The 144,179-nt window shown below is 41.4% G+C and overlaps 3 protein-coding genes across 8 annotated transcripts; 2 read left to right on the top strand and 1 right to left on the bottom strand.

Annotated features, from left to right (window-relative positions):
* The first annotated feature begins 77,781 nt into the window (after nucleotides 1–77,781).
* Nucleotides 77,782–101,842, top strand: hdgfl3 (HDGF like 3). Of its 2 annotated transcripts, none has more exons than XM_075467514.1 (6): nucleotides 77,782–78,098; nucleotides 78,868–78,911; nucleotides 79,718–79,856; nucleotides 80,144–80,305; nucleotides 100,069–100,203; nucleotides 100,378–101,842. In XM_075467514.1, exons 1-6 carry the CDS (start codon nucleotides 78,015–78,017, stop codon nucleotides 100,396–100,398), a joined length of 585 nt encoding a protein of 194 aa, XP_075323629.1. In that variant the 5' UTR covers nucleotides 77,782–78,014; the 3' UTR covers nucleotides 100,399–101,842. The 2 variants fall into 2 exon arrangements, with proteins under 2 accessions (XP_075323629.1, XP_075323545.1); XM_075467430.1 differs by having other exon boundaries at nucleotides 78,868–78,944.
* A 2,124-nt stretch (nucleotides 101,843–103,966) lies between these two features.
* Nucleotides 103,967–116,784, top strand: LOC142381788 (histone-binding protein RBBP7). Of its 4 annotated transcripts, none has more exons than XM_075467128.1 (12): nucleotides 103,978–104,185; nucleotides 104,864–105,008; nucleotides 106,955–107,100; nucleotides 109,018–109,191; nucleotides 109,311–109,426; nucleotides 110,726–110,886; nucleotides 111,030–111,156; nucleotides 111,256–111,333; nucleotides 112,469–112,545; nucleotides 114,235–114,292; nucleotides 114,675–114,785; nucleotides 116,041–116,784. In XM_075467128.1, the coding sequence occupies exons 1-12, from the start codon at nucleotides 104,170–104,172 to the stop codon at nucleotides 116,110–116,112; spliced, it is 1,281 nt and encodes a 426-aa protein (XP_075323243.1). In that variant the 5' UTR covers nucleotides 103,978–104,169; the 3' UTR covers nucleotides 116,113–116,784. The 4 variants fall into 4 exon arrangements, with proteins under 4 accessions (XP_075323323.1, XP_075323411.1, XP_075323243.1 ...); XM_075467048.1 differs by having other exon boundaries at nucleotides 109,015–109,191; XM_075467208.1 differs by lacking the exons at nucleotides 114,235–114,292; nucleotides 114,675–114,785; nucleotides 116,041–116,784 and adding an exon at nucleotides 112,904–114,143 and having other exon boundaries at nucleotides 103,967–104,185; nucleotides 109,015–109,191.
* Nucleotides 116,785–118,145: 1,361 nt separating this feature from the next.
* On the bottom strand, nucleotides 118,146–143,407 carry txlng (taxilin gamma). Of its 2 annotated transcripts, none has more exons than XM_075466936.1 (11): nucleotides 143,343–143,407; nucleotides 141,635–141,743; nucleotides 139,282–139,429; nucleotides 137,564–137,655; nucleotides 131,037–131,207; nucleotides 122,996–123,190; nucleotides 121,293–121,412; nucleotides 121,054–121,128; nucleotides 120,663–120,755; nucleotides 119,908–120,003; nucleotides 118,146–119,722 (listed from the first exon to the last, which is right to left on the bottom strand). In XM_075466936.1, the coding sequence occupies exons 2-11, from the start codon at nucleotides 141,725–141,727 to the stop codon at nucleotides 119,357–119,359; spliced, it is 1,449 nt and encodes a 482-aa protein (XP_075323051.1). In that variant the 5' UTR covers nucleotides 141,728–141,743; nucleotides 143,343–143,407; the 3' UTR covers nucleotides 118,146–119,356. The 2 variants fall into 2 exon arrangements, with proteins under 2 accessions (XP_075323051.1, XP_075323060.1); XM_075466945.1 differs by lacking the exon at nucleotides 143,343–143,407 and adding an exon at nucleotides 142,365–143,167.
* Nucleotides 143,408–144,179: the final 772 nt, after the last annotated feature.

The raw sequence follows: 144,179 nt of genomic DNA, 5'->3' as shown, positions 1-144,179 counted from the left end.
GTTGAATATTTCAGAGATCAGACTGATAATGGGACCCATTCTTATTTAGATCTTAAAGCAATAAGTCTATCTTCGGTTCATGCACAACTCTGTACTTTAAACCCACACTGCTGTAGGGTAGTTGACCTTTCGAAGTAGCCAGCCTTGTGCTTATGAAGAAATTTTCTACTGTCCAGTTTTTCCTATCAGTTCTCCCATCACATGCCGACACTACTGCAGCACTTCAAAGAGGCCTGCTTTTGATGCTAACCATCAATATGCATTTCATCCTGCACCACTTTCTCCTCAGCATTCCTTTTCAGTGTTCTCTCACTGCAGTAATTGCCTTCAAAGCCAGTTAACACAAATTATTTGCGACCGTCCTGGTGGTAAAAATCCAACACTTGCCGGTAGAGGTGTCAAGGAGATCAGACGCTTTAGGTCAGTGGCTCTAATTTTCTGTAAGCTCTTTCCGGTCTATACTTGAGCAAATAGGCTATCAGCATAACCCCTGCCAATCCTCTTTCAATAATCCAAATGTGATGCATGGGGGATTTGAAAATGCATTATTAGAAGAGCACCAGCTCACAATTTTTTAAGGCTCACTCTACATGCTTCTCTAAACATATGAGAGCACTAAGTATGTTTAGTTAATTTGTTGAAATCTGTTTGTGCTTTGCATCAGTAGTATGAATTGATGTTTGGCTAATGCTGCCAGGGCCATTTCACTGTGGTGCCTGCCTGTATTTCCCCTCAGAATATACATGTTTTACTCTGTGAGCCAGATCAAAGCAGAGACGCAAGGATCAAAGGCCGGCATCACGCTGCTTTGGTCACATCAGTGTTGTTTACATGAATGCTAAAGGCACTTATATCAAATATTACAAACTTTGAAAGATATATGTGTTGAATCAAAGTATTTTGATGTCACTTTTGAAGTACATCAGTGCATTTGGGGATAATTTTGAAAATCTCCCCACAATTTCACAACAATTTTGTAAGCCTTTAAAAAGATGGGAGGACGTAGCACCAGTTTGCATCTTCCCCCTTTTCAAAATTCTGCCACATACTCACTATCAACAACACAGCCCCTGTAGTTATGTCTCTGAGGAGCTTTGCCTGGTTTACCATGTCCATGTAATGGACTCAACTCTGCAAGATCAACTACAACAATCCTTACCACATAGACTTAAAAACAATAAAACATAAAGGAGAAAATTATGGACACAATACCTTTCTTGAGGTGTTTGTCTGTTGACCTCAGATATTCTCCCTTGGGTAATTTTACCCAATGAGAGGAGGTGGTATCACAGGGTGGAGGGGTGAATGTGGGTTGGGGGTGGGGAAGTGATGGGAGTTGAAGGGTAAGGGGGAGAGGAGGAAAATAAAGGGGTTCAATGACCTGTGAGCAGGCCTGCTGTGGAGCTGTGGGCTTAACACTCACAGACCCCACCAACCCCCTTCCCAAAACACACACACACACACACACACTTACCTTTAACTGGATTATATCCCTTGCCATTCCCCCTGCAAAGAAGCATGCTCAATCTTACATACACACCCACAAGCTTGTATTTAGAGACTGATGTCTGTAAGAGCATCTCTCAGCACCCCTGCTTCTATTTGAGGTTTCCTCTCCATTTTCGGTGCTTTCTTATGTCCTCTTCTGGTGCAATGAGAGGGCACCAGGATATGATGGTACCCACCATATCTACTACCCTCAAACACCTTCCTTCATTCACCTTTCCACCCTGTCTCTCTGCCAACAGCTGACCCTTGACAGAGTGGAATGTGATGGCGATAACTATGCATAATTGTGCATACCTAAATAGCTGCTTGACCTCACTTTTTTTTCAGTTTCTTTATCCAAGTTGCTCCTTTGAAATGACCACCAGTAGAGAAAATCACTGACATCCTCTCAGCAGATATTGTGAAACACCAATGAAAGTATTTCAGTGAAGATTATGTAAAGAATAAAATGAATAAAATGTCCATTTCATGTTGCCCAATATCTGCATAGTATTTTTGTTATTACTCCCCAGGGGTCAATTCTTGGACCTCTTCTGTTTAACTTGTATATGCTCCCTTTGGGTCAGATATTGCAGAACTTTAACATCAATTTTCACAGTTATGCAGACGATACACTACTTTATGTGTCTCTGTCACCAGGCAACTTTAGCCCAGCAGACGTACTTTGTCAGTGTCTGGAGGAAATAAACACTTGGATGAGAGGAAATTTTCTACAATTAAATGAAGACGAAACTGAGATCATTCTGTTTGGTAGCAAAGAAAAGAGGGTCAGCATTGGTAAATATCTTGAGACTTGGGCCCTTACAATCACTGACGAAGTTCGAAACCTTGGAGTGTTGACAGACGCAGACCTGACTTTCAGCAGCCACATCAAAGCTGTCACCAAGGCAGCTTTTTACCATCTCAGAAACATCAACAGAATTAAAGGTTTTCTCTCAAGCTCAGTAGCACAGTGGAGGCTTTATGGCAGTCGAGAACTGAGACAGTACGACCGAACAGTATTACAGTTCTTTACGCTTTATTGTTAAATGCATCTGCATCTGCTGTCGAGCAATATCCTCGAGCATTTGACAAACCTGGTGTGAGGGCCTTCCCAGTGTGAGTCGTCGTCATAGAGTTTAGTCAGCTTACCCAGTGCATGGACATTGCCCATGAGCAGTCGCTGCGGATTTCCTCACTCTCAGCAGCCCTCCAAGACACGGTGCCCTGGGATCCCTCTGGCCCACGGCCGTCTTCCTGCTCCACTCCCCACCTCCAGCGATCATGGGTCAAGGTGGTTGCTCACGGCCGAAAGAGGACCTCACTCAGGGACGGCTCGCCTCCCCTCCGACTCATCAATCGCTTCGAGGCTCTGTCGCAGCTTGGCGAGGACCCGGGCGATAGACAGGGCCGGAGCTCCGACCTGGCTCTAGTGGCTCTAGTGGCTCCTGCGGCTTCCGGTACTCCCCATTGCTTCCCGGTGGTGCACAGAGCTGCTCTACTGGAGCCCCGGATCAGCAGTTGTCATCACGGACCAACTTCTGTCTCACGCCGGCATCCATGTGCGGGCTCCCGTGGCTCTCGCAACCCAGGGGAGCCCACGACGCCTTTTCCCGCCCTCCACTGCAATTATAGGGGATTCGTACACCAGAGATATCCGCTTCATAAACGCCAGCACCCATTGCCTCCCTAGTGCTACTGTCCCAGTCATCCTGGGCAAACTCCCCGGGCTGCTGCGCTCGCTCCCATCCTCCATCACCCGGGTGCTGATCCATGTAGGGTCAAATGACACGGCCTGTCACCTCTCCGAACTGCAAAAAAAGACTTCAACAGCCTTTTTAGTCTTTTAAAAATATGTAAGAGGGCCATTTTCATTAGTGGGCCCCTCCCGGCGCGGATCCATGGCTCTGAGCGTTTTAGCAGAATCCTTGCCCTTAGCACCTGGCTACAGTCAGCATGTACAGAGATGGAATCCACCCGAGCTCCTCAGGCAGCCGGTTGCTCACGGCTAATATCCAGTACACCATCCACACAACCCCATGTGCGTGACTGTTTACCTGCCAAACCCCCTCACCAACTTCCTGTCACCGTAAACCTTCTTCTTCTACGGTCCCCTCCCACTTCACTCCCTCTTCTAACAGCCCCCCCTACAGGCATCAGCAGCCCATTACTTCTCACTCACCATCACTCTCCACCTCAGACCTTCACACCTTCCCATCTGTATGCCCTCCATCACTCAACTCTTTCTCCATTCTGCCCATCATTTCCAACAGACTCCATCAGAACCGGACTGGTGGTGTGACAAGTAAAAATCGGATCCATATTAGACCACGGACATCCATCCCACCACCATCCAACAACCCCAAACCTGCACAGATCATTAACATGGCACTTCTTAATGTGCGCTCTCTTTTGAATAAGACCTTTATCATCAACGACCTGATTTTAGACAAAAAGATTGACTGTCTGTTTTTAACAGAAACTTGGCTGGGCGCTGACGCACCTGTTTTTCTCACTGAGGCCTCACCACCTGATGAATTTTTCTTTTTCTACTAAGACGGGCAAAAGATCACAGTGGCACTGCCTCAATTACGTCAAACACATTATCAATTAAGGAAATTCCATTACTACACCACTTTTGAGTATCATGCCTGTGTAACAGTCCTCCTATTTTATCCCTCACAATCTATAGACCACCCAGGCACTCTACCTTTTTTATCAGTGAATTTTCTGACCTGCTATCACTCGTGCACCCGACATACAATAGAATCATAATAACTGATGATTTTAACCTGCATATAGACAACAGGTCTGATCCCATTTCAAACTAGTTTTTAAACCTTTTAGACTTCTTGGATTTCACACAACATGTTTCACAGCCAATTCACAACAGACGACACACTCTGGATCTGGTCATAACACATGGCCTGTCCACCAGCGTATCCTCTGTTGTTGACTTGGCTGTGTCCGATCACTACTGTATCTTCTTTAATATCACCAGTTTTAACCATCAGGAGGCCCCAGTGAGAACGGTGAGGAAACGCTACCTTACTTCTGAAGTGGCTGCAAATCTTTTCACAACTTCCCTGCTGTCACTGTACCCGCACCCTGTGATTTTATTGTCGATGATTTTTAACAGTAAACTGGAGTCAAGCTTTGACTCAGTAGCTCCACTGATAACAAAAACAGTTAAACATAAAAAAAAGTACACCCCTGTGGAGGAATGATAAAATAAAACAGCTGAAAAGAAAATGCAGGAGTGCAGAAAGGAAATGGCGGAGCTCAAACTTGACAGTCCATTTTCAAATATTTCATGAACAACTCAAAATCTACAATAACACCGTCAGACACGCTAGAACATCCCACTTTACAAAACTCATAACAGATCAAAAAAGACAGACAATTTTTCATAAGTATTGATACATGTTCCTCAAAAACCTATAAATTAAACTGTGGGGTCCCCCAAGGCTAGATTTTAGGTCCAATACTTTTTAATTTGTACATGCTTCCTATTGGTGATGTCATCAGGAGACACAGCATTAATTTCCATAGCTGTGCTGATGATACACAGCTCTATATCGCCGTGTCTCCTGAGGACACAAGGCCAGTTGATATTCTTCTTAACTGTATTTTAGATATAAACTCATGGATGGCAGAGAATTTCCTGCAGCTCAACCAGGATAAAACAGAGGTTTTAATTATTGGTCCTGAAGCGAAAAGACAGAAACCTTTACTAAAACTACAAGATTTTAAACCATCACAATGTGACTCTGCACTTGATTTTATCCCACATATCAAAAATATAACCAAAATAGGTTTCTATCACCTTAGCAACATTGCCAGAGTCCGCCCGTTTCTCTCGGTCTAACATGGAGGTGCTGATGCATGCTTTTATCTCCAGTCGCATAGATTACTGCAATGCCCTGCTTTCTGGTCTTCCCAAAAAGAGCATCTCAAATCTACAACTACTTCAAAACTCAGCCGCACGTGTGCTGACGAGGACCAGAAGGCAGGAGCACATCGCACCAGTTTTAAAATCACTACATTGGCCTCCCATGCGTTTCAGGATCGATTTTAAGTTTTTTTTTAATAGTTTTTAAGTGTCTTAATGGTCTTGGGCCTTCTTATCCATCTGATCTGCTTTTATATTACCAACCCTCGCGGACCCTGAGGTCCTCCGGCTCCGGCCTTTTAGTCATTCCAAATGTAAGAACAAAAACCCACGGTGAGGCATACTTCCATTACTATGGCCCACGTCTGTGGAACGGCCTGCCGAAGAGCCTCAGGGCCGCAGAGACTGTCAATGTTTTTAACTTGGCTTTCAACTGATTTCCTTCTTATCCTTCTTATATCCCTTTTAACTACTTATTTATGGTGTTTAACTTAGATCCTAGCCTTAGGCTGTTTTCTAGGATAATGTTTTAGGAATAATATCCTATGCCTTTTAAATGTATTTATTGTATTCTGTTATTATTATCGTTATTTTTATCATTTCTATTTATTTTTTTATTATTCATTTATTTATTTTTTTGCTTCTATCTATTCTTATCTTATTTTTTTATTTTTTTTTACTACTACTTTGAATACCGATTTCATTCTGCCTTGTTTTTATCCTCCAGCTCCAGTGTTTTCCTCAAGGGGAGCCCTCCACACCGGGACTTGAGCTGGGGCTGCCTGGGATGGACTGGAGGAGCGCTGCACAGTGGCATTACGGCCGCGGCGTGGGCTCCTCCGTCCGTCCTGGTCGGGGTGTTCCCTGTGGCAGCCCCCCTTGGGACTGTGGCCGGTGAGACTTCCTGGTGTGGATGGCTCCCCTAATTAACGCTTTCCTCACCTGGTTCCTCAGTGCCCAGCAATATCGCATTTTAAAGAGCCTATGTTTGCCACTGTGTGTACATGTCTGAGTGAGTGAGTGAGTGAGTGAGTGAGTGAGTGAGTGAGTGGGGATACGTGGGGGGTGGAGGATTTGGGATAGTTTACAAATTCCAGAACGGTTTAAGCCCAAAATACATCTGTGATATGTTCAGAGAATAGTCAATTCGGACTGTAGGAACCTTTGGCAGTTCCTATAACCTTTTAAGGAATGGGGCCTTTTTCTCCCGCATTCGCACATACAGGAACTCGGGACCATCGGGACCATCGTCCTAGAACCATTTTAGCTCCTTCTCCGAGGCTGGGTCTTTTCTGGGTTCTATAGGAACACATCTGACGCAGCTGTTTGGTGGTCGGTAGCTACGCCCCATGTCATGCTGTCACGGTTGAAATGTTTACTCATACGACACAGACACAACCGGCGCGTGTTTAATAAGTTAAACTTACACGTTGTCTCCTTTGTCTGCGGCGCTCTCCTTTCTTCCTTCATGAAGCGAAGAAGTATCGCCTGCGCTCGACCCTTCATCTCCTGACTCTCTCTGTGTGCTCTTCCAGCCTCGATGTTAGACGCCTGATGTGATCGTCCATGATTAATATCACCATCATGCAGACCATGAACACGGTGGCCTCCCTGCTCTCCATATTAGCTTCTTTGTGTTTTTTTCTTCTCTCCTTACTTTTCGCGGGTTTTGTTTTGTTTTGTTTTGTTGTTGAATGTGGCGCTAAAGTAACACATCACTGACGCAGACGGTTGCGCCGCATCAGTCCCGACCTGGTCCCGACTCATGTGCGAATGCGGACTGAAACAGTTCCGCTGGGGAAGGACAGTTATCAGAACGAAATTCGAGGAGGACCGTTCTTTGAACGGCTCTGTCCGAATGCGGCTAATATAAACCTAGCAGATCTTTTAAATCCAAGGACTCAGGTCAGCTGGTCCAGTCCAGAGTCCAGACTAAACATGGAGAAGCAGTATTTAGCTGTTATGCTGCAAACAAGTGGAACAAACTTCCAGTCGAGATTAAACTTTCACCAAATGTAAACATTTTTAAATCCAGGTTAAAACATTTCTTTTCTCATGTGTCGATGCATGAAATCTGCACGGTATCTTTTAACTTATCTAGACAGTTGCTTATTTTTAATAATTTTAATTTCATTTGAATTATTTTACTTCTCTCTTTTTATATTGTTTTATGTATTTTTAATGCTTCTTCCACTCCCTGCTGCGATGCTTTTATTTTATGTAAAGCACTTTGAATTGTTTTGTACATGAAATGTACTATATAAATAAATTTGACTTGAGTTGACTTATAAAATAAAAAATGCTTATTTCCTTTGTTCAAGAAAGTGAAATAAGATGCTGGATTTCAGCCTCATGTATTCAGAGTCAGGACATATGACACCTGACTTAGGATATATAGCACACTAAAAGCAGAAGTAAAGTGTTACTTAAGCTCTGGCCTGTTGAAAAATCACCACTTAAACACATCAAATTTAGTCATGTAGATATGAAACCTGTAAATACACACACACTCTCTCTCACACATACACATACACACATACATACACACACATACAAAACTCTTTCATCAAATTATAGAGAGAAAACAATACAATGAAAAAGTCTAAACTGGAATAAATATATACTGTGTACAAAATCATTTTTGAAAAGTAACATTCATGAGAATTAAGAGGTATGCAATTATTCATCAAAAGTGGTAAATGCATGATGTTGATATATAGTAAAACTGCAGTGTGGTGAAGGGTTGTTACAGGATCTGCGATAGCTCCTGGTTTTGCAAACTAATTGTAACAAAGAAGAGAGAAGCAAAAGAGAAGATGGAAAAGAGGGAATACATGGAGGAGCACAGAAAACCAGAATGAACAGGTGTAAAGGGCAGGTGAGACTTTGTAGACATATGATAGGAAAGGGTGTTTGAAGTTCAGTCCTGCTCTGGAACCTCAGGTAAAAAAATATCTTAATTAAATGACACACAACATGGCGGACATTATTACAAATCTGTTAAAATTTGCAGAATTATTTCACTGATCAAAATAACTGTTCAACAACCTCCCTTGCAAAAGCAACACTTTTCCCCCCCTTACATCCAGTGATGTCTAGTCGTGCAGATGATTTTGGCATTCCATGTCCAGACTTAATTAGAAATTGGGGTCATCAGTTCCCACCTGATGACCCCAATGACATGTTGGTCAGCATTGCTCACTGATCTATATAGGGAGTATAGGGAATTATTCACGGAGTCTGGTCCATTTTTTTTTTTTTCCTTTGGCACAAGTTTCTTGTGTTTATCTTGAAAAAAGAAATATATATATTTCCAACCTGAACAAAGGAAAACAAAACAATCTCTGAATTTAAGGCAAGAACGTTTCTGCAGTATGATGCAATCAAGGTAAATCAAATGAAAAAATGTTGAATTCACAATTTTAACTCTTCCTGTGTCAGGACTTCTTTATCAATTTTCTCACAAAGTTTGGGGGGGATAAAACTGCATTCATAAATGGAAAAGAGGGCATAAAATACCTATATATTCTCTTACTCCAACTCCAAACAGAAACGGTGGCTCAGTTCAGCAAGCAGGTTAGTGCTTCAAGGTCCTATGCTGGCTGACAGACAGTTTGCTCTCACAGGGGTGAGTGGCCTAAGCATTTCATTTGTAAACCAGCACTAGCCTGGCTAGTTTCAGATGTCATGAGCAGGAGCACGGGGAAAATCAGCCACAGCCGATGCAGATCAACACTCCCAGGCCCTGAAGCAAAGACACAAATGCAAATGCCTGCTCAGGCAACTGGAAGAGGTGACAAAACACATCAGATATCTCTGCCTTTCTGGATGGTTCCCACCCTCTCCTGTCATAAATATTATATATTTTCATGTCAGGCGTAAATGATCATTAAAAGTGACAGGCAACATTCCAAGGTAGGACATGAATGGTAGAGGCATTTAACCAATTGCTAACTGGCTCCATGTATACCAACTAATACCTACTAGCTAGAGAAAACAGACCTGTGAATATTAAAGGAGAAGTTCACTATTTAAGACCTTGAGTCCCAGTTCCAGCTTGTTTATCAAGAATAAGAAATGAGGAGACCATTTTCACAACAATAGCTCATTTCTATCCATTTTGGCTGTTTTCGCTGGTCCATCCTGCTGCTACAGACAGGGTTCCATTGGGCACTCTGTTCAATGTCCTTAAAACAATACTAATGTTAATTTTAAAGAAAAGGTCAACTCACCGGGTGGTTAGTGGTATTAAAAAAAAAAATGTTGGCGCATTTTATGGTTTTCCATCCGTGTAATCCGTGTTCTTTGCTGTTCAGGAACTATTTTTCATGCTAAATCACGACGCACGTAAACATCCGCTCTATATTTGAGTCTGAGGCTCTAGCCCACTCCCGGCCACCAGATGGGAGTTTCACCCTGGCGCAGTGATCTGACAGTGAAAGTGAAAGTGAAAAGTCTTCCAAACGGAATACAATTGGATTACAAAATGCTAAATAAAGCAAGAAATAACTTTTATTTCGCAACGCAATTTTTTTTGGGACACACAGGAACATCCACGAACTACCACTCACAATAGGCAAAAACGCCTGAACCAGCAGCTGGACCCTGGTATCTTGGCCTACCAGTGTCCTTTTTGCTAAAGTATGCAGTTGGTTTGGTTGGAATTCGCCCACATAACCACTCCACTCCACTACCTGCCCTTTGATCTGCAATGGCTGGAGTAGTGCATGGGCAGCATCCCCAGATGTTGCTCTTCTGCAGCAGCACAGCTCCTTAGTTTTGGAGATGTTCAGCTCCAGTGAGCTCTCCTCAATGAGAGCGATCAATGAGTCCACCTGCTGATAATATGCTGCAAGGCTGTTGAAGTCAGTCAGGAGAGCCACCAAGGCCATATCGTCCACATATTTGAGGAGTGCCTTAAGGCTGAGTTATACCTCTTTTAACTGCCCTTGCGCTTGCGTCTTGCGCTTGTGTTAATGGCTCGAGACGTTTATGCTTCATTTTGCTTTGTCGGCGGTTGCGTGTGCTGCGTGGCGATTCACCGCCAGGACAGTAGGTGGAGTAGCGGGTTTTTTCAATGACAAGCCTACTACGATGAAAGGAAATTCACCGCCAGGACCTCTTCGGCAAATCTCTCTTCGACTGGATTCATGCTTCTTCTTCTTCTTGTAAATAGCCGGTATTTTGTCAGATTTTCAACACCTTGGGGGTCTAAACGACTACTTTCTTGCCTGAAAATGTTTCAAATGTTGCTAAAGTTATATATTTACAGAGTTTATAGCTTAAGCGAAATCAGCTTTTCAGGCCGGCTGATTTCGGCTCGGGCAGGAGTGAAGTGCACTGTGTGTAAACGCTCTGCATACTGTCTGATCGATGAGTATGCCGTTTTCAAGTATGTAGTAGTAGGCGGTTTCGAACACAGCAAGTGGCTTGCGCTTGCGTCTTGCGTGAAGTTTAGAAAATTGAGGTGACACACGCAAGCACGCAAGGGGGGGCTTGCAACCGCGCAAGGGCTTGTGTTGCGTCTTGCGTCACCGACTATAAATCAGGCTTTATTGTCTGAGCTGCAGCTTATGTTGTTTGCGTAGGATGGGAGATAAAATATATCCCTGTGGGACCCCTGTGTTTAACACAATATTGTGGGATGTTTTGTGATGTCTTGTAGGAAGTCTTTGATCCAGTTTACCACTATTGGGTTGACCTGTAATTCAGTGAAGTGGTTGACCAAGGTGCTTATCTTGACTGCGTTGAAGGCTGGGGAAAAGTCCATAAATAAAATCCTGGAGCATGAGTGAGGGTGGTCCATGTTTTTTGTAATCGTGTTTAGTAGTGTCAGGCAGGTATTATTCCACCACTCGTTGTGCCTTATATGCAAACTGGAGTGGGTCCAGTTTATCAGTAATTTTAGAGCTTAGCAGGCCACACACCACCTGCTCCATTTCTTGTATAGTGGAAGGAAGCCGAAATAATAGATATAAAATGTAATATTTAATTTTATTATTTTGTTGTAGTATGCAGAAAATACAGAGTAATGCACTGTCATCACCTGGTATAGCTAGAATAGCTAGCCTAGTGGCCTATTATTTTTCCGATTTGCAACTGTGTCATTGTTAACTTAGGTGTAACTTCATTCCCAGCCCCATGTCCAGGCTTCTGTGGCAATTGGATCACAGTATATACAATCAGTGGGTCTACATGATGAGATTAATTCGATTATAGCTATAGTTGGATTATGCTCCTTATTTGAGCAAGGGTAATTATCCTTGGATATATGGCGGTGAATGAATCGAATCATTGGCAAAAAGCATGTCATACCCCGGCATGATATGTGGTGCTGTACCCATTTCAACTATTGCTAATAGAGCCACTTCCGGTTGACCGCTTCACCACCAACAACAACAACAAACTCCATTCTCCATCGCGTTGTTTGTTTCTTTCCGACGGTGGCGACAACAACAGTAATATCGTCTCCTTTGACTTCCGGTTCACGATCCCGGGAAAAAATCTCGAGCATGTGCAGAACCTCAAAGTCTAATTCACCACGTGCTTCACCGTTTACAAGCACGTTTAGTGTGACTTTCAACCGAGTTATCTCGGGGTCTTAATCCGATCGCGAGTAACCCGATCCAATTCAATTTCTTGTCAGATTAAGGTGTATACATGAATTTAATAACTTAGTCTTATTGTAATTTAGCCCTTAATCCGATTTTTACAGTGTCATGTAACCCCACTGAGTGAGTTGAGCCAAGGAAGGCAAGTGTCATGGAAGCAGCGTTCCAATTAATCTGGAAAAATAAGCAACATTCATTTTATCACTCAACCTAAACTTGTCTAAGAGATTGTCCAGCCTAGCTATGGTCTGTCACATATATTTGTGTGAACAGTAAGAACTAATTGATAAATTAAAGATTGCCACCATTGACACAGTGTTTACATTAACTTTTCAGCATTTTATCTATCAAATTGGTTAGCTACAGTTATTTTAACTTAGAAAAATATATACAATCCCTTATAGATACTATATTATATGCTAAACTCAGTATCCAAACCTAACTAACAATTTTCTGCCACCATTCCTCTCCAATTTTAATTGCAGCAAGCGTTTCTTTTAGTTTGTAATGATTTTTTTTCACATCTCTTCATTTATACAGCCTGCCCTTCTCATGAATAAAGTGTCAGGTGACCAGTTTATTTTGAGCTTAAGTACCCTCAAATACCTTGTAAAGAGTTCTCTGTTACATGTGCAAACATGTGCACTCTTTTACACAAACACACACACACAAGGCTGTTTCGAATCTGTTTATACCCACACATGAGCTAATAATCTCTGAAGCTGTGGATTCAGCCTGTGCTCACTCTCCCAACTGTTCCTTTAGGTTGTACAATTCACCACAGAAGACCAAGAGTTATTCTGTAGCGTATCACCCACTGTACTGATTTTTGTTCATCCACACTGAAAAGACTCTGCCATCCAGATGTTGTTTAAAGAACCCTTGTAGATGGTGAGAAGAGCTCAAGCATTGATATTTTAGGACCAGCATATCTGTGTCTCTGTAATAATGATGTTGAGTGGCAGGAAACTGCTGTCATCTGAGGGGTTAATTTCACCCTGTAGTTCTGGTTTAATAGACAAAACCCTCTATTTTCTCTGTGGCAATCCACAGAGTGAATGTGAAGAACATAAAAATCAAAATGTTGGGATGTTTTAAAAGAAAAAAAATTGATGTTCCTGCAAGTAAGATGAAATGACTGATAGAAGAAAATTATTAATGACTTGAAATTACCTGTTGTAAACAGTACACACCCATCCATGTTACCATTTATGTATAGTTTGACAAATAGACATCCAGCTCTTAAATTTTAAACTATATATATTTGAATATGATACTCGAGCAGTGCATCTTGTTCTGACATTGTCAGAGGGAATTAGGGTGATGTGAAAATCACTTTACTCTTTGTCCAAATCAAAGGGATTTTTTTAAATTATTGATTGAATATTCTCTGTGATTTTACCAAATAGAATTATTTATTTTCTAATCTGAAAAAAAAACATTTTTCATGTCACTGAATTTTGAATACTGCAGGTACCCATGGTAATGTGACGTATAGCTTTGCATTACTATAATAATAAATAGTCAAAAGGGCTGATTTTTGTATCAGCTGAAAAATTCAGACTAGATCAGACCATTTCAATATATTAAATGTTGAAAAGGCAGAATGAACTGTCCAACTTTCTTGGTAGGAATTCTGACATAAAAGTTAAAAGCAATTTGTTTTCTGGTATATGTTTAATTATCATCATGACTTATTATGACAAATAAGTTTAACACAGCTTTTGACAAACAGCCATAACAATATATATATATATATATATCAAATCAGACCGCAAATAACTTGGCGTCACAGAAGTCTGACAATGTCAGCACTCATGATCCTTTTGGTTTGTTTTTTTAATTTTTCTATTTTATTTTAAAAATGAATGAATATTACACAGATTCAAATGTCTTTGAGTTGTCTTCAGAGGAAATACATACTGGAGCAAGTTGGGGTAGATGGCAGGGTTGTATCCCAAGTCCAATCATTAATCTGGTTCTCAAATTTTCACATTACAGTTAGTGCCACAGTCATCAGTGAATCACCTCTGCTGCTGCATTTGGTGCCATTGCAATGAAAAATTAAACACTTGTGTGCATCACTCTCTTCATGCACCGGAGCATATTTTGTGTTGTGCTTAAGAATATTAAAGAATAATTAATATTTCAGGAGTTTGACACCTTGACATTTTGGCACCTCTGTTTTGAATTTCAGCACGCAGTTTGACATGTTTGTATTAATACCATTATGATCTCAGAGGACCATAGCCTCAGGCTAGTTGAACAAGACTGCTAAAGAAAGAAATTTCAAAAGGAATTGTAAAGCAGCCTGGGGACTTGTCAAAATCAGCTCTGATACTGTTATCCTGATAAAAATCCATTACCCACAAATGTGAGGGGGTTGATGGTGGTAGAGTGTGTGTGTGTGTGTGTGTGTGTGTGTGTGTGTGTGTGTGTGTGTGTGTGTGTGTGTGTGTGTGTGTGTGTGTGTGAATAAAACCAAGGCCTGTGAGCTTCTCAATCTTTTTCTCTTTCTTTTTTTTAAAGGTGTTCAGTTTTTACTAGTTTGGACCACACGGGTTCATGATTTTTTTTTTGCATTATGATCATGACTAATTTCCCAAATCACTTGTCCACTTTGATACCCAAAAATTGTCATTAAGGGAGATGCAGGCACCCCGTCACTAAGAAGATGCACAGTTCCGACACAAACTCATCAATTCATACATGCATCCAGACACAATGGAGATGGATCCTATTTGATTGGTGATTACATTATTTGGATTATTTTCAGGATATGTTATGCTCTTTTTTGCTTTGTTTTTAATCACTTTCTCCTCTGAGGTGATGTTGGAGGTCAGCGCTGTCATGGAGGCAACCCCAGAGTGTCTGTCAAGGACCTGGTGTGCTTAATCAGTTGGCCTGGCACAAACCAAGTTGCCTGAGGAGAGGGGGAGATTGGGAAAGACACAGAGTAAATTTTGCTTTAGTATTAGCTTTTTTTCTTTTGTTAAATATTTTTTTGGGCTTTTTTTATGCCTTTAATGGATAGGACAGTTGGAGGGAGACAGGAAGCAGGGGGCAGAGAGAGGGGGAAAACATGCAGCAAAGGGCCGTCCAGTGCGGGACTCGAACCGGGGCCAGCTGCAGCGAGGACTGCAGCCTCTGTACATGGGGCGCCCGCTTAACCCACTATGCCACCAACCGCCCCAGCATTAGCTTTTTTTGATGGTTAAATGAATGTTGAGGGTAATTTATATAGAATAGAATAGAAAAATACTCCAGTGGGGTATAATTCAGATTAGTCAAGTAGCTAAAGAAAATCTTAAATATTTGCAATGATTGTTTATTACAACAATAATAATAATACATAAATAAATTTGAGGAGAAACATGTCAGCAGTCACTGTTAAAAAGGCTTATGGCTGTGGGGACAAAGGAACTCCTAAACCTCTCAGTCTTGCGGCGCAGTGAGATTAGTCTCTGACTGCAGCTGCTTCTCTGTCCTGCCAGGATGCTGTGGAGGGGGTGTTTATTGTTCTCCAAAACAGAATATAATTTCCTCCTCCTCCGTTGCTCCACCACAGCACTGAGAGGGTCTAGCCTTGGGCCCACTACAGAACTGGCCTTTTTAACCAGTTTGTCCAGGCGCATACAGTTTTTGTCTGTCGTGCAACTCCCCCTGCAGACAACAGCATAGAACAGTGCACTCTCAATGACAGTGTGATAAAACATGCGCATCATGTCACTGCAGACATTGAAGGACCTGAGTCGTCTCAGAAAGAAGAGAGAGCCCCTCTTGTACACTGCTTCTATATTGGCAGACCACTCCAGTTTATTATCGAGCACCACCCCCAGGTATTTACAGGTCTGAACAGTCTCTACCTACCCTCCATCAATGCAGACTGACTGGTATGGAGTTTTAGATCTCCTAAAGTCCACCACCAGCTCCTTGGTATTGGTAGTGTTCAGGAGCAGACAGTTCTTTTTGGTCCAGCCATTGAAAGACTCCACAAGGTCCCTGTACTCCCTCTCCTGTCCACAGCACACACATGCCACAACAGCCGTTTTACTGCATTCCAGTGTTCCAGAAACACATCTCCCCATCCCGACATACTGTGTTCTGGCAGTCAGATAGTCTATAATCCACGATGTCAGGGAGGGGGCCATACCTAGAAGCTTGTCTTTCAGTATGGGAGGCCGCATTGTGTTGAAGGCACTGGAGAAGTCCAAGAACATGATTCTCACATGTGAACCAGGCACATGCAGATAAACACATGCCCGATGCAGCATGTACAGAATCGTGTCTTCCACTCCTATGTTTTTCAAGTAGGCAAACTGGAGGGGGTCAAGATCCCCAGCAAGCTACAATCTCGTGTGACAAACAAGGAGTCTCTCCAAGGTCTTCATGATATTAGGTGTCAAAGCCACCAGTCTGTAGTCATTCTGCTCCACCGGTTGCCCTAATTTGGGCACCGTTATGAGACGAGAAGTTTTCCACAGCACAGGGACTTTTTCCATCTGAAGGCTCAAATTGAAGAATTGAAGAGCCTCTGAAGAGGGACTGCTAGTTGACAGCACAGTCCCTCATAAGCCTTGGCAGACTCCTGCAGGCCTTCAGCCCTCCCTGACCGAAGTCTCCTGAGGTCAGCTCCAACCTCCTCTATAGTTAGAGACAGAGGGAGCCGCTCAGGTTGTAGGGGAGCGATGGCGACAGGAGTGATGTTAGTATAAATAGGGATGCGGTGGGGGTGCAGCTGGACAGAGAAGGGCTAGTGGAGGGAGTTGCTGCAGAGGTGAGGGAGCAGCTGGACCAAGGAGGCCAGGTGGTGGGAGCAGCCACAGATGTGAAGGTGTAGCTGGGCTCAGGAGGCCTGGTGGTGGAAGCTGCCACAGAGGTGGAGGTGCAGCTAGGCGGAGGAGGAGGTTTGGCGATGCTAGTTGCCATTGAGGTGTAAGTACACTGGGCAGTGGAAGCAGTAGAGAGGAAGCAGCTGTAGTGGTGGGGGTGGAGGGAGCAGCAGCAGAGGTGGAAAAAGACACACTATCAAACCTGTTGTAATAATGGTTGAAAGTATTGACTCTGTCCACATCACCTTCCACAGACTGAGAGTTCTTCAGTCTGTATCCAGTGATGGTCCTCATGCCCCTCCACACCTCCTTGGTGTTATCGTTCTCCAGCTGTCTCTCTACCTTTTTCTTGTACTCCACCTTAGCTTGACGTAGTATCTTTTTAAGCTCCTGTTGTACACACCTCCGCTTTTCTACATCCCCATTCTGGAGCGCCTTGTTTTTCTGGTTTAGGAAGTCTTTGATGTCACTGGTGATCCATGGTTTATTATTAGGATAGCACCTTACAGTCCTCAATGGAATCACAGTGTACCTCCAGAAGTTAATGTAGTCTGTGATGGTGCTGACCCTCCTGTCCATGTAAATGTGCATTTCTTCTTCCTCCATACAGCCTGTGACATCAAAGCAGTCTCTAAATGCATCACTCGCCTCTGGTGACCACTTCTGAAAGATCTGATAGTAACAGGAAGTCTTTGTACACAAGGTCTGTATGTGGGTTGTAGATAGACCATGCTGTGACCAGATCTACCCAGTGGTGGAAAAGCCTCCTTCACGTTAGCATATAACATATCTAATGCCCTTTTTCCACATGTTGGACAGTCCACATACTGTACAAAGCCAGTCAGGCAGGATGATAGAGGGTATACAGGACAATACCCCCGCCTTTCCGCTTACCGCTCGTACTCAGGTCTCGATCCGCTCATACGGCTGTGAATTTGGTTATGTCCACACATGAGTCCGGTGTGTTGTCGTTCAGCCAGGACTCAGACAGACAGATCAAACTGCTCTCCTTAAACAGCCGTTGGTTCCGCACAAGCACCTCTAGCTTATCATACTTGTTTGGTAGTGAGTTAGCATTTCCCATAATCACAGAGGGAAAAAAAGATTTGTACCTCCACCTCCTGTTGTGCTTTTTTGCCTTTAGTTTTGCTCTGCATCCACGGTACAGCTTTCTTAGCTCGGTTGGAATTGGATGTTTAATTTTGCGTCCTATCCTTGACAGTGCCAACAGTTCCTCTCTTGTGTACACTGCTCTACTGGTAGCAGTGGACATTGTCAAAAAATTAAAATAAAACAAAATGTAAATATAAAGCAGATCACTAAAAATCACAAAAATTTTTTAGATTAAAACTAAAATTACATAAAATGATAGAGACAACTAACAAAATTCAGAGCTACACAGACTTTCTGCCGTTAAGGTTGACGCATAGCAACAAAAAAATAGTTGGTCTTTTTGCAATCGTATGTAAAAATATATATATATATATTTGTAGGGTGTTTTTAAGAATAGTTGGAATTGTAAAACACCCCGGCCCTTACTATTATTAAGTGGTTTCGGTCCACCTCTTTATGTACTGGGTGATATAAAGACAAAGGGCGGGCTGTGGGCTGAAATGAACTACTGGTTGATACAAAATGTAATGTTGAATGTACAATGCTGATAAAATACAGAGCTCTGCCAGCACTTTTGGGTTTAGTGGTCCTTCTTTGTGGTGGTACATTTTAGTGGAAGTCGCCATATTCCTCTAAGTAAGGTATTTCCCAACCACAAAAACCTAACAGTCACGATTAAAAATTTTTGGAGAAAAAATAAAAACAAAACAAAACTCAGTTAGTGACTGTAACACACTGTACCCCCTTTGATGTTTCTATTAACAAAACTTAATATATTTTCTATAAATACTGGGCATTTATAAGATAAGCAATCTCATTTGATTACAAATAATTATTTTCTCCACCAGTAAATACAGCATAATGATTAGATTATCTCAAATATTGTCTTTAGCAGAGAATAACACTCAACTGGATTGTGGTTGGGGGACTGGCACGAACTGTCATGATTATTTCATGTTTGATTTTTATATTCTAAAGAAAACCCTGTTTCCTTATCTGTACACATAAAATCATAATGTCATTTCCCAAGGGTCCACAGTCATATTTTAATTTATTTCGAGACAGCTGGAACACTGACTGTCAACCCTAACAATCACTAACATGATTTTGTAAATCTTCATCAGTGTCAAAATTGTCAAAAGTGTAAAAGTGAAGGTACACATGAAATATTATTAGTTAATAAGTGGAAAATTGGAAAAGGACTTCAGCAGTATTTAACCTTGCTTGGAGCATGTATGGAGTATTTGTCTGTGTGTAGTAGTATATCAAAATACAGAGTGAAAAAAAATGTAATTCTACACCCAAAACAACTATAATAGAAAAAACTGTTATCTTTACTGGCCTAAAGAATCAAAATGCTGTAGCCTGTTAAATCAGTGAAAATCTAGGTGAAAATTTGTGAGAGGAGCCAGTGTATAAGGTGGACAAGCAATTGTCTGAAAATCTATTTCTTGTTGTTCACAAAATCATCTTTAAAACATGCTTTTTATAATATACATAAAACAGACCAATAAAATAACCAACAGTGTTCTCAGTGTACACGCAAGTTAACAAGAAACATTTCAAGACACATTGGTGGAAACTCATGAGCCTATTTCTAAACATACCAAGATAACAAAGTGGAGTGTTGCTTTTCACCTTCTTGTTATATAATCATACAGTTTTGTCATCCCCATGTAAGATAACATAAGTTAAGATGAGATAACTCTTTATTGTCATACTTTGTACAGTAGTACAACAAAAATGGAGTACTGTCCGCTGTCAGGGCTAAAAGAAAGACATGCAATATATACACAATAACATCTATGCAGAATCAAATATACAATATTAAGTATAAAAAAACAGTATATGTTGTTTATTGCACATGGCCCACTGTCCAAAGGGTGACTCATCAGGTCAGGAATTCAGAGGTCCGTTTCACAAAGCGGGTTTAGTGAAAACTCTGAGTTTATTAACCCTGAAATTAGGGAAACTCTGAGTTTTCCGTTTCACAAAGGGAGGTAACTCAAACCAGAGAAAGAGGGGTAACTCTAGCCTGTTTCACAAAGAGAGGTAACTTAAGCTCTCGGTAAGTTACCATAGTAACAGACTCTGTGAACCTAACCTAGTCGGGACCAGGTTTTACTTAACGAACCTCGAGTTTCTCTCTGTCTCCGCCCTCTTTCAGCCACACACACCATTTGATTTCCTCATTCATTCAGTCAGCAGAGCAAGTTTTGGCGTAGCCTCGTTCTTCTAGTTCTAGAAGTCCATTAGAGATTAGAGGCACAGTTAGAGATGACTTTTGCCTTCTTTCTGTTGGCTGAGTAGAAGTCTGTGTTAGTTTAAATAGTCTTAATTATTTAACGGAACATGATATAGATGAGAAGACATTTTTGTGTGTGAAAACAGCATTATTTTGGGGATAAAATAACTGCACAGCCAAATAGCCACTTAATATTTACTTTACAGTGTAAGACATGATCAAAGTGAGGTACCTCCATGCCGAGGTCTCACCTGTTTGAACAATGTTTTTATATTTCATCTCAAACTGCTGCCAAGTGCACTTCTCCCCCGTGGGAATGCACCTAAATGAAATAAATGAATAGGCTACCATTCAAGCAGTTTTCTCGTTATATTATTGTGATTGCAAATGACTACATTTAAACTTACACTTTAGCAGCTACAGCGGTGTTGCACTTCTTTCTGAAAACGTGTTGAAACTCGCCGTATGAGCGCAGTAAGATTTCCAATTCGAGGTTGGTGAAAATGTAGCCCACCTCTTCCCCGTTGCCATGGTGACTCGTCGAATCAGGGCTCCATTGATGCTGGTTTTTTAAAGTTGTGGTGCACGCACTAAACTCAAGGTGAAACTACTCAGTTGACTAAACTCACTCAAATCAGTGTTTCTGGAACCGAAAACTCAGAGTTTTCTATCTCAGAGTAGATCAACTCAGAGTTCAGGATTAGACTCAGAGTTTGTTGAACCTGCTTTGTGAAACGGACCCCAGGTATTTGCATTTATTAGGGCTATTGCCCTGTTATAAAATCTGTCCTGCTGCTTGTCCGAGACCTCAACACTGGGAATCTCCTGCCAGAGGGTAGGAGCTTAAACACCCAGTGACCTGGATGTGTGTGATCTTGCAAGATGGTGCGTGCCCTTTTGAGACATTGTGTTGTAGAGGTCCTTCAGGGAGGGAAGAGGATGGCCAATGATTTCTGGGTACTGTAAACGACCCTTTGTGCTGCCTTTTTGTTTGTCATTGTGCCGCTTGAGAACCACATAGAGATGCAGTATTTTAGCACACTCTCAATGGAGCAGTGGTAGAAGATGGTCAGCAGCTCCCTCTTAAGGTGAATCCATCCGAGGATCCTCAAAAAGTGGAGATGCTGCTGAGCCGTCTTCACAATCTCCGAGATGTCAGAGCAGATGGATATTAGAGGTCAGCATCCAACTGCACACCGAAGAACTTGAAACTGGGCACCCTCTTCACACATTCCCCTTTGATCCAGAGGGGCAGCAGGTCAGACTTCCTCCTCCTGAAACTAATAATTAGTTCTTGGGTATTAGAGATGTTAAGGACAAGGTGTTGTCTGCACATCACTCCACCAGTCTCTGGACCTCATCCCTGTATGCTGTCTCATCGCCCCCAGAGATGAGCCCCATCACAGTGGTGTCTTCTGCAAACTTAAAGATGGCATTGTCTGAATGGCTACTACTAACACAGTCAAACGTGTACAGAAGAGGATTCAGCACACAACCCTGTGGAGAGCCAATGTTGAGGCTAAAGGCTGCGGAAAGATGAGGGCCCACTCTGACTGTACCCGGTCAGAGACAAAGTCATTGATCCAGAAGCAGGTCATGAAGGGGAGTCCAATATCAAGTAGTTTCGCTGTCAGTCTATCTGAGAGTATCGTGTTGAAAGCAGAGCAAAAGTTGACAAAGAGCAGTGTTGCATAATGCCCCTGCTTTTCCAGGTGGGAGATGGTAGTGTGTAGCACTGTAGCAATGGTGTCCTCTGTCGATCTATTAGCTCTGTATGCGAACTGGAATGAGTAGAACGTGCGTGGGAGGCAAGAAATGATGTGGCATCGGACCAGTTTCTCAAAACATTTCATTGTGTTGGAGCAACTGGTCGGTAGTCGTTGAGGCTGCTGATGGCAGTCTTTTTGAGCAGCAGAACGATTGTGGACCCACCCTCAAACCCTGGAGTTCAAGGCTCTCAATGTGCACCCCAATTAAATTCAATTAAATTCAGTTCAGTTTTATTTATATAGCGCCAAATTACAACAAATGTCATCTCAAGGCACTTCAATAATACAGTCCAATTCAAACCAATTAGAGTTCAATTCGTTGTAATCATAATCCAATCAAATCCAATTAATTAAATTTAAAATGAGTCCAATTCAAAAACAATTTCCTAGCTAAGGAAACCAATGGATTGCACCAAAACTTCTCTTTGGTCTAATCTTCTGTCCTGAGCGTCCTGCTAATGTTTTGTGTGTCTGCTGAATGTGTAAATTAGAAACTTTTGCTGCGTGTCGATGACGTCATCCCACTAGATGCGTGTGTAGAAAACCCCCAATAGCCCCCAATAACAACAACACGGCAGCTCTGAACTAACAGTGCAATAGTACGCGTTCATTCATTCGTCTTAAAGTATTAGTGAAATAAAGACAGATAATGCCTTATTTAAAGGCTGTATTGTCAATGCCCTGTTCACTCCAGTTATATGGATATACGCTGATCTCTAGTGATCTAAATATCTTCAGAAGGATGCCGACTTTCACCAAACTGTTATCGGTGAGTAGATGAACGTATTTTATGCCAGAAATAAGGTCTAGGTTTAAAAAAACGAACTTCCCCTTTAAGCTTCAGTGTCTCCTGGGTTTGGCGAATGCGCCTAGACACAGTTATCTCACAAAAAAACCCTCATATGAAGAGCTCAGCAGTGGTGCATTAGGACAAATAAGAGTGAGAGAATGATTTCATTATCTTGAATAGTTTGGATAAAAACTAATCCTCGAGAGCTAATCAAATATCTCCTTTTAAATTAATGCAAAAAGTATGTTTTTCAAAGTAAAAGTGGGAACTTTGTCTTTCAGTTTTTTAATCTCATTCTTCATTACAGTATATATTCTATTTAAAAAAAAAAGATTTCTAATAAGAGTGTCATTTATGATGTCCCTTTTCATGTCTGCTTTCCCTCACTGATTACCCTCTCAAATCAAAACCACAGCAGTCTAAAACAGTCCAAAACAATCTGCACTGTTTTCCTTCACTGCACAAAGCAGCCTTCTCCATCTGACTATCTTGTGGTTAACTCTGTGTCAGCAACAAACTGTTCTTGTTTTTGTTTTTTTTACAAATCTCCAACATGATACAATAAATGGCTTTAATTATGTAAAATATACATCAGCTAACCACACTGTCCACCCACACAGTGAGTCATAGCGTTGGAACTTAGGTCACTGCTATTTGAAGTATCGAACGAGATGATAAAAAGTATGTTCTAATGAAGTGCAGCTTCTCATTCAAAAAACCAAAGGCCTTTTCTCTTGAAAATGTTCACTATCCTCCCTATAAAGGCATCATGTCTAAGCCACCTCTGAAAGTATGGTCTTACAGTCAGAATATAGGCCCTAGACGTTAACATAAATTGGTTTGATTGAATTTTCAGTGTCCTCCAGTCCAAGTCACCAGAGTAGAGATAATTTCCTTATCCACATCAATGCAGACCCTCTGCTGGGTGCAGTGAAAGGAACTGTAGACCTGCTGTTTGCTGCCAGGATCTGCCACAATCAATTACACAAGCTTTGTTAAATACCTCTTCAATTTACTGACCGCTCACCCTGCACTTACGGTGAACTAAGTTAAAGGAACCAAACAACGGCAGCTTTGACAAATAACCTCAAAGCCCTCTTTGGCAACTGTGCAATTTAGTGTCTTAAGATATCTTAAGCCAGCTGACGTAATCCTACAAGATTCTGGACTTGATGCTTGTTAAATTCGGCTGTCTAGTGGTCTGATGAGGAAGGCTGAGCTTTCCCCTGAAGTAACCACATTTCTACCACAGATCTCTTTCAAAATTCAATTGGTAGCCAAAAGATGCCACAGGGTTGCCAACTTTCAGCTACCAATTGAAGCGAGACTCACAGAGAGGGAACCTCTGAATATATAGATAGGAGCTTAAGTAATATATTGTAATCCTTACTTAAATTCTGCAAATTATTATTTTCTATTGTGATTATACATAAACTACATCCAAAAAAAGCATAGAATCAAATGACATTGAACAGAACAATCATTATTGATTATTGATTGTGCAAGCTTGTGTACATACATTTTTATCATCTCTCATGATCACTGTGCGCTAAATGGTAAATAGAGTGGTAAATTTATTTACCACTTTTGAAGTCTTGTGGACCACTTATAATGCTTTTACACCATGAGCTGCATTCACACACACACACACACACACACACACACACACACACTTACTTCTTAGTCTTTACAGTTTTACTGGCTAGACAGAGCTTTCTCTGTCATACACAAACTGAAGCATTAGAGTGTTTCCACTGGCAGTTCAGTGTATATAGGGACATACACTAACTGCAGTTGCAACATTCATAGTAATGAAGATTAACAAACCTCCTTCATCTGTTTTTGATTTTAAGTTTATTGGAACATTTAGGCACAGAGAATAAATAAATACTTAGGATCAGTTATTATTGCCTTTGGTCTGGTGATGAGATTATGTTAACAATAGAATATGTGGAATATAAACAACAATAAATGATTTCTTTGTCATGGGTTGAAATATTCTAGATATTTAAAAGCTATGACCAAAACATACCATGTCTTCTGTTACTTTCTTTTGAAAAGACGCAATATTCAAATTTCTTGCTTTTTAGTATGAGTTATCATTTTCAGCACTTTATATTAGGCTGTCTTTGCTTTTAGCTTCTTCAAAAATGAGCCTTTCAGGTTATACCCAACATTAAAAAAGGAAGGGGCAGTAATCAAATTCTTTGAGTTATGGTTGTTTGAAAATGAGTATAAATTAAGCTGAAATTTCATTATGTCTGCTAGGACTAGACTTATGAAAGCCAACTGTTCTGTGGTTATTTTACTGTATGTCATAGTTCTTTTCATGCTCACAAATGGAAAATATTTGTGAGTCCAGCATTTTTAACTAGAAGTTATGTGAAGCAGCATCTCCCATTTGATATGCTATCGTTTCTGATATGTAAGATAATTTTTCTCTTTTGTTGGCTGCATAGAAATAGGTTTAAGTGTCTTGGTGAAACTACTATTCACCTCCATGTTCAACTCTCTCCCATGGCCTCTTCTCCTTTTACACTGCCAAGAGAAAAAAAACATATCATTGTGAATCATGACCCCATCCTGATCCACATCCACTCTCCATTAGGAAGCCAAATACATGCCTGAACAATTAACTCCCGCATAGCCATCAATTTAGCCCAGAGGGAAGAAAAGATCAAGTCACCCAGGATCAAGCAAAAAAGAAACGGGTAAATACATAAGGATAAAAGGTTTTCTTGAGAAAGAAAGTGAAAAACATGTTTTTCAGATCCTACAAGAAACTGTCATTGGAGTGACAAGGAGACACTATTGAGAGCCTTCGTTCATTCAGATAGTTTGTCTGAACTGTTCAACAAACAATTACTGGGAGTCATAAGGGTTATGTTTATCTTGAGACCAGACGAGCAAGGAGCTTCCTTAAAAGCTCTGGCAAAAGAGGCAAGCACATCTTCTTTATATACTTGTGATGTTGTGTATTGAATCCTGTTGAACAAAGCCGTCGCTGGTCAGTATGAAGCTGATGGTAATATGACCCACTGTCCAAGTTATACTAAATAATCTCCTGGGGTCGACATGACATATTCGACTCCTATGTTTGAAATTTGTCATCAGTCATGTATAATCATCCATCTATAAAGAATACATTAAACTTAATCTGGAGCTGGAGCCTATTCTAGCTGCCTTCGGGTGAGAGGCTGGGTACACTCTGGACAGGTCACCAGTCCATCACAAGGCTAACATAGAGGATAACATAGAGACAAACAAGACAAACAACTATGCACATTCACACTCACCCCTACAGGTTAATTTACCTATGCAAATTAGGGACAGCTGGCACATCCTTTCAATTAATGGCCATAGGATATTCTTAAGAAATCTCTTCAGAACAATTTAAGAAAGAATTTAAGAAGATAATGGTGAATGAGGTCTATTGTTCCCACACCATACCACCATTTTCGACTCTGCCTGTTGTCCATCACTGATACACCCCACAACTGCAGGAACACTTGAGTATTTCTGTAGATGATACGACTCTGACTTGTACGAGAAGTCCGAGGTGTGAAGAGAAACTGTGAGAGTGCAGTTCCCTGCCCTCTTCCCAGCGGCTGTGGCTTAGTGGTTAGAATGGGTCGTCCAATAACCGGAAGGTTGGCGGTTCAATTTCTTACCCCTATGCTCCCCAGGCCCCGTGAATGCCTGTCCACTGCTCCAGTGTATATGGCATCTGTCTCCATGAGTGTGTGACCCTGTGAATGTGCATGTGTGTGTTCAACAGGTGCCAACCTGGATGGGTTAAATGCGGAGGAGTAATTTTGTGTATTTCCCTGTATCTACATGACAATAAATCTGATCTTAATCTCTTGATTTAATATCAATTTCATTGGGTGTTCCTAAATCATTAGGGTTAGGGTTACCCTAAATCATTCCTGCTCAGAACAGGAATAATAATAATGATGATAATATGCAGCATAGTAGCAATTTGGGGGTCCTTACCCCTTCAGATTTTTAGTAGGAAGCAGTTAATTGTGTCGAAATTGTGTTGAAACAACAGAGTGTAAACAGTTTGAGGCCTACTCACCTCCGATACAAAAAAGCAAGATAAAGCAGGTCCTGCCTACCAGCAGTAATGTGTTTATATTGAAAGCCTGTATTGATTGCTTTAAAAGAAAAATCTGCAACTATATCATTTCATTTTGAGATTAAAAAAAAGTATTTTTCAATTAATTTGCCCCCTCATCCACCAAATGCAATTTATCTTGCGCCACAAAATCCATTGACCATTAAAATAAAGATAACACAGTTTATAGAATTGTATATATAGTTATACTCTTTATCCAAAAACTGTTGTTTATGATGCTTGATGATACATTACAGAAAACTTTTGAAATTTTATTGTAACAGACAAGAGATAACATCAAATATTCACCTTCATGTGCAGGCCTTCTTCGAAAAAAATTTAACATAGAACTATGCAAGCCTATTTGAGTTGCCATACATGAGGAAATTAATAGCATAAGAAGTAACCCACTTTGAAATAAATAAAACAAAGAAGTGCAAACTAATAAAAATAATAAACATATAAAGAGTACAGTTCATAGGCTATATAACTAACTATTCAGTGTGATGTCATCCCCTTGTGTTTTGTTTTTTTCCATAGCCATGTAACCATGGCATTTGAACACAAAACACATCCAAAATGCACTGCACTCTGCATCACTTCCTCTCTTTGGTTCATTAGAATGTCTGTGGGGTTCATTTGCAAGTGAACTGAGACCTACGTTTTCAGGCGGACCACAGTTCGCTTGTTGGGTCCGTACCAGAGTTCAGATGCGCTTTTACACTTGTCCAAAGAAGTAGACTATCCGAGGAAACAAATTCCAGACCAAACAGCGCCTGTGTAAAAAGCACATGCACAATTGTTCTTCTACTGACAATCTCTACGAAACAATGATCTGTAGAACTTAATAATAAATAAACTCTTATGTAGGGTGGTGATTTACTTTCAGAAAAAAAATCATCAGTAGGTGTATGCACATTGTTAGCCAATAATTCAAATTCATAATAGAGCTATTCATACTTGTCATTAGGATACTGTTGCTCCAGTGAAAAGTTCAGCATCTTTTTCACGGTTGCAAAAACTGAGTTTTACATTTTTTTCTGGTAAAGTCAGGCTGCTTAGAGCAGATATTTGGATGAATTTAAACAAGCAATTTAAACCAAGACCTAAACCTAACTAAGTAATCGCAGTGTCAAGTACAACAGCCCTACAAAAGTAAACAAAATAGCTGTCCCGCATGGTTGAGTGAAGTCATTTATCTGTCTACAAAACAGCTATTTGACTTTCCACTGGCATTTTATCCAAAGTGTGTAGTTTTTTTTATTGTTTTTTGCCATTTTTCTAGAGCACATAAAGAGTGTGGACAAGCCAATGGAAAGTTTTCCTATGGGTGGTATCTATGTGTGTGTGTGTGTAAGGGAGAGATAGAGAGAGAAATAGTGTCCACATGTTTAAACAGTAAGAGGCTGAAGTAGCTCTATCACAGCTCTCAAAGCCATCTTACCATGACCCAGGTGTCTCATATGCAACCGTCCGTTTTTGTTCATTTTAATTCAATCTTGAAAATTGTGCCTGATCTCTTTGTTAAATAATGCATCAACTATTTTTTGTAATGTGAAAAAGATGGCTTTTAGCAGCATTAGTCAGGCAGTAATGCTACCTGACAACTGCTCCCTTCAGTCTTGACTATGTCCTACAGGAAGAGTCAGACTCCTTCTGATTGACAAGGACAGACAGTAGAGTAGTCCCACTTCTGTTTTTGAATTGTCAACCTCAGCAAAGGGATTTGTGAGATAAGGATGAAACAGTGACATTGACTACAAGAAGAAAACTTGACAAGTATGATTACAATATCCCAGAAAGTCATTTAGGGCACCAAAGTACGCACCTGTCTCAACAGGACATTAAATTATTTATAATACTGCAGAGAATTGGTACTATCAAGGTCAAACAGCTTACAGCCGTTTCAAACAAGGCGTGATCTCAGACACTGTAGCATATTCAGCTTCATTGTTTACAGATTAAATGAAACACCTTTTAACCTTGTAGCACCCAAGCATATGAATAATCATTGAAAAAAATCATTTTGGCTCTTCTTGCATCTTTTTGGGTGGGAATAAAGCAATATTTTTGGAATTGGGCTATTTTTGATCATTTTAGGCAATGTTGCATATTTGCAACTGTGGGCTTTCCTGATTGATTTTGTTCACAAAACCAAGTCATTCTCTGCAGATCGTTTGGCAAAAAAGGTATAGTGAAAGTTCACCAGTAACTGCTGCTACCACAATAAAATCTATATAATAGACCTTTATTGAACATTCTTAATACAAAGTGTGGAACGCAACTTTCCATTCAACAACAAATCAAACAGATGTCACAGATCTTTGTTGTGAAAAAGTGAAGCACATATAAAATGCAAAAAATGTAATGTAAATGAAAATGTAATGTAAATAAAAAATGTGCATATGAAGCTAATAAAAAAATGCAAAAAAATAATCATAATAATACAATTTGGAGACCTGACCTCCCATTACCGCTGTGAAAGGTGGACAAAGCAGACCACACCAAACGAGACCAGAACGAACTAGAACAGACCACCGCAAAGCAGAGTGTAATTCACTGACCCAAGAAAATGATTGCTGTGACAACTGTCGGCACATAAAATGTAATGTAAAAAAAATTACACATGAATGTAAATAATGTATGTAAATTTAAAAAATCAAATAATGTAATGTAAATAAAAATATAATGTAAATAAATAATGTAAATAAATAAAAAGCTTGTTGCATATCTGCAACTGTGGGTGCTACAAGGTTAATGAATGGTGTGCCATGTAACTTCACATCATTAAAACCCCTACAATTGGAAGCTGGACTGTACGAGCACTGTGATATTGATACCTTTCTCACAGAGGTAACTGATCAAAATTAGGCTGTGATTCAACCTCAGTATAAAACCAGTGAAGAATTGCAGCACAGTGGTTTTGTTTTACAAAATGCATTATATAGGCTACAGTTCACTTTGCATTTTAATACCAAACACAACTGTTTTTCAACATTAACAAGATAGTAAATTGAACCTAAACATATAGGTAAACAGCCTGTCACAGGGCAAGCACAAAAAGGCATAACATGTAAGTTCCCACTCATGTTAAGAATCACCAATTAACCGAACATGTATGTCTTTGGGTGGTGGAGAAAGCACCTGGAGAAAATCCACATAGTCTCAGGGAGAATAAAGCACTCTATAATCTTTATATAAAAATCTCAGTTTCACCCCCTGCACCCCCTTTTTATGTTTTATGGGGCATGATATGTGTCTTCACCAAGCTTGGATTCTCTACCAGCAACCTGTGAGTTTGGGAGTTCTACATGGTACCTAAATTGTTCTCTTGACAGTGCTCCTTCCAACCAAAAGCTCAGACACTCCATCTGGAATCTGCTGGAATTGCTGTCATGTGTGGAGGTCACGCTGCTGCTCTTATTTCCGCTGAAACAATTTTGGAATTTACTTTCTGCACTTGTTCCAGTCTCATTGGGAGCTGTCCCAGCTTGCATCTCACATTCTGATATATGTGCTGGATTGTCTCATGAACCTCTTTACACAGCCGGGACCTTGGATGCTGTTAGCTTCAAAAGATCTTGTGCCTATAGCCTTTTCTTGTAATGACATGATAATAGTCTGTGTTGTTCCTCAGGGTAGCTTGCTGACCACTGGTAAGATTGTCTGATGTATATCTGCTGATGTCATATCCTTTCAAGAGACTTGATCCTCCACAATACTTCCTCCATCACTCACCAGGTCCTGCTGCCTGAGGCTAATGATGTGGCGTTTGAAGCGAGGCCTCGGAGCATGTGTCGAGCAAAAAGGGGCGAGCCAGATGAAGCGTTGGTTCGAGGCTTGTATCGTTTCCATAAAAATCACGTGACTGATGACAAACGAGGCCTCGGATTCAGTGTACACGTCACTGATTCATTTTGAGCGTCACTATCGCATAAAAAGGGTTTGAACCTTGCGGCACTTCGAGGGTTTTGAGTTGGCGTTTGGTATTGGTGAGAGGTAGAGTGTGCGTTGGTTGTATCAGAGTTAGTGGTTAAGTTCAGTTATTATATCATCTATTATACTGCATTTAGAATATATCGTAATTAGGTTAGAATAGTGTTAGAATAGTCATATAGGATATGAACCCTCGTTTTTCGCGGGGGTTACGTTCCAAAAAGAACCCGTGATAGGCGAAATCCGTGAAGTAGTAACCTTTATTTTTTTTACAAATAACTACTGTAGGCCTACTGTAACATAATAATTTGAATCATCAATACGAACTGAAGGCTTCAAATTGCGGAGATCAGCACCGCCCCACCGCGACCCGAGTCATTGGATTAGAATGGGAGAAAATGAAAAATGATTATGAAAACAAAATACAAAGTAGGCTACAGTAGGACAAATAGTGACTCGCGTGTATTTCACTGCTCTTCTGACTGAGCCGCTGCATTCCTGACCAGGGCCGTATTACCGACCGGGCGAGTGGGGCTGGCGCCCCGGGGCCCATGGATCCAGGGGGCCCAGGGGGGGCCCAACAACAATCCAGATACCGATGTCGATGCTGATTGCGATAGAGCCCTCTATTCTAGGATCTTCTTTAGTTGTACTTCTTTAGTCTATAAGGGTTAACTGAAATGGGCTGGGGGGAGTGACAGCAGTCAGAGGGCCCTCGGCCACAGGACATAGGAACCAGAGGGCCCCTGGGCCATGTCGTACAGCAACCAGAGGGCCCCTAGGCCACGGAGGACGGCAATCAGAGGGCCCCTGGGCCACGGGGGATGGCAAAGGGCCCCTGAACCACGGGATATGGCAACCAGAGGGCCCCTGGGCCACGGGGGACGGCAATCAGAGGGCCCCTGGGCCACGGGGGACGGCTATCAAAGGGCCCCTGAGCCACGGGATATGGCAACCATAGGGCCCCTGGGCCACAGGAAACGGCAATCAAAGGGCCCCTGGGCTATGCGGTACGGCGACTAGAGCGCCTAGGGGGACAGCAATCAAAGGGCCCCTGGGCTACAGGATATGGCAACCAGATGGTCCCTGGGCCATGCAGTACGAAAACCAGAGGGCCCCTGGGCCACAGAATATGGCAACCAGAGGGCCCCTGAGCCATGATGTATGGCAACCAGAGGGCCCCTGGGGCATGGGGGACGACAACCAGAGGATCCCTGGGCCATGAGGAACGGCAGCCATTGTAAGAGAAAAACCAATATGGATTTTCCAGTGGACTCAGTCCTGCTAAAAATCACAGAAAGTCGCAATTGGCTCTCTGAAAAGTCGCTTAAAGTCACCAGATGACATCATGACATTACGTATGATGTCACAGCACCATGCACGCAATGCCAATCTCTAGAAAACGTGTGGGGACGGTTATGTCTGTAGCAGAAGAAGACAGTGCTAGCGGAGAGATGACGAGCAGTTTGGATCACCTCACAATGGTAATTTCTTAGGCATTATCGAACTGTTGGCCAAATTTGACCCTTTTCTAGCTGACCATCTCCAAAGGTTTGGAGGCAAGGGCAAAGGCTCTGTGTCCTATCTCTCATCCACAATCTGTGGGGAATTTATCCACTTAATGGGAGAAAGAACAAAGGAAGCGATTATCAGTGAGATAAAAGAGGCCAAATACTTTTCTGTTATCGTTGACTCCACTCCCGATCTTGCACATGTGGACCAACTCACTTTTATTTTCAGATTTGTTGAAGCTGGGGGAGACGTTGTTGAGCGGTTTCTGGGTTTTGAGCCTATTGAGAATCATAGCGGGAGCAATTTGGCTGAGTGTGTTGTTGCAATGGTGGAGAACCTGGGCCTAGACATAAGTAACTGTCGTGGCCAGTCTTACGACAATGCAAGTAATATGTCAGGAAAGTACAATGGAGTTCAAGCTCATCTGAAACGCATAAACCCATTGATTTGTTATGTCCCCTGTGCTGCGCATTCATTGAATTTAGTTGGTGTCAATGCTGTTGACAGTAGCCCAGAAGCTGGGCGTTTCTTTGACTTCCTGCAATCTTTGTACACATTTTGTGCCTCTTCAACACACAGGTGGGGAAAGGTTTTCAGAAATACAAATGTGAAACTCACACTGAAGTCCTTGTCAGGCACTCGCTGGAGTGCAAGAGCTGAATCAACAAATGCTCTGTGGAAATATTATGCACAACTGAGAGATTCACTGAACAATATTTCCAAAGATCCACAGGAGAAACGTGACACTAGAAGTGAGGTCTCTGCACTTTGTGGCAAGCTGGACACCCTAGAGATAGCTGTCATGGCATACTTTTGGGATACAATACTGCAGCGGTTCCAAGCCACAAGCCTGCAGTTACAGAAGCCTAACATCAACATAAATACGGCAGCACAGCTTCTCAGTTCTCTTCGTGATTTTGTGGCAGCACAGAGAGACAATTTTGCCCATTTTGAAAGATCAGCCTTAAGTGTTACTGATTCAGTCTCCCAAGACTACAGACATGATCTCCAGCGCACAAAGAAGCGCAAACATATGGCTGATGAAAGTGCAGAGCCAGATGTTAAATTAGGTGGAAAAGAAAAGTTTCGAATTGAAACGTTCAATGTTCTAATTGACAAGCTTGTGTCCTGTCTTGACCATCGGTTAACTGCATACACACACTTGACCAATCTTTTTCATGTTCTTTTCATGCCTGATAATATGTCAATCAGTGAGCTCACTTCAAGGGCCGAAGCACTTGCTGCAGCATATCCCACTGATCTAACCATGAGCCTGGCAGATGAACTTGTTCAATTCAAATCATTCATTCCAAAAGAACAAAGATGCCCAAATACAATGCTAAAGACCGTGGTAAATTTGGATTTGCAGTCCACTTTTCCAAGTCTTTACATCGCACTTCGACTGTTCTTGACTCTGCCAATTACGAACTGTGAAGGGGAACGGTCATTCTCCAGAATGGCTCGAATAAAAAATGAGCTCAGGATGAAAATGACCCAAAATCGTCTGAACTCCCTCTCACTTCTTGCAATTGAATCACAGTTTGTGCAACAGCTGAACTTTGATGAGTTGGTAGATGATTTTGCACGAAGGAAGAGCAGAAAGAGACTTTTGTAGGGGAGTGTGTGTCGGGGGGGTTGGGTTGGTATGGGCTCAGAGCGGGAGGGGGGGAGGGGGGGCCCTTGCAATCTCCTTGCCCCGGGGCCCAGACCCACCTTAATCCGGGCCTGTTCCTGATCAGCGTTTTTTTTCTTCTAAAGCCCGCGGTGCAGTGTGTTTTTTCGAGAGAAGAACATAGTTATCAGTAGTTGTTGTCGCTCTTTTTTCTTCTGGGCATATTAAACCGCAACGTTATTGACACACATTTTTTAAAATAAAAAACAATAACTAATATTTGTCTTGTTGCCCATACTGCTCTGTTACAGTTTATTCCTGACTCCCAGTCCCATAAGCACTTTCATACTCCCAGTTCCATAAGCACTGTAGTCAGTGTACATCATTGATATATTTCATTTGAGTGATCAACACGAACCTTTGGGCTGGAAAGCCTCATTGGTTCACAAAGCCTCATTTTGCCATCACTACCTGAGGCACTCTCTTATCTTTTCATCCCGGGGGGGCATCTTTTTTATGTATTCATGAATGTTCCTTGATTCGTCCTTAACAGTGGTTCTGACAATCCAATCCTCCTCTAACAGACCCTCTTTTCATTGTTTTATTGTCTCTGTGAGTTTTTGGCTTGGTATCAGTGTCATATATCTCCTTCTTGGGAGAGTTCATTATTTTGAGCATCCTATGACTGGTTGGTTGTACGTTAGAGTTGTGCATCACAGAGACATATGTGATGTACTGTCACGGTGGAGTGGTGGTTAGCACCGTCACCTCACAGCAAGAAGGTTTCAGGTTCAACTCCCAGCTGGGGCCTTTCTGTGTGGAGTTTGCATGTTCTCCCTGTCTATGTGTGGGTTCTCTACAGGTACTCCAGCTTCTTCCCACTGTCCAAAAAAACCCCATGCATGTTAGGTTAATTGGTGTCTCTAAAATTGTTAGGAGTGAGTGTGGTTGTTTGTGTGGCCCTGTGATGGACTGGTGACCTGTCCAGGGTGTACCCAACAGTCTCATCTTAAATCTTTTGATCTTTCAGCAGCAGAAAGCGGTGATGTTGTTTCTAGACAATAAATTAACTGAACAATAAAGCCGGAAAAGCTGCAACACATTAACCAGTCTTCTGCTCGGGGTCTGCTGAGGGTAGGCAGAACAGAATTCTTAGAGGAGGATGACATCACTGCATTATTATCTTTTTACAGTTTGTGGAATTACATAGTTGAACAGGCTATGCTGCCTCAGTGCTTTATAGTTCATGGCATATTTTACATATAGCATGTATCTTGCCAAATTGTCTATCACTTCCAATCAAATCTGTTTCTCTTGGCATTTAATTTGTAGCTCCTCAGTGGAACATGTAGCTTTGCATCTTCTATGATAACATTGGAATCTTGAGTAAACAAGTGGACAAATCTTGATCAAGGGACAATGAGAGAAGCAGATTTAAGAATATAAAAAGAGTGATCACAAATTATTAGTTAGAATTCCTAATAATGGTAGCATGATTGGAGACAGCAGGGTGGTGCAGGGGTTAGCTCTGTTGGTTGGCTTCAAAAAAAAATCCTTGTTTAAACCTCAGCTGAATGCTTTCTTTGTGGAGTTTGTTCTCCCTGTGCCTACACAGTTTTTCTGCACTGAATGTTTGATTTAATTTAATGTCTTTTACTTCATTTAAAATTGGTCCACAATTACAAAGCACTTTTCACTGTGTTTCTAATTCACCCATTTACACACAAACACATACAATAACTTTTAGATGCATAAACTAACACACAGATGAGAACATCAGGGGATTAAATATATTTACACAGCATGTTCTTTATTAGATTGTTTTATTCTTATTCTATTTCTGTGATATATTTTTTGCAGCAGTTTTTATTAGCATATAACAGTATTGATTCAAATATGAAAATAAATTTGAAAATTTGAATAAAAAAATAGGTGAACTTGAAAAGAAAATTTGCCCTCACACTTAAAATCGTGAAATGGTCAATGAAAACAATGATGGAAAATTTACTGACAACCAGACAGAAGTTGTATGTACCTATCCCAGCTACTGTAGCTTTCATGGGAAAATAACACACATACCCAAATCTATGTTTACACTTTAATATGCTGTTACTTGTTTAGATACCTACCAGGACAACAGTTATGTAAGGCAGGTATTACTATGATGACAATCTCAGCACCTCTGTTGACACATGACTCTTCTGTGCCACACATGCATATAAACACACACCCTTTGGTACACTGAAGCCATACTCACTGTTCTCCAAATGCAACGTGAGCAGTTGGGAAAAGTATCACTGTTGTAGTCACACACAATTACAGCAAGCAGCTACGTGGACAGACACCCATATCAGATGCTGTGTGCGCCCTGGGCTCAAAGGCATCGCTGCGAGGGGAAAAGCCTGCACGGGGAAATAAGCACCTGTCATGTGCCAACTGAAGTGTTAAGTGCACAAATTGTGGAGGCGAGGCTGATGTTTCCGCAGGGGTGACAGCTCTGGGTCTGGGTGCCATGTCAGGGCCTAGCATATCATGCAGAGCCCCTCTCCCCTCCAGCCTGATGCTTGCAACTAGGGGCACAATGGCAACTATTATTTACTGGATGTCTGCCTCATTTCCTCATATTCATCCTGGCTGGCCTTCACAGGGCCACAGGGGGGGTGTTGGCCTTCCTCGCACCCTTATGTCATTGCTGAGGGGCGGCACTGGCAGAACAATCTCTGACAAGCATTTAGATAATTTATCTAGAGCACAGGGTGTCAGCCACAATCCAAATAGCCCTTTTTGTGTGCTAGGGTTCTCCCCTTGTGTATTTCCCTTCAGGTTGGACATGAATGCAAGCAGTGGAAGTTCCATCAGACTGTGTGTCAAAGGACCTCTTCACAAACAAACATTAATGACATGTGAAGGTATTTCTGTGAACAGTGTGAAACTGCAAAATGTAAGGTAAATTAAGCATGCCTGGGGTCTTCGTTGCTATGAAGTGCTGTGGCTAGTTGCAGGCACTGTTATGACTATGGCTATTTAGGATCATGGGAGTTGACAGTGCACTACTGGCAGCCATAGCAGCTAGATTTATCTGGGTTTTGTGCACCAATGAACACGAGTCACAGTATGAGAGAAAAGCACAAAGTTTGAGTACATTTATGAGTTAAACTAAACTTCAGGAATATAATACACATCATTGACTAGTGGTGCAACGGATCATCATTGATCCGTTCGGATCAATTATTTCGGTTCGGCACACACATGATCCGCGGATTGATTTATGAAAAAAAAAATTGTGCGCATGTTCAGTCCTCACACAGCCGTTATACTAGTGCTACGTCTGTTTCCATATACTCGCGCTGCCACACAAACTTGTCGCCTAGGTTACCACACAGACATAACACGGAGCTGACATAGCGATAGCTAACATAAAGAAAACCCCTAACCTGCAACACAGCGTGGTCATGGCGAGCGGAGGAACGCCCCACGTCATTTAAATCCCCTATTTAGGAGCATTTTGGCTTCCCTGTCAAATTTAATGAAGAAGGAAAGAGGTTGGTGGATAAAACCGTGACTGTGTAGGCACTGTGGCACAAGAAAGCTACACAACAGTGGAAACACATCGAGCATGGCCACGCATTTGCAGCGACATCACCCCGGTGTTTCACTGACAGGAGTGAAACCGAAAGTGGCTCAACAACCGCTCATCACCGCGGTGTTTAAGAAGCCCCTTCCTTTAATAATTTAAAAGTGTTAATAAACAAAAAGACAAAACATGTTTATTTGTCTTGTCTATTTTTGGGGGTCCTAGCAGCGAAGCTGCAGGAACCCATTGAGATAGTAGCTTTTCCTATTATGCTTCTACTTTCCGCTGCAATTGAAGTCTATGGCAGCCCCATGAACGCTATGGTAAAAAGTTGTGAAATTTGGCACACGTAATCAGCCAAGTGCCAAAGCCAAGGTCAAGAATTTTCATGCCCCAAGAGCTTACTCTCTAGCGCCACCAACACGCCAAAGTTCAAAGTACATTCAGCCTAATAACTTTGGACTACTTGGTCCAAATTTCAAAAATGAGGCATCATTAGAAGTCAATTTGCGTATGCCTAGATTTTCCGCCATTTTGAATTTAATCAAAAAGCTTAAAAAAGCATTTCAGGTCACAGAGATTGTCCGATTTTCACGAGACTTGGCACATAGACTCTTAAGACCAAGCCGCACAAAAGTTATCATGTGGAATTTTTAATTAGGCTTCCGATTTTCCATAAAAGCCAATCAAACTCGAGGTTGACGCCGCCAAACCGGAAGTGAGGCCATATCTTGGCAACCATTTGATGTTATGACATCAAACTTATAACACAGACTCATATCCAGGCCGGTAAGAGGCCAACGAAGTTTGGTGACGTTTAGCCTATAGGTGGCGCTATATGTATCTTTGGACCCATTGGTCCAAATTTCACAAATGAGTTACCGTTGGAATCCCTGGATATAGACAAGGTCAACGCAGCTCATGACGTCATCTGCGCCATCTTGGATTGTCCGCCATTATGAATTTAATCGAAAACCTTCAAAAAGCATTTCAGGCCACTGAGATTGTCCAATCTCCACAGGACTTGGCACATAGAATCTTCAGACCAAGCCACACATAAGTTATCATGTGGATTTATTTATTTCACTTCCGTTTAACCGCGGCAGCCAATCAAACTCTACACCGACGCGCAAACGGGACATTTGGCCGTATCTCTGCGATGCATTGATGTATCGATGCCAAACTTAGTGCATGGACTCATGGCCCCTTCCTGAGCAGCCCAAGCCTTGCCTATTGTGCCATTCTGCTAGGACCCCCACATCGCTGCTTGCAGCTATATGTTTATTTTTTTTGCTGATCCGAAAAATGATCCGATCCGTGACTCTGATCCGAAGAACGATCCGAACCGTGAGTTTTTTGATCCGTTGCACCCCTATCATTGACCCAGGGTTATGCTTATAAATCAAATCAAAAATCAAATCAAATTTATTTATATAGCACATTTCATGTACAAACGTTCAAACGTACAAACAATTGTTCATGATACAATTATAGCTAAAAAGTGTGATCCAACATGGTTTCAGTACCTTGTAAATACCTTTCTTTTCATCTGTTTACCTGTTGTCAAGGTGTAAGCAGCTGAGATGTTGAATAAAGGAATAAGTGAGGGTTTTTGGTGGAAAATAGCTGGAGACAGCCGTGCATGATTTTGGCCAAGTAATCTACAAACATCTTAAGAAGACAGATGAAAACCATGTGAGCCAATGCAAGACAAGCAATCTTGCATTTGTCTGTGCATTTGCACAGTGTTAACTCTACTAACATGGTGCAGAGCTACCACAGTACTGAAAACAGTGGTGGGAAAAACATCCCTGAATTATCATGATATTTGGTTAGTTTGTATCCAAAATATTTAAATAACACATATAAGATATTTCTGATTATTTGGTGTTTCTTTTTATGATGCAGATTACACACTGTTCACACCTAGCATACATAAAGCATTAGTGGTTTCCTCTTCACCTAAACATTTGAGTTTTGCTTCCATCTGCTGGAAGTCATAAATAGCTGCAGCCAGGGTTTGGGATTTTTTTTTTTTAAGTAACTGTAAAGAACAGAAAAAAGAAAAGTGTACCAAGAGTTGTCCAGGTCTAGGGCACACCTTGAAAATTCTTTAACTTAGTGATGTACAGTGTTGTTCCATTACCATTCTGCAAGGCCAGGCCAGCCAAATCTTCTCAACTCTTGGTCAGAGAATTTGAGAGTACATTCAGGGCATCTCTTACAGATTTTCAACAGAATGCTGTCTGCTGTGAAAATGGTGTTATCTAATTGGGGAACATTTAAATTGTCAAAAAAGTTACAGAAATCTGTTTCAGTAGCATGTACTTTACTCAAATACAGTTCTTTATAGAAGTCCCCGAAGCAAGTGTTTATTTCAGATTGGTTAGGAGACTGCCTGATTTGGATTTTATCCTGTGAATAGCCTGTTTCGCCCTTTCGCCCCTCAGTTAGCTGGCTAGCAGTTTCTCTGGTTTATCTCTAAGTTCAAAATTTTTCCACTTAAGTTTGAGTAGAAGGCTTCCATCACGTTTATTGAGAATGGTATTATATTCATATTTTAGCTTCAAAATCCTATGGTAATCAGTGGATGAGAGATAATATCTGTAAGTCTCCTCCAGAACTGGGAGCATTTTTTCAATGTCCTTAATGCGGCTATTAAAGGGGAACTGCGGTATTTTCAACATTAAGCCTCTTTTCTGAGTCGTCTGCAATGTTTTAGAACCCCCCTCACCGCTTTTTTGATGTTTACTGCTGTCACTTTACTGTTGACATTTTGTACTGGATGTTCGTTGATATTACTCCGCCACCGCTAAGAAAATAGTGCGAGCATGAACGAGCTGCCAAATAAAACACGACAGAAGCAACTTTTCGCAACGAAATTTGATATGGATTACCAGTGCACACCAGTAACCACTCCGGTGAGTTGATGATTTTGAAAACGGACGTTTATGGTGCTTTTACGGACCTTTATGGACATGCGCATGACTTGCCATTCTGAAGCAGGTTGAGAAGAATCAAAATTAGGCAAATACCGGAGACAGCAGTAATCATCAAAAAAGCGGTGAGGGGGTTCTAAAACATTGCAGACGACTCAGAAAAGAGGCTTAATGTTGAAAATACCGCAGTTCCCCTTTAAGTTATTTTTTCTTAGCTGATTCAAATGAAATAATGTGGCCCCTCATAACTACTTTTAAGGTCTCCCACAAAATAGAATCAGAGACTTCCCCATTATTATTTGTAACAAGAAATTCATCTATACGTGCAGTCATATGCTCAATAAAAGACTGGTCTTCAAGAAGAAGAGGGTTGAAGCGCCAGCTATATTTTGGACTAGACAGAATGTTCCTGAAGTTAAGAGAAACTGGACTGTGATCCAATATTAAAATATTACGATATGTAGAGTTAGTAACACTGGGCTGTAATTCAGAGGCTATCAGAAAGTAATCAATCCTAGTGTAAGATTTATGGACATGAGAATAAAAAGAAAACTCTTTATCTGTAGGATACTGCAGTCGCCATATTTCAACCATATTCCTTGTTTTAATTAAATGATACAGAACTCCCACTGAAGTTATTGAGGGAGGGGGTTTCGTAGAAAGTCTGTCTTAGACTGGATCAAGATAACAGTTACAGTCGCCCCCAATGATAACATTTGGGGTAGAGGCTGGAATCAAATCAAACACTTAACGGAAAAAATCCGGATTATCAATATTTGGGCCATAGATGTTCAGCATCATTACTGGAAAGAAGTTAAGGTGCCCAGATATCATCAAGTACCTGCCATAAGGGTCTGCAGTCATACATTCGAGGCGAAATGGTATATTTTTTTTGGAAAAGTATGGCAACCCCCCTAGATTTGTGGATAAAAGGTGCTTGATAAACTTGGGAGATCCAATTTGCTCTCAACCTGCGTTGCTCATTTACACTAATGTGTGTTTCCTGAAGAAAGATTACGTCCGGCTTTAATGACTGAAGGCTGATTTATGGTCGCCTATGGAGAACTCTCTCCGTCTACGCAGAGCCCTCTCCGTCAACGGAGACCCTCCCGGAGACGCTCTCTGTAGCTTGCGTGCGTCGGCCAAAATTTCTATCTATCCGTCGATGCAATGGAGACCGCAAGGTTAATTTTACAACATTTCCGGAATCACTTTTCCGGTTTAGCGCCTTCCTCTCAGAACAACAACACCTCCATTTTTGAAAGAGTTTACTGTGTGCCGGTCAACGTTTGGTCAAAATTATTTGCATTTCAAAATCAATAAGCTCCAACAACATTATTTCTCTCTCGCTTGCCACCGTTCACTGTGAGGAGTGGAACGGAGCCAGAAGGTAAACAATCAATCAACGACTTTCACGATTTCAGAACGCCCCTGTTAAAATTGGCTTTATTAAATGTATTTTTCCACGACAGACACGAGACATGACCTTAACTGATCCAGGAATGGGGAGACAAAACAATTAGCCTTGGAAACCAGGTGCAAGGTTCACACACACATTATTTGGCTTATTCAGAGACATTATTTGGCTTATTCAGAGAATATGACGAAGCCGTCGCGAGATTGGGTCATTTAACGTAGCGACGCCTACTGATCGGGAGGTGAATTGCCTTGCGTATCTGACAGCCCGACGGACAACTTCGAAAGGACAGACTACAGAGACGGCTTGAGGGATAGCGACGTAGAAGCATACTGAGGCCTTTAAGGTGCGAGAGACGCGACCCCTTTTAATCACATGACCCAGCCCCTTTACATTCCAGGAGACCAATGTAAATTTATAATTTATACTGCCATGTGTTATATTATCAGGTACTGACATTATCTCTATAATGAAAGAAATTTGGTAACCTCTCAAGAGTGCACAAAACAAAGTAAAACGAGACACATAAAGAACATAAATTGAAACATGAGGTAACACACTCACACAAACCCATGAACCCGAACATGACCCACATCCGCTCCCAAGCACTTCCCCAAATGAAGCACAGACATCCCTTCATGCTCGGGGCCACTACACGCACAGCCTGAAACCCGCTTTCAAACTTACCTAACTGTTAATCAAATCAAAATCAAATCAAATTTATTTATATAGCACATTTCATGTACAAACAATTCAAAGTGCTTTACATAAAATAAAAGCATTGCAGCAGGGAGTGTAAGAAGCATTAAAGCTGTAATAGCTAACTCAGCCCAGCTCTGCTGCCAAACATTATTGACCGAAGTCAGAAAAATCAAATTGACAGTCTCTGAAAATGTTGCACACAGCTATCTAAATGTGAAGACTAGAATTGCAATAATTTTTTTAGCCCAATACACCAAGGCCTCTTTAAGATGTGTTTTTTAAGTCAGTGTTAATAAAAGTCATTGCCTCACTCGGTGCATTGAAAATCTTGAACAGATCCTTGTGCTTTATCCGGAGCCTCGCTGGGAAAAGTAAGCCGTGCTCCACCTTCAGCTCCCATAGCATCCGCAAGGGCTCGGTGTATTCACCAGAGGTGGGACCAAGTCATTGTTTTGCAAGTCACAAGTTAGTCTCAAGTCTTTGCCCTCAAGTCCCGAGTCAAGTCCCGAGTCGAGTCCCAAGTCAAGACCGATAAGTCTCAAGTCAAGTCCCAAGTCCTACCGTTTCAGTTTCAAGTCCTTTCGAGTCCTTTTAACAACAGAGAAATAATATTTACACAGATCATGTATGCTTTTAAGATCTATATTTATTTATCAAATCTTTTTTTGCAAGAACATTGTTCAAACACATTTGAAATAAACAAATGCAAATGTAATTTCCACAGAAAGTGCTGACATTGTATTTCCATAGCTTATTGCACTATAACTAGTTGCACAGCAGTTTCTGTCCTGTATCGTATTGATCTCATATAAACAACTATTTTTAACTCCTTTCAAAACCTAAGTGTAACCTTAACCTTTTCAAACATGTCATCACTAAAATATATCCTCTCTCCCATAAAATTATCCGCACTCTATTAAACTGTCGTAACTCTTCCAAAGTGTTCATCTCCATCACAAAATATCCTCAGTTTTGCAAAACAGTCTTTTTAGTTTTCAAACATTTTCTCTAAAACTGTCTTCACATCCTGAACAAATCCACACTTTCAGAAAACTCTCCTTCCACTCCTGCATGTTCACATCCTCTGTTACGGCCCTCACAAATATAGAAACATACACAAACATAAATCTATATGTAATATATTCACGCCATCCATAGAGAGACTGGTGTGTGTGTTTATGTGTGTGTGTTTGTCAGAGAGAGATTGGAAGGGGGGGGTACATGAACATGACAATGAACAGGGTTGTGCTTTTCAATGTCAGGGCCCTATGCTTCATTGCATTTGCAAAAGATCAAATTGGCCAAAAGTCTGTCAGTCATTTGTGCACGATGGGGACGTAGTATGATGCCCCCATGGCTGAAAACTCGCTCCACTGGAGCACTAGAGGCAGGCACTGCCGAGACTCTGATGGCCACTCGGAAAAATAAAGGAAGAGTCTTTATGTTCAGTGCCCAGAAAAAAAGGGTGTTAGATCGATTCTTTCATTGGATGCTCAAGAACAAGCCGGAGTAGTCTCAAGTTAAATGAAGTCTTTATTTGTGGTAACAAATGGAGTATATCAGCGCTGGACCCAGTATGACAGACCTGTCGCAGGAAATCCGTCAGACAGAGCCTCGATTTCCGGTAACATTTTGTATTTATATGCCTCATTGTTTCACATAGGTTGGACTCCTTGTCGACCAAATATGATTGGATATGAGTAGGTTCAACATGCTTCGTCATATTCTCTGAATAAGCCAAATAATGTGTGTGTGAACCTTGCACCTGGTTTCCCAGGCTAATTGTTTTGTCACCCCATTCCTGGATCAGTTAAGGTCATGTCTCGTGTCCATCGTGGAAAAGTACATTTAATAAAGCCAATTTTAACAAGGGCGTTCTGTCCTTCGGCTATGTCAAAGTAGTGACTTAGCTATAGTGCTGGAGAGGTCCCAACATCCTTCTTCTGCCTCTTATGGTATGCAGCAAACAACCCTTCTCCTTCTCCAAGGTCCTCTTGCTCTTCATCACCCAGAGGCACAGGTTGCTCAGTCTCTGCAGCATCTTGCAGGATCAATTCAGGACAAAACATGTAACAACAACAGCAGAAACTTATTACCATTGTTTTTGGTGAAACAGTGTTAGAATGAAAAATTTAATTATTCTTGCTGTCAATTAGATCAGACTATGAGGGAAAAAGTTGCATTAAAGTCAATAATATTTACCTTTAACTCATTGTGCCACTTCTGCCTTGATGTCACGACTGACCAGCACATGGGGCTCCACCCACAGCAGAGAAAAGGCTGGATCCAAGGCGGCTGCTTTGAGGTAGACTGGGTCTGAAAAGGGGGCAGCGATCCCATCCTGAGTCCTGGCCATTTTCGCGTTAATGAAGATCCCGAGAAATCTTTTGTTCAGGGATGCCTGGAGACTTCTGACCATTCCTGTCATGGTGGCTAAAGCCAAAACGAGAAATGGACTCAAATGCAAGATATCACCAGGGCAACACAGGTTTATTAACGAGAAGGGACAACTGGGAGAACGGCTGGAAAAACGCTGGGGAGAAATAAACCTTGGATGGATAACTGTATGGAGAGAATATTAAGGGGAGAATGAGTTCAGGTAAATGAAATCCAGAAAAATCCAAAATAGGGGTCTTAAGAGATCTTACAGTCCAAGTGGGGAAAAACATCCACAGGAGGGGGTGAACTGAGATCGGCTGGCTGGGGAGATGAGTCCGGTGTTGTAGGAGGGTGAGCAGGCAGGAAGAACCAGGTGAGTGAGTACTCTGAGGGAATGGAGGCTGGAGAGGTGATGAATCCAAGCAGGCGACAGAGAGGTGAGTTCAGGTGGGTACTGGTCTCATGGGTCAGTGAACTGGGCACAGGAATCTCACTCTGGGAAGTGAAAAAAGTTGTTAAGAACAACTATAGTAATTCAAGACTCAAGGGAAAGTTTCTAGGCCTGATTACCACTGAAAATGGTTTCACGATCTGGCGAAGACTGGTGCTCCTGCTGCTCCTTAAAGTGATAGTTCGGAGTAGATTCACCCTTGGGTCATTTGAACCGTGACATCCAGCCAAGTAGCCCACCCGAAGTTTTTTCGATCTTGGCTGAACATCAGCTGAGTTACTGAGTTATCCCGAATAGCTTAGTACAAGCGCTAATGGAACCTGGCAGTATCTCCAAAATTACCACACTAAAATCACATGCCATGACACCAAACTTCTACAGTAGTACAAATATGGTCTGTACTCACAAAACGATGCATTTGGAAGTTTGTACATAGTCCAGGAGTTTATTATTATCAACACAAGCCTAATAGCTTCTCTGCTGCTAAAGCTGCGTCGACGTCACTTCCTTGATCTGGGAGCTTCAAAGTAAGATGAGGGTTGATCTACTACTGTAGACAACAAAGTATAAGCTATATTCTACATGATTTGTTATGAATTTTTATGTTGTAGAGTTGTGAATTTATTTTATCAATGGAGAAATTGAGCAGCCTTTCTTTGTTGTCTACAGTAGTAGATCAACCCTCATCTTACATTGAAGCTCCCAGATCAAGGAAGTGACGTCGACGCAGCTTTAGCAGCAGAGAAGCTATTAGGCTTGTGTTGATAATAATAAACTCCTGGACTATGTACAAACTTCCAAATGCATCGTTTTGTGAGTACAGACCATATTTGTACTACTGTAGAAGTTTGGTGTCATGGCATGTGATTTTAGTGTGGTAATTTTGGAGATACTGCCAGGTTCCATTAGCGCTTGTACTAAGCTATTCGGGATAACTCAGTAACTCAGCTGATGTTCAGCCAAGATCGAAAAAACTTCGGGTGGGCTACTTGGCTGGATGTCACGGTTCAAATGACCCTAGGGTGAATCTACTCCAAACTATCACTTTAAGAAGGAGTCTTGATGACTGTAGATGGAGGACAGCTGTGGCAGCAGGCAGCAACCAGACTCTGTCCCGGTGTTCTGTGAAGCCTGCTCAGCCCAACCTACAACTCAGAACACAGCCAAACCAGATCATGACAATTCTGCTCAGGAAGCAAACTTTTTTTTATGCCTTTAATGATAGGACAGTTGGAGAGAGACAGGAAGCAGGGGGCAGAGTGAGGGGGAAGACATGCAGCAAAGGGCCGCTCGGTGCGGGACTCGAACCGGGGCCAGCTGCAGCGAGGACTGTAGCCTCTGTACATGGGGCGGCCGCTTAACCCACTACGCCACCGACCGCCCCCTCAAGAAACAAACTTGAGGTTTCAGCTTCTCCAGGTGGTGATTGAGGGACAAGATTGATGGAACAACTGCATTGATGGTGACGACCTTCTCTCCCTGTGTCAAATCAGTTGCTTCTCCAAACGGCTTCAAGATGTCCACCAACTCCTTCAACAGATTCCACTCTTGTGGTGTGAATGACAACTCCTTATGTCCAGCCTTTTCTAGAACAGCACAGAGCTTTAGATGATCACACTGGAGAACTGCCTTTACTTGCCTCAGTGTGGAGTTCCATCTTGTGTTAACTGCAGCAGGGATGCCTTTCTGTTCCCCAAATTCACTTTCAAACACATCTTTGAATGTTGTGCTTGTGTGCAGCCGTGAGCTAAGTTTTGACAACTTGGAAAGAGAAGAACATGCCACTTTTGTTTCTTTCAAACCGTCTCCCACCACCAGCTGAAGAGTATGCGCAAAACACTGCAGGCACTGTTTCTTTGCCATAGCAGCACCTACCGTTTAATGATCTTCCAGGGTTAAGTCACACCAGAGATCAGGGTCATCCAGATGATCTTCGTCATCATCATCCTCTTGTTCACTGGGGAAGCACACAGTGAATGCCTTTCGAACGTTAGCAGCATTGTCACTAATAATGTAGTCCAATTTATCTTTGATATTGTATTCATCGCATATTGACTCAAATTGGTCACAGATTCGTTCAGCTGTGTGTGAACCTTTGAAGCGATTGCAGGCCAAGATATTAGTCTTTAGCTGTATCCTTTCTACCTCTCTCTCTATCCAGTGGACAGTGACACCAGGAATCTCCTCATCTTTCGGTCAGACCAAATGTCTACAGTGACTGAAACATGGTCAGTGTTGCTCAATTGAGTTTTTAATCTTGAACGTCTCTCCTCGGCGAGGCTCTCTGTTTTTGATGTCAATGTTCTGCGACACACTGGGCTGTACTTACTGTCAAGTACTGTCAGGAAGTGCCGAAAACTCTTCTTTTCCACAATAGATAGGGGAAAGTTGCAATCAATAATCAAGTCGGACAGTATTGCATTGGTGATAGCTTTCTGCTGTGGATGACTCATGCTGTAATGCCCTACACGACTGTCCAAGAATTGTGAGATTGAAGGCTGTTGTGGTTCAACTATGATCTGGTATTTTTTTGTTCATCTGGTATTCTTCAAATCTGTAACAGGTAAGCATATAAAACAGATGTCAGAAAATCCCTGTAGGTCAAAAATCCTCTCCCCTCCTATTATTACACAGCGAACTGGTGCTAAGTAGTCTGAATCCCTTTTACTTGGTAGGTAGGGGTATTTTTTTTTGTTTTTTTGGGGGGCTTTTTATGCCTTTAATGGATAGACAGTTGGAGCGAGAGACAGGAAGCAGGGGGCAGAGAGATGGGGAAGACATGCAGCACAGGGCCGTCCGGTGCGGGACTCGATCCGGGGCCAGCTGCAGTGAGGACCGCAGCCTCTGCACACGGGGCGGCCGCCCAATCCACCACACCACCGACCGCCCCTAGGTAGGGATATTTTTAGGTCAAAAAACCGCTCCCTCCTATTATTACGTTTTACGTGGTAGTTAGGGATTGTAGTCAAATCGCGTCCTTACATAAAGTTCTATTGACATCTTGAATAGCGATTTTCTGAAATGCATGCTATTACAATCCAATTACATATTAATTTGCAAATACTACGACAGATTTTACATTTTTTGCATGATTATTTACGAAGATATACTAACATTTATGGGCTAGCGTTCCCGGCACCGTTAGCTATGTCGAGCGCTAAGAAGGTTTCGGGAAACACGGCCAATATTTGTACTGCTTTACCTTGCCATCAAACTAGCCTGCTATGTAGCTAGCAATTGAGTTACTTAGCCGATAGGTTAGTGTTGGCTTTCATTCAAAACTTACCGTTCTTTGTGCAACTTCAAATGTCGAACGAAGTTGGAAGTTGTCGCGTCCTGGCTGTAATCTTCGACCCGCATGTTTCACACACTGCAATTCGTTTTTTGTTGACCACCTCATAGTTTTTATACCCAAATGAAACTACCTTTGGTATCATTTTTGCCTACTGAAGCGTTGTTCTCTGTTCCTCTTCATTGGTTGTTGTCCTGTAATTTGATTAGTTGGATGCTGTCAGATCAAAACAACGTGGATCTAATTTGAATGGATATTGTGCCGACAGCGCGCTTGCTCTCTCTCTCACACACACGCACACAGATGCACACGTGCAAATAGAGATAGAGCATCCATGTCAACATACTTGTTAATCTTTGGGTTTGGGTAAAGTAGCAAGTCTTTTCAAGTCAAAAGGATCAAGTCCAAGTGAAATCACGAGTCACTGATGTTAAAGTCCAAGTCGAGTTACAAGTCTTTTTAGATTTTGTCAAGTCGAGTCTAAAGTCATCAAATTCATGATTAGAGTCTGACTCGAGTCCAAGTCCCATGACTCGAGTCCACACCTCTGGTATTCACGCTGCTGCCGCATCACTTCAGAATAGAAATAGAATAGAAAAATACTTTATTCATTCGCCAATGGGGGAAATTCAAATTAGTCAAGTAGCTCAAAAAATTATTAATATTTACAATGATTGTATATTAACAACAACAAATATAATACCAATTCTAGTAAAAATACTACTACTAACTAATAATAATTATAAATGACTAAATAAACAAATAAATAAAAAAATCAATCAATCTATATGAGAGGAATTCAGCAGTCACTGTTAAAAAGCCTTATGGCTGTGGGAACAAAGGACCTTCTGAACCTCTCAGTCCTGCAGCGCAGAGAGATGAGCCTCTCACTGCAGCTGCTCCTCTGTCCTGTCAGGATGCTGTGGAGAGGATGTTTATTATTCTCCAAAACAGAATACAATTTCCTCCTCATCCGTTTCTCCACTACAGCACCAAGAGGGTCCAGCCATCTGCCTACAACAAAACCAGCCTTTTTCACCAGTTTGTCCAGTTTTTGTCTGTAGTGCAACTGCCCCAGCAAACAACAGCATAGAACAGTGCACGCTCAACGATAGTGTGATAAAACATGCACATCATATCACTACAGACATTGAAGGACCTGAGCCGTCTCAGGATGAAGAGACGGCTCTGGCTCCTCCTGTAAACTGCTTCAACTCAGTTGCAGACCACTCCAGTTTATTTTCCAGCACCACCCCCAGGTATTTGCAGGTCTGAACAGTCTCTATCTCCCCTCCATCAATGCAGACTGACTGGTATGGAGTTTTAGATCTCCTGAAGTCCACCACCAGCTCCTTGGTCTTGGTGGTGTTCAGGAGCAAACAGTTCTTTTTGGTCCAGTCAGTAAAGGCCTCCACAAGGTCCCTGTACTCCTTCTCCTGTCCACCATGCACACATGCCACAACAGCCATATCATCAGAATACTTCTGAATGTGGCAGGACTCTGAGTTGTACCTGAAGTTCGATGTGTACAGGGTGAAAAGAAAAGGAGCCAAAACAGTACCCTGCGGAGCCCCAGTGCTGCATTCCAGTGTTCCAGAAACACATTTCCCCATCCCCACATACTGTGGTCTGGCAGACAAATAGTCTATAATCCATGATGTCAGGGAGGGGGCCACACCCATACCTAGCAACTTGTCTTTCAGTATGGGAGGCTGTATGGTGTTGAAGGCACTGGAGAAGTAAAATAACATGATTCTCACATATGAACCAGGCACATCCAGATAAGCATATGCCCGATGCAACAAGTATAGAATCGCGTCTTCCACTCCTATGTGTTTTTGGTAGGCAAACTGGAGGGGATCAAGAGCCTCAGCAACCTGCAATCTCATGCGACGAACAAGGAGTGTCTCCAAGGTCTTCATGATATGAGATGTCATGCCATCGGTCTGTAGTCATTCAGCTCCACTGGTTGCCCTAATTTGGGCACTGGTATGAGACAAGACGTTTTCCACAACACCGGGACTTTTTCCATCTGAATGCTCATATTGAAGAGCCTCTGAAGAGGGACTGCTAGGTGACCAGCACAGCCCATCAGAGGCCTTGGACAGACTCCACCTGGGCCTGAAGCCCTCCCTGACTTAAGTCTCCTCAGCTCAGCTCCAACCTCCTCTATAGTTAGACACAGAGGTTGTAGCGGAGGGATGGCAACAGGAGTGATGTTGCTATCAATCATAGAGATGGGGGTGGGGGTGCAGCTGGACAGAGGAGGGCTAGTGGTGGGAGTTGCTGCAGAGGTGGAGGTGCAGCTGGACTGAGGAGGCCAGGCGGTGGGAGCAGCCACAGATGTGGAGATGCAGCTGTGCTCAGGATGCCTGGCGGTAGAAGCTGCCGCAGAGGTGGATGTGCAGCTGGGCTTAGGAGGCCTGGTGGTGAAAGCTGCCGCAGAGGTGGAGGTGCAGCTGGGCTCAGGATGCCTGGTGGTGGAAGCTGCCGCACAGGTGGAGGTGCAGCTGGGCTCAGGATGCCTGGTGGTGGAAGCTACCGCACAGGTGGAGGTGTAGCTTGGCTCAGGAGACCAGGTGGTGGAAGCTGCCGTAGAGGTGGAGGTACAGCTGGACAGAAGAAGCCTGATGGTGACAGTTGCTGCAGAGGTGGAGTTGCAGTCAGGCGGAGGAGAAGGCTTGGCGATGCTGGTTGCCGTTGAGGTAGCAGTACAGCTGGGTTGGGGCGGTCGGTGGCGTAGTGGGTTAAGCAGCCGCCCCATGTACAGAGGCTTAGTCCTCGATGCAGCGGGCCCCGGTTCGACTCCCGCACCAAGCGGCCCTTTGCTGCGTGTCTTCCCATCTCTCTGCCCCCTGCTTCCTGTCTCTCTCACACTGTCCTATCATTAAAGGCATAAAAAGCCCCAAAAAATACTTAAAAAAAAAAAGAAGTACAGCTGGGCAGTGGAAGCAGTATAGAGGAAGCAGCTGTAGTGGTAGGGGTGGAGGGAGCAGCAGCAGAGGTGGAAAAAGCCACACTATCAAACATGTTGTAATATTGGTTGAAAGTATTGGCTCTGTCCACATCACCTTCCACAGACTGAGAGTTCTTCAGTCTGTACCCAGATAGCAAACGGATCCGTTCCGGATTTAGGGTAGACTCAGGAACGGATCTGCAAAACGGACCCGGATCGGAGTCCACTTGCACACCGGAACGGATCCGGAATAGATCCAGATCACGGATCCGGGTCGGATCCGCCCCGGACCCTATCTGGATCCACACATTAAGTGCTACATCCGGCCCGGATCCGCCCCGGACCCTATCCGGATCCACACATTAAGTGCTACATCCGGCCGGAAAAGGGTGGAATGCCCTCTCCGGGTCGGGAATGAGATCCTTCCCCAAGTGGAGGAGTTCAAGTATCTCGGGGTCTTGTTCACGAGTGAGGGACGAATGGAGCAGGAGATTGACAGACGGATCGGTGCGGCGTCTGCAGTGATGCGGGCTCTGCACCGGCCCGTCGTGGTGAAGAAGGAGCTGAGCCAGAAGGCGAAGCTCTCGATTTACCGGTCAATCTATGTTCCTATCCTCACCTATGGTCACGAGCTGTGGGTAGTGACCGAAAGAACGAGATCGCGAATACAAGCGGCCGAAATGAGTTTCCTCCGCAGGGTGTCTGGGCTCTCCCTTAGAGATAGGGTGAGAAGCTCGGTCATCCGGGAGGGGCTCGGAGTAGAACCGCTGCTCCTCCGCATCGAGAGGAGTCAGATGAGGTGGCTCGGGCATCTAGTGAGAATGCCTCCTGGACGCCTCCCCGGTGAGGTGTTCCGGGCCCGTCCCACTGGGAGGAGGCCCCGGGGAAGACCCAGGACACGTTGGAGAGACTATGTTTCTCGGCTGGCCTGGGAACGCCTCGGGGTCCCCCCGGAAGAGCTGGAGAAAGTGGCCGGGGACAGGGACATCTGGGTCTCTTTGCTCAAGCTGCTGCCCCCGCGACCCGATCCCCGGACCAGCGGAAGATGATGGATGGATGGATGGATGGATGGATCCGGCCCGGATCCGTTTTGGATCTGTTTATGATACTTATAATGGAGGTGGACTCATTTGGTCCAGAACCTTTATTTATTATGAATTTATTAACAAAAGTAGATACAGATAAAAACTTGCTTACCAACTAGAAATGACTCCATAAAAATCCCACCAGTTTAGCCTTATACACCGGAAAATGATTTATTGTGAAGCTGCAAAAGACCTAAAATTGGGTTATTATTACGAGTGAATTTACAGTTTTGAGGCTGCACAGTGGTGCAGTTGGTAGTACTGTTACAAGTGTTAGAATCCAGCCAGGGGTCTTTCTGTATGTGGTTTGCATGTTCTCCCTGTACATGCATGGGTTATCTCTGGGTACTTCATCTCATCTGCTATCCATTGTGCTGTACTGCTCTCCCTGCCTCCCTCATCCTCCATACCAGGACAGTAACCTCCACCAACCTCCCTGGAGATGTATGGGACATTAGAGTATGATCCTTGTAATCATATGATTGGTTGGATACAACCTATTAAGTGGAATTGAGTTCACTTAAAAGAGCTGGCACAAACACCAGATTGACCAACTCTACAAGTGGCTAATAAGATAATAGACACAAAAAAACATGAAAAAATGTGATGGAAATATTTAAATTTATTTATGAATACTCACATACTCATTTAAATGAAAAAAAAAAAGAACTGGCATAACATGTGATGTGCTGTGCTTAGACATCGTCAGCAGGGTGAACCTCGTGTACTGCGTCTCCTTGAGGTTCCCCTATCTGCTGCTAAGTTGAACCACCGGATGGCATGCTTGCAGACATCATGTTCAGTGGAAGCACGAGCGACAGGATTTTTTCTGACAGAATCTGTAATCACAAAATGAGATTTTCAATTAAATTATCATAATCCGCCATCATAATCCCAATTTGTAATGTGACAGGATACACATAGTGATGCACTCCAAAATAGACAATCTGTCACATACTTCATACATAGAATTTCTAAATATAGGAATGCAGTTTAAGAGTAACAAAAATAACCTGTGTATAGTCAACTTAGATGAATGAGTGATGAGTGAATGATATAGTGACCAAAACTACCAGGGTTAACTCAAATCTACATTACCTACCGGCAATATGCTATGTGAGCTAGCTAACCACGCTCGCTATGCTATATGCTATATCGCTATGGGATGCTATATCGCTATGCTATATTACAAAGCTAAAAGTTAAATCATAGAGACAGATTCACCTGCTTTCCATCTGCATAAACAATATTAACAGTTTACTTACAGTGTAGGAAGTTTACTTACAGTGTACGATCTGCCGAAGGAGACGTTTCGCTGTTGCTTTCCAACTTCGAATGACGCTGTAACAAAGAATGGTGCGGATCCGCCTAGAGTGTGCAGCGCTTCCGCTGTTTCACAGTACATTGTTTTGGGGCGGGGCGTGTCGCTGCCCAACTCTGAATGCAGCTGAAGTAGAGGTTTGAAAAGAGCGTCTACAATGTGCGGATCCGCCTAGAGTCCGCAACGGGTCCTATAACACTGTGGGGAGGCGGGGTGAAAGGTTAATCAGGACGGCGGATCCGTCCCGGAGTCCACTGCTATCTGGGGGAGCGCATACAATGTGCAGATCCGCCTAGAGTTCGCAACGGGTCCTATAACACTGTGGGGAGGCGGGGCGAGCAGTTGAACAGGACGGCAGACCTGCCCGGCTTGAGGGCGGATCCGCCCCGGAGTCCACTGCTATCTGGGTATCCAGTGATGGTCCTCAAGCCCCTCCACACCTCCTTGGTGCTATTGTTCTCCAGCTTTCTCTCTACCTTTTTCTTGTACTCCACCTTAGCTCGAGGTAATGTCTTTTTAAGCTCATGTTGTACACTCCTCCGCCTTTCTCTATCCCCATTCTGGAACGCCCTCTTTTTCTGGTTCAGGAGCTCTTTGATGTCACTGGTGATCCATGGTTTATTATTTGGATAGCACCTTACAGTCCTGACTGGAATCACAGTGTCCCTACAGAAGTTAATGTAGTCTTCCTCCAGCAGTACAGCCCAGTCTGTGACATCAAAGCAGTCTCTCAATGCATCACTCGCCTCTGGTGACCACTTCCTGAAAGATCTGGTAGTAACAGGAAGTCTTTGTACACAAGGTCTGTATGTGGGTTGTAGATAGACCATGCTGTGATCAGATCTACCCAGTGGTGGAAGAGACACTGCCCTGTAAGCCTCCTTTACGTTAGCATAGAACAGATCTAATGTCCTTTCTCCACGTGTTGGACAGTCCACATACTGTACAAAGCCAGTCAGGCAGGAGAATAGAGAGACGTGGTTGAAATCCCCTGTGATTGCAATGAATGCCTCAGGATGCTGGGTCTGTATCCTAGCAACGGCGTCATGGATGACGTCACATGCCGTTGTAGGTGCCGCCCTCGGTGGAATGTAAACAACTATGATGACTGTGTATGGGAACTCTCTGAGCGCATAGAACGCATGGAAACCAACTGACAGCAGTTCAATGTCTGGACAACAAACCCTCTCCTTAACGGTCACATTGCGGGGGTTTACCCATCTCTGATTAAAGAACAGTATAACACCCCCGCCTTTCCGCTTACCGCCGCTCGTACTCGGGTCACGATCCGCTCGTACGGCTGTGAAGCCGGGTATGTCCACACATGATTCTGGTGTGTTGTCGTTCAGCCAGGACTCAGACAGACAGATCAAACTGCTCTCCTTATACAGCCGTTGGTTCCGCACAAGCGCTTCTAACTCATCACACTTGCTTGGTAGTGAGCGTTTCCCATAATCACAGAGGGCAGAAAAGGTTTGTACCTCCACCTCCTGTTGTGCCTCTTTGCCTTTAGTTTCGCTCCAGCTCTGCATCCACGGTACAGCTTTTTAAGCTTGGTCGGAATTGGATGTTTAATTCCGCGTCCAATCCTTGACAGTGCCAACAGTTCTTCTCTTGTGTACACTGCTTTAGTAGTAGTGCGCATTGTCAAAACATTTAAATATATCAAAAAAGCAGATCACTAAAAATAACTAAAAATGTTTAGATGAAAATGAAAAATGACATATAATCATATAATCATATAAACGACGAGAAAATTGAGAGCTACACAGACTTGCTGCAGATAAGGCCGGCGCATAGCAACCGAGTTCACAGGCGTGTAGTCCAGGAAAATCAGCACCTTGTTGCCTTTATACTCCAGTTGTCGTTCCCTCCGGAGGCGAAGTATGAACTCCTTCTCCAGATAGAAGTGGACCCTGACGATGATGGCGCGAGGATTAGCTCCAGCTGTTGGAGGCGGTCGCAGGGTCTGTTGTGCCCGGTTGATAACCACCGGTGACCGAAAGCTGCCCTCACCGAGAAGCTTGGGGAATTCAACAAATTCTGTTGGTTTACCTGCTGCTTCGTGCTCAGGTATGCCAATAATTTTGATATTATTGTGATGCGACCGGCCCTCGAGGTCATCCACTTTTAGCTTGAGCGTGTTGTCTTTCAGGCCAGAGACCGTCTTCTCCAAGCAGGTGATGCAGCTCTCATGGTCCAGCATTTGCTCTTCCACCAACTCTACCTTCTCCATTAGCTCCTTTTGAGGGCTCTGCACCATCTGAAGTGTCTGCTCTAGCTTGTCAGACCTGTCGTTCATCTTTTTAAGGATCTTTTCATTAATTTTTCCCCAGATTAACGGCATCTGCTCCATGTCGCTGCCGTCGGAGTCATGACCTGGCTGATCACCACTAGCACTGTTAGCATTAGCGTTAGCAGATAACTCAACGTTTTGATACTTCTTCTTCGGCATTTTGTTGCATAAACTTAACTGGATACGCTCCTCGTATGTGAAATTATCCGAGGCTGATGGAATTAGATGTGAGTCAAAATAATGAATTTAAATATTGGCATGGAGGAGCTCCTGAAAGCACGTCTACTCCATGCGCTGCTCACTAGCGCCCCCTGGAGATCACATTTGATATCAGGTTGGAGTCAAGTAGAAAATAATCAATTCTAGAGGAAGATTTATGTCTGTGAAAAAAATAATAAAACTGTTTGTGGGGTGTTGAAGCCTCCATATGTCCACTATGTGTGTGGATGACATTAAATTGTTTAAGACTGTGGATGCGGCCAATGGCAACTGATTCCCTTGGGCTGACCTGTCCAAGAGATTGTCAAGCGCACAATTGAAGTCACCTCCTATAATCACATGTGTATCTGAGAGACTGGGCAGTAAACTAAATACTTTACTGAAGAAATTGGGGTCATTAAAGTTTGGACCATATACATTCAGGAGTGTAACATGATATGAGTAAATGTAGCCTGTTAACAAGATATATCTACCATTTGGATCACACACAGTAGAAACATACCTAAATGGAACAGTTTTCAGGATCAAGATTGCCACTCCACTGGCTTTACTGGAAAATGTGGACTGGAAAATTTGATTGACCCAGCTGCATCTAAGCAGCTTTGCTCTTGCAGGCTTAATATGAGTTTCCTGAAGGAATATAATGTCTGCAGATAGGGACTTTAAATGAGAGAAAACTTTAGCTTGTTTAAGTACATGCCCCAATCCACAGACGTTCCAACTAGTGAAAGACATGCCACCACCTCTAGAAGAGACGCTAGGATGCATAATTAATTACAGTACTATATGACGCCCTTGAAAAAAAACACTGATAACAGCATAAACGAAAACACAGTGCAAACAACAAGCATATGAACTCTGCCCACCTCCCCCCGTCCCACTTTCCCAAACAAAGTGAGAACATGTTCCCCTTATACTCACATAGAAGCTGCTGGACTATAGGAAAAACTAGTCTAACTAAACTAACAAAAGAGCCCTTGCTCTCTCTCCCATGAGTGCAGAAAATATTGAACCATATTGAATCATGAAAGAGTCCCGACCTGCGTGTTTGCAGGCTTAAAAGTCACATACCAGAAAGTGTGCGCCAACCAAAGCGACATGTAGTGTTCAGCATACAGTCTCTGCAAACGCCCCGGCTTCTTGTGGTGAAGAAAAAACCTTTTCGGAGTCGCCCATGGTGACCTTGAGCCGAGCTGGATAGATGAAGCCGACCCTCGCTCCAACCTCCTTGAGCTTCTTCCGGACCTCATCAAAAGCCTGTCGCTGCTTTATCACCTTGAGCGGACCTCGAGGTCGACCACTTTGGCATGGAGAGCTTTGTTTTCCGTGCGCATCTTCATGCAAGCTTGTTCAACTTGTGAGAGGCGGTGATGGTAGTTGGAAGTAGCCGCTTCAACTTCAGTCATACAGTTCCCCAGGCTCACCAGTGATGCTTGGGTGGATGCTAGAGTTGCCTCTAAAGTGTCAAATCGTTCAGTCATTGTTTTGTTCATACTCCGTTATTGCTGAAAGTATGCTGCTGGACTCCGCGTTTGCCTCTCACTCAGAGTCCGTCGTAGCATGCTCTGCTAACGTTAGCTCCGGCGTCGATTGAGTTTCCGCCTCGTTTGGGTCTTTATCCTGCTGCTTCCCTCGATTCTTCTTCATTTTTCGCATTGCGTGCCTTTAACAGTGGTAGAAATTAGCAGAAGGTTGGGTAAACTGACCGAATATTAAACAAAATACCGATTTGGATTTTGGATCTAGCCAAACTTCATGGTTTCACAGTGGACAGATGTCTAAAACAGCTGGTTTTGGAAAAGTCACATCTGCACAAATGCACCACTTTGCAGATGCGAGTGAGAAAGGTTATGGAGTTGTCACCATCCTTCGCATAAAAAACAAAAAGGGTTCAGTTCACTGTTCATTCATCATCGGGAAGTCCAGAGTGTCTCCATTAAAGCAAACAACAATTCCGAGACTGGAATTGGCAGCTGCTGCTATCGCTGTGAAAATGGACAGGCTCATGAAAAAAGAGCTGCAAATGCCACTGGAAGAATCCATGTTTTGGTCCGACAGTACCACTGTGTTGAGATATATTGCTAGTGAAAATGCTAGATTTAAAACTTTTGTAGCCAACAGAGTGTCGCTTATCAGAGACAACACTAAGCCAAGTCAGCGGATGTATGTGAACTCTGAGCTGAATCCAGCCAACCATCCATCCAGAGGTATGAATGCAGACACATTCATAAAGTGTCAGGACTGGACTGGTGGGCCAGATTTTCTGAAGAAAGATGAGAAACACTGGCCAGTTTCACCTTATATCAAAGAGATACAGAAAGACGATGTTGAAGTTAAAGCTGCAGTGAGTGTGAATGTTACAAATGCATATGCGAATACCCTTAGCAAGCTCATTTATCATTATTCAGAATGGCACAGATTAACAAGAGCAGTTTCCTGGATGATTAAGTCGGAACAACTGCTCCACAAACTGAGCACAACGCAAATTACTCACATCACAAGCAAGTGAGAAACTGAGTCATGAAAAGAAAACTGAGATTGTTGCAAACCAGATGCAAAAGTTCAAAACAGCTATTGGTGGCTCTTTGCTCACTGCTGAAGATATTGCAATGGGAGAGATTGAAATGATCAAACTGTGTCAAATGCAAGGCTTTTCTGATGAACTGATGACTCTTCAGAAAGGTGACACGTTGAAAAGAAGCAGTCACATCACCAAGCTTGATCCTGTTGTGCAGGATGGGATTTTAAGAGTAGGAGGAAGGCTGCATCAGTCAGCAGATGCTAATCAAAGTGTGTAATATGCAGAAAGATATCAGCAAAACCTGGTAAACAGAGAATGGCAAATCTGCCACAAGATCGCCTGATACCAGACAACCCTCCATTTACTAGTGTAGGAATAGACTATTTCGGACCTTTTGAGGTCAAGTGTGGACGACGTATGGTCAAGAGGTATGGGGTCTTGTTCACATGTCTTACAGTCAGAGCAATTCATATAGAGGTTGCTAATTCTCTTGAGACTGATTCCGGCATAAATGCCATCAGACGATTTATAGCCAGGAGAGGCCAGGTGTCTATAATGAGGTCAGATAATGACACAATTCTGGTGGGTGCAGAGAGAGAAATGCGTGAAGCAATCAAAGGTTGGAATCAGTCAAAAATCTCAAACATGCTCATGCAGAAAGGAATCATTTGATATTCAATTCAATTCAATTCAATTCAAAAATACTTTATTTATCCCAGAGGGAAATTAAATGTTGATGAAGCTCAATTAAATCAAGGAGTTATTAGAGATGCTGATGGCTGTGGGCAGGAATGATTTCCTGTAGCGGTCCGTTTTGCATCCAAACTGAAGAAGCCTTTGACTGAAGAGACTCTGTTTTCCGATAACAGTCTCATGGAGAGGATGTTCAGGGTTGTCCATAATTCTCTTGATTTTATGCAAAATCCTTCTTTGCATTATTGTCTCCAGAGGTTCCACAGTCGTCCCCAGAACAGAACCAGCCTTCCTTATCAGGTTGTTGAGTCTTTTTAGGTCCCTGGTTCTGATGCTGCTGCCCCAACAGATGACGCAAGAGGAAATGACGCTCTCAACAACAGACTTGTAGAAGATCTGCAACATCTTGCTGCAAACCTTGAAGGACCTTAGCTTCCTCAAGAAGTACAGTCTGCTCTGTCCTTTCTTGTAGATGGCTTCACTGTTGTGTCTCCAGTCCAGTCTGTTGTCCACATGAACACCAAGGTATTTATATTCCTCAACCACCTCCACTTCTTCTCCCATGATGGAAACAGGGTTTGATCTGACCCTATTTCTCCTGAAATCTACAATCATCTCCTTTGTTTTGTTAACATTCAAGATGAGATGATTGTTCCCACACCATGCCACAAAGCGGTCCACCAGCTCTCTGTACTCAGCTTCTTGTCCATCTCTGATACACCCAACTACTGCAGAGTCATCTGAATATTTCTGTAGATGACAGGAGTCTGACTTGTACTGGAAGTCTGAAGTGTACAGAGTGAAAAGGAATGGTGAGAGTACAGTCCCCTGTGGTGCTCCTGTGCTGCTGATCACCTGGTTAGACACACAATTCTTCAGTCTGACAAACTGTGGTCTGTTTGTCAGGTAGTCATTAATCCAGGTGATTGTTGAGGCCTCCACCTGAGTCTTCTGGAGTTTCAGACGAAGCAGATCAGGCTGGATTGTGTTAAATGCACTGGAGAAATCAAAGAACATGATCCTCACAGTGCTGCCTGCTTTATCCAGATGACAGTGGGTTTGTTGAAGCAGGTGTATGATAGCGTCTTCAACTCCAACTCCATGGCGATAAGCAAACTGCAGGGGGTCCTGATATGTGCTGGTTTGCTTACACAGGTGGGTCAACAGGAGTCTCTCCAGGACCTTCATGATGTGGGATGTCAGGGCAACAGGTCTGTAGTCATTGATGTCTGAAGGGTGAGTTTTCTTTGGTACCGGAACCAGACAGGATGTCTTCCACAACAGTGGTACCTTCTCTTGGGTCAAGCTAAGGTTGAAAAGGTGTTGCAGAATCCCACAGAGCTGCTCTGCACAGGCCTTCAGGACTCGGGGGCTGACACCATCTGGACCTGCAGCCTTGTTCCGGTTCAGTCTCTCCAACTGCCTCTTCACCTGACTTCTAGAAACAGAAAAGTGGGAGGTGGAGGCAAAGGGGACAGCAGCATCTCCTGATTGGGTTGAAGACAAACTAGTGGAAGCAGAAGAATCCATGACTGAGGTGGAGGTGGAGATGTTACAGGAAAGCTGTGGGTCAGAGGAGGGTGGGATGTCTCTTTGGCTGGGAACAGGAGGGGAGGATGGTGAGCTTGTTCCTGAATTGAACCTGTTGAAGAATGTGTTCAGCTCATTTGCTCTGTCCAGACTTCCATCCATCCGATCCTCCCTCTGTTTGAGGCCTGTGATCTTCTTCATTCCTGACCACACATCTCTGATATTGTTCCTCTGCAGTTTACTCTCAAGCTTCTTTCTATACACCTCCTTGCTCTCTCTGATCTTGACTTTGAGCTGCTTCTGTATACTCCTCAGTAACTCCCTGTCTCGCTCCCTAAAGGCTCTTTTTTTCTTGTTCAATAGTTCCTTTAGCTGGTGATCCAGGGTTTGTTATTAGGGAAGCATCTCACTGTTCTGGTGGGGATGGTGTTGTCCACAAAGAAGTTTATATAGTCAGTCACACACTCAGTCATGGCATTAATGTCCTCTCCATGTGGCTTACAAAGAGAAATCCAATCGGTTGCATCAAATCAACCCTGTAAGGCTTCTTCAGCTTCATGTGACCACGTTCTAACAGTCCTTTTTGTGACAGGTAGTCTCTGGACAAGGGGTTTATTTGCTGAACAGAGAAAAACAAGGTTGTGATCTGATTTACCCAGGGGAGGTCTTGATTTGGAAATGTATGAATCCTTGACATTTGTGTAAAACAAATCCAATGTCTTGTTTTCTCTGGTAGAGCAGCTGACAAACTGTTGAAAAGTTGGCAGTGTAGCAGAGAGTGAGGCATGATTAAAATCACCAGATATTGCCACAAAAGAATTGGGGTGTTGTGTCTGTATCTGAGCAACAACGGAACTGATGACATCACATGCAGTGTCGGCAACAGCTGAGGGTGGAATGTAAACAGCCACCAAAACAACACTGGTGAACTCTCTTGGCAAATAATATGGACGAAAACCTACTGCCAATAGTTCAATGTCAGGACTGCAGAGACGACTCTTCACAGTAACATGTCCTGGGTGACACCATCTGTTGTTAGCACTGCCAATCCACCCCCTTTCCTTTTCCTGCTACTCTTTAAATCTCGATCTGCTCGTACAGTCAGGAAGCCCGGCAGAGAGACGCTGGAGTCGGGGATATGATCCTGCAGCCATGTCTCAGTAAAACACATAATGCTACATTCCCGATATTCTTGCTGAGTCCTTGTCAAGGCTAGAAGTTCATCCAACTTGTTAGCTAACGATCTTACATTGCCCATGATGACGGATGGCAGAGATGGTTTGAACTTCTTCTTTCTTTCTCTCCTCTTTGCTCCTGCTCTGCATCCACGACGCCTCCTTTTCAATTCCAGTGGGATCTCTGGCTTCAGTTGTCGAATTATTTCTGCTTTTCCAATGTTAATCAGCTGCTCCCTGTTGTAAACCACCTTGTTGCTATGGTTATGCATCATAACAAAAGAGCAAAATATACAAAAGTATTGGGAAAAATCAATCCAGCTGCACACCATCCAAGGCAGGAAGGAACAGTTGTCCAAAAAAGTGCAATTTCTTCCAAGAAAAAACAGGAATGAAATTTAGAAAAAAGAATAAATCTCAATGTGAGGTACAGAGCTACTCCAACGTGCTGCCACCCTCAGCAGCGCATTCTAGAACATAATCAGGTTCCCATTTTGGAGGCATCTGAGAGAGGTAGATTCGTTCTGTGAGAAGAATTCTTAACCAAAAACTGAAACAGCAGCCTCTTGATGATGAACGTCTCCAATCATTGTTTTGTGTAGTCGAGGCTATTGTAAATGGTAGACCTATAACAAGAGTTTCAAATGATCCACATGACATTGAGGCTCTCACACCTAACCATTTACTTCTTCTGAAAAGACAACCTGTGCTGCCTCCTGGAGTGTTTCAGAAACACTTGTATGCCAAGAAGAGGTGGAAAAAGGTACAATACCTGTCTGGCATCTTCTGGAAACGTTGGACTAAGGAGTACCTGCCGCTTCTGCAGGAGAAGCAGAAGTGGACTGAAATTAGGAAAAGAAGTTGATGGTTGATGGGAAAGGTTGAAAAGGCAGTTTCTGATGCAAAAGGTCTTGTGAGACGTGTCTTTGTGAAAACTAAAACTGTGTTTTGGAAAGACCAATAGATAAGTTATGTTTATTGCTTGAAATTAATGAATAAGTTCTTATTCTGTGTGATACTATTGTGTTTATAGCATGTGATTTATGCTACACACTAAACTTGGGTGATTGTTGAATTAAGATAATGTTAGATAGATGTGTGCTAGAAGTATTGTTTGTGTGAAGAAATTTATGTTGGTTCATGTAAACGAAGGGAACAAAAGTAAGTTCATTATATATTCAGTGTTTCAGATTAAATCAAATCAAATCAAGCTTTATTTATATAGCACTTTTCATACTAAAAAGCACCACAAAGTTCTTTACATAATAAAATCAATAATCTAATAAATTCATGCATAAACTCACACACAACATCACACCGACAACCACACTGCACACATACCACCCCCCAACATAAGCAACATCAATATCAACAACAATCAACATTAAAATCTGTCTTGACGCTGAAGTGAGGAAACAATATCTTAGGGATCTGTCCACTCCGGGAGCCAGCCCACCAATGACAACAGAGGCCGCCACCATCAGGGCAGGCCGGCATTCCACACCACAGCCAGGGCTGCAGTGCAAGATCCCCAAGCCACCCCGAACCAGGGCGATCCCCACAGCAATGACCCCACAGACCGAGTAGGCATCGTCCCCGGTGTGGAAGATCCCCATGAGGAAAAACACTGGATAAATAAGTGTATAATAAGTATACTGTATAATAAAATAATTTAAAAATGGATAATGGATGACTAGATAAAAGTAAACTAAACCAAAACAAAATATATATATAATAAATAAACAAATTAAATAAAATTCAGCTGTAAGCTAAACTAAAAAGGTAGGTCTTGAGCCTCTTTTTAAAAACATCAACATTCTCTGCAGCCCTGAGGTTCTCTGGCAGGTCCAATGAGGTCCATAATAGTGGAACGACGTCTCACCATAACTTTTTGTTCGAACTTTAGGAACAACTAAAGGGCGGATTATAGTTCTGCGTCTATCGTCTTGACGTGTTGCTTTGCTCTGGTCGCGAACAACTTTTCATGTTATGGTTCTGCAACCTCAGTCTGGAATTTCTCGGGACGCACAGCAGTTTCCCCTCGCGAGAATTTCGGTGGGCGGTGACGAGAACTTCGGCGGCGCTGGCGGAAGTGTTTGTTTTTACAAAAAAGAAAAAGTGTATGCAAGATATGGATTTGGAGTTGCTCGACATCGAAGAAGAACAGCTTTTTTTTGGAGTTGGCGAAAATGCAAAGGTGGAAGCCACACAGACAACCGGAAAGGCACACCGAGGACCAATCACAGCCGCTTTTGTCTGCGCACTTCCGTTGGTGGTCTGCGTCCGTCCGACGTGTAGTCAGGATTTTTCTGAGGTGCACGACGACGCGCGCAGAGCCTCTGCGTGGGGGAGTGGTCAAGATTTTGACGCTCGCAGAGGCTCTGCGCTCGAGCGTCAGAGGCTTTGCGCCTGAAGCATAAATCAGGCTTAAAAGGCCGGTACCAGAGGACCTCAGGGTCCGCGAGGGCTCATAATTTAAAAGCAGATCAGTTAGATAAGAAGGCCCAAGACCATTAAGACATTTATAAACAACTAAAAGAACCTTAAAATCAATCCTGAAATGCACGGGGAGCCAATGCAGCGATTTTAAAACTGGTGTAATGTGTTCCCGCCCTCTTGTCTTTGTCAGCACACGTGCAGCTGAATTCTGTATTAATTGTAGGCAATGTTCCCTCTAATTTTTTCATGTGTCTGGGCATACGCACAAGCTCCCTGAGCACACTGAGGACCACTGTGAGCAACATCAGATGTGCACACTGTGGCCACACACCAGTATCACACCTGTTCAAAACCTTGGACAGGGCTCTCAAGTTTTCAAGTTTGCTTGGAGTGAGATTCGGGCGGGGCAGGGGCCGGGCCGTGTGCGCGGGGGTTTCTTTAGTTTTTTTATTTTTGGGGGGGGTGGTGGTCCCTTGCAGTATCCCATCGCCATAAACTAGCTACTTAAAGAACAAAGAAATTGTTTTATTTATACCAAAATCACAAATCTTCACTTTTACACTAAATTCTGCTATATTCTAAAATAAATTGTTTTAGTCACCTTTGAAAAAAATTAACCACGGAAGCCTAATTACACTCCTACATATTTTTCATTTTTCATTAAGTTGCTCATGTCAAAGGGTGTGTGCTGAATATTTAGGCCCACTACTCGGCAGGTATTGGTCTTTTACAAAGAGTAGGAAAACTATAGTAACTAATAAAAGATTCAAATAAATGAAGATATGACCTGCTGATGATCCTGACGGTTCTCTTCCACCTCCAGCTCGTCTACAACTTCTGCACGCATTCAGAGCATAATAGGTTATGTCCGCTGTGCATTCATGGAACGCGTGCTTGCAGCGTAAAGCTATTTCAGACCTCACCCGGCAACAAGAAATTCTGTTTTCTGATTGGCTGAGAAATTCTATTTTGTGATTTGCCGATGGGTTGCTAAATCAAGACAGCTGTACCATAGCTATAGTTCTGAGCTGTACTAGCGCACAGTAACCTGTCATTGACTCGTTTATAAGTATAGGCCATTAGAATTTCTCTGCGACAAAGTTGATCATTTCTCAGAGTGAGAAATGTCATGTGTGGCGTGTGAGTGTGTGAACTTGTTGAAATGCGTGTCTCTCACGCTCATTGCATGAGACTTTCGAGCCCTGCTTGGATCATAGCAAGTTACATGGCTTATTAAAAGAATCAAATCACAGCAGCAATTTTCATTAGTTTACTTTTAATATAAGTGATTTGGCCCACTTAAAATGAAAAAGACAAAAATCTTGTTGTTCATGAGATGTCTAGTGTGTTATATGTTATATGTGAGAGTCATGCTTGCAGCCTGCATGTTTTGCAGAGTAGACCTTTCTCACTCGAAAAAGAAAAAATCTCACCCAGCTTGTTCTTCTATTTGCACATAGTCAGACAGCCATTCCATCCTAAAAGAACCGCATTTCTTTTTTACTTTGGCTTGGTGAGTGGATGTGTCGCTGGCGCTGCCCGTCCGTTTCGCCATGATAAGGGGTTGCGTCTCTTAGCTCCTAACTCCGCCGCACTGTTGTTAGCTAGCTAACCTGACGGCGCGTATAGGCAGGGCACATATGAAAGCACTATCAATGCTATGATTGGCTGCATAGCGTAAGTAAACCGTATCGTATCATTGACTGAACACCTGTGACTCACTGCGTTACATTGTAAAATGGTACAGAAAAACACATTAGTGGTCTAATTATTAGATTAGATTAGGTCTAGTATTAGATATTAATTAATACGTTTATGGTGAATTTTATTTTATGCGCTGCATTGGTTTTCTTGTGCGCTGAGAATGTGCGAGCAGTGCGCGATTGCGCACGCGCGCAGCTTAGAGGGAACATTGATTGTAGATAATAAATACTTTTTTGGGAAGACCAGAGAGCAGGGTATTACAATAATCTATTCTACTATAAATAAAAGCATGCATCAGCACCTCCGTGTTGGCAAGAGAGAGAAATGGGCGGACTCTGGCAATATTTTTAAGATGATAAAATCTTGTCTTTGTTACATTTCTAATATGTGGGATAAAATCCAGCTCAGAGTCAAAAAGAACACTCAGATTTTTCACATGTTGAGAAGATTTAAAGTTTTGTAGTTTTGGAAAAATTATCTCTCTCTTGTCTTCAGGACCAATAATTAAAACTTCAGTCTTGCCCTGGTTGAGCTGTAAGGAATTCTCTACCATCCATGACTTTATATCTAAAATACAGTTTAAAAGAACGTTTACTGGTTCTAGGTCATCAGGAGACACGGCGATGTAAAGCTGTGTATCATCAGGATAGCTGTGAAAACTAATGCCATGTCTCCTGATGACATCCCCAAGTGGCAACATGTACAGATTAAAAAGCAATGGGCCTAAAATTGATCCTTGGGGAACCCCACACTTGATTTTATAAATTCTCGAGGAGCATGTATCCATACTTACAAAAAACTGTCAATCTGTGAGATAGGAGCAAAACCATGTAAGAACAGTGCAAGAAACACCCACCAGGCTTCTAAGTCTGTTTAATAAAATCTGATGATCTACTGTATCAAAAGCTGCACTAAGATCCAGCAACACCAGGACTGAAAGCTTCTGTGAGTCCATGTTGTAAGAAAACTCACCCTTCAGTCATCAATGACTACAGACCTGTTGCCCTGACATCCCACATCATGAAGGTCCTGGAGAGACTACTGTTGACCCACCTGTGTAAGCAAACCAGCACATATCAGGACCCCCTGCAGTTTGCTTATCGCCATGGAGTTGGAGTTGAAGACGCTATCATACACCTGCTTCAACAAACCCATTGTCATCTGGCCAAAGCAGGCAGCACTGTGAGGATCATGTTCTTTGATTTCTCCAGTGCATTTAACACAATTCAGCCTGATCTGCTTCGTCTGAAACTCCAGAAGACTCAGGACGAGGCCTCAACAATCACCTGGATTAATGACTACCTGACAAACAGACCACAGTTTGTCAGACTGAAGAATTGTGTGTCTAACCAGGTGATCAGCAGCACAGGAGCACCATAGGGGACTGTACTCTCACCATTCCTTTTCACTCTGTACACTTCAGACTTCCAGTACAAGTCAGACTCCTGTCATCTACAGAAATATTCAGATGACTCTGCAGTTGTCGGGTGTATCAGAGATGGACAAGAAGCTGAGTACAGAGAGCTGGTGGACCGCTTTGTGGCATGGTGTAGGAACAATCATCTCATCTTGAATGTTAACAAAACAAAGGAGATGATTGTAGATTTCAGGAGAAACAGGGTCAGATCAAACCCTGTTTCCATCTTGGGAGAAGAAGTGGAGGTGGTTGAGGAATATAAATACCTTGGTGTTCATCTGGACAACAGACTGGACTGGAGACACAACAGTGAAGCCATCTACAAGAAAGGACAGAGCAGACTGTACTTCTTGAGGAATCTAAGGTCCTTCAAGGTTTGCAGCAAGATGTTGCAGATCTTCTACAAGTTTGTTGTTGAGAGCGTCATTTCCTCTGGCGTCATCTGTTGGGGCAGCAGCATCAGAACCAGGGACCTAAAAAGACTCAACAACCTGATAAGGAAGGCTGGTTCTGTTCTGGGGACGACTGTGGAACCTCTGGAGACAATAATGCAAAGAAGGATTTTGCATAAAATCAAGAGAATTATGGACAACCCTGAACATCCTCTCCATGAGACTGTTATCGGAAAACAGAGTCTCTTCAGTCAAAGGCTTCTTCAGTTTGGATGCAAAACGGACCGCTACAGGAAATCTTTCCTGCCCACAGCCATCAGCATCTATAATAACTCCTTGATTTAATTGAGTTACATCAACATTTAATTTCCCTCTGGGATAAATAAAGTATTTTTGAATTGAATTTGAATTGAATTTGAATTGAATGTTACACCTGAGATCATTTACAATCTTTAAAAGGGCTGTGGTTCTTCCTAAAACCAGACTGATGTTTCTCAAAAATATGGTGTTTGTTAATTGGATAAAAACAACTTTTTCTATAATTTTACTTAAAAACGGTAAGTTGGATACAGGTCGGTAGTTATCAAGGATCTTGTGATCTAAATTGCTATTCTTTAGAAGGGGCCTCACCACTGCAGTTTTACAGGCAGATGGGAAAACCCCCATCTGAAGAGAGTAATTTACAATATTTAAAAGCTCACACTCAAATAAACCATAAAATGTCTTTAAAAGAGATGTGGGAATGGGATCTAAAAGGCAGGTTGTTGGGTTTAGTTGGGAGAAAACTCGACCAAGCATCTTGGCATCAACCAGAGGGGTATTCCACGAAGCTGGCTTAGCGGAAAGCCTGGCTTTTCTCACTAGTTCTGGCTAATCTTAGAGAGAGTTCCGTTCCACGAACGTGGCTTATTTGAATGCCCGCTGAGTAACCATGGTAACTTATGCCGCTGAACTAGCCTGCTAGCAGGCTAAAGTTGAAGCTTAGCTTAGCTGCGTCTCAAAGAATGTCCGACCGCCTGAAATAGAAGAATAGAAATAGAAATAGAAAAATACTTTATTTATCCCCCAATGGGGGAAATTCAAATTCGTCAAGTAGCTCAACATTTTTTTTTAAATATTTACAATGATTGAATTAACAACAATACAACAACAATAATAATACTACTACTAACTAAATAATAATAAATGACTAAATGGCAAAATAAACAAATAAATAAAACTCAATCAATCAATTTGAGAAGAACTCAGCAGTCACTGTTGCTGCTCCTCTGTCCTGTCAGGATGCTGTGGAGAGGATGTTTATTATTCTCCATCACAGAATCTAACTTCCTCCTCATCCGTTTCTCCACCACAGCACCAAGAGGGTCCAGCCTTCTGCCTACAACAGAACCATCCTTTTTCACAAGTTTGTCCAGGCGCCTACAGTTTCTATCTGTAGTGCAACTCCCCCAGCAGACAGCAGCATAGAACAGTGCACTCTCAATGATAGTGTGATAAAACATGCACATCATATCACTGCAGACATTGAAGGACCTGAGCCGTCTCAGGAAAAAGAGACGGCTCTGGCCCCTCCTGTACACTGCTTCTATGTTGGCAGACCACTCCAGTTTATTATCCAGCACCACCCCCAGGTATTTGCAAGTCTGAACAGTCTCTATCTCCCCTCCATCAATGCAGACTGACTGGTATGGGGTTTTAGATCTCCTGAAGTCCACCACCAGCTCTTTGGTTTTGGTGGTGTTCAGGAGCAAACAGTTCTTTTTGCTCCAGTCATTAAAGGCCTCCACAAGGTCCCTGTACTCCTTCTCCTGTCCACCGCGCACACATGCCACAACAGCCGTATCATCAGAATACTTCTGTATGTGGCAGGACTCTGAGTTGTACCTGAAGTTCGATGTGTACAGGGTGAAAAGAAAAGGAACCGAAACAGACTCCCGAAAGAAATGTCCACCAAGAATTCTGTGCTCCCGCAACTCATGTCTTGTATAAAAAACTAAACAAAAACTGTGGTTATCATATCACCACTTTCACTGTCTCGAAAAATCAATCTGTCGGCGCAAGTGCAACTAAAGAAATGCAACTATACACACGTATTGAACATGAAATTAAATGAGAGAGAACATGGTATTCATTAAAACTAATCAACTCACATCCGATCTACACCCACGTAGGACCAGATTCAGAAAAATGGGGGACAGGTAATAATGTTAATAATACAAATTATTGAAAGCTCCTTTCAAAACAGTCAAGGACACTGTACAAACAAGATATTAGATAAAAACATAGGAATTAAAACATCATACCATACTAAAAATACACAGAACGGAGCAATCAATGGAGGTAAGCACACTTGAACTGATGTGTTTTAAGTTAAGACTTGAACAGAGGGAGAGTGTTAGTATTGCGAATGTCGGGGGGGGGGGGCAAGATTGTGGATGGCATGTGTACAGGAGAACTTTGACCTCTGTCCTTTCAGGCTGCTGCTCCACATTTACAGTAGCCGATAATGTAAAACAACCTACTGGCTGAAGTATTTGCATTAACTCCATCATCACCTTCCCCAATGTTATCGGTGAACTACACTGTACCCATGTACGCATCCAGGCCCCTGCTGGACCCGTGGAGGCTGACTACGTAAACCGAAACTTTTTCCATATCCTAAATGTACAGGTACACTTGGGGATAATTGTCCATAGACTCTGAACTGGATTTCTCATTTAGAAAAATACCACATCAACCCCTTTGAGTAATGCTGAGCAATATCAGGGATCAGTTCATGATTCTAAGATCTTCCGAGCATCCTCACTGGCACAGAGGTTTGCACAAGACGCAAGAATTTTACTTACCCGAAGGAGTGTACTTTTGAAGTAAGCTGTATATAGCATAGTCATAATTTTGGTAATCTAATGAGAGGTCAGGTGTAGAGGTCATCTTAAGGAATTTAAAGTGCTCGTCATACTTTATTATAGATAGCCATATAAGGCACATATTGCATCAAATTCCCAAGTCTTAACACATGTATATCCATTCAACATTTCCCTTATTCTGCAGGAGAGTTCAATGGTGTCCTGCTTGGGGACAGGGGCTATGCATGCTGGCCGTACCTCCTCACGCCATATCCTGATCCAGGAACAAGGGCAGAGAGGGCATTCCACCATGCACATGCTAAAACAAGGGCACAGATAGAAATGACCTTTGGCCAAATTAAATACAGGTTCATTGCTTAAAGTTCTCAGGCACCATGGCTAACTTCTGACAGAGCCATCTTAAATTTTATAGTATACTTCATATTTTATACATTTTGTCTTGTGGACAACTTTTCAGGCTTAAGTCTTTTCTTGCTTGAGTCCCTGCAGGTTCCAGTGCCTGAAAGGACTCAGTTTCTCTTGACACAGTGAGGGACCTATACAGGGACACATATTTCCTTTGATCCTTATTGTTGTGACCTTTGAGTTGGAGCTTCTTTTCATAATTTAGCATTGACACAGTAGCAGTTTAAGTCAGAGCAAGTGTAAGAAGGCTAAATGGACAGAGATGATTTATAACTTTCCACACGTTAGGTCATGGCACCCCACTGTGAATATAAATATAAAAAACACATTTCTAACACTATGCATGAACCGTACAATAATGACAAGTTTGAGTTCAAGTTGTGTTAAATTGTTTAATTATTCATATTTCTCAAGCTGTGGAAAGAAAACAGAATTAAATACAGTTCACACCACAACCTTCTCCTTTATCTGAATTTATACTAACATCCCTCTCCAGTTTCATAATCGTTTGGCGATTGTGAGATCAATTTTCTCTCCCTTCGTATCACTGCGCGCTGCCGGCTGCCGGCTGCCGCCTGCCGCGCCTGTTTCACGTGTGTTTACTGTTTGGGCTAGGCACACCACACCATCATGCATCCGAGCAGTAAACACCACGAAACACCAAAACGAGGCCAGAACTTGGCTTACAGGACGCAGTACGGGGTAAGTCAATGCTGATGCACGATATTGCCAGTATGGGATGTCATACAGCTTCATGTCAAAAGAGGCTAACTATCCCTTTAAGTACCGACCCATAGCGATGAACATGTTGTAAAATTCTCTGACTGAAATGCCGTGGTTTAATTGGGGTTAGAATGTGAAAATTCTTCTCCTTAATGCCCACATAATCATTTCTACTTCTGTGCTTATGTTGCAAATACTGTACCTATGCACGAGAATAATAGCTGCACTCAGACAAGTCGACACTGTCTGCTCTGAGAAAGGAATATTCCACGGCCTCTGCATTATCAGCACCACAGTCTGCTCCAGAAGTGTAGAAGGGAATTTCTCATCACTCATATCAGCAAAAAAGCAAGCCTCTGTCCAATATACCCTATAAAAGTTTCATGAGAATTCTGTATCTTTTTTTAAAAATATTTTTTTGGGCTTTTATGCCTTTAATGGACAGGACAGTTCAAGAGAGACAGGAAGCAGAGAGTGGGGGGAAGACAAGCAGCAAAGGGCCGTCCGATGCGGGACTCAAACCGGGGCCAGCTGCAGCAAGGACTGTAGCCTCTGTACATGGGGCATCTGCTCAACCCACTACGCCACCGACCACCCCCAGAATTCTGTATGTTTGAACATTTGCATCAGTCTCTGTGTGTAAACTGTTCCCTTGTTGCAACAAGATTAAATATCCTTTGAATTTCAGACAGTATTACTGAGTCTTCTTGATTAATTTTCCTAACAGAATGTCTTAGTAGGAATTTGCTTACCATCTTGATTGAGGGCCAGATATTCTATATCCAAATGTCTAAAGTTGAAGGGTGATAGGTCCCGTCTTCCTGTGAAGGCCTTGTGGTGCACCATACCTAAAACAACATGTTGGCATGGCTCCCAAAAATAAATTTACCTGGTTACATACCCTCAATATTCACCTAATATTCATAAGGAAGGTTAAGTCACGGACGCCCCTGAAATAGAAGGTGTCACTGGCCCGGGTCAGTTTAATTGTCATGTCAATAGAATTCAAAGGGAGTCTTTCACATAAATAACTGTCCCCGAGGAGGATACCCATCAGGTGTACTTCTCTGTAATTGGCAGGAAATGCAGCTCACTGATTTAATCCTCTGTTTATTTACATTATTTGTGACGATAGAGTCTACAGCTCCCAGCATATCTTTAATTTAAAAACCCAGGCTGAACTGACTCTTTAAAGCATCTTCAGAAAAGTTGAGCAGAGTCTCGAACATGGTTCTATAGAGATAGGAAGCGCGAGACTGACTCTTCTTCCTGACAGTCACCCAGCCAACCTGGGATCCCGGGTAATCGGGTCCTGCTAGGGGGCGGCTAATGAAGCTAGCTACACTAGTTGGCTCCGCACTGGCTAAAGGGACCTGGCTCGCAATCGGGTGGTTTTCAACGGTGCAGAGACGAACTTCATATTCAGATAACCTTGCCTCCAAAACTACAAAAAGACTACATTTGTTACATGTACCATTATCACTAAAGGAGGCAGAGGAGTAACTAAACATCTGACACACGGAGCAGGTGAAAGCAGGAGATGGAGGGAGAGAACTGGTAGCCATGCTAAGCTAGAGAACCAGACACACTGCTAAAAAGTGAAAATAAAGATCTGTAGGAGTAAGTGTTAGAATAGAACAAGTATGCTATTGAGTTAACAATGCAACAATGTGTAAATTATAGGGAGAAATAAAGTGATTATTAATAGTCCATGAGGAGCAAGATATTCCACAGTACACAAACAAGGTAACAGGAGGCGATACAATACGTCTTACCGCAAAGCAAAGCGTTACGAGTACTTTCCTGGGATTAAATTCCCTAGATGACTGGGAATCGCAAGTTTCAACACTCCCCATTCATTTGAAGTCAGCGTACCCACTGTGGTCGGAGGCTACAGCCTTTTCATCTTCCTCATCCAGCTGATGAAAAAGAGATTGCCTGTTACCTTCCATGCAGTCCATAGGGGTTCCAGTGACTATTCTTTCTGCAGAGACTCGGGTGGCAACATCTGAGTTCTGCACAGAAAGATCATAGTATTCTAGGGAGTATCTGCTATTAAAGGCGAATCTTGATATATTGTTACAGGTGTCTCACAGAGTGACAGAGAAGTACATATGGTAGATATCTTGTACACCATTTATTCCTGTTTCTGTTTGTGTTTAACCTTAGTCCTGGCCCAAATCTGGTTTCTTTTTAACACACATGTCGTTCTCTACATATGAACTCTCCGAAAGGAGTCTATAAAAACCTCATCCGGCCAAAGGGGGCTCAGCTGGGCTCACTCACCAATCACCCTCCACAGTATTGAGTCTCCCGGTTTGTTCATGCCCATTGTCAGATCCCCCGTCATTGTACCAATGGTACCCACGCTTATAGGGGATATAATTTCTGGCGGGGATAACTACCTTGGCTCGGCACCGGTGTTGTGCCAAAAAGTGACTGCCAGACATTCATAGTATGGCAGCGGGAGCGTGCACAGCTGGTTTTCTCCCGGTTTCTAAGGTCTGCAGCTCTCAGCATCAGTGGCGAAACTAGACTTTTATCTAGAGGGTGGCCAAGGTTATATCAGGGGGTGCACAGACTATGACAAAGAATTTGTTTCTCAAACAATCAATTGCAATCGGAGTCTCTAAATGTTGAAATATATTTAAGTATATGTTAAAGGGATAGTTCGTATCTTTTAACATGAAGCTGTATGACATGCCATACTAGCAATATTATGCATGAACATTGACTTACCCCTTACTGCGTCCTGTGAGCCGAGTTCCAGCCTCGTTTTGGTGTTGACGAAGGTAGTCTGGCTAGTTGGCTGGGGGCACAAAATTGAAAAAAGAAGTGTTTTGCTTCTCAAAACAATATGCGTTCAAAAGAGTAATACATTTGCATCACAAAATGTTTACTGCTCGGAAGCAGGGGACTGCTCGGCCTGCACTTTGGTCTGCACGGTCTACACCGTGAAACAGGTGTAGCTCTCGGCAGGCGGCAGCACGCAGTGATACGAAGGGAGAGAAAATAGCGCCAAGCGATTGTGAGGTCTGACTTTTTCCTGGACAACGATTTTGTGAGTACTACCTTTGTAAACACCAAAACGAGGCTGGAATTCGGCTCACATGATGCAGTACGGGGTAAGTCAATGTTCATGCACGATGTTGCTAGTATGGGATGTCATACAGCTTCATGTCAAAAGAGGCGAACTATCCCTTTAAGCACACAGGAGATGAGATTTGTTTATGTAATTTGCAGTTTATTAACAATATACCAAATGTAAAACACAACTTAGTAACAATTTTTCAACAAACAACAACCATTTTTACATGAATGAAAATGCACACACATTCACTCACACTCACTCACTCACTCACACACACAGTTACTCACACACTCACTCAAAAAAAAGTATCTCTTGGGGGAGCAAAAGCAGTGCTCTGGCTCTTCTGGCTCACCGTCATCCTCGTCAGAAGCAGAGGTCTCTGTGTCCTCCCTCGATGACACTGCATTGTATAAAAATATAAATGTAATCAAAATAAAAATGTAACCCCCGTTAAAAAAACAACAACATACATTATCGGTAACTAACATTTCAAAATAACTAAATAACTTAAAATGACTGAACTGGAGGTGACTGCTTCTGTAGATGCTCTGACCTGGTAATGATGGGCTAGGTTCTGCTTGACGTTCACTCTCCTGACTAGTCCCAGGATGGGAGCTGCCAGGACTGCTGATGCCAGAGCTGAGTTCTGATTGTCTGTCTGATCTTTTCTTGATTTGCTTCTTTTGACAAAGAGGTCATATATCCTGTCACCCTGTCTTTTCATTCTTAACTGACCCTATGAAAAGGATAAGCCAGTTTTGTTACTCCAAGCATCACTTACAATCACACAATGTTATTAAATCTCCACTTCCAGTCTTAAAAATGTCAGGGCAAATAGACCACTGTAGATGTAAGTTTAAAATTCAAACCTTTCAGCTAGTTGACTGCCTAGCATTTTCACGTTACATTTAATTTAAGCCAACAAAGCATGAAAGAGCTAAGATAGATAGATAGATAGATAGATAAATACTTTATTCATCCCAATTTGGGAAATTATTGTGTTGCAATAGCGTACAGAAAAACAAGCAAATAGAATAGAATAAAAATAGAGAGTAAACATCAGCTATAAACAAATCTACAGTATTGAATAAACATCAGAGAAATAAACATTAGCTAACTGGCTGAATGTCTGCTAGTTTAATTTCTCTAAAATCCTTGAAGAAACACGTAAATATCAGCGGTAACCCGAATTAAATGTAGACGTTAATGTGGATCGGCCGTTGGAATCTGATGCTGGTCATCTGTAGACACCATGAGATGTGACGTTAACGTTAGCTTGATACCCGTAGCTATCTGAACACAAAAGTGATTTTAAACAGTCACTCATTAGGAAACCACCATGAAACCTACTTTAGAATGAGGATTTCACTGTCTATAAAGGCGTTTTATGCTTGTCCTCTTCCTCCTCCTCCTTTATTGATCTTGTGTTCAGGTTCAAACCAGATTCCACGATACAGCGAAAACAACCATGTTTGACTCGAGTTTAAATCTGCCTCTTCCTCTGTGACGATTCTTCTTCTCTTAGTAAGGTGGATTACAACACTTTGTGGTACATAGCGCCAACTACTATACAGGAGGGACTTAGCATTCAATATGCATCACTGATTTTAAAATACAACTGGCTCCTATCAACAAGACGTGCGGTGCCGTGACCTGGGGGGTCCAATCAGATTTCAGGGGGTCCAGTGCTACCCCGGCCTCCCCTCTAGCTCCGCCACTGGTCAGCATCAAGATGCAAATATACGTGTTGTATATTTTCAGTTTTAAAACTCACATTTGAGTACAGGAACACGTGGTGCAGCAAGTAAGAATGATTTTAATGTAAAGAATAACCCTGCAAACGTTTAAGATAGAGCTTTAAATTTGTTTGTAAGCCTGCTAACCCTTGTGTGACCAAAGAGTGGTGGAACAAGGACACAGTTTGGGACTGAGGAGGCAGAGACAGTAGGTTTAAATGAGAAAATAAGTTTATTGAAATAATACCAATAATCTAAACTAAACCTAGACGAAGGGAGGGATAAAAGCTGCTAGGAAAAAAGAAAATGCAGTTATAAAATATAAGAAAGGTAATTTTATTCCCATACATGAACTAAAATTACCAACAACAACACAAGGGGGGGTTCAAGGAAGGGTTCAAGTCATCAAGTTGGATTAGATAAAGCATTTTACAAAAACTGAAAAATACAGAATAAAGACGTGCGTCAACGTTTCTTTTATTTCGAAAACCGGAAGTTTAATTATTGATATTCTGACATACTTTGCGTTTCTAGGATCTTTACTCCAATTTAGGCCATTCTCGATTGCATATACACATGACTTTTTGCGTAGGAGGATAGCTCTGTGTCAGGCCCCGTTTCTCTCTTTATTTAAATTATTTATTTCCGTGTAAACTGTAGTCTTGATGTTGAAACATTGATGATCGATAATTTCGCACTACGTTGAGAGCCTCTGGGAGATCTGCAAAGGATTATAAAGTCATCTCACATTTTAGTGTCTAACTAGCTAAATGGCTCGACCACGGCCGCGGGAATACAAGGCAGGAGATCTGGTTTTCGCTAAGATGAAAGGATACCCGCACTGGCCAGCGAGGGTGAGTCTCGGATGTTGCCGGCCAGGGAACACCGGGAGGCGGTGTTGATTTACAGAATAGAGCCGCTGCTGTGGTGTGGAGACAGCGGGAGGTGTGCAGTGGTGACTGCACCTCAAAGCCACATTAGCCCTTCTTAGTTGTGTTAGTAGATGCAGGTGTATACGTGATGGTTTACTCATTATGTAGACATTCGAAATAATGCGAAGAGATTTCCATTTTTCTGGCTCCGATTTCTCCATTCCTGTCCTGCTCCGTACAGCTATTTCTCGAGATGCACCATGATCCTTCGCGTTACAAATGTAAACCTGTTTTATTCATTCATGTAAATCCTTGCTTTTTCCGTCACCCTTACAATAACTGAGCACCGATGACCTCAGCTGACTCTGTGCCCCTGTTTTAACATAAGCACCAATATTTTTACGCACTCTGGCCCCAATGAAAAAGCAGAGTATGGCCTGAGATTTATAGCGCACATGGACTAGTCTATCATGCAACGAGTTACTATTAATTTCTATCGTGAAGAGGGAACGTAATTTAAAACCTCTCTCAGCAAGTTACTGATCATCTATCTCAACCATCGCAAGCGACCAGTCTGATTCTAAGAACCCTCTATTGTCTATAAATGAAAGAACCTATATTAGCCTATATATCATAAAATTATGTGGCAGAGATTAGCATATGACTGGCAATCAAAAAACAAAAGAAAATGATCAGCATATTGAGGCGTATGATGCACATCCATGAGTATCTTCTCTTTCCCTTTATGTAGATTGACGAACTTCCAGAAGGAGCTGTCAAACCACCTGCTAACAAGTACCCCATCTTCTTCTTTGGGACCCATGAAACGTGTGCTCTATTTTCTTCTTGCTGTTAAAAAGAAAAACAGTTGCTAGTTTTTATATCAATACTGTTCTGAATTTGTGATACCACTTACCCTTTTGGTTGTTTTTATATGCAGGTTTATGCTTACCTCTTGCTTAGAAAAAATGTGCTATTGTAATACATCAAGATACTTTGTTCCGCTGTGCTTAGAATATCAACAAGCTTTAAGCCTGAGCATGGAACTTATTTGTTCAATTTGGACATTAGTTGTTTGTCAAAATTATTCTAAACGAAGTTTCACTAACTTTTTGTAGCATTGTTTTTAAACCTCATTTCGTCATTTTCATTTATAGATTAGATTTACAGCACACTACCTTAGTATGGGACTTTAGTCATGATTAGAAATTTACCCTAGGACATTTATAACATACTTTGACCTTCTCTTCTTTTGAGAACAAATGATGAAGAGTTACAGTAATGGCATAAAATCTAATCTAATGTAGAATTATGAAGTTCCCCCAAAAAGGAAATCTAAAATCATACAATAAGAGAATAAGCCTCTGAATCTGAACAACAGATGAATAAAACAGTTGTAATGCTCAATTTTATAAATGCATTTCTGTTTATATTCAAAATGTGCTGAGGTTTGATATACAATCATGTTTTCTGCTTATAGATTTTCTGAAAAAATAATGTTTTTATATTTGAAAATTCTTATGCATAAACCTCTAATTAATGTGCAATATATATATTGTTGACAACAGCAATGGTAGTAAGTGTGTTTACTCCTCTGTTAGTGCATTCTTGGGTCCAAAGGATCTTCTTCCCTACAAAGAGTATAAAGACAAATTTGGCAAGTCCAACAAGAGGAAAGGCTTCAACGAAGGCTTGTGGGAGATTGAGAACAACCCAGGAGTCAAGTTCACAGGCTATCAGGTCAGTTAGCAGTCTTTTATGCTTGTGGTAAATAAAATATGAGGGGGGTAACCAACAGAGATTGGTTATTCCAGACAGTCTTGATGCTTAACAAACACACTGTTTCCTTTCCAAATTAAAAGACACAAATTAAAGGGCTGTTCAAAGCAGACACTATCTGTGTAATACGATTAAATAGTGTTTACTTGCAGGGTCACCATTATAAATCTGATGTGTTGGCTACTTTGGAACGAGCCATTTCTGTTTTTAGTTTTACAAAGCCTGTGGTGGATGTTTTTTGCACACAGGCCATCCAGCAACAGAGCTCATCAGAAACAGAGGAGGGGGGAAACACTGCAGATGGCAGCAGCGAGGGTGAGGAGGGAGACTCTGTGGAGGAGGAGGAAAACAAGGCAAAGCAGAAAGAAGACAAGATCGGTTCCAAACGGAAAAAATCAGCCACCTCCAAGGTATCTTATGACACTGGACATTATGAGACCATGAGAACAATCCTTAGAATAAAAAGATTACTAAAGAAAGTATATTTTATAAAATCAGAAGTAATCTTTCAATTACTACTCATGTTTGCTTTGAGATTTGACATGAGCAGTAGAGTACACCAGCTGTGTATCACCTCTGGCACATATTTAAAAGCTATCCTTAAATCATAAACTGAGTTCTTTGTATCTTTCTCCCAAGGAGCCAGACATTCTTGTCATCCTTTAAAGTTGTATTGAATAATATTGCTTCAGGCTTTCTGAAGGTCTTTAACATGTTTTCTTTGGACATTGGCTGCTTTCTCATTTCTTTTCAGTTCAATCTTTTTATGTGAACATTTTCAGAATAATCTGATCTTTTTGTTAATACTGATCTTTTAATCATTCAAAAATCAAGAAGGCCCCTTTAGGGAACAACCAGTGCTGTGTTTACACATGGCAGACATTTAATGAAAGAATCAAATTTAACTTGTATCTTTAGGCACCTTGTTACTAGGTGCCTGTTGCAAATGCACAAATAGTTCCTATTTCTACACTTGGATCTATGAAAAATGCCAAAGAATACACAGATTGACTGGCCTAAAGTAGTATTCTTGTACCAACAAGGTAATTCCCAAAGAGCTATTAAACAGAAACATTGCATATCTACGGATGGTGTGCAGTGTGTCCTTAAAAAAGCTGAGAAAACTAGACAAGAAAAAGGCTCATCCAGTGACAAAAAAACATACACACTCACTCTGAGGGTCAATTTAGAATCACTGTTTAACCTTAGATGCATGTTCTTGGATTGTGGGAGGAAGCTGGAGTACCTGAAGTGAACACAATCGTGCATGGGGAGAACCTGCATACTGCACGCAGAATGGACCCCAGCTGGGATTTAAACCAGGAACTCTTTTGCTGTGAGGCGACAGAGCCTGCAGCGTTACAAGGAAGAAGTGGCATGCCTAAAAAAGCATCTACAGCAGATACACAGGATCTGAAAGTAAAATTCAGCTAAAACCTGACATAGAACCCTGAGCGATGGATCTGGCCCTTCTGTTTATCCTTCTACTGTTCAATCCATGTACTCAGACATGGTGTCAATTGAAGGCACACTGGGGGTATATACAGTCAAAAAAACATTGCCTGTTCATCATATTGACCTCATATAAGCAACATTACATCTTTCACTTTGTTTTATTGTGAAGGCAACATCCAATACATATTCTATATTCGTTTAATCCAATTCAGATTTGCAGAGGGCTTAAACCTATCCCAGCTACGATTGGGCAGGAGGTACACTCACACTCATACTTAATGATGATTAAGTCACCCATTAACCTGACATGCATGTTTTTGGACATGGGGCGGAACATGCAAACTCCACACAGAAAAGGCCCCAGCCACGAATCAAACATGGAACCCTCTTGCCGTAAACGACGGTGATTACCACTACACCACCGTGCAGCCCTGCTTTGTAAACCGCATAAATCAGTATTTTATTCAAAATAGAGCTGAGAAAATATTTTACTCTCATGAAAAATATTAGCTCATCTTGAATCCGTGCACCTTGTGTAGGCAGCATGTTACAGATATTAAAAACACAGCTTACATTTATATTATGATTATAATGGATGATTTTCAGTTAATTTTGGCAGTTGAATTTTACTGCTCTTAAGTAACAGCTGGGTAACTTTCATGCCTTTATTTTTTAATCATATCATCAACCATGGATTACACAACACTCTGTAATCATGGTTTTAACCAGAGACATCATTGAATAAAACAGTTTTGCAGCAGTTACTATGCCTCTGCAGCACTGCAATACATCCAGCAGATAAGGAAAGTAGACGCTTCGCACATGCCACGTTCCTGGTGTGAAGCCTTCCTTAAGGAAAGCTAATAGGGAGAAGGCTCTGTTGAATACTTAAGGTGGTCATTCCTAATATGGACTTTTAATCCAATTCACTTCAATTCAATTCACTTCAGTTCAGCTCAGTTCAGTTAACTTGAATGTCAAAGTGTAGCAAAGAGACAAAGAGGTGAAGTAAGATGTATTAGGATGTTGTTTTTGTAGCTTGTATCACGACTCTGGAGACATGTTGTCCCTTGTCCACAGGTTTAATGACATAAGAAAGAGTAAAACTAAAACACACAAAGACATTATGAATACAAATAAAATTGCTTCCACTTTATACTTACACACACACCATGTAAATATACTGATTCTTAAAGCCCTACAGAAAGCTGACACTACACCCAATACATAATGATAATACATACACAGAGGAACAATAATGATCATTGGACTCTACACCAAAACATTTCATAAACGCATGAAATTTGCGATTTTGAATTTGCCGCTTGGAAATCCTTCCTGGAATTCCAGACTGGGGGCGGGGCTTCCGTGTGACGTCACAGGTGCCATGGGTTTTCCTGGCTGCCACTATTAGTATGCTTGTTGAGTGGTGAAGGCAATAAAACGTTGGGTTCAGTGCAGTTTTTATTGCGAGTAGATGTACGAAGTGCTGTGTTGCCCTCAGCAGCTCACACCACCGGGGACAGAGGAAGCAGAGAGACCCGCGGTCTTGTGTCTGTGTCTCCCTGTTCGCCTGCCTCCTCTCTGGTGAAATCAGCCGGAGCCATCCCGCCGTGTTCAGCTCCCTGCGGTGCGGACGCTCAGGGGGAATCCACCTGGCGGAGAGCGGACACACCGCGGGATGGTTGCCCAGAAATCAGCCGGCAGAGCCGGCAGAGCGAGTGATGATCGCTCTGCCGAGATTTCCACTCTCCACCTGGCGGAGAGTGTGTCCGCTCTCCGCCAGGTGGATTCCCCCTGAGCGTCCGCACCGCAGGGAGCTGAACACGGCGGGATGCGCTCCGGCTGATTTCACCAGAGAGGAGGCAGGCGGACAGGGAGACACAGACACAAGACCGCGGGTCTCTCTGCTTCCTCTGTCTCCGGTGGTGTGAGCTGCTGCTGCTGAGGGCAACACACGCACCCACAGCACTTCGTACATCTACTCGCAATAAAAACTGCACTGAACCCAATGTTTTATATTTCCAAGCGACGTCCCGCGGCACACATCGAAATTTGCCGTGAAGAAGCTGTCCAGGTCTGGCAAACTGCTGGCTTTGCTACTAGAACTACTGGGGGTTGTTCCAGCAGCTGGCACTCGCGACGTCACGCACCTGTCGTTCCAGTTTGCCAAATTCGAGTCAAATGTGGTGATAGTTTATTGGGCCTAATCAGGACTATCCAGGGGCCTAAAATTATTTTAAAATCATAAAAAAATTCCATGGTATATAAGGAATCGATCTGCTATTTCAGTTTTGTGCAAAAAAATCACCTTTCTGTAGGTCTTTAAATGAACTAAAGTGCTTGTTTTTAACTGCTACCTTTCATGTATTTATTACCTTTTTTACCTGCAAAACCATTGTATTTTAACATATTTTAACGTATAATCAACTATTTATTTACATTTCTTCCCTTATATGAATTTTAACAACAGTAACAGTAACTATAATGACTCAAAAGACTTCCTGCATAAACTTCTCAAACTAAACATTGACACAAAAATAATCTGTGAATCTGCAATCATTGATAACAATAAAACTACTTGATACATACCATCAAAGGGCATAAGATGCAGGCAGATTCAACAGGGTAGAAAAAAATAACAAAAACAGCACCTCTGAAGCATGCTTCTCCTCACTTACTGGTTATAAGAAAGGAAATGAGTCACCTGACATGTGACATGTATTTCCTGTTTCAAAATAAAAGATTTACCGATTGTAACAAAACACTCCCCGCCTGGCGTGGATACACGCCACTCAATAAAACCTTACATAGTTCAATTCACTGAGCCTCTGGGGGGAGAAGGAGCACTATCTCAGAAACAGGCCTAAGAAAACGTTTAGTCACTCCTGTTCGTGTGACCTGGACTTCAACCTTTCGCACCTTCCCGTCTTCACTGGGAAAGGTCTGCATTACCAGTCCTGGAGGCCATTCATTTTTTGGTATTTGACTGTCCTTGAGGAGAACGACACTTCCTGAGTTGATGTTCGGATAAGTAGACTGCCACTTCTTGCGTGCCTGTAGTGTTGGGAGGAATTACTTTAGCCACCTATCCCAGAAGGTGTTGGACAGGTGCTGGACCTGCCGCCACTGGCGCTTGTAGAGGTCTGAAACTCCAAAATCTCCAGTAGGAGCAGACAGGACATTCACCTTTTGGGTGAGAAGAGCAGCTGGTGTAAGTATGAATGAGTCCTTAGAGTCAGTTGTCACAGGAACAAGGGGCTGTCATTTATAATGGCTGCTACTTCTGCCATGAAAGTCACCAGCACCTCGTGGGTAAGTTTGTCCTTCAGCTGAAGGAACATGGAGTCTAGAATTCTCCTTGCAAGACCAATCATTCTTTCCCATGTACCGCCAAAATGGGAGGCGTGCGGAGGGTTAAAGGTCCAAGAGCAACCTTGACCTGACAGGTAAGTCTTCACATTGATGTCATCGATGTTCGAGGGTATCTTCAACTCCTTGCAGGCACCAACAAAGTTGGTGCCACGGTCCGAGCGGATGTGTTTGACAGGACCGCGCACAGCCAGAAAGCCCCGAAGCGCATTGATGCAGCTGGATGTGTCAAGGGATTCTATGACCTCAATATGAACTGCTCTCACGCTCATAAACGTGAAGATTACGGCCCACCATTTACTGTGGGCATGACTTCCTCTTGTTCTACGTGAAGAGACATTCCAAGGACCAAACACATCAAGCCCGACATTTGTAAAGGGAGGCTCTGTCGAAAGACGTTCCGCTGGCAGATTGGCCATCTTTTGGATTGTAAGTGGGGCTCTAAGCCTGCTGCAGATTATACACTGGTGGATGATGCTGCTCACTTTTCTCTTGCCACCAATTATCCAAAAGCCAACTGTACGGACAGCCCCTTCTGTAAACAGACGGCCTTGGTGATGGATGTTTTTGTGGTGATGCATGATGAGTAAGGTTGCAACCTGATGTTTGCCAGGAATAATCATTGGAGTCTTTTCACTCTGATCAAGGTTTGCATTGTGGAGGCGGCCTCCAACTCTCAGAAGATCGTGTGCATCAATGAAAGGATCCAGATTTTTGAGAGAACTACTCCTTGGAATCTGCTCATGTTTTTGGATACATTTGATCTCTTCACTGTAGGCTTCCTCTTGTACGGCTCGAATGATGGTGTGTGACGCTTGATCAGACTCCTCAACAGTGTATCCTGTTTTGCAGTAATGCCAGCCTTTGCAAGTCTTCTTCTTCAAGGTTGTGTTGAAAAAACGGGCTATGTGTATGAGGCGAGTAATGGCCCGAGTTAGAGACTTCCAGGATGAGAACTTTAAGAATCGATGGGATCCAAGCTGCTTGGACGTTGTTGTAGTACTCAAAGTGGACACTAGAGGGTGAATGTCTGGGTCTGAACTTGGGTCTACAAGTTCGTAGGTGTTCTCCAAGGCACGTGTCTCTGGTGTGTATAGAGATTTGGGTCCACTCAGCCAGTTCGTGTCATTCAAATGGCCTGCGGTGACAGAACTTGTAGCATGGTCCGCAGAGTTCTGTTCTGTTGACACGTAGCACCACTGATCTGGGCGAGAGGACCTTCGGATACGTAATACCCGGTTACTTACATAAACATAAAAGCGCCAGGTTTCATAAAAAATGTAGCCCAGGACTACTTTGCTGTCTGTGTGGAAGTTTGTAGCATCAGCCGCTAACTCCACTGCAAGCACCGCTGCACAAAGTTCCAGTCTTGGAATTGTTTGCTCAGGACGGGGGGTCAGCTTGGCTTTGCCCATTACAAATCCCACCTGGTTATTTCCAGCAGAGTCAGTGACTTTTAGATATGCCACAGCGGCAATAGCTTTCGTCAATGCGTCAGAAAAGCACAATTCCCTTCTGACAGCTGCTGAGGGTGAAGTTGTTGTATAGGCTCTGGGAATCGAAAGTTGGGACAGATCTTTCAAAGAAGCTCTCCAAGCTGTCCATGCTTCCTCCATTTCTTGGGGCAAAGAACGAGTTCCAGTCACTGTTCTCAACAGTGAGTTCTCTCAGAATAGCCTTGCTTTGTATCGTGACTGGAGCTACAAACCCTAAAGGATCATAGAGGCTATTGATTGTTGACAAGACACCCCGTCGAGTGTAGGGTTTTACCTCATCAGAGACGCTGAAGTGGAAGCAGTCGGTCTGGAGGTCCCAATTGATTCCAAGGCTACGGTGCATTGGCAGCGCATCTGCATTGAGGTCCAGGTCTTTAAGGTCCTTTGCACGATCTGCAGCTGGAAAGGCCTCCATGACCTCCTTGTTGTTTGCTGCGATATTGTGCAGCCTTAGGTTTGATTTGGAGAGAACATCCTGCGTCTTTTTTAACAGGTTGACCGCGGCTTCGACTGTGGGCAGGGACTTCAACCCATCGTCTACATAGAAGTCACGCATCACAAAACGTTGAACTTCAGGGTCTGATCACGAGATCTGATCTGATGTTGTCGATTTTGTCTCTGCAAAACTTTGAACTGCAAATTCTCCACACCTCTCACTGGATCAACAATTAACAATTTTTAGGAGGAAAAATAGGATTAAGAAGACGGTCAATGGTTAAAAATAAAATTTTAGGGTTGTTACTGTTGTCATTGATTAAATTTGAAAAGAATGACTTGCATGTTTGATTGCCTTGTTATAGGTGATTAGCTGTTCAAGGAAAATTTGATAATGAGTGTTTAAGTTAGTCTTCCTCCATTTCCACTCTGCTATACGGCATTACTTCTTTAGTTGTTTAATTAATTACTGATATTAATTATTGATATTTCCAGGGAGGTGTTGGATTTGATTTAATCTTTTTCATTTTTAGTGGAGCAACAGTATCAAGTATCGATTTAAGTTTACTGTTAAAATTGTTTACCATAAAATGCTGGATGGGGTATCGCCTTAATGATTAATAAAATTTGCAGTCACTTCAGCAGTAAGATAGCGCTTCCTCACCATTCCTTCTGCGATATTTTCTTTATTAAAACCATTGACTGAAAAAAAGATACAAGAATGATCAGAGAAAAAAATTCTGAGGCAAGTGAGTTTGATTGATTGTCAATGTGTAAATTAAAATCAAATTAGATTTTTTTTCCACCTCAGTATCTTATTGTATTGTATTTTTATTGTATCCAAATACCAGACTACTATGGCAACCTAATTACCCTCTGGAGATGAATAAAGTAATCTATCTATCTATCTATCTATCTATCTATCTATCTATTTATTTAAATATCAAGTACAAGTAAATTATTTACTTGTAATAATCAGCTATAATGTTTAGTTTTGGTTTCTGTTTCAATCTAATGGCGGAGGAATAAATAGATTTTTAAATGTGCTAATCTGGCTCTGATTCATATAGAAATGGTTATATGTATATATAGGCTTTGCAGTGTGTATTTACCTGGCCTTGAAATCAGGTACATATAAATGTCCGGATACCCGATTTCTGGCCACATGTCAGTGTCCGTGGACCAGATGGTTTTGGGGAGCTGGTCTGGATCACTGTTGAGTCCAACTGACCTCAATTTGTTTTGACGATCCATTTTTATTCAGTTTCGCTGTGTCCACCGCTATCCTTCGTCATGTGGGCGGTTTGTTTTGCCACTCAGTCCGAATAAGGGGGGCGTGTCACAGGACGGAAGTGACGTAAACACGTACCCTCTATTGTCACAATTTTGGGGGCCAAATTGTGACAATACTACGTTTTCCCTTATGGACCAACGTAGCTATTACACAATTTGCTGTGAGACTGGGTTGCCCATAGTGCTTGGTTCTGGGGGCTTGGAGGGTGTTCTTGTTTGCAGAACGGAGGGTGCATGAGGAGCTCTGGAGGGTGAGTAATTCCTTTAGGTATAGGGAATGCACTGATGAGAGAGGAGGGAGACCTTGTACTCAATTCTGAGTGGGACGGGAAGCCAGTGTAGTCTCTACATATTAACATGCAGGTTAATTTCACATTACCAGTATCTTTAACATCCACACAACATATATACCTATTTATTATCTTGATTAATAATTCCATGATCACAATAGTTTTGTGATATGCTTTATTATTATTGATAAAGCATGACTCTTGGGAAATGGACTGGCGATTTGTTCAGGGTGTACCCTGCCTCTCGGCCAATGACAGCTGGGATAGGCTCCAGCCCCTGAGCGTGGACACTCATCTTTGGCCTCCCTGGGGGGTAGGGGGGCTGTTTGGTGTGCCTGGGCCCAGCTACGTCCTCCTTCTTTGGGCAACCTGCAGTTGCTTGATTGACCTGTCTGGGGTCCATGTTGGTAGGGTGGGAGGGACACATTAACAGTGAACATTTACTGGTAATAAGGATATTATTATTATTATCAAATCATTATTATAACTGTTGTTGTAATAAATAATCATAGTAATATGGCTATTACTACTGTTGTTTACGTTATTGTTGATGTTAAAATGAATTATTGATTTTGGTTATATAATAATAATATTTTTATAGTCACCATGTCTCATCCTAAGACTATGATGATCACTTCATAATTATTAACTTTTTCTATTTTTTCTTCAGGTTCAAGGTAATCTTTATCATCCCATAGGGGCATTTTAGTGTTGAGCAGCAGTAATGGACATAATGTGTGAATCAGTCCCACATCAGATAAAATGTAAAAAAGGAAGCAAATAAAAATGCAGGTTTGTGATAAAAGTAATAAAAACACTACAAGGGGGTTAAAAAGGTGACGGGGGTCAGATGATTTCACTTAAGGATGTTCCTACTATCCTTTCCAACGCTCTGCAGACTGTTATTGCTTTTAACACGAAGTGACCCAAGTGGCAGATGAAAGAAAAACAGATTCAATAAAACAGTAAACCAGTTTCACGAAGGTTGTATCAACATTTATACCTCGTAACTTACAATAAAAGTGGATTCTCAACGGAGTGGTCACTGATAACAACATGGGAGATATCTGAGAAATCCCTCCTGAAATCAGTGATCATCACTTTGGTTTTTGACTCATTGATTTTTTAATAAAGATGTCTTCCACCAATCAGTGAATTCTGCTGCTACCGGGCCATGTTCGGGTCCCCATGCTGACCAATAACAGACGACATGATATTTTATAACATCATTATGTTATTATTTATCATCCATCCATCCATCATCTTCCGCTTCTCCGGGGATCGGGTCGCGGGGGCAGCAGCTTGAGCAGAGAAACCCAGACGTCCCTGTCCCCGGGCACTTCCTCCAGCTCTTCTGGGGGCCCCCGAGGCGTTCCCAGGCCAGCCGAGAAACATAGTCTCTCCAACGGGTCCTGGGTCTTCCCCGGGGCCTCCTCCCAGTGGGACGGGCCCCGAACACCTCACCAGGGAGGCGTCCAGGAGGCATCCTAACCAGATGCCCGAGCCACCTCATCTGACTCCTCTCGATGCGGAGCAGCAGCGGTTCTACTCCGAGCCCCTCCCGGATGACCGAGCTTCTCACCCTATCTCTAAGGGAGAGCCCAGACACCCTGCGGAGGAAACTCATTTCGGCCGCTTGTATTCGCGATCTCATTCTTACGGTCACTACCCACAGCTCGTGACCATAGGTGAGGGTAGGAACATAGATTGACCGGTAAATCGAGAGCTTCGCCTTCTGGCTCAGCTCCTTCTTCACCACGACGGGCGCATCACTGCGGACGCCGCACCGATCCGCCTGTCAATCTCCTGCTCCACTCGTCCCTCACTCGTGGACAAGACCCCGAGATACTTGAACTCCTCCACCTCCACTTGGGGAAGGATGTCATTCCCGACCCGGAGAGGGCATTCCACCCTTTTCCGGCCGAGGACCATGGTCTCAGATTTGGAGGTGCTGATTCTCATCCCAGCCGCTTCACACTCGGCTGCGGACCGCTCCAGTGATTATTTATCATTTATACTGTAATATACAATTAAAAGTGGAGGACAAGTTGATCAAAACAAGCTGTACAGATGTTTTGGTGGGCCAAGACCAGATTTAGAAGACAGTTTGTGGCATCTTGGACACCTCTGTTGGGCCAAAGTGGTGTGGGTGACCTCTCAAAGATGTAAAAGAAAATGTCAACCAGGTAGGATCCAACCACAAATACCAACAGGACCTGAGCTTGGCCTTTACTTTATGTCACCTTTATGTCACTGTTGCTGTACAGAGAAGGAGGTTGAAAAAGTCACACACGTCCAGCTCCTCACTTAGCAACAGCAGTTGCCTAGCAACTGGTTTCTATTATATGGGCCATTTAAATGTGGTGCTGCTTGAGAGCACTGTGCTGATCACAGTGTAAGGCAGTGTGTATGTCTGAATGGATTTCTGTAGAAACAAAACTACACAGACAATACAAGTGAACTGGAATCTTTCGATATAAGAAAAGTTTAATTAAATTACTTTGTTTATGGCATGGTGACAAGGGTAACTTCCCTTGCTCCCTGTTAGGCGGTGGGATGGGCCCAAAAAGGAGACTGAAACGCTAGAGATAAAATCCAAACAGGTGTATTAACAAAGATGTAACGTTCAGGAGACTACCAATGAACGTTAACTGTTGGTTAGAAAATCCCAGGGACATAATACAGGGACGAGCAGTGGCAAGCATGCAGACAGGTAAGGTTTCCAGGTGAGTAGGTGTTTCCAGGTCCATGAGGCTGAAGAGTGCCAGGCAGCGTGTCCAGGGGTTGCTCCACCGAGCAGGTGAGTGCAGGTGTGGCTCAACAGATGGTGTGATTCTCCAAACGCTGACAGCAGGGATTCCCCGATTTGCTGCAGACAGCTTTCCACCAGAGTGGTCTTCAAACAAACAAAGAGAAACTTGGTTAGATCAGGGTGTGACATAAACAGGATAATCAAAAGCTTTAGGATGGTCGATTGATTAAGATTAAGATTAAGATCAGATTTATTGTCATGCATACATGCATACACACGAAATTTGTCCTCCGCTTTTAACCCATCCAGGTTGGCACCTGTTTGACACACACATGCACAGGGTCACACACTCAGAGACAGATGCCAACCTGGAGCGGTGGGCAGCCATGAAGCGCCCGGGGAGCATGGGGGGTACGGTGCCTTGCTCAAGGGCACCTCAGCCGTGACAAGGAGGTGGACTGACACCCCTCCAGCTATCAGTTCCACCAATCTTTTTTTTGAGTGGCGAGAGTGGGAATCGAACCGCCAACCTTCCGGTTATTGGACGACCAACTCTAACCACCACAAACGTGTCACAACAATCTGGCAGTGGGGGGTGAGACTGGAGAATATATGCAGCAGGAACTGATGAGCTTGATAGAAGACAGCTGTGCCAGGAGGACCTGCTGAAGCACAGAGGCAGCCACACCCACACCACACTGTCACTCACCCACACTCAGCAGGGGGAGACAATACAAACACACATGAGGAAAAAGGAAAAATGACACAAAAGGGGAAAACACACGTGAACTTGGGGAACTTATAACAGAATTTGCTTTGAATTTACTACCACTGCGTTTACATGTGTTTTTCATGATATTATTACAGTCTATTGAGTTTATAGTTTGTGCACAGTGAATGAGTTCATAATGTCTTTGAACCAAAAATGCAATTGAATTTGCAGGACCAGATGAAATAATGAGTTTGTCTGCTGAAACCTAGAAGCTAAATTAGCATGCCTGGCCAATTTTTAACACCCACCGTATTAAGCCTTTGTCACAACCATAGACAATTACAGTATTTTGTCAGATTATACACGGTGTATAATTAATAATTCAAGACTGGAACATTGGGCCTCATGCAAGAACAGTTTTGTATTTTTATTCTAAATTTCTCTTACTTTTTTCTCAAGAAGGTCTCGTACGAACACGCCACGTCAGATTCAACAAACGCTCTTAACTTCGGAAAAAGTGTGTAAACGACCTGCGTATACATGATGAATCCCACCTGTGCGTGTTTAAGTGTACGATGATAGTAAATTTGCATACTCCATGCCCAAAATAATACCATATAAGGCTACGATTCCTATCTCCTGTGCCAAGAAGTGTTAATTCACGAGAATGGCATCAAGACGCAAAAAGGGGCTTTACGGGCTCTGAGATTGAAGTTCCTGCTTTCAGAGATCCAAAAAGGAAAATGTGTCATTTTTAGCAGCGTCAGCAGTGGAATTACGGGACCTGCTGAAGCGAAGAAATGGAAAGAAATTGCGAGTGCCGTTAATTCTGTGTCACCTGCAGTTCTTAATGTCACCGGAAAAAAGAAGAAATGGTTTGATATGAAAATGGCTTAAAAAAAACTTCTCAGGCGCTCGATGACTGCAACTAAAGCAGGGCAATCAGTTGTTGCCTCATCATGATAGCACTTTGATGGGGCACTCCATGAGGGGGGTCTTCTGGCATGTTGTCTGCCTGGGCTGGTTCAGGTAGTGGGAGACGATGGTAATATTGTGCAAAACACAGCATGCCAGAATAATCTGTCATGCCTTCTCTGGGCTATAGAGCAGTTTTGCCCCCCCCTCTGTATCGAGACACACCCACCTGGCCTTCAGCACACCAATAGTGCACTCCACTTCTTTTAGGTCTAACTATCTTAAGGTAAAGTCAGGGCATGCTACACACACCCTCGTGTAGAGATACCGTTGTCCATGCAAGCAGCTTCCACCCAGATGGCTCAAGAAGAATGTACTTTTTGGACAGTTCCAACAAGTATGTATAATTTGTGACTAGGAACGGGAATTTTATTTTTATTTACCTTTAAGGAAAAGGTATACAAAAACATTACAGTTCAGACAGCGTATTCAAAAGCTAAACAGACAAACTTCACTACAAAAAAGAAATGTTCCCACGCAGTTCAAATACAGTAGTATTTGTGGCAATATACAGTATATAAGCAGAAACATTTTGAAAGATAATTAACAAGAATTGGAGTATTATTCAGAAGGTCACATTTTTTTTGTTTGTTTGTTTTTGTTTATTAGCTTTAGAATACGCACTACTCTACAGGATACATTAGAAGACTACGACATAAGGAAAAGGTGCAGGATTCCTATAAATCAAATCAAATCAAATCAAGCTTTCATACTAAAAAAAAAAAAGCAGCACAAAGTGCTTTACATAATAAAATCAATAATCAAATCAATTCATGCATAAACTCACACACAACATCACACCGACAACCACACTGCACACATACTACCCCCCCACCACCCCCAACATGAGCAACATCAATATCAACAACAATCAACATTAAAATAAACATTAAAATTTGGCCTGACGCTGAAGTGAGGAAACGGTATCTTGGGGATCTTTCCACACCAATGACCACGGGGAACCGCCCAGATCAGGGCAGGCCGGCATCCACACCACAGCCGGGGCTGCAGTGCAGGATCCCCCAGCCACCCCGAACCAGGGCGATCCCCACAGTAATGACCCCACAGACCGAGTGGGCATAGTCCCCGGTGTGGAAGATCCCCATGAGGAAAAACACTGGATAAATAAGTGTATAATAAGTATATAATAAAATAATTTAGAAAATATATATATAATAAAATATAAGAATAATAATAAATAAATAAATAGATAATTTAAATAATGGATGAATAGATAAAAGTAAACTAAAACAAAACAAACAAACAAAAAATAGTACTATATATATATATATATATATATATAAAATAACAAATAAATAGATCAATTAAATAAAATTCAGCTGTAAGCTAAACTAAAAAGGTAGGTCTTGAGCCTCTTTTTAAAAACATCAACATTCTCTGCAGCCCTGAGGTTCTCTGGCAGGCTGTTCCACAAATGAGGTCCATAATAGTGGAACGACGTCTCACCATAACTTTTTGTTCGAACTTTGGGAACAACTAAAAGGCCGGTACCAGAGGACCTCAGGGTCCGCGAGGGCTCATAATTTAAAAGCAGATCAGATAGATAAGAAGGCCCAAGACCATTAAGACATTTATAAACAACTAAAAGAACCTTAAAATCAATCCTGAAATGCACGGGGAGCCAATGCAGCGATTTTAAAACTGGTGTAATGTGTTCCCGCCCTCTGGTCTTGGTCAGCACACGTGCAGCTGAGTTCTGTATTAATTGTAGGTAATGAATACTTTTTTTGGGAAGACCAGAAAGCAGGGCATTACAATAATCTATTCTACTAGAAATAAAAGCATGCATCAGCACCTCCGTGCTGGCAAGAGAGAGAAATGGGCGGACTCTGGCAATATTTTTAAGATGATAAAATCCTGTCTTTGTTACATTTCTAATAAGTTGGATAAAATCCAGCTCAGAGTCAAAAAGAACACCCAGATTTTTTACATGTTGAGAAGATTTAAAATTTTGTAGTTTGGGTAAAATTATCTCTCTCTTGTATTCAGGACCAATAATTAAAACTTCAGTCTTGCCCTGGTTGAGCTGTAAGAAATTCTCTGCCATCCATGACTTTATATCTAAAATACAGTTTAAAAGAACGTTAACTGGTTCTAGGTCATCAGGAGACACGGCAATGTAAAGCTGTGTATCATCAGCATAGCTGTGAAAACTAATGCCATGTCTCCTGACAACATCCCCAAGTGGCAGCATGTACAGATTAAAAAGCAATGGGCCTAAAATTGATCCTTGGGGAACCCCACACTTGATTTTATGAATTCTTGAGGAGCATGTATCCATACTTATAAAAAACTGTTGATCCGTGAGATAGGAGTAAAACCATTTAAGAACAGTGCCAGAGACACCCACCAGGCTTCTAAGTCTGTTTAATAAAATGTGGTGATCTACTGTATCAAAAGCTGCACTAAGATCCAGCAGCACCAGGACTGAAAGCTTCTGTGAGTCCATGTTACACCTGAGATCATTTACAATCTTTAAAAGGGCTGTGTCTGTACTGTGGTTCTTCCTAAAACCAGACTGATGTTTCTCAAAAATACTGTGTTTGTTTAAAAACTCATTTAATTGGATAAAAACAACTTTTTCTATAATTTTACTTCAAAACGGTAAGTTGGATACAGGTCGGTAATTATCAAGGAGCTTGTGATCTAAATTGCTCTTCTTCAGAAGGGGCCTCACCACTGCAGTTTTACAGGCAGATGGGAAAACACCCGTCTGAAGAGAGCAATTTACAATATTTAAAAGCTCACACTCGAAGAAACCATAAAATGTCTTTAAAAGAGATGTGGGAATGGGATCTAAAAGGCAGGTTGTTGGGTTTAGTTGGGAGAAAACTCGACCAAGCATCTTGGCATCAACCAGGACAAAACTATCCAGTGTTTCCTCGGGTAAAAACAATGCTTCAGAAATGTTAAAATCAACATTTTGTTGAGATAAAAGGCTGGATCGAATAGCATTGATCTTACTTCTGAAGTGGTCTGCAAAGTCCTCACATGCAGCGTCTGATGCTGGGATGGAGGACTTGTTAAAATCTGTGTTTATTAAAAGATCGAATGTTTTGAAAAGGAATTTAGGATTATTTTTATTCTGTGTAATAAGATTTGAAAAATGGAGGGTTCTTGCCTGTTTTACTGCACTGTTGTAAGTTTTTTGTTGTTCCTGAAAAATCTGTAAGTGAATAGTTAATTTTGTTTTCCTCCATTTTCTTTCCGCTCTCCTGCAGTTCCTTTTAATTTGTCTGATTCTCTCATTTCTCCGCGGTGGTATGGTTTTAACTTTTACGGATTTAGTTTTAAGTGGAGCTGCAGCATCAATGGCTGACTTCAGTTTGCTGTTAAAATAATCAACAATAAAATCACACGATGCAGGTAAAAACTGTGCAGGGGTATGATGTAAAATGTCAATAAAATCTGCAGCCACTTCAGAAGTAATATACCGCTTCCTCACGGTTCTCACCGGGGCCTCCTGTTGGATAAAACTGGTGACATTAAAAAACACACAGTAGTGGTCTGACACAGCCAGGTCAACAACAGAGGACACACCAGTGGACAGGCCATAGGTTATGACCAGACTAGGTCATCACGATTCGACGCTTTCTTCCTGCGGCAGACCACTTCAGACCAAAGTGTGGGTCCTGGTGTTGAGCTCGAGGAAGGCCGGGGTGAGGTGTCATTATCCCAAAGAACTGTGTCCTGTAGAGCTGTTTTCAGTGAGGCAATATGCATGGACTGCTGGTGGGCCAGGTCCAGAAGTGATTTCAACATTTCGTTTTTGGATTTTAGTTAATCGGAAAGCTTCCGGATGTCTTCCTCAAGGTTAGTAATATCCTTGTTGGTGTATGTATGCACCAAGTTGTCATCTGTAGGCGCCAGGGCAGCCATGTCCTCAAAGTAACAGGGCCCCAAGGACCGCAGGCCGCAGCAGCGCTTCCTCCAAACAAATACTCAATTCTGGAGTACTCTGAATGTGTTGATCAATGTTGTTTTAGATAGATCACAGTGACTGGAGTGAGGTAACAAACGAGGTTGCGTTTCCTCTGTCCTCTCAAAGCTTAATTTGCGATGCCAGACACTCGAATGCTCTGTTCAGCATAGCTGATTTTATACTTGAAGTATATAACTCTAATAAGTCCGTTTGACCCTCTGAAGAAGGCTAGTTGGCTGAAACATGTCAGTGTTTTATAGTTCATTGTGACAATGCCATGAAAATAAACTATTCCTATAACTAGAGTGGATAGGACTTTTTTTTAAACTTTTTTGTGCGTATACCATCAAAAGAGCACCTCAAAAAAAAATTATGCTTAATAGAATAGAATAGAAACAATAGAAAAATACTTTATTCATCCCCCAATGGGGGAAATTCAAATTAGTCAAGTAGCTCAAAAAATTATTAATATTTACAATAATTGTATATTAACAACAACAATAATAATACCAATTCTAATAAAAAATACTACTACTAACTAATAATAATAATAATAATAATAAATGACTAAATAAATAAAAAAATCAATCAATTTGAGAAGAACTCAGCAGTCACTGTTATAAAGCCTTATGGCTGTGGGGACAAAGGACCTCCTGAACCTCTCAGTCCTGCAGCGCAGAGAGATGAGCCTCTCACTGCAGCTGCTCCTATGTCATGCTAGGATGCTGTGGAGAGGATGTTTATTGTTTTCCAAAAAAGAATACAATTTCCTCCTCATCCGTTGCTCCACCACAGCACTGAGAGGGTCCAGCCCTCTGCCTACAACAGAACCATCCTTTTTCACCAGTTTGTCCAGGCGCCTACAGTTTTTGTCTGTAGTGCAACTCCCCCAGCAGACAACAGCATAGAACAGTGCACGCTCAATGACAGTGTGATAAAACATGCACATCATATCACTGCAGACATTGAAGGACCTGAGCCGTCTCAGGAAGAAGAGACGGCTCTGGCCCCTCCTGTACACTGCTTCTATGTTGGCAGACCACTCCAGTTTATTATCCAGCACCACCCCCAGGTATTTGCAGGTCTGAACAGTCTCTATCTCCCCTCCATCAATGCAGACTGACTGGTATGGAGTTTTAGATCTCCTGAAGTCCACCACCAGCTCTTTGGTCTTGGTGGTGTTCAGGAACAAACAGTTCTTTTCCCTGTACTCCTTCTCCTGTCCACCATGCACACATGCCACAACAGCCGTATCATCAGAATACTTCTGTATGTGGCAGAACTCTGAGTTGTACCTGAAGTCCGATGTGTACAGGGTGAAAAGAAAAGGAGCTAAATCAGTACCCTGCGGAGCCCCAGTGCTGCATTCCAGTGTTCCAGAAACACATTTCCCCATCCTGACATACTGTGGTCTGGCAGACAAATAGTCTATAATCCACGATGTCAGGGAGGGGGCCACACCCATACCGAGCCGCTTGTCTTTCAGTATGGGAGGCCGTATGGTGTTGAAGGCACTGTAGAAGTCAAAGAACATGATTCTCACATATGAACCAGGCACATCCAGATAAGCATATGCCCGATGCAACAAATACAGAATCGCGTCTTCCACTCCTATGTGTTTCTGGTAGGCAAACTGGAGGGGGTCAAGAGCCTCAGCAACCTGCAATCTCATGCGACGAACAAGGAGTCTCTCCAAGGTCTTCATGATATGAGATGTCAAAGCCACCGGTCTGTAGTCATTCAGCTCCAACGGTTGCCCTAATTTGGGCACTGGTATGAGACAAGAAGTTTTCCACAGTACCGGGACTTTTTCCATCTGAATGCTCATATTGAAGAGCCTCTGAAGAGGGACTGCTAGTTGACCAGCACAGTCCCTCAGAAGCCTTGGACAGACTCCATCTGGGCCTGAAGCCCTCCCTGACTTAAGTCTCCTGAGCTCAGCTCCAACCTCCTCTATAGTTAGACACAGAGGTTGTAGCGGAGGGATGGGAACAGGAATAATGTTGCTATCAACCATAGAGATGGCGGTGGGGGTGCAGCTGGACAGAGGAGGGCTAGTGGTGGGAGTTGCTGCAGAGGTGGAGGTGCAGCTGGACTGAGGAGGCCAGGCGGTGGGAGCAGCCACAGATGTGGAGATGCAGCTGTGCTCAGGATGCCTGGGAATAGAAGCTGCCACAGAGGTGGATGTGCAGCTGGGCTTAGGAGGCCTGGTGGTGGAAGCTGCCGCAGAGGTGGAGGTGTGGCTGGGTTCAGAAGGCCTGGCAGTGGAAGCTGCCGCAGAGGTGGATGTGCTGTTGGGTTCAGTAGGCCTGGTGGTGGAAGCTGCCGCAGAGGTGGAGGTGCAGCTGGGCTCAGGATGCCTGGTGGTGGAAGCTGCCGCAGAGGTGGAGGTGTAGCTGAACAGAAGAAGCCTGTTGGTGACAGTTGCTGCAGAGGTGGAGGTGCAGTCAGGCGGAGGAGGAGGCTTGGCGATGCGGGTTGCCGTTGAGGTGGAAGTACAGCTGGGCAGTGGAAGCAGTATAGAGGAAGCAGCTGTAGTGGTGGGGGTGGAGAGAGCAGCAGCAGAGGTGGAAAAAGCCACACTGTCAAACCTGTTGTAATAATGGTTGAAAGTATGGGCTCTGTCCACATCACCTTCCACAGACTGAGAGTTCTTCAGTCTGTATCCAGTGATGGTCCTCATGCCCCTCCACACCTCCTAAAGCTGTCTCTCTACCTTTTTCTTGTACTCCACCTTAGCTCGACGTAGTGTCTTTTTACGCTCCTGTTGTACACTCTTCCGCCTTTCTCCATCCCCATTCTGGAACTCCCTCTTTTTCTGGTTCAGGAGGTCTTTGATGTCACTGGTGATCCATGGTTTGTTATTTGGATAGCACCTTACAGTCCTGACTGGAATCACAGTGTCCCTACAGAAGTTAATGTAGTCTGTGATGGTGCTGACCCTCCTGTCCATGTCAATGTCCATTTCTTCTTCCTCCAGCAGTACAGCCCAGTTTGTGACATCAAAGCAGTCTCTCAATGCATCACTCGCATCTGGTGACCACTTCCTGAAAGATCTGGTAGTAACAGGAAGTCTTTGTACACAAGGTCTGTATGTGGGTTATAGATAGACCATGCTGTGATCAGATCTACCCAGTGGTGGAAGAGACACTGCCCTGTAGGCCTCCTTCACATTAGCATAGAACAGATCTAATGTCCTTTCTCCACGTGTTGGACAGTCCACATACTGTACAAAGCCAGGCAGGCAGGAGGATAGAGAGACGTGGTTGAAATCCCCAGTGATTGCAATGAATGCCTCAGGATGCTGGGAGTGCATATGTGTAATGCAATGGAGTGTAATGCAGGAAGTGTTCCTACACAGACTATTATCTGCTTACTCTATTTACTCTATTATTTATTTGATCTTTTTTCTCATTAATAATATTATTATCCACTGCTTGTCATTGGCAGAAATTCTCAAAGCTGTCAAGAATCTCATTGGGAGAGGATGACCTGCAGAAGGATGGAAAAAACGATGACCAAAACAGTGGTTCAGATGAAGGAGACCATGAAAATGACTTTATCCAGAATACCACAGAAAATAAGGTAGGATTCATTAGATATTTTTTTACCACTCATATCTTTCATATTCCAGCTGACTCGACAAAGGTGCACATGGTAAAGTGTGGTACAGTTTCAATGATATTGTACCTTGCTTTGAGTCTTTTGTGAATACAGGTTTTTATACTTTATACTTCTTTTTTTTTATGGTTCCTCCAGCTGCTGATAGAAGATCATTAAATGAAAAAAGTCATGGCAGGGAAATCATTCTGTGTAGCTGTCATGTTGGAGAAATTAATCTACAATATGATTTCTCATCTGCACCATCTACTGGCTGCAATCGTCACATCTAGTTCTGTGTCAGATGTCCAGAATGTGTTTGTAAGAAGGGTGTGCCCTTACATCTTCTGGTATCAAGATTTATATGGATACTAAGGTAAGACAGGGCATTGTGTCAGTTTTGATTTATTTCCTTTCCTCTTTTTTTTTAATGACACAGGGCATATAGTGATGACAACCAAGCCAGCAAGTTTATTAATCTTTGTCCCAACAATCAATGAGTTTGACAACAGAAAAAGCTAAGATAGTTAGAGCTAAAGACCTTAAAGGCGTAATATTTCAGCATGCTAAATGCCACCATAAAAGTGTTTTGTGCTGGCTTGAGAATACCACTGTTGGTAAAAAACACTGGTATTATAATGATTTTGGTTCTGCAGTTTAGATGCCATTTAGGCTCTGGCAAACCTATGATTTTTTTACATTGAGTTTTACTTTACAAATGTAAATGAACAAAAATCTGGTTTTAGACTAATATTTTTTAATAAAGTACGAATTGTCCATAGTACTTATGTTTTACATTTTTATATTGTGGACCAGCAAAAAAAGGTTACAAACTGCCTCCGTAATGAAATCTGAAAAGTAAGCTGTTATTTACTGTACTTTGTGAATGTGTCCCAGAAAATGCCGTTTTGGTGCACTCTACTCCCTATGTGACATTATATAATACTATAACGAAGCAACATGTCACATTACTTGTCGATCAAATTAATTGGAGTGGCGTGAATTTTTCCTGGTACTTCCTAATCATACATTGTATAGATAGCCATCAAACAGTATTAATGCTTGCCGTGCATACTTACTTGTATTGTATAAATCATGATCACATCTCACTGTATGTAAATGCATTTGAAAAGACAATATATATCTGTAGATAAATAAGAAATATAATCTCCTTTCGTCCATGATATAAGTTGGGTATTACAGTGTACTGATCCCTCTAGTAACAGCTTGAATTAGTTTTTTAGGAGGATAATTGTGAGAGTGACTTATAAAATATTCACTAACTGTCGAACATTGTCCATCCTACTATATGTTACTCTTATGTAATCAGAAAAAGATGACTGGGCATACATAGATAGATGTATGGAGTGTTGTGACTAACTGGGTTATTGTAACCCCTTATTAACTATGTCAGAATATTTTACTTTTGTTGTAGAATATAGGACCACTATTTTCCTTGGATAACATATTCCTCTAGATAACATTGTTTTATGAATAAAGAAAATTTGCCATTTGCCCTCTTTGTGTCTGTAAAGGAGATCATTGTATAGTTTAAAGCTTTATATCGTGGCATGCAGTTGTACTTGAGGGACCAGATGCATAAACGATGTACACACAAAAACAACGTGTACGCCTTTTTCTCCACAAAAACTGATATTTATGTAGGAAGAATTTGTAGTCAAAATGTGAGCACCTCATGCATTCTTCATACCATGTATACATGGATTTTTACAGAATTGTAACCCTAATATGAGGTGGAAACAGAAAAGGAGGCCACATAATTGACCATAAAACAAAACAATTTCACTTAGATTGCTCAATATAAGGATTTTTTTATGTTTTTGTTTCTCATTGTCAATTTTCACGATGTACTCCTATTTTGAGTAATTGAGGATGCTATAAATAAATCCAAATGTGCATTGTGCCTAATGACTGTGGCTCTAGACTAGAAGTCTATAAGAAAAAATGTATATTTGGAGATTTTTCTGATTTTCTGGTACTAGATTGTCTTATAGGCTTCCACCAGGCAGATTGATAAAACAACAAACATACCATGATTCATTTATTTATCTGTATCTCCTTTCTATTGATCCCATAATCAGTTAACTGTACAAGCTGCATTCATGTGTTGCAGATATGAAGGGAGGAATCGGTCCTCCTCTGTAGCCCTGATGTGATGTGATGATTATTTTGGCCACTGGTTTATAATCTGATTTTTTCTTTTTTTACTTGTGCAGTCACTTGTTGTGGACCTGTAGAACTAATTACTCATTACTTTTTTTTAATTCGGCAATTTTTGTTGTGTTTATGACTGAGATCACAAAGTAAAACTGGTTTCCTTTTTCTGTGGTTCACAAACTTAGTTTTATATTCAGTTAAACTGCACTTCCTCCTTGATACTTTTCATCATCATGTCTGTTTAGTAATGCAAACCATGTTTTGATATGACAAATAGGACAGTGTCTGCTTCCATTCGTGGCTAAATGTGAGAGTGGTAATCAGGTTTGTGAACATATAGTTTCTCAATTATTGAAATTTGTAAAAGAGAACCATAAATATACACAGCTTTATAGATATGTATGCATATTCCAGCTTTTGTGTTTACACACAGTCATTCATTTACACACAGTTTCATGCGTCTGGTCCATAATCTTTCTTTTATGAATGTGTCAACAGATTTTTTTTTGTGTGTGTAAAATCACAGATATTGTTGATATTAATTGGCTATAGAGGAAATTGAATATGCGTTTTTCTTGTCTCATTGTTTAAACCTGAGGTTAATTTGGACCACATTCATTTTATTTGGAATCATAGCTCTGAAGAGGGTTTTCGTCTGAAAAAAACATGCTGTGTGATCATTATGATTGTCTCAAGTTTTCTGGAGAGCTGATTAGAACTAAGTCTTTTGACTGCAGCTGTTTTTTCTGTGCGTTTTTTTTTTTTGGTCCTGAGATATAGATTATTTATTTTTTTATTGTTAGTTGATACACTTTCTGTGTCTAAACTTGTATTTTTTTATTTCTTTCAAATATATGTCATGCTCATGTTTGGGATATATTTACATTTGCAGGATTTGTAATTTAGTGTAAACTGTTTTTGCTGTTTATGGAAGATACTTTTGCAAAATAAACTCAATGGAATGCAAAGTGAGGCTGTAATGCACATTCATAACCCAACTCAACTCAAAAGGCAAGTAGCCTTTACACGAACTTTTCGTGTACATCATCTCAGCTTTACTCAACATAAAATACACGTTTCACATTCAGTGTTTTTCATCTGTGTTTCTGCGCAGTCCGTGGTCAGTGATGGTTCTCCTTGATATACACACGTGTGCGCAATAAACAGTAAGTCACACTAGGCTGAATCATACTCTTCATATCATTGGCAAGCATGCCACAGGTCATTGTATTAACTGCAGGGAAATGGAGACTGTCCGTTATGTTTTGTTAGAATGCCAAGCGTACAGCATAGAAAGAGGTATTCTGCTAGAGGAGGTTAGAGAACTGGGGGAGACCAGGCTCTCTCTTGAGGGACTACTTTCCTTTTCTGTGTCCTCAGCTTGGAGAATTGTGTTTAATTTCTTAAAGACTACAGGACTTTTTGAAAGGATTTAGTTTATTTTTTATTTAGTGAATTGTTTATTCATTTGTCTATTTATTTATTTATTTATTTTAATTATTTTTTTTTATTTTGTCACTCCTTCGTCGACGCTCCACACCCGCAGTTACATAATTGTACCGTTGGTGGCGGTAATGCAACATTACGGATGCTAACCGCCAATAAATTACAACAAGAAGAAGAAGAAGAAAATAAACAGTAAGTCATTCGGCGCTGAAAAGGAAGGAACACACTTTCGCAGTGACACAACGCATAAGCGTGGGAGACATAGTGAGGAAACAGTACAGCGACTTACTTTGCTTTTGAGCATTGTGACATCGCAAAGTTTGGGGAATGGCAGATAAAGAAGGTAGATACGAAAACTTCACACCATTAATTTGGATTTCTCGTTTTTACCTTGTGCGTGCTTTGTGCACGTAGTACAGCCATCATCTGTCAGGGTGTACAGCTAGCATGACACGCTAGCTAACTAAAGTCACTATGCTCACTGGTATTAGCAAGCTTTTCCAGTAATCTTGGTAGTATATTATTAAAAGAACGTTGAAAACTACCACTTTGCTTCAGGATACAGGCAATGGAAAAATGGTTAAAAAAATGATGTTAATAAATGTTGTGCCTGTTGCTACTGCTAACATCTTCCTTAATACACTGTTCGTGAGTGTTAGCGAGCAATAAACCCTCTCTGACTCCAGGGAACATTATACAAAATAATTAGGCTAAATGCAACTCTAATGTTGCTATTTTTGTATTATGTCACAGAGTGCTGATAGAGTAACTTTGGAGCAAGTTATTAATAACATGAAGTTGTCAATGGCTTGCTATAGCCTAACTGATGTAAGCTTTCTTGTCAGATTAGCTATCCTTGAGTAATTTTACAAAATTACAAAACCCCAACTGCTTCACTATAGTAACCCGCCGACCACATAGCTAATAATAACTATGTATCTTTAATTGTGTTATTAAACATCTCGCTATCATTACTTGTACTTAAGCCTTTAACTTATACCATGCTGTTTTGCTAATAAAGTGTACGATGATGCAGTGGAAGAAAGGGTCATCAATGAGGAATACAAGATTTGGAAGAAAAACACTCCTTTTCTCTATGACCTGGTGATGACTCATGCGCTGGAGTGGCCCAGCCTTACTGTCCAGTGGCTTCCAGATGTCAGCAGGTATTTGATATTTTTCCACCACACATAGATTGAATCTCTGAAGCAATAGTACAGGTGTCTTTTTGTGAGCTAATTGTGACTTGTGGTTCAATATTGGTCTTTCATGGCCAATAAAAAAAAAAGAAGTATTTTTTTGTTCTTTGTCTGCTTAATTAAATAGAAATTATACAGCAACATTACAATTTCCTCTTGAGAACAAATAAATTGTTGTTCAGTTAATTTAAGTTAAATCAGTATTGTACATATTTTAGGTAATTGAATATTTCAACTGAATAAATGTGAAGTAATTAAAAATGTTATTTTCAAACTCTCAATTTTTTTCATGTACTAAGTTTATGTGTTATGAGAAATGAAGAAATACATTTTTAAGCATTATTAGGCATTTGCCAAAAATGATTCAGTTACAAATAAACAAAGAGCCCTCTTCTCCTACCTCCATGTCTACAGCATGATGTTGAGTGAAAGTCAGGTCTTCATTTTCAGAAAGTTGAAGATCTAACATACTTTAGTATTAGGTCCTTAACTTTCTTACATAAAACAATATCAGAAATAACTGATGAATAACTATCAAATGTAAGAAAAGCAAAGACAGAAGTGCTTTCGAATGCAATCAGACCAGTTGTTATATAGGTTGGACAGACCTGAAATACTATTTAAACCTATGGTGCAAGTTACTATTAAAAATGACTGACAGTTATTGTGTGCACCCTATTAGTTATGGATCCAGATATCCATAACAGAAAGACCATATTCTTCTTGCTAAACAACCAGCAAGGAGAGTATGGCCTTTCTTTAATCTAAGCTTCAGTGGAAACCTACTCAGTGCCTCTAATGACTACGTAAGTGAAAATAACTGGCATTTATTTGCAATGATAATTGTTTAGCTTCCCATCTTGTTTCCTGTCCAAAAACACTGCTCTAATATTAAATTATTAATAAATAATAAAGCATTCCAGCAGGGAGTGGAAGAAGCATTAAAAATGCATAAAAGAATATAAAGAGAAACAAATAAAATAATTTAAATTAATTTAAAAACAAGCAACAGTCCAGATAAGTTAAAATATATTGTGCAGATGTCATGCATAGACACATGAGAAAAGAAATGTTTTTATTTTTAATTTTTTGGGGCTTTTTATGCCTTTAATGGATAGGACAGTTGGAGAGAGACAGGAAGCAGGGGGCGAGAGAGGGGGAACACATGCAGCAAAGGGCCGTCTGGTGCGGGACTCGAACCGGGGCCAGCTGCAGCAAGGACTGTAGCCTCTGTACATGGGGCGGCTGCTTAACCCACTACGCCACCGACCGCCCCAAGAAATGTTTTTAACCTGGATTTAAAAATGTCTCCATTTGGTGAAAGTTTAATCTCCACTGGCAGTTTGTTCCACTTGTTTGCAGCATAACAGCTAAATGCTGCTTCTCCATGTTTAGTCTGGACTCTGGACTGGACCAGCTGACCTGAGTCCTTGGATCTAAGAGCTCTGCTGGCTTTATATTCTCTGAACATATCACAGATGTATTTTGGGCCTAAACCGTTCTGGGATTTGTAAACCATCAGCAGGCTTTTAAAATCTATTCTGTGACTGACTGGAAGCCAGAGTAAAGATTTTAAAGCTGCTGTGATGTGTTCAGATCTCTTAGTCCGGGTTAAAACTCTAGCAGCAGCGTTCTGGATGAGCTGCAGATGTTTAATGCTCTTTTTGGGAAGTCCAGTTAAAAGACCATTACAGTAATGGAGTCTACTGGAGATGAATGCATGGATGAGTTTCTCCTGGTCTTTTTGGGAGAGGAAACCTTTAATTCTGTTGATGTTTCTGAGATGGTAAAAAGCTGCCTTGGTGACAGCTTTGATGTGGCTGCTGAAAGTCAGATCTGAGTCTGACATTACATTATGAAGACAAACTACCTTTGATACTAAATGGAAAAACAAACTCATGTCCATGTTGTAGACCAGAGGGGAAGGACTACACTGTCCACAGACTGGTTTTGGGGACCCATACATCAGATGAACAGAACCACCTTGTAATTGCCAGCGTCCAGGTACCAAATGATGATGCCCAGTTTGATGCCTCGCACTATGACAGTGAAAAAGGAGGTAAGTACACAGACAGTCAACCTGCAACTGTACTGTGGTAGAAATAATATGACATATTGAGATGAATTAAAAGTTCTTATCTGTTGTGTATCTGTGATGTCTCGACTGTAACAGCTCTTCATGCACTCCTTGTTCATTTTGGGTTTCATGTGACTATTGTGACTTAGAAAACTTTACTGCTATCTTTGTTACTTACATAAGATCATTTTTGGACCACACTGTTATATATAGGTCACAATTAAGTTGACATTGTTTACATTATGCACCCCTTACTCAACCACATACCCATTGTGGTAATCCATCACAATTCTTATCAACTTTCTCCAACTCAGATTAACATACCCAGGTAATGTGGTCAGGGATCGAATCACTGTGTACATGTAGCCTACATCATGTACATGCTCAACTGAACTCAGATTGATTATGGCGATCCACACATGCTTCAAAGTTCCTTTTTCTTTTGCCTGTTTTGTAAAAACAGTCAAGTGTAAGAATATATCGATACAGCCAAATTCCCAGTAAAGCTGCTGTCTTTCACACAATGCTTTTGTCAGATGGCTACACACATCAGACATTGTGATTGGAACCATTATGTATTAACTTGTAGTCTCTTCAAGCGTTTCCAGACTGTCGCTCTGCTCGAATAAAATTCTGGTTTTATAACTGCAGCGTCATCTGACAAAAATCCCCATTCAAGTAACTTAAAGACAACATGTCTTTTAACCAACACCAACAGATGTGTGCACATCACTTCTGTTCTTAACTCCCTCCATTGGCTTCCTGTCCTTTATAGAATCGATTTTAAACTTTTAATGTTTGTTTTTAAAGCTCTTAACAGCCTTGCCCCATCATATTTATCTGAGCTTTTAACAGTCCGCAATCCTGCTAGAGCTCTGAGGTCAACAAATCAATTTTTGCTGGAAGTGCCCAGGTCAGAATAGAAACACTGGGGTGACCGAGCCTTTTCCGTCGCTGCCCCCAGGCTCTGGAATCCAGCTGCGTCTTATTTCCTGGGCCTCTTCAAATCTAGGCTAAAAACCTACTTATTTAGGATTGCTTTTAATACCAAGTAGTATGATGACACTGTTATCTTATTTTATCTTATTCAATTTTGTTGTATTTTATTGCTTTCATTGTTCTTTTATTGTTTTTATTTGTTTTTACTTATTCTTCTCTTTATTTATTACCTGCTGTAAAGCACTTTGGTACATCGTAATGATTGTCTGTAAAGGGCTGTATAAATAAAATACATTTACATGTATGCATTGACTTTGGCCGTTCCTACATGTATGATCTGACACAGTGAAAGTTAGAAGCTGCAGAATGTCTTGAACGTTTACTGCATCAGACATAGCTCAGTCAATGACTTGATTCCACTCCTGTGCGTGTATCCTGACATAAGGACAGTGGTCTAGTTGAACGGCACTGTCGAGCTCTAACTGTGCTCAACTCAACTGTGCTTGTAACTGAATCATGTTCATGTCGTAAGTGTACTGAAACTATGTTTTTACATTTTCCAGCAGGTATGTTGATGGGTGCCCTGCTGTGTGTGGTGAAGGTTCACTGCTCACATGGTTTCTTGCCAGAGGTAGCGTTAGTATTTTAGCATGGTCACTCAACAAATTAAAGGTACCGTATGCTTAAAAAAAACCAATACACAGAGAAGTATATATCTACTTTCATGATTGGAGTGCGGTTTGTCGTGTGCAACCAAGGCTCCACAGTATGAGATTTAATTATTAGCTAAAGTGTTTTGTCTAAACTAAAACTATTTCTTATGTTTTGTGTACGATTATAGAGAATAGTGCATCTCTAGTAAAACAGTCTAATGTGTCACAACAAACATGTTATTGTAAAGTTTTCGCTGTCCATGTCCAAGCTTGGATGTACTGTATTCTGATTGTACTGTCTTGTCAGAGTTTGGTGGATTTGGTTCAGTAAGTGGAAAAATAGAGATTGAGATCAAGATCAATCATGAGGGAGAGGTGAACCGAGCCCGTTATATGCCCCAGAATCCCTGCATTATTGCAACCAAGACTCCCACATCTGACGTCCTGGTCTTTGACTATACTAAACACCCATCAAAACCAGGTTGGATCATTTTTCCGCTACTACACTTAAATCTAAAAATAGTATCTAATTGCTCAAACCTCAGTGAATCACACTTCACGAACATTACATATTACATGTTGTACACTTGTGTGTTTCAGATCCCAGTGGGGAGTGTAACCCTGACTTGAGGCTAAAAGGCCATCAGAAAGAAGGTTATGGCCTTTCTTGGAATCCAAACCTCAGTGGAAACCTGCTCAGTGCTTCTGATGACCATGTAGGTCACTGAAACTAAATTCTTACAGGGCCTTGTCCAGAATAGGTGGTCAAAATGTTTGTTCAGACTTTTAAGAGTAAATTTATATTAATATATTATTCAAATGATATATAAGAAAACCAAACATACTGCATGAAATAGAAAGATATGCAAAGGCACACTGATCACCTTCAGATGATGCAAATTTTGGGCAAATCAGGTTGCTGAAGTTAAAACTTTTAGAATTTTAAGGAAATTAATTTGTCTAAATCTTTTTAGATGGAAAAGTCCCAAATACATTTGCTGAAAAGCACTTTTTTTTTTAAAACTTTTTTCTAAAAGATGCTACTGAAATAAGTAGAGAAGTTCTTAACTTTAATAATAATCTGGACCACTCTGTCAAAATCTTGAGAATTAAACTGAACTAAAAGTAAATAATTAGTGAAGTTTTATTTTTTACCCAGAAATGTAATAATGTGTAAAATGGAAGCATTCAACTGAAGGACACGTAAAAAGTATGGCCTCTATTTATTTATTTTTTCTACAGCTTTCTTTGTTAACCCCGGCTGGAATTTAAGCTTATGCTGCATTAGACGTCAGAAAGTGGGAAAACAAATTAAAAACAAAATACTTCTCTATTGAGATCGGAATGGTCCACATAGCTTGATTTTGTTAATGCTTGTTCCAAATATGACCTAATGCTAATTGCATGTTTCACTCAGGATATGTCTTGAACCATTTAAAGAAAAACAACATCTGGTCATCTTTTAAAAAGGATACAAAGACAGAAAAAAACTATTTAAAAAAAAAAAATAATAATAATAATAATAATTTTAATGGACCAAAAGAAAAAGCAAAGAAAATTTATAACGGACCAAAGACTTGTTCCACTGCATTGACCACCTCTTTTAGAAAGCCCATATCATGCAGGATAGTTTGTCTGAGAGTTTTTGTCTCTGTTCCATACAGATAAAAAAACATTGCCCAGTTCTGTTTTCTGAATATTTTGAAAATATCTTCAGCCTCTTGATGTTGGTGAGAAATGTCCGAACACTGTGCAAACAATCTATAGTTTGAATAGACAGACTGGGGCACCTGTGGCTCATGAGATGGAACAGTTGTCCATATTTTGGTGATTTGATCCCTTGATCTGTATAGTCTTGTGTTGAAGTGACCTATTTACAAAGGCAGAGCAAATGGGTGTAACATGCAAATTATATTTTGAATGGTTTTATTATTTGAAGTTTATCGGCTGTGCTTACAGCAGATTGTAGTTAAGGGGTACAAAAGGATAGTGTTCCTAATTTTCTTCTTCTTTAGACCATCTGTCTGTGGGACATTGGGGCTGGCCCAAAGGAAGGGAAGATAGTAGATGCAAAAACCATCTTTACAGGCCATACAGCAGTGGTGGAAGATGTTTCCTGGCATTTGCTTCACGAATCGCTCTTTGGCTCAGTTGCTGATGACCAGAAACTAATGATGTAAGTGACTGATCTTGGTTAGATTGTCTGGTTTTGTGAAAGGAACAAAATGCATCCGTCAGGTTAAAACGGTTCAAATTTCATTCTGTTTATTACCAAGTAAATGTTCCTGCTGGCTCTGACCCTCATTCATCCTCCACCAGATGGGACACTCGATCTAACAACACATCCAAAGCCAGCCACTCAGTAGATGCTCACACTGCTGAGGTCAACTGTCTGAGTTTCAACCCCTACAGCGAGTTCATTCTTGCTACTGGTTCCGCTGATAAGGTAGGGAAGAGGCCAAAATACTTGCAAAGTGTCATTTCAGCATGATAAGAATGCTTTTATCAATGTGACAAAGAAAACTACCTTCTTCATTTCTCTCAGACTGTTGCACTATGGGATCTAAGAAATCTCAAACTGAAGCTCCACTCCTTTGAGTCCCACAAAGATGAAATTTTCCAAGTAAGAACTTTTAATTACTTTCAAGCGCTGTACAAACACAATATAGATGACATGGTAATGTTAATTTGCTTATCCACCACAGCTATTTATAAAATGTCAATCTGTGGTACATAAACAGCCAGTTTCCTGACTGTAAGCAATAATAACGATAAGCTGCCATTGGATCATGAAATACAGTAATACTTATAGGGGATCCCTTCACAGATCAGATTGTGGTCAGATGTAAAATAAGACTGCATGCATTTTTCCTGCATGTAGAAAGTAGCAGAGTAGTGAAATCAAAGTTGAGAAGAGGAAGTGCACCTCGATAGCATTCACATGAAATCTAACTATGTAGTACCTTCCCACAGGGTTGTGAAGAAGTGTGGGTGATTATATTTGTGCTTTAGAACATAACGACTGTGAAACAATCTGAAAATGTTTTATTTCTTTGAACATTAGTTTTTTACAATCACAGTTCTCTCCTCCTTAAATTTGGTTGATTAATGCAGCAGGTGGCGCTCTTTCTCTCTCCCCTGCTAGCTGAAGCAGGGATGGTCAAGTTTCAATGGCGTTTTTACACACTAACAATAATTCATGTAGTACACAACATGGATTCATTTAATTGATTCTATGAGATTGTAATATTCAAATGAGCAGATTAGATTTGAGATTTTGAGAGTCTGTAATCTGTAATCCTTACATTTCTCAATCAGTAAACTTCTCAATCAACTGCAAGCCCAGTCTTGAAAGTACTGGGACTTTCAAAAGTACTACTTCCTGACCAAGGGCCGGATGCATAAAACTGTGTGTAGATTGATGAGGTAGTGCACCTGACCTCCTCAAATTTTCTCCCTATGAGTGGTAGGCCCACGTGGAGGAGGCTTCCTGAATCTTTTTCGGGCTGAGCCTGACCGAGCACCAGGACCCAAGGCTCGGCCACAAAGCTGTTTTCTACAGTGGTGTTACATCCCACCACTGTAGGTGGAACCAAAGAGCAAAAAATTGCCAAATTCTCCAAGTGTTACTTTAAATAGTGTGTACAATCAAATTTGGTGGAAACAAATACAGTATAACAAAGAAAATATTTTACAGACACTACATGCTGCAATACGTGTTTAATGACCTGCCAGTGATTAACTTTCAACTTCATCAGGTACAGTGGTCCCCTCACAATGAGACAATCCTAGCCTCCAGTGGCACTGATCGACGTCTCAACGTCTGGGATCTCAGGTAAACATTTTCTCCATACACTACATCTTTGTCTGAAACATTGATGGTTATTGTTTTCCTCAGGAGTTTTTAGCAAAACATGTTCAAGTTATTTATGTATGGCAAACTGTGTAATTCCATGCCTACTACTTTTCTGTGTAGCTATAGATATAATATTAGAGCACATACAAGCATTATCAGGAAATGTTGATATTTTGTTGTAATGAAGATGGTTGACATGATCCAACACTATTGTAGTGTTTTTGTTGTGGGAAATTACAGTACTTTTAGATTATGAAGTAATGTTAATGGCATAAATTAAAATGGACATTTGAAATGGTCCCCAATAACCTTATTTTCCCTGTTTAAAAAAAACTAGGGTTTCAAAACCATCCATCCATTTTCTATACCCGCTTAATCCAACTCAGAGTTGCGGGGGAGCTGGGGCCTATCCGAGCTGTCATTGGGTGAGAGGCAGGGTACACCCTGGACAGGTCACCAATTCATCACAGGGCCACACAGAGACAAATGAGGCAAACAACCATGCACGCTCACACTTACTCACAGGAAAATTTAGAGTCACCAATTAACCTGACATGCATGTTTTTGGGCGGTGGGAGGAGGACCCAGAGAGAACCCATGCATACACGGGGAGAACATGCAAACTCCACACAGAAAGGCCCCAGCCGGGATTCAAACTAGGAACCCTCTTGCTGTGAGGCGACGGTGCTAACCACCACACCACCGTGCAGCCCTTAGGTTTCAAAACCTCCCAGGAAAATTAGTGTACATACAAAAAAAAAGACGAATGTCAGCACATAGGCAATCTGAGCATTTTCTACTATCACTGTTCCCGTTTCACGGTTTCCTTCAGTTTTCAGGATCATAAGGTGATCAGAAAGCTATTTGTATTGCACAGTGAAAGGGGTAATCATAAAGTGCTTTACAGGAAAATAAAAGGATAACAAAAAAAAGTAGCTGTAATCTATCACGGTACATCTCAAATTAAAACAACAAAGAGCACAGACCAAAAGATGGAGATGAAACACTTTGGGCCTGGTCACACCTAGGATTACTTGTGATTGAGTCTCAGTTAACTGCTCTGTGTGTTTTGTTTTTTTGACACTTTTCTAACTTACTCACACCAAACAGTTCAGATTACAATCAAAAAAAGTGGTGGAAATGAAAAAAGGAATTCAAGCTATTGTAAAAGCCAGAGAAGGTGCAACAAGTGCTAGTGGTTCACAATATATAGGTTATATATAAAGACATATTTACAATATTTTCACTGCCAAAACATTCACGTTGCAGTTCCACAGTGATTATGGTCTTGCAAGTGCAGATCATTTACTTTAATTTGAGAGATTTCACTTGCAAATTGGGGGAAGGGTTTAGCAGTTACGGTTCTTTTAAGACTATTTCAGGGGCTTAAATGTGATTTGGTAGTTTTCAAAGAAGTTGGTCTCTGAAAAAGTGTGGGCAATTACTTTGTTTTCATTAGTTTCGCTGCTAACTGGTGGCAGTGTGATAACACGGCATTTTTTGTTTAAATTTTTTGTTTTATTTCAAAATGGTGACAGAGAGAGGGAAAATGATGAAAATGTTCACTTTCCAAAAATTTCCAGACCTAACTAAATGAACATCATGCAGAGTACAACAAAAAGCAACTGTGTCAGCTGACTCAAGATTTTCTTGGATGTTTTCTTCAAGTAAAATCGGGGAAGAGCAGTCTGCAGAGGATGCTGAAGATGGCCCACCAGAGCTCTTGGTAGGTGATGTTAATGTGTCATAATTAGTTTATTTTTTGCCGTTACTCTATTATGAAAACACAGCATAAAGTGTATCAGGATGCACCTGCCCAGATGTCAAATTATGAATATTAAAATCATTCATCGATCAACTGGTTGGTCATCGTAATTTAACATGTCCTGCCCCAAGGCTTCTTATAAAAACAAAGTTTTGAAGAAACATGAAATAAAAACTATTTGAGTGGTTGAACCTGCATAAAACTGGAATATAAGAGACTTATTTTGTGTTAACAGCCAGTTTCAAACCTCTGACCTTATACATTCGTTTGCTGGATGGTTAGGTGTCCTGCTTGTCCTCGCTCATGTCATTTGTCCTGTTTATACTTTTTTTTTTTTCATCAGTTCATCCATGGTGGCCACACAGCCAAGATCTCAGATTTTTCCTGGAACCCCAATGATCCCTGGATCATCTGCTCAGTGTCTGAGGACAATATCATGCAAGTTTGGCAAATGGTGAATATGGTTGTTGTCCAAGACACACTCAAACACTCATCCACGCTCACATTCACTTCTAGGGACAATTTAGAGTCACCAATCAACCTGACATGCATGTGTTTGGATGGTGGGAGAAAGCTGCAGTATCTGGAGAGAAACAACGCATACACTGGGAGATCATACAAACTAACCACTACACTACCGTGCTCTCCCGCTTTGTAAATAATAAATTAATATTTTATTCAAATTAGAGCATAGAAAACATTTTACTCTCTCATGAAAAATATTTGCTCATCTCGAATTTGATGGCACAAATCTGCAAAAAATTGTAGATCAATTTCAGAATAATATTTCTCAAAATAAAACTTAAGAATTTAAATATATCATAATCTGCAGTACATATCATCAAAAGACTCCAAGAATATGAGAAAATCTCTCTGGGCAAGGATCAAATATCTAAATTGAATGCCCCCTATCGTTGGGCTCTCAGCACTGTCTGTTAAATGTGTCTGGATGCACCTTCCCAGATGGCAAATTTCAGTGCCAGTGTCATCAAGAAAATTATTAATACATGAACTGGTTAGTCACACATTACTGACATTATTCTGCCATGGAAATCACTGTACGAGCTAAGGAACACTTTTAGAAATCATTAGTCTGTGAACATAGTTCACCATGTGTGAACGTGATGTCTTCTCATGGCTAAAATTAATTTAAAAAAGACTGAAGCAAAGTGGAAAACCGATCTGTGGTCTGAGGAATCAATATTTGAAATTCTTTTTGGAAGTCATTGATGCTTCGTCTTCTAGACTAAAGAACAGAGGGACCATCTAGCATGTTGTTGCAAAGTCTAAAAAAAAAACTGTATATACAGTATATACTGGCATCTGGAAAGGCACCATTAATGCTGAAAGGTATATGGTTTTAGAGCAAAATATACTTCCAGATGATGTCTTCCTCAGGAAAGGCCTTGCATATTTCAACAAGGGAACGTTAAACCACAAAAAGCTGCATCAGTTACAACAGTGCAGCTTCATAGAAGTGTCTGCACTGGCCTTCCTTCAGAATAAAGGGAGGGGAGGCAATGACTTGTGGGATATATTTAAGAACTTCCAGTGTTCTGTCAAACATTAAATTTGAAGTGTTTTAGCATCAGATGTGTGCCAGCTGTTTTTCTTTCCAAGTTACCCACATATGGTCTAGGGTGTCTGACAGAAAAGTAAATGTGCACCATTTAGTCTTGCATATTTGTGGCACCTCCCTTTTCTTCCAGGCAGAGAATATCTATAATGACGAGGAGCCTGACAACACCCCTGCATCAGAGCTGGAGGCTCAGGGATCCTAACCCAGCTCTACCAAGTCTCTACCCAGGCACAACCCCTCCTGTATTCCTGAGCCCCAGACATCCTGTGTTTTTAAAAATTAACCATTTGAGGAATCGGAGGCAGCCTGGCTGTCAGTCATTTCTAACAGACAGCTGGATATCATTATGCTTACACTCGATTTTGGCCTGGGTCCCAAAATCACTATGCAGAAGTTAAGATTAGAAATTATGTCCCTCATAGGTGATTGTATCTCTATTTTGTGATGGGCATTTGAAAATTCTATACACATCAAACATTCTGTGCACACAAAAACAGTCAATTCTACAGACCTGTTTGGAGTCAAAGGTAAAAATTTTGGCAAGGGAGCTTCAAGAGACAATTCCTTAACTTCAACATAAGATCATTTTCATGCTTTATGGAAAATGCATCTTGATTATATGATAGTCATGCTGGTCATGTCCAGGTTTTCCATTTTTTGCACTTGTGGCAAGTGTTTATTCTGTTACCTTTGAAAACACGTTCCTTGTTGCGTTTGCCTATTGTTCATAAGGATTTGACTTGTTTGAACACTGTGGGATTTAATAAGTGCACATGGACATACTTCTTTCCATTGTAAAATAATGTGAAATATGTGGTATTTGTTTTCTGCACCACAAACTGCAATAAAGCTTTTGTAACTTTTCAAAGTAAAATGTATTCATTTCTTCAAACAACCAAGTTTTTCTCAGACCGAGCATTGGCTCAACTGACTGTACAAGATGCTGCACATACAGATGAGTCCTCCCACTGATGTTTTTCTGACACTGAAAGACTGAAGAAATAACTCTGTTATTGCAAATCCTACAAAATGTTTATTGAAAAGCAAGACAAATCTGAGAACATTATACAATCAAGAAGTAGGTGTGGGCTCTTTCTAGCAAAAATAAAGCACTCTCAAAGCTCTGATAACTCCGGCCCCTTCTTTCACAGTCTTACCTGGAGAGGTAGATATTGACATTACCTTAAGAGTCAGTCTGGGGCAATCCAAATTGAAAATAAATGCTGCTCAGCTTGGCCATGACTAAAACTATCCACCTGACTTTATATCTTCTTATTTCTATTCAATTTGAAATTGCAACACAATTGTGCAAGGAGCCATATCGAAATGATGGATGAAGTCGTATAACCACACCACGACATCCTCCACATTTGCTGTGATTCAACAGACAAAAACTGAAAGGAAATCTTTGTCAGTAATGTGACATAATACATTACATCTAATCCTCAACCTCTATACTTGTATACTGTGTCACTGATTGAACAACATCTTTTTATTCAAACTCAGAGATGTAAATCACTCGTTTACCCCAGAGAAAGCTCAAATCGCAACCCATTATTCTAATGACATTTTTCTAATATAATTTACATGATTTGATGTCAGTAATCAAGGCTTTTGGGATCTAAACAAATGGAAATCAAACTATTTTTTTTACAAGCTGTCATCTCCCCACATTGTACTGATGCCTAACATAAAAATGTGTTTTGATCTGAATTTCATCTTGTCACAATTTCTTCTATTCTGCAGTACAATTGGAGTTATTTTAAAACCACATTTGACCTGGTTTAAAAAGGCATAACAGAGTAGAAGATGGGACCAAAAATGATCAAACTCAAGTTTAAATTCTAATCCTTAAGACTACTGTGCTGGTTGCTTTGGGTCAAGCAAGATGTGGCCTCACCTACAGTAACAAAATTGTGTTTTTTATGTAACATAACCCTGAGTTTGAATCAAAATGATAATGTGAATTAACCACCGTGGGCAGCAAAAAGCCTCTTTATCACATTACTTACGACTGAAAACAAGACAAAAGAGGACAGCAAATGTCTTGGTGCCACCCAGAATCATTCCCGAGTATCAAGTTACATGAAATGCTAGCTTGCATTGGGGTTTGTTTTGTGTCTCCTGCCCACTAAACCAAATTATTTTTTGAGTTGTGCACAGGCAGATGTTTCACAAAATACACCCCCTCTCCTGAACTATATCCCTAATGCTTGTTAAATTAAACTCAAAGCATTGAAAGAACACCTTTATTGTGTCTGATCAAAAATAATGTGATAGATAATGTGATACATAAGAATGTGATGTGTCAACTTCCAGGTATTGAGACTGTCGGATATTCTTTTCCAACTCGAATTAATCATCGCTATGTACCGATAAGCAAGAAGAAAAAAGCATGAGTCTGGTCGAACCATACAGCAATTTTATCTTTCTTACATGAGTCTGGACTGTGGTGCTGTTGATTAGTCGTGGTATATTAGCCTAGTGGTTCAAATGCTGGACACGATGGGCAGTCTCAGATCTAAGGCCCTAACAGATGGTGAGCAATCACAGCAACAATTTCCTTGACAGTGCCACAGAGCAAATGAAAGATCAACTAATGCTAACTGTAAAGAGCTGCTTGATTCATTTGCTAGTTTTGGTCAGCCGGTTTTTGTTTTCTTTTAAAGCTTAACTTTGACATGCAAACCTCTGAGGATGATTGCCGTTCACTTGAAGTGTTGAAGTGTAACTTGAAAGAATAGCTACTAGTATTGTATGGCAAAGTCCGACTCATTTATCCAAACTTTTTATATTGTGGGTGTTTGATCCAAAATACTTTTTTTTTTTTCCTTTCTCCTTTTCATGTCAGAATATGTTGTGTTATCTTTTCAGCAATGCCTTGCATGATTTTTAAAAAACAGTAGCTCAGATTACTTGTGCATTTTAGGAAGGCCCTCACAAGAATATTGCTATCTGGCAATTGGCAAGCTGGCTGCCATGTTGACCAACTCCTGTCAGCCACTGATTGGACCCATTTTTTAAATTTGCCAAAAGATATGTGACATTGCAGGGAGATACCATGAGAAAAGATAAACAGAAAGCAAACAAAATTTTGAACAATTTCAATTCAACTGCATGTAAGTATTGTATGAAAATACAGTTATAGTAGAAAACTGACAACTAAGTGCTCGGCACAAATTTAAATGTGGCAAAGGTTAAGAATAGATTCCTTGATACAATCGTTTTATTAAGTGACACGTCATCCATCACACAAAGGTTCAGTATCTGTATAGAATCTGGAAAGTTAAGAATAATATCAATTAAAAAAAAGAAAAAAAAAAAAAAAGAACTGGCCATCTGCATTCAAGATGGCTTTTCTGTCTACTTCTCAAGCCTGGCTAGAACTATGTGGGGCCCTTACATCGAACCTTTCTCACCTCCACACATAGGACATGACAGCTTGTTCAGTCCTGCAGCGTGGCTGGAGATTCTGTGGATTGGGCTGGTTCAGCAATAGTGGTTTTGTCTGTAGCAGCCTGTTCATGGTTCATTTCAGGCTGTTTGGGAGTTTGCTGGATGCCCTCAGTTTCCTGCTCGTCACCATGTGCCAACTCCTCAGAATCGTCAACATCATCCTCTTCCTCCTCGAGGACAGAAGGTTCCTGTTCCTGGGCTGGGGGGGGAGATGTCGTCCCTTTGTCTCCCTGCTCCTGGAGTAGACTGAGGCGATTGTTGAGGTCGTTCCTCTCCTTTTGTAGAGCTCTGCACAATCTCTCCAGCAGCTCCAGCTTCCCCTGTAGAGCCTTGAAGTGGCCGTCACGCAGAGTTTTCTACAACGCAACATTTTGTGAGCACTTCAGTTCACTTTTCATGAGACTCAGAACCACAAAAAGGTAACGGGTGGACACTGAATAAAGATTAGAAAGTAACGTCTCCCATGATGATAGATATTATTTGAATGATTTCTTTTTGCTTCAACAGCAACTGAACACAGAGTTCGGATCAACATATTTACCTCCTCTGCCATTTGCAGCAGGGCCTGGTTATTACTCTCCCATTTGGTCCTCCACTGTGTTGTTTCCTTCTCCAGCTTCTTTATCTTTTTGGTCATCTAGATGAAAATCCAGGTGGTTTATAGCTGGCAGAGAAACTAAGCTGGGCAATGATGCCCAAAATTCATCTCGCTGCACTGTTTAAACTAGGTGGTAACGCACAACATATATATTTGCATCATCTATGAATATACAATATTTTCATAATTATGATAGTATCTTATTAAGTTCCTATTGTCTTTATGAATTTTACTAGGAGTCACTGATATTATAACTACTAATATATTCTGATTTAATTACATGTCAAATGTTCTGCTGCCACTGACTGACTGAGCAGAGTCAGAGAGCTGTCTGAGGAAAAGTCCCCTCCTTTCACTCAGTTGGGTTGTTCTTTAATAGAAAGTTGCAACAGTTGGGGTAAAAAAAAGCTTTCTTTATAAAAAAAAAAAAAAAAAAAAAAAAAACGAACAACAAAGCTGCAACAAAGTAGTTCTTAGCAAATGTACGATGTGCTCAGAGCTCCGTCATGGAAGTGGGGCCTTGGGTGCTGGTGAATCAGCTTTACCACAGAAATAGTTTTTTTCACTACATTAATAGAAATGTCTGATATTCTATCTTACTTGAAAAAAAAACCCACTATCTATCTAATCAGCGAGCCCTAATGTAAAATTGCTGATATAAAAAAAGAAGTCCCCAACACCGAGACAGTGGCACTCACCTTCTCCATTTCTTGTCTGAAAGTAGTGAAGACTTCGTTGCTTTTGGCCAAAGTGCTTTGAAACTCTTCAAACTTGTCCATATAAAGGGAGAGCTGAGAGATGAGAAGAGACCGATGAAAAGCCGCTTTCAAACCTTTTATGTGAACTGTTGAGCATTTCAGTAAATTCTGGGCAAGAACTAAAGTTACACAAATAATACTGTCAACACAGCACATGTTATTACTGAAATAGTGCTCTTTACAATTAAAGTAAACATAAACATGATGAAAATGGGTAACAAACTAACAAAAGACAAAATGTATAATCTGAAGCACCAAAGCATCCACAAAAAAGAAATATCAGTGTTCAAGTTCTCCCCCACCAAAGGACTCTTTGAATGTGTGTTCTTACTTGTTGCTTAAGCTGCGTTTCTTGTTCCTTCATCATTTCACATTTGCGTCTCGATTCTGTTGCATCCTTCAGCAACTAAAGCAACACAGCACAGACAGTTCCACAGCTCTCACAAGGCTCAAACACTTTCACAACCTTAAAATATCCTAAATAAGATTTGATCTCTTCTAACCCACTGGTCTCTTCGATCGTGCAACTAAAATGAGTCGGATAAAGAACAGGCGGGACGGTGCTCTTACAAACTCTCTCTCTCGCTGCTGCTTCTCTTCAACTTCTTTCATCATCTCAGTGATTCTCTGCAGTTTGGCATCCATCAACTGCTGCTGCAGCTCCTTGTGCTTGAACACCTTGTCTATGTGCTGTAAGAGTAACAGATTTCAATTAGGCTGAACATCACATGGTGTGACCCTGATCAATAGTGATGGTCTCAGTACAAAAGAATGGTAATCTAGGGATCCATCATCTTAATATGCCTTAATATAATATTAAGGCATATTATATTATATATAATAATCTTAATATATATATATATATATCTATATATCTATCTCACATTCTCTAGTCTGTTTTCTCTTTGTTTTTAAGATTCCTATATACATATATATTAGGCTGGGCAATGATTAAAATTTTTAATCTAATTAATCACATGATTTCCCTGATTAATCACGATTAATCGCATTTGTACGCAAAATCCCAAAATGAATCCAAAAGTAGTGTATAGCTTTTAGCATTTAGTTTTATTTTAAATGGGCTGCCATATGAATGAAAGTGCCATAACATTTGTTGTGCAAACACACTTTTAACATCAGCATCTTTCTGTAGTTTTTATGTAGAAGCCTCGCTCCACTGTCTTTTTCCTTGAATGACTTGCTGCTATCAGTTGTGTGGCGCTATTTTTGCCTCCCTTCATATCAATGCGTTCAGCCACCTGCCGATGGCCGCACCTGTTACGGTGTTTACTGCTCGGTCTGCACTTCGGCCTGCATAGTTTACACAACCCGTAGTGATACGAAGGTACAGAGAAATAGCGCCAAGCGATTGTGAGGTCTGAATTTTTTTGCTGAACGATTTTGACGCAAATATATTACTCTTTTGTTTTGAGAAGCAAGACGCTTTATTTTTTGAAGCCCCAGCCAACTAGCCGGACTACCTTCGTCAACACCAAAACGAGGCTGGAACTCGGCTCACAGGACGCAGCAGGGGGTAAGAAAATGTTCATAAATGATATTGCTAATATGGGATGTCATACAGCTTCATGTCAAAAGAGGCGAACTATCCCTTTAAGTGATATTTTAGACTGGAACTACTACGGTGAGAAGACAATTCAACTTGGCTGTGTTTACAGATGACTTTGGTTCTGTCGACTCCGCCGTCTGGAAGAACTTTAAAATGAAAATGGCCGAGTAAAAGTTCCTCCATGTTTGGTGGATCCGCCGATTACTTTCTTTCCCGGTTCCGCAGCAGACAGCAACAGACTTTTACTAAATAAAAGCCTGTGAGCAACAGACTTTTACAAAATAAAATAAATAATAAAACCTGCGTTAATGTGCGATAAAATATTTACCGGCGTTAAATAATTAACGAGTTCACACGATAATAACGAGTTAACTCGCCCAGCCCTAATATATACACACACTATATTGCCAAAAGTATTCACTAACCCAATTGAATTCAGTTGTTCCAATCACTTCCATGGCCACACACATATACACATCCACCCATCCATCCATTTTCTATACCCGCTCAATCCAACTCAGGGTTGCGGGGGGCTGGAGCCTATCCTAGTTTTCATTGGGCAAGAGGCGGGGTACACCCTGGACAGGTCGCCAGTCCATCACAGGGCCACACAGAGACACACAACCATGCACGCTCACACTCACTGCTAAGTTCAATTGCAGAGTCACCAATTAACCTGACATGCACGGTTTTTGGGCAGTCTCACCTCTTCTCTGAGCTCGTATTGCTCAATGAGTTTTTTGAGCTTCTCAGCAAGCTCCATGTTCTCCTGCCTCAGCTTGGTGTTATGTGAGCTGTGCTGTTCCATCTGTACTTCGATATCACCCAATGTCATCTGGAAGTGCAGCATGGCCTCCTTCCGCTGCTCCTCGTACTCTCTGGACCGCTGGGCATTCTCCTCCTGTAAGGTGGCACATGATAAAACGCTCCACACTTATATAGAGCCTTTTACAAATTGTTCTACAAATTGCTTACAAAGTCCATTTCCACAAACACAGTACAACACTGCTAATGATGATCTGAGAGAGGTAGTATGGAGGCTGAGAAGGCCTACAAAAAAAGAAAATCCTGGCACATAATGACCCACAGAGGGTGTGGCAAGGGATACAACACCTTACCAAACACAAAGACGGCACACCTACAGCACTGTAAATGCCCTGAAAACACCTGACTATCACACCACAGGAAGAAAAAGTGACGTATGTGCTGATGTCAGTAAGTGCAAAAAAGGCTCCTGATTAAGCAAAATAATATAATCCAGGCATGTGCTGACCTGCTTGTTGGAATATACACACAGATGCCCTGTAACAAATGTTCCCACTATCCTGCTCAGTGACTCACTGTTGCTCACAAAAGCATAAATCTAAAGACTTGAATAACTGCAGATCAGGAGCTCTCACAGTATTAATTCTTTACAAAACTGTTCTACATTATGGGATCAACACCTACCCTCTTTCAGTCCATACAGTTAACCTATTAACACCAGAGATCGTTAGGAGAATCTTTTCACAGTAGGGCTGCAGCTAACAATTATTTTGGTAATCGAGTGTTCTATCAATTAATCGAGTAACCGGAAATTCTTTTGCAATAAAAACTATCTAAAAAACTAAGAACGGCAGGTGTCTTATAACATGAACCAGTTCTTAGGTTATTTTTTTAAGAAAAAACAACTAATTTAAGTATTGAATTGCATGTCAAAAGAACAAAACCAAGAGGAGCATTTAAGTGAAAAAAATGCAGGACAAAAATTTAAAAGTTGCTATACTTCCCAGCCAAAGCCTCAGCTTACTTATCTTCTTTCCTAGCGTTCTTCATAGCTAACCAGCCTATTGATTTACATTAAATTGCTGAAGTGATACGGTCGATCACAGTATCTTATTACACAGACTTGAACATGTTATTGGGATTAAAGGAACTGCATTAGGCTGGTTTAAGTCATATTTATCTGATAGATTTCAGTTTGTTCTTGTAAATGAAGAATCTTCCTCACACACCAGAGTAAGTCATGGAGTTCCCCAGGGTTCTGTGCTTGGACCGATTCTTTTCACTTTATACATGCTTCCATTAGGTAACATTATTAGACAGCATGACATAAATTTCCATTGCTATGCTGATGATACTCAATTGTACTTATCTATAAAACCAGATGAACCCAATAGGTTGGTCAGACTACAAGCATGTCTTAAAGACATAAAGACCTGGATGACTCAGAACTGTCTGCTTCTAAATTCAGACAAAACTGAAGTCGTTATCTTTGGACCTGAGCGTTTCAGGGAGAAATTATCTAGCTATATAGTTACTCTAGATGGTATTTCCTTGGCTTCTAGTTCTACAGTGAGGAACCTTGGAGTTATTTTTGACCAGAACTTATCATTTGACTCGCATATAAAACAGGTTTCTAGGACTGCCTTCTTTCACCTTCGTAATATTGTTAAAATCAGGAACATATTGTCTCAGAGTGATGCAGAAAAACTAATTCATGCATTTGTTACTTCAAGATTGGACTACTGTAATTCTTTATTATTGGGCTGTCCCACATATTCTCTGAAAAGCCTTCAGTTGATCCAAAATGCTGCAGCCAGAGTTTTGACGAGAACTAACAGGAGAGATCATATTTCTCCAGTTTTAGCTTCTCTTCATTGGCTCCCTGTTAAATTCAGAATAGAATTTAAGATTCTTCTCCTCACATATAAAGCTCTTAATGACCGAGCTCCATCATATCCTAAAGATCTCATAAGATATTTTCCTAACAGAGCACTTCGTTCCCAAACTGCAGGTTTACTTGAGGTTCCCAGAGTTTCTAAAAGTAGAATGGGAGGCAGAGCCTTCAGTTATCAGGCCCCTCTCTTGTGGAATAAGCTGCCAGTAAATGTCCGGGAAGCAGAAACCCTTTCCACTTTTAAGACCAGGCTTAAAACTTTCCTTTTTGATAAAGCTTATAGTTAGGGATGGCTCAGGTGATCCTGAAACATCCCATAGTTAAGCTGCTATAGGCCTAGACTGCTGGGGGGCCTCATCTGACACACCTTTCCTCACTTTACTCTCTTTATGTATATGTGATATTATTGAGGTCATTAACTCGTGTTTCCCTGTTCCAACAGATATCCTTTGAATGGTGTTACAGTGCCAGTGCCGCCGCCGCCGCCATGGCGGCGGCCCCCCCCCTCCCCCCTCCCCCCCTTTCTGTCTTCTCAAACCCCAGCTGGTCGAGGCGGATGGCCACCCTTCCTGAGTCTGGTTCTGCCAGAGGTTTCTTCCTGTTAAAAGGGAGTCGTTTCTCTCCACAGTCGCCTCAGGCACGCTCAGGCCGGGAAATTGGACCGAAAAACAAAAAGTTTTCAGTGCAATCTGTTGGTTTTCTTAGCTAGGAAATTGTTTTTGAATTGGCTCTATATGAACGAATTGGATTATTTTATGAATTATGATTATTATTAATTAATTGAATTCCAATTGGCTTGAATTGGACTTACTATCTAAGTGCCTTGAGATGACATTTGTTGTATTTGGCGCTATATAAATAAAAATGAATTGAATTGAAAGTGAAATATTCCACTTGTGTTTGTTCCACTCAGACTCAATTTGTGAACTTGGTGTCTTCTAATGAGATGCTGTCGCATTGATGTGTTATTATAGCCTGCTAATTTGGCTTTACAATTGACACACTGCAAATGTTTGAACTGATCCCAAACTTTAGACTTTTTCTCAGAATTTGGTCCTCATTGTTCTCTCCAGGTTTCCTCCATCACTATCAAATCAAGTGTGCATACTGTGTGACAGTAATTGTCAGTTTGAAAAAGGGGGACCACTGAGCAGAATCTATTTTTGTGGATTAAACAATGCATCGATACAAATAATTTGCATTTAGGATTTTTTTTTCATAATTGAGTAATTCAAATTGCTCAAGCAATTTGTCTGCATTTGCTCTTCATAAATGGGCTTAATAATTGGAGATTTAAAACTTTTTTTTTTTTTTTACTCTTACCAACACGCAAACGGGCAGTAAATGTCCTGGAAGATTTGCTGCTACGTTCATCCGCTGTCTCACCTACTGATCGTTAATAGTTCACCATTTCAATTTTGAACGAGTTTGAAGTTCAGTTCATTTCAATTCTTTTAGGTTGGAAGTTGAAATGAAAGACTGAACTTGAGAAAGAGAAGAAATTATAGTGTTGTGTCTTGCAATGAAATCAATGATACTAGACCTTAAATTCTATCACACAAAATGGAAAATATCCATGTGGAACAAATATTTTCACAAAAGATAAAAATTGTTTGCATTTTTTGTTTTATTTGTCTGAATCACTTCTTCTCCAACAATGTAGTCCATTATTAATCTGTCTACCTGTTGCTGGGATATCATCCCCCTGAAAACTGCAGGCAGTGTGATTTCGGTCATTGGGGCTGTTGGCAGGGGGTCTTCCCCTTTCCGAATAACTTTTTTCTGATTGTAAAAGCCTTGCAGATATTTTCTCACACTGGCCTTTTCAAATTAAAAGTGGACGAAGCTGACGTTCTGATTTGTTTTTTAAGTGCAGGCGGATATAATTTGCAGAGAAATGTTCGATTTTTACTGTCGGAATCTTCTGCAGACATGTATGTAAAATTCCCAGAAATAATCATAAGCAGACAAGGTGTCTGATATGCACGCTGCGTCCCGCATCTTCTCTCCTTTCACCTTCACTAGCCATTTTAGAGCAGGACTGCACCGGTGTTGCCGTGGAGCGTTGCTGGCTTGTTATGCTAAAATCCGCAATGCATCGTGGGTAATGTAGTGTGACGTAGGTGCAGCGCCGGGGAACTGTAGGCAGCGACAATGACATGCTGTTGCTGGATCCTACATAATCTGAACAAGTTCACATTCAAGTTCTTTATTTGAAAATACGTTGCATTCAGATCAGCATGCTCAGAAAAACAAACATGTTGAATGTAAGCGTTCTTTTGAACTTGTGCACTACACTGGTCTGGTATATAAGTGAAATGCCACTACAGCGCTAACGGTGCGTTCAGACCGGACGCGGTGCGAATTTTCGCGTGTTGCCGCGGGTGTAATGGAATTTACTCGCGCTATTCGCGCGAGTAAATTCCACACTCCATTTCAGCTGCGGAGCGCCTGTGGTTGGTGTCCTGCCGAGAGATCGCAGCGCCGATCCTCCCGAGCGGGTCGTCGGGCTGGGTCCTGGTGGGCCTGGGGCGGCCGTCATCCGGGCGCAAATCCTGGAGATGGCGGTGATGTCAATGACCCAGACACGACTCCATTTCAGCTGCGGAGCGCCTGTCCATCTGTCTCCACGTCACTGTCGTCCAGAATCTCTATGACGCGAATATTTCGCCAAAGTTGGATTTTCTGAACTCGTGCAAATTTGCATCTTTTCATTCGCCTCATTCGCGCCGCCGGCTCGAATCCGCGTCTATTCGCGTCTTTGCATTGACTTTGTATGTAATCACGTCGCGCGAACGATTCCGGTGTGAACGCACCGTAACAAGACTACTCACAGAGCCACTTGGAACAACAGGAGAGTTCAGCTCAGCATTTAATATCATTCTAGAGATAAGTCACCATCAGAAAGCTGCTCAGCTTAAACTCAGTTAAACTCGGTCAAAGGGCTGAGGAGACTTTTTCATTATTAAGGGTATTTTTCCAAAGGAGGTATGAAGTCAGACAATACTGTTTGTAGAAATTTCAACCATCCATTTCCCCTGCAAAGTCACGCCTATGTGCATTTCTCATGCTCCTCACATGTGGGGATGAGCAAGAAAGGTCTACAGTTAATCGCGCGCGCATTTACAAACATCTGTGGAAGGTGAAAGAGAAAGATTTCACATCACAACCTGTGTGCGTTTGAAATGAGCAAGCGAACGATCGACTCGTTCTTTAGACCTGCGGCTAGTGTGCCAGTGCCGCAGTCACAGTTGGATGATGATGATGATAATGATTCAGTCAGAGGTTTGTGTGGCGAAAAAGGTCCGAACCCAAAATTTTCACAAAGAGTGGCTGCGAGAATTCAGCTGGTTGAGGTACCATAAGGAGACTCTCCATGAACAGTCGCTACCCCAGAACTGCGGGGAACACGAAGTTTGCCGACAGTGCAGGCACTTTGCAGTTTAAACATGACACACTGGTGAAACACAATGTTAGCCTCAAGCATGGAGTATGCCGAGACATCTTAACAAATGAAAAAGCAAATCCACTGCTGGTTGCTTTTAGAAGACAAAAGGCTGTAAATCATAGTGCAGACGAGGCAGAAATGATACTGAAATTTAACACGGCCTACTTCGTTGCTAAGGAGGAACTGCCCTTCACCAAATTCAAAAGCCAGCTCGATCTTCAAAGATATGAGTCGGTGGCGGCTGCTGACTTTTAAAACAGGGGAAGCCCATATTACGCGTTCAGGGTTGTAGTGGCTCGTGCCATCCCAAAGCAGAAGATAGCAAAGTTAAAAAGAATTAGTTATAACATAGCTGTGTCTAGTATGACAAGTATGCCCAGCAAATACACAGAAAGAAGGTATAGACTTTGAAAATTCACACAGCAAGGCCAAAATCAAGTATGATCAAATCTAAGGTCTGTAAATGGCTGGATCTGTGGCTGGATCAGAATCTGTGGAGTATTTTTCCCTGTCATAATGAATACTTAGAGTTTGATGGTGGTGGTAAGTATTCTTAAAAAAGGTAACATTTGTGAATGGGCAACATGAATTCTGGAAAGAAACAACTAAAAGTATTACACAGTGCACCTTTAATGGAAATGGAAACGATGGGAAATGAGTGAAACTCCAACAGCACTTTCACAGACAACCAGTCTCTTTCGTATCCGCTTTGGGACTGAAGTTCCAGCGTGCTTCTCCCCGCTTAAAAATTCGGCTGCCACAAAATCTCTCATGAAGGACAAACACCAACTCCAATCATCACGACACAGCCCCTGGCCCCCTCATATTGACACGCCCACGTCTAATCTACCCCCAGAGACGCCAAGCAGCCTCGGAAGTGATGAGTTTTTGTCGATTTAGCCAATGATGACCTAGAATTGTAGAAAAAAAACTGGAAGCCTGGCTGTTAGTGGTGGCTTCATAACATGATTTCCTCAATGAACGGCGGCGATTTCAGAACAAATCACTTCATTAAGCTACAGGGGGCAACTAGTGAAAAAAGTTAGTCTGGAGCCCTGTAAATATCCATCTACGTTAGTCAAAATACTGAAGCCTATAATAATGACTTATAGGCATCAACATACTGGATACAAAGTCTCTCAATGAATTACAGAAAACCATTTGGCTCTCTGTTCTATACTCATTTTATTTGTAAAAAGAGATCTCTGACTCTCATTATTAATCTGTTGATAAAATCAAGTTTTTTGAGCCAGTCTAACAGTTTGTGGCCATTGAGGCAGCTTTCTTTTTATATGTTGTGTCATTCTTTTCCCTCAAACAATCAATATAAGCTTTCATTAAAAAGAGTTATTGCTGCTGGTAGGAAGGACTCCCCATATCTCTCTGGAGCCGAAGAAGCCTCACACTGATCACACTCACAAAAGGGATTTTTAACACAATGTGATGAAGAGGATCGGCAGTGTTTGTTTATTTAATTTGTTATTTACTTGTGCAGCATTCTTCTTTTTACTATCAGGTCACAGAGCTCTAAACTTTGGATTTTTGAAGTCTTGCCTTGATTATATCTTTATATAAAAAATGAGGGTATGCAAAATGGCTCTATAGCACCATCTACAATATTACAGAAATTCAGCCCCGCTCACTATTTGACCCACAGGTATGAAAATTGGCACACGTAACATGGCATGGTCCATTAAAAAAAGCCTCTTGGACCCACTGGTTAATTCAAACGGGAAGTCAGCCATTTTGAATTCAAGTGGGATTTTAAACACTATTTAGGTCTTTTTTCAGCTCATATATTTTTAACAAACTCCTACTGAGGAAGACGCACTGAAGTGGTGGAGGAATCCCAGAAGCTCTATCCACGGCTTTCCAAGCTGGCAAGGAAATTTCAGCCACAAGTGCTGCTTCAAAGAGGGTCTTTAGCACAGGGGTAAATATTGTCTCATGTTTGAGCTGTTCTCTCAAACTTGATCATGTAAATAGGTTGGTGTCTCTGGCTAAAAAATTAGAGATTATTTGAGCAACTCTACCAGCACTTGCTGGTGTTGAATAATTTTGATTTAACCTGAAAGTTAACATGTTTTCTCTTTGCTTTGGGCTATAATGGGCCACTTTTTCATGTTCTTTGATTGAGTTACTTATTTAGTTATTTTAAGTGAAAGTTCAACAGGAGGTATCAAGAAATATTTCACATTCGTTGTTATTTAAACACAATAAATGCAATATTTCCAAAGTCAATGAGTTACTGTGTTAAATAATCATGATTTCAATACTGACCAAAACAAGCAGCCCTAACCAACAGTGAAGTCATCACTCAGCTGATTCTGTAATGCACGCTTCATGTGTATAAGAACACAGTAATTTGGGGCTGAGCCACATCTGTTTGGCATGAGTGAATCATGAGGAGGAACAAACAGTCTCTTTTTCTGCTTATAATGCACAACTGATGCGTAAAAGAGACTCATGTTTCAACAAACATTAAATTCTGTGTGAAAACAGTGTTGAGCAGAATCTATCCTGCTACGAGCAGATCGTTGAACAGTCTCGAGACTGTCTGCAAAATAAACTGACTGCTTTGTCTGCAAGTGTTTACAAAGTCATGGCTGGAAGGAACAAACAGGAAAAAGGACAAATTACCTTCAGTGTCTTGTTGTGTCTCTGAAGCTCCCTGCAGAGACTCTCCAGCTTGCTGCGGGCCAGGATGGCCTTACTGTGTTCCCCCTGTAGATGGATCTTCTCTTTTTGAATCTGAGACTGCTTCTTCTGCAGGGATTTCAGCTGCTTCTGCATGGAGCGGCTCTCTTCCAGCTGAACAAATCACAGTTATTTAACAAAAGTTATTTTCATAAAAGCACAAAAAAAGCATAAAAGTTTGTATGTGAACACAGGAGCCAAAAATCAAAGAATATTTGATATGTTACTGCTATGTAACTGCTATTTTGCAGTTCAATACTTTGTATAGGTTACACTCCTAAACAAATGGAATTTAAGATGTTGCTCTCGTCCCAATTTGGGGCTATTTTTTTTCCCATACAAGGCATTTAATATATGAGACCTTTATGTTTGATCAAGAAACAAAGATCTAAATGGCTTGGTTAAGTCTTCAACAAAGGAAGCGAACATTACTCCGTATGGCTAAATGCACAGTTGAGTCAAACTATGGTTAGAGTTAATTTAGTATGCATGCACAGGAGGCATGATTTATGAAGAACTGAGCAAAACTTTTTTTAACATCCATGTCCACTCCAGTGAACTACAGAAAACAGTATGAACTTGGTATAAAAATGACTTAAATTGCATTTTATGTCAAATCCATGAACAATTAGTTCTTTATATGCTTCGACAAACATTCAAACATATTTTCTCACAATAAGCCAATTGTTTAGGACTAAACAGGAAAAGATGCTCACAACTGTGAAGCTTTCTCCTAAGTTAACCTTTGTTTCAAAATATCGTCAACAAGAAGAACATTATTGTGAGTGTCCATTCTTCTTTATGGATGCAGGAATGGTATTACCATATCATTATACCAACATTGTGTATGGTTTCAGCAACAAGAACAGACATATTAATCTCTGCATCTCAATTATATGTTCAGCATAGTTCATCAAACGTGGGATGTATGAAAGTTACCAAAGCATCCAGGGCACAGTGGCACAGCGGCACACAGCGTTGCATGCAGATGTATTTGGTCTTTTGAGTGCATGCAGCATCATGGCATCGGCTTGTATGAGCTGGGGCCAGTGATTTCCTGTGCCAAACCTGGCCCATCTTTTGGCCACATCTTCAGGGCACTAGCCAACACAGGATGAGTCCATGTGACAGTGATGTTTTCATTATCACTTACAACAGAGCAAGCCCCTCTACCCTCTTCTTTCAGTTGCCATTCACTCTTGAGCTTCTGATTTGCTCCCTTCAGCCTGTTTGCTGTGCACGTACCTGAGCCAAAGATGCCACAGTCTTTCAAAACCTCAAGGAGTGGAATGCTACAAAAGAAATTGTCAAAAAACATCTTTTGGTTTTCTGTGCTCTATGTCATCACAGTGGGGCCTCACTACATCTTCAGCCATGCCCAATGAACTGACCCGATCACATCTTTCAGAGCCCTGGTATACTTCAAATATTTACATGTAGCCTGAGTTTCTTCCCTCAACCACACTTCACTCCCCAGGGTTTGGGCTAGCTCAGTTCATTGGTGAACTGACAGCTCGGAATCGAACCACCACCCTTCAGGTTATTGGACGACCCACTCTCACCACTGAGCCACGGCCGCTCAGATAAGCTTCCCTATTCTTTGCTGCACTCGCAGTCTACAAAATATGACAAAATGAGCATTTTTACTGATATGAACCACAACCAATCTGCACAAGACTATTTTTTTAATGAATACACTGTAAAATACAGCAAAAATACACTGATTTTCAACAAAACAATCACAAGAAAAGATTTTTTTAAAATTACATGATTTGAGTCGGAAATATATTTGACGTTGCATGATGTCCACTTCAAAGAACGTCCAACTACGGTACAATAGTATGAGAATATGTTCTCAGTTACACCAGCTAAAACAAACTCACTAAAGCCTTTCCAATTGTGTGAGGTAACATGTTTATTATCAGTGTTCTATGAGCTAAAACTGAACAGTTACACAGATGATACCCCACTATATTCATCCATGAAGCCAGGTGAAACCAATCAGTTTAGGCCTGGATGACGCTTAACTGACTGTTTCTAAATTCAGAGAAACTGTCGTTGTCTTTGGAACTGAGCACCTCAGGAACACACTGTCAAGCTATTTTTTCTTTAAATTCTATTTAACATTTATTTAACCAGGAAAAGATTCATTGAGATGAAACATCTCTTTTTCAAGAGTCTCCTGGCCAAGACAGCAGCACAGAGAAAAAGATTTACGGACAGACATTTCAAAATACATACAAACTGACTCGAATCCAAAACTCAGGCAGAACATCTACTACAAGATGTATCAGCTTCCAAGTCATCCAGCATTCTTTTTTTAAAAGCCTCCAATGGGACCATGTCATTAAGGCAGCATACATGAAAGGTTTTTTTCCCATCTCAGTTCGTACCCTTGGAACTGAAAATAATTTTAAAAAATCCTGTGCACGAAGGCTATAAGACCCTGAACTCTTCAGATGGAGGAAGTTGATGGAATTAGACCAAAAACAGCCTTTTAAACAAGAATATGCCAATGTCTTAGCCTTCGCATTGACAAGGAGGACCAGCCAATATGTTGGTATAATAAACAGTAATGGGTGAGAAATGTAAAATTAGTGATGAAACTCAGAGCCCTGTGATACACAGTATCAAGAGCACGCAGACATTGAACATAGAAATACCTCAATATCCATTGCATGATACGGATTCAATCAGTATGTTGTCGTAAAAGTGGCTCTTCCCTTGATTTTGCTCTGCCAATGTGGCTCTTGTGAAAAAAAAATAGTGAGTATCACTGGTATAGAGGGTGCCAGAGGTGGAGACAGGGCAAGACACACTAGCAGATTCAGCAGTCAAACTCACCTTAACAGTCCTACAATCACTAAAAATGCCAGCAAAAACAAGGCCAAACACATGGGCCTGTGAGCCTTTTGAAACCAGTTGGCCATTTTAGGTGAGTTGGCCACACCATCCACTTAAATATATCCTGGATTTCTTCCTTGCTTCATCCAAGAGTCTGTTTACCCTAAGTGCTCCCCCCGCTGGGCCCCCAGCTACTATTGCTTCTTCTAATCCAAATCCACTGACTGGACTTTACTGTCTCATCTGACACTCCCTTCACTATTTTCCTCACACTGTCCACTTACACCCAACTCGGATTAAGGGCTAAATTACAATAAGACTGAGTTATTAAATTCATTTATACACCTAAATCTGACAAGAAATTGAATCGGATCGGGTTACTCGCGATCGGATTAAGACACCCAGATAACTCGGTTGAAAGTCACACTAAACGTGCTTGTAGACGGTGAAGCACGTGGTGAATTGGACTTTGCGTTCTGCGAATGTTCGAGATTTTTTCCCGGGGTCGTGAACCAGAAGTCAAAGGAGACGATATTACTGTTGTTGTTGCCGCCGTCGGAAAGAAACAAACAATGCGATGGAGAATGTTACGTTGTTCAATAAGCAAGCTCATCACAAACGAAATGTATGAAACGAAATGAGGGAAGTAGCTTCATCTTGCCCTTCGTTCGCCATCTTTCTCGAATGCCTGAGTTGTGGTGAAGCGGTCAACCGGAAGTGGCTGTATTAGCAATAGTTGAAATGGGTACAGCGCCACCTATCGTACCGGGGTATGACATGCTTTCCATCCTTGCTGCTCTGCTTCCACCCCCAACTCCATATAGCTAAGGTGTTTCCTTTCATATACTTCTGCTAATAATTCAAAGAATTCTATGAAATAGCCTCTCATTCTACTCCTAGACCACAAGACTATATCAGGCCTTAGATTTGTAGAGGCTATTTCCTGGGGAACAACAAGCTTATCTCCTAAATCTACCTGTATCTCCCAATCACAAGCAGCCTCTAAGCTTTCTTGCCTCCTTATTGTCTTATTAACCCCCCACCCCCCCCCCCCCCCCCCGAACAAACTGAATTGCCATTCTTCGACCCTTAGACCCTCCTTAATTTACCGGCCTTCATTTATCTTCAATACCTTCAGCTAAGCTTCTTAATACTTGGTTATGTAGCCACATATACCGGCCTTGTAACAGACTAACCTTACAACCTGACAAAATATGCCTTAAAGTTGCAGTACCTGAACATAACAAACATAATGGGTCTCCATTTACCCAGAGTTTTAGGTTCTGGGGAGTTGGCAACACATCATATGTTGCCCCTATCAAAAATCTAATACTCCTTTCCTCCATACTCCACAGCTCTTTCCAAATAAGCTTTTTCTTTTCTACACCTTCCCAATTCAACCACAGTCCCTGCTTAGCCTGAGCCACTGCCTTTGTACCCCTTAACATTTCCTCCTGTCTACAAACCTGCTCAACAACTAGCTTTCTCTTCTCCTTGGGACCTGCTCTACTCCACACCGGTTTACCTGGGCCATGCTTAAGCCTCCCCGGCCTATTTGAACATTACCCACAATCTCTGTATGTCTAAAAGTTGCTTTTGCCTCCTGAGCTGCCATTCTTGGATTCCACTTCCTCCCCTTGGTTGGGTTTGGAACCACCTTACTAACAACCACATCTTTACTCCCAGCTAACAGGAGCTCTGTCCTAACTTTAGTACTCCTCTACTTGACTAGATACTGGGAGCTGGAGTATGCCTTTCCCATACAGTGCCACTGTACTTAAGCATCTAGGAACACCTGGCCACTTCCTAATGTAGAAGCTAACTAATCTTTCTATTTTTTCTGAAACAGATAATGGAATCTCATACACAGACAGTGGCCACATCAACCGAGGAAACAATCAAAACTGCAGACACCACAGCTTCAACTTTCCTGGAAGCCCTGATTTATCTATTCTATCCAGTCCCTCAGCAATATCTTTCCGAAACTGCACTGCCTGCTCTCCATGATTCATGTCTGGCTGGTACAACCTACCTAAATTCTTTACTGCCTTATCCCTAATTATTGGAATATTTTCTTCTATTCATCCATTACAAACTTTCTATCACTTAATTTCCTTCTACTTATTGAGATACTTCTAGACTTAGTAGGTTTGATTTTCATACCAGCCCACTTTAGATTTTTATTAAGTCTCTCAAGTATTCTGTTCATACATGGCACTGTTGTAGTCACTAACGTCATATCATCCATGTATGCTCTAATTGGTGTAAGGCGCATGCCATCCTGACGTCTCTCTCCACCTACAACCCACTTGGAAGCTCTAATAATTATCCCCATTGCAAATACAACCAGCAAAAAGCAAATCCCCTCTCTGCCTTAAAGATTAGGCCTAAAAGTGTGCTTTTTTATAAAGCTTTTGCTGGGGATGGCTCAGGTGACCCTGAAACATCCCTTAGTTATGCTGCTATAGACCTAGACTGCTGGGGGACCTCTCTTGATCCACTGAGTATCTATACTATTCCTCAATCACAGGCACACTACTTACTGCAGGGCAGTTGAGGCCACACCCCCTACATGCATTGTGCATTCCTCCATCACATGCCCAGATGATATCTAGAATTCTGAAGAACTAAAGCTACTCTTTACTAGTAGTTTGTTCCCACAGCCATAAGGCTTTTTAACAGTGACTGCTGAGTTCTTCTCAAATTGATTGATTGATTTTTATTTATTTGTTTATTTTGTAATTTAGTCATTTATTATTATTTAGTTAGTAGTAGTATTATTATTGTTGTTAATTCAATCATTGTAAATATTTAAAAAAATGTTGAGCTACTTGACGAATTTGAATTTCCCCCATTGGGGGATAAATAAAGTATTTTTCTATTTCTATTCTATTTCTTTAGAGCCCACAGCACACACAGACCGTTGACACTACACATTTGAGCCCAAATAAGACATAAGGTCAAGTAAGTTTTGATGATATTATGAGGTAGAAATATCTGATCTATGGTGTTAAAGTTTAACTAGCAATTATTAAATCAAAAGTGTATTGATAAAGTAGCTAGCTAACTGGCGAACCAGATATGCGAAATGTAAGCCAGCTAGCACCATTTCATATAAAAGTTTCCCCAAAGCTCAAAGCATGCAACTCGAGTTCCACTCGAGACGAGAATTAATCTGTGTCAGACTTATTCTCTCATCAGTTCCTGGTCCCTGTGGCATAAGAGGATACTTTGATTAAATAAATTAATTTCTATTTCCAAAATTCATAAACTAAAGTTTCCATGGAAAATATCTGGAAATTCACCAGGCCCTTTGCAACTGTAGTGACAAATATGCTTGTGAGAAAAATGGTGAGAGATCCCTATCATTTTGGAAACATCCATTCGCAAAGAAAAATCTTGGTGAAACAAAGCAGAGACAGTGCCGATAGCATGTTTTTTTCCAGCCAGAGTCATCTGGTGTGTCCCCTAGTGAAATCATCCGGTGACAGGTGTAGTACACAGGCAAGTAGGTAAACAATTATGCACACGATGGAGTGAGTTGCTCCCTTGAAAGTGTGCTTGAAAAGCACAAAAGATATATTCTTGGCCGAACTCAAATGTATGCATTCAGATTTTCATCTTACCAAGTCTGCATATTTTTTGCACAAAGCAGCCAGTTTTTCTTCAGGAGTGGCCAAAGAGTTCAGGGCTTGCATCAAAAGAACAACCTCCTTCCCTGGGAAAAAAGAAAAGAAAAAAATGGAAATACACAAAAATTGCTTAAACCAAACTGGAGTGAGAATTTTAGATATGCAGAATAAAAATGATTAAAAGCAAATGTTGTGAATCATCTATCTAAATATATATATATATATATATTATGGCATGCCGTTCAGGAAATTAATCTTTGAATATATGGAGTGATCCTTGAATATATTGAATTAAACTTTGAATATATAGAATTAAACTTTTTCACTCCATATACTCAAGGATTCATTCCATATATTCAAAGATTAATCTCCTGAACGACATGCCATAATATATATATATATATATATATATATATATATATATATATATATATATATATATACACACACACACACACACACACACACACACACACACACACACACACTTATATCTAAATATAGATCTATATGAGTGTGTGTGTGTGTATACACATATATATATATATATGTACACACACACACACACATACACACATCATTTAGATCATCTAGATTTTTTCCTGAAGGTAGGCAAACTGTATTCCTATCAGTCAGTGGGGTTACATGGCACTGTAAAAATTCGGATTAAGGGCTAAATTACAATAAGACTGAGTTATTAAGTTCATACATCTTAATCTGACAAGAAATTGAATCGGATAGGGTTACTCGCGATCGGATTAAGACCCCGAGATAACTCGGTTGGAGCATAATCCAAATATAGCTATAATCGAATTAATCTCATCATGTAGACCCACTGAATGTCTCTGTCCCACAAAAGGAAATGCATTGTGCTATCGTCATTCCTCACAGGTGTGTTTAGAACACTGTTCAGGAAACTGTGGTCATGTTGGCAAACTAGTTTTCTGACAAACGCTGGACCAAACTAAGATTGGTTCAAATAATACTTGTAGCTCTTTTATTGTACTATCTTCACCACATGAACTGTATGACATTTCAAGTCAGAAGGAGTAGGTCAATGCCGCTTTGAAACCAAAATCCCTTTCCTATTCTTTCTCCTAATTCTCCTGAGAAATTTGGGACTGCAGTGTTAAAGTACAGTCTGAATTTTTTTTTAATATTAACCAATGGTTCAAAGGACCAAGTTAAGCAACAGCAGGAGGCATTCAATTCCTTAGACATGTTAAATCTCTCACCTGCATTCTTTGTGGAGACATTTTTTTTTTAATGCATCAGGATAATATTCACCAAAATCTCAAAGGAACCGACTGTAAACTGTCAGGAACTTTCTTCTGGTTACCTAACCTTAGGTTTCATCTGAGCTCTTGATGTATGGGAGAAAAATTCTTGACAAAAACAAGAAATAATCTTGAATCTTGTCAGATTATATGGGAAGGCATGGTTATCAGGTTAAACAAACTTGGAGTCGAGTCTGTGCAATCTAATATTGTAATTTGGAATTAAACATTTCTATGAAAGGAGTAAAATTGAACTATCTTTATTTGTAGTCTAAGATTGTTGGACCTAATTTGAGTATTGAGTATTGCCATTAATGTGATAAAAGTATGATAAATATGAGCTCTAAGTAAGACAAAGAACAAACATGCAAACTTACAATCATGTTTACATAGCAGCATTTTAAGTGCTTTTAAGATAAATTGCGGGGCTCCTACCAAAAGCCTTGTCCTCTCCAGTCTTAACTTCTCCTACGGGATCAAGCTCTGCCTCCCCCAGGTCGCTGGGACTGTCCTCCCTGCCTGGAGTTTCCCCCCTCTCCTCCACAGTGCAGCACAAACCCAAATGAAACCCTGTATTCTCATCCTGATGGAATACACACAAACACACATGCATGCCAAAAAAGTAACAACAATGTCCTATTAAACAATTTTGTCAACAAGGAAATTTTGGGTTAAATCTCCACTAGAAGCTGTGGTGTTGGTTTTTATTTAGTTGCCTCTAAAACCGCGAGCTGCTGGAGGGAAGGGAATCTTGTAATCCTTTCCTTGACCTCGGTGGAAAACAACATGGGGTCCACAAAAGATAGTAGGAGAAGTCACTCAGGACTTATCATGTGGGTCTGCAGTACTGATTTTCTGAATGTTCAATAAATATTTTACAGTAAGTGCTTTAAATACTTGTCTATGCAATCTCATCACCATCATGTTCTTATACAGAGGCCATCATATCATTGTGATGGTCAGTAATTTTTTTTTTTTTTTTTACAAAAGGTTTAAAAAAATAAAATAATAAAAAAATAAATAAAAAAAGCTCAAACGTAAAAGAAACAGGCTACTCAGACCCACCCCCGTCCTCATATCAAAAATCACACTTTAAACGATTGAATGAATATAATCAGTTGTCAATTCCACAGTTGCAACTGTAAAGAAGTGAGGGATGGAATTACCTCCCTTTTTTCATAAAGAACGGTTAAGTATGTCCCATGCAAAAGGGGGCATTGAAAGAAGTATAAAAGCCACTCTTTAGTATTTAAGAATGCAATCAGGTCTAATCAGAGGTGCTACTGAGATACTTCTCGGTCATTTCAACCTGTTATGGCCCTGTCACACTGTTGCGTATGGCACTAGCGTATGCCAGCGTATGAAAATTATCACTCATACGCTGGTATACGCTGGTATACGCTGGTATACGCTGGTATACGCTGGTATACGCTGACATACGCTGACATACGCTGACATACGCTAGGGGAACGTTAGGCATAGGTTGTATACGTTTCAAGCACGCTGGCATACGTTGGCATACGCTGAGGCAGAAATAAATTTTTGAACATGCTCAAAACTTTTGTGCGTATGCGAGCGTATGGTTAATACGCTAAGCATACGCTAGGCATACGCTGAATACGCTAGAGGTACGTTACTGATAGGTCGAGAACGCTGGACATAAGTTGCCATACGTTGGCATGAAGGTGTACCGTACATCAGCCAGACGGGCGGAGATGGAGGCGGCAACTGACATATCTGAGGCAACCGACGATTCACGGGAGCGGTCAGGAGGAGGAGTTGGGGATCTTGATCGCTCAGAAGCATGTAACTCATCAGCCGCAGGTGCATCAGGCATTTCAGCAGGTTTGGGTGAGAATGATTCTTGTGTTTTTTTGCCTTTTCCTCGACCTCAGCCTCGGCCCAGGGCCCGGGCAAACGACGATTGCTTCTTGGGAGGCATGATCGAGATGAATGTCTCGAGAGATGTTGATAGCGCGTCGTCTACTGCAATAATGGAGCAATGTGGAAAGGCTGCTGATATAGGCGCGTTGAAACGTACGCTGGGCATGCGCAGTTCATATGCTACTCATACGCTAGTCATACGCAGAGTACGCTGGTTATACGTTGTTCATACGCTGTCAATACGCTGACCATAAGCTACTCATAGGTTCAATACGGTAAGTATACGCACAATTCTTTATTTTCAAGGACTTTTCGTACGTATGAAAATTATATTATTAATTTTCATTCGCAACTCATACGCTTCTCTCATTCGCAACAGTGTGACAGGGCCATTAGGAACCCTCCTTAGCTAAATAAGAAAAAAAACTAAACTTCCTGAGAAATTATCTTTTTTGAACCTTAACTTCAATTTTTCTTACCCAAAATTTTCCTAAAATTGGTCTGTTTCAACCATGACATTTTTTTTTTTTTATTTTAAACTCAAGGCAACTCCAAAGTTACATAATTGACAACAACACTTACAATGTTGACAAAAGTTTGTAGCATAGAGCCCTGCTAACAGCATCCAACAGAATACTGAAATTCCGTCAGTATTGTTCAATAATAACATCATGATTTCATAACTTATTTCAATCATTTTAGATGCATGCATGCCTGATCTAAAAACAACTTGTCACCCATTTTCAATTTTTCTATCTTTTTTAATGGAAAAAGTGGCTTTGTAAATAAGGTTCTTAGATGCAACTAAAGCAATGCCACCTGCAAATTATCGAAGATTACATTTACATCAATGGAATGACAAATTCTAGGACTTTCACTGAAAGACAATATTCATTGTGCTTACCTGACACGGGCTGTCCAGGTCTGGTGGAGAATCGCTGCCTCCCACTATTCTTCTGTTCGCCAGATCTATCTCACAGACTTCAGTCGTCTCCATTGGTGTTGATCAAAAGCTAGAATTTCACAGAGATCGGAATGGTTAGACAATACACATGATAATAAATATTCCTTTTAATAGGATAATAGCCAAATTCATTGCTTAGGTGTTGTCTTAAAGTTACTTAGATTGTCTTTTTGTCAAATTACACTAGTTAAGTCAGGATTTCATTATAGCAGAGCAGTGCTATTTTAATATTTAGCTACCAGTGGTTAGCCCTCGTGACAAAAGAAACTGAAAATGAAGTGAATGGGAGCACCTGTATTGGAATTCAGCTGTATTAATAAACACTTGTGCTTTATTTTACAAGATATGTAAAATGTTGGAACTTTGGAGCAAGTGCAAAGCACCTTGGCCCTTTTAAGTCTAACTGAGCTATCATGAAGGCGTAATATCTGGGTGTATAGTCCGGATTAGAGAAGTTAAATTTGGTCAGTTTTGGTACGACTTGCATGTATATATGCATTTCAAAAGTCAGGTTTTGGTCAGACTAAGACAATATTTTTTTCCTTTTCCCATGTGAGACAGGTATTTCGTTTTTAGCCCATTAAACTTTTTACCATTTCCAGATGTAATGGGTTTACTTTACCATCAGTGGTCTGGGGACCAGCCTATTCAGAGCTGGTCCAGAAATTACCTTTAACTCCAGGAGACAAGTCTGTAACCATTAGAACGTGAAGTGGTGGCGTTACACAGTATCTTGTCCAATATGGGCCGGAGTTCCATGCTCGGATATTTGTTTTCACGTGAATCACGTAACATAGACAAAACTCCAAATTAAAAACTCCAAGTGAAACAATCGTTAAGTGTCTGGGCTTCCGCTGATGCGGGCGTTCCAGCAGGGTGCACGTAAATGTTGGCATGCAGACACAACTCTGTTAATCACCGATCAAATACACATCTCGTTCCCAGAGGACATGCTTAGAACTAGAAAAATATGCGAGGATGGCAGTAAACCGTATACTACAGGCTTTTCTGGTGATCACGACTCTCTTAAGACTCGCACAACCTAAACTATTTTTAGCAACAACACAGTACTGAAACCGGGCATAAATTCAGGATAATCAATCTTCAGTTAAGACAAATGAACTAGAAACCTCTGACCATGGAAGGGTAATCTAAAATGAGGCTCAATCAACACAGGCTATGACGGCGCGCATGGCTTTCTGCCATCTCTGTTCCGGGTCATGTTAGCTACTCAGCTAAACGCTCTGTAAGCATTTAGTTGTGAACCCTTATAAATTAGCTTCCGCGAGCATACGTGATCATAAAGATCTGTTAAATTTTACTCTGGATAGTATGGAGTGCAACTGAGAAGTTAATGTTGGTAGGACATGAAAGTGTAAAGCACGTTTTCAACGTAACACTGATTTGCTAGTGATAGCATGGCTAATATTTAGCTACCAGTGGTTAGCCCTCCTGGCTAACACTACAAGTAAACTTTACTTTAAAAAATTGCAAACGTGTGACACTGAAAGCAAGAGCTGCACTCTCAGACTAATAGCAGGAAGTCACATACTGTGTTCAAATAGCTACAAATCAACGTGCCAAAGTCCCAAATTCGTTTCTTATATATATATATATATATTTATATATATACACATGAAGCGTTTACCTGGATGTTTTCACTGAGGACTGATCGAGAGCAGGACACAGTTATCAATTCAGCTGCAAGATAACAAAGACAACGTCCGGTTTGAACTTTTCAAAATATAGTCGCCGTTGACAGTTTTTTTTACTTCCACAACTTTATTCAAATACACTTGATGCCCTGTCTTCTAATCACATCATTACAACAATAACGATGGTTTTACTCCATTGTGTGTCTGTGTGTCTGTTTAGCAGACTATAAAAGAGACCACTGTTCTAAACCAAAGTTTTTAATCTACTGATTTTTTTTATTGAAAAGAAATGCTTGTATTCTTGTTTGTTATTATGTATATTAACTTGAGTAAAATATAATAATGGATTATACACAATATAATCTCTGCCCTCCATTTCTATATTTTTGCAAATGGCATCATTTTAATTTGTAGGCGAATAGTATTTCACATTTTCATTATGCTACAGAACTTGATGCAGCATAAAGAAAAAGTGCAAAAACAAATATGGTAAAGACTTATAAAACCATTTCTTCTAATAACAAATGAAGAGAACTTCAAGCTCAATAGCCTTGAAGTCTCTCCTAAAAAACAATAAAAAAATGAAAAAAATTCTTCATACTGTAGATTTGTATACTGTATAGCGAATGTTTCTTCACTATTTTAATTTTATTTAATTTTATATTTATTTTATTCTATTCTATTTGCTTGTTTTTACTTTAATTGTTTTCATATCTTTTACTGTATGCTGCTGCAACAAAACAATTTCCCAAATTGGGATGAATAAAGTATTTATCTATCTATCTATCTATCTATCTATCTATCTATCTATCTATCTATCTATCTATCTA

The sequence above is a fragment of the Odontesthes bonariensis genome, chromosome 1 (assembly GCF_027942865.1).
Source record: "Odontesthes bonariensis isolate fOdoBon6 chromosome 1, fOdoBon6.hap1, whole genome shotgun sequence".
In the NCBI taxonomy this organism is placed as follows: domain Eukaryota; kingdom Metazoa; phylum Chordata; class Actinopteri; order Atheriniformes; family Atherinopsidae; genus Odontesthes; species Odontesthes bonariensis.
Note: the sequence above shows the minus strand (reverse complement) of the source record. Positions and strands in the feature narration are given on the sequence as shown.

Bases quoted from the DNA above. Each gene is read 5' to 3' on its own strand.
- LOC142381788 (XM_075467048.1), top strand. The intron at 109,427-110,725 runs GTAGGTCACTGA...CTTCTTCTTTAG, and splicing joins TCAGTGCTTCTGATGACCAT to ACCATCTGTCTGTGGGACAT. The intron at 114,786-116,040 runs GTGAATATGGTT...CTTTTCTTCCAG, and splicing joins TCATGCAAGTTTGGCAAATG to GCAGAGAATATCTATAATGA.
- txlng (XM_075466936.1), bottom strand. From the start codon at position 141,727: ATGGAGACGACTGAAGTCTGTGAGATAGATCTGGCGAACAGAAGAATA. The intron at 139,430-141,634 runs GTAAGCACAATG...GTATTCCATCAG, and splicing joins ACCTGGACAGCCCGTGTCAG to GATGAGAATACAGGGTTTCA. The intron at 123,191-131,036 runs GTAATTTGTCCT...GCCACCTTACAG, and splicing joins GACACAACAAGACACTGAAG to GAGGAGAATGCCCAGCGGTC.
- hdgfl3 (XM_075467430.1), top strand. From the start codon at position 78,015: ATGGCTCGACCACGGCCGCGGGAATACAAGGCAGGAGATCTGGTTTTC. The intron at 80,306-100,068 runs GTATCTTATGAC...TGTCATTGGCAG, and splicing joins AAAAATCAGCCACCTCCAAG to AAATTCTCAAAGCTGTCAAG. The intron at 100,204-100,377 runs GTAGGATTCATT...TGGTTCCTCCAG, and splicing joins AGAATACCACAGAAAATAAG to CTGCTGATAGAAGATCATTA.